The 144,179-nt window shown below is 37.6% G+C and overlaps 1 protein-coding gene across 1 annotated transcript; it reads right to left on the bottom strand.

Moving 5' to 3' along the window:
* Nucleotides 1–32,503: 32,503 nt before the first annotated feature.
* PRIM2 (DNA primase subunit 2) lies at nucleotides 32,504–143,475 on the bottom strand. The gene is made up of 13 exons (XM_026122535.2): nucleotides 143,163–143,475; nucleotides 142,306–142,409; nucleotides 141,913–141,992; nucleotides 139,262–139,382; nucleotides 122,541–122,636; nucleotides 121,574–121,711; nucleotides 88,095–88,162; nucleotides 80,145–80,217; nucleotides 78,871–79,056; nucleotides 51,813–51,939; nucleotides 50,078–50,160; nucleotides 38,151–38,219; nucleotides 32,504–33,087 (listed from the first exon to the last, which is right to left on the bottom strand). Exons 1-13 carry the CDS (start codon nucleotides 143,317–143,319, stop codon nucleotides 32,860–32,862), a joined length of 1,530 nt encoding a protein of 509 aa, XP_025978320.1. The 5' UTR covers nucleotides 143,320–143,475; the 3' UTR covers nucleotides 32,504–32,859.
* Nucleotides 143,476–144,179: the final 704 nt, after the last annotated feature.

Below are 144,179 nucleotides of genomic sequence, written 5' to 3'. Positions count from 1 at the left end.
CCTCTCCCACAGCCACAGGGGTCTCCAGAGGTCCCCATCCCGCTGGCAGCCTCTGACACCAGGGTCAGGAGCTCTGGGGCCCCTGTCCCGCCCCCGGTCCTGCCGGACTGCACCTGCCTCCTTGCTCACACAATACAGCAACTGGAGGGACCATGCTACCAACTGGACTGCAGAAATTATCTGGATTAAAAATAATCCTCCCAGAAGAAACTATCTGCCAGGCTGAAAACTCTCCTTCCAAGTCTCTGGTAAAATCATCCTTTTTTCACTAGAGCGGTAAAGACTGTTTCAATAAAGTACAGTTCAAAAACTAATTTTGTGGATTTTATGCCTTTATGTAGCTTTTTTCATTATTCCCAGAGCCCCTGGGAATCCTGCTATGGCCCCTTTGAACTGACCCCATACCACACAGGACCATAAAGTGGTGTCTCAGGGAAGCAGCTATGAAGGACAAGCTGGAGAAACAGATGAAGTGCTGCCACCTATTGCTCCTGCTGGAGCAACCCAAACTGAAAAAACAGTTTTATGTGCAAATTAGAAGCATCTCTGGAAACACATTTCACTTTGCAACATTAGAAGCTTAATTCACTTGATGGCTTTGAGAACAAGCAGCACTGTTTTCATTTTTAAATAAAAAAGAGACAACTACATTGCATTATCTTCCAGTTAGTAACACTTGCTGAATAATTATAGTTTATTGTATCTCATTCTTTTAATACCCTTTTTTTGGAGAAATAAAGAGCAAGCGTGGTACAGTGATTGTAGGCAAGCAACCACATCTGCTCTGGTGTATTCCATAAAGAGGCATAATTTACGATCATCACTTATTATTTGCCAGATTAGTTACTGGACAGCAACAGCAGAGCGACTCCATTTCCTTCCTCAGTGGCAGAGGATGAACAAAGCAAATGAGAGCGGCAAGCGTTATAGCGTTGCCGAGTGACCCTGTCTGTGCTCCAAAGGAGAAACACCAGCCCACCCCGCAGCATTCACAAACCAGGACCGATGCACATCTTTTGAGGTATTTTTGCATTTTACCTGTCTGTCCGTGGTTGTGATGCAATGGCAGTGGGCAATAGGGAGCAGGGAGAGGAACAAGGAGGAAAAGAAGTTTCTGCCTGGGGTGAAATTTGGTCCTCCATGCCTGCTCCAGATCCCAATTACAATAAAATAAGAGCAAAGGATTTCTGATGAGCTGCAGCCAGAGGCAGGAGCAGGGCAAATGCACCACTGCTGAAACATCCCAGTGATGCTGTGTAATTTTAGAGCCAAACTTCACGTGCTCATTTTGCAACCAACGGAAATGCCACCGCTGAGGCAGCAGCATTGCAGATAAACCTTTACAAAGCTCTGCGAGGCCCAGCTCTCTGCACTGCCTGCCAGGAGCATTTGCTTCCCCTTTCGTTTGTAGTGGACTCCTTTCAGTCAACTTCATTTAAAAAACTGAACAAACAGGCACAAATGGGCAAGTGCCGTCAGAACATCGAGGACTAATGCACCAGAGAGATAGTACCAAGTACTCTCTATAAGGCCAGAAGAGGGAGTAAGGACAAATATAAGTGAGATAAAGAAGAAAAAGAGATTACAATGTCTTTGAAAAAATTTCAAGCAACAGAAAGCGAGTGGCAACACTTGGGCTGCCCTGTTGGTGCTGATCCACTGCTAGTACAAAGCAACATATGCTTTTCACAACAACAGAAAAATCAGATTAATTCCCATGAAAAGGGATTTGCTCTGTCCAGAGCTGATTTGCCTAATATCTGATTGTTCCATTTAAACAAGGATTGTGCAGAGAATAGACAGAGATACAGAAAATGAATGCATCATCTATAGTTTCTTATACTGCGCTACTCACAGGTCTCCACCGATCCGTTTTCCTCTTTTCCTTTACTTGCAGTAAATCAGTAGCATTGAAATAAAATACAAGAGAAAAACAAACACTGTATTGCGAACTTCAAGGAGTCTTTGGCACAGAACAGGTTTGCTCATGAAGGTTCAGAGACCTGTTTCTTGTGCCCATGCAAGCGTCTTCTGCTGCAACAACAGCATCACACTCACGTTTAAGAGATCAGCACTCAACAAGGTTGCATGCGCTGGGTGTGATGTGTGGAGGGCAGGTGGAGGGGAAGAGCTGTCCCATGCCACCACCAAGACAGAGGCACCTGCTTGGGCTGGGCTAAAAAGCAAAAGGTAGAGCCTGCCCACTGCTACATTTTTTGCCCATTTTGGTTCCTCGGGTTTGTTTTCATAAGATGCAGCAGCAGAAAGCAAAGAGAGGAGGACACCAGTGTGACCCAGGCAAATAGCTAGCAAGGGTGGGAAGCAGCTAGAAGAAATGGCATGAGGTGCTACAGGGTGCTACTGGGGCACATCGACAGAAGGATCAAAGGTCAGACCCACTAGCATCTGGGCCTTTCTGTGCCCCAGAGAGGACCTTTACAATGCGACAGAGAAGACAGTAGACATGGGGGCCACTGTGCCAGGCCCAGTTAGATGAGGACACTTCCCGCACTGCTGGAAACCACTTACAACTCCCATTTGTTTCTTCCCTTCATTCATAAGTAATAGCCACGTCATTGCCAGGACACTCCCAGCGCTCTTGAAAATTGTTGCCATTTCATAGCTAAAGACAGGAATTACATGATGAAATAGGTCATTAAGTACAGCAGCTGCTTTTATTGTAGCACATTAACTTTCGCATTATTCTGGAAAAATGCTTATGTCTGGGCTGAACGCATGCCCCTTTCCTTCAGGGGCAGCTGTTGAGCTAGAACCACGTGTCAAGTATTAAGTGAGTCAGGTCCACACTATCAGAGGTCACAGACTGCCTCATACATTCATTTGCTGTAAAATGGATGTTTTTAAGCATCCAAGGCATTTCTTTACAATAACCTACCCAGGGTACCTGGCTTCACTTATAGTAACGTCATATAACATCTATGACATCTGTCAAAACCTGTGGCTGCAGTCAGAGTGATCTGGGACATGGGAGGAGACCCTCAAGGAGTAATTGTTCTGTTGAGGGAACAGCTTCTTGAGTTTGTGCGCTTTGGGTTTTATTTTTAATGTAAACATAGTGCACTTATATCTGTCAGCCCAGTCAATTTTTCTTTCTAACATACACAGCCACATCTTGTGGGATTCGTAGAGAAGGTGAAGCTCATGGGGGTCTGGGAAATGAGTCTCCAGGTTTTATTTTTCAGGAAGACACACAGAAGACATCTTAAGGAGAGACAACAGAGAAACTATAAAGGGAGGTAAGGGGGGGGGGGGGGAAGAAAAATACCCTGATGATCCACCCCACAGGGTGCTCAGTGGTAAAATCAGATTCTTTTAGCATCTAATCAGACAGATGCTTTGAGCTTACCATTTTTTTTTTCTGCTTGAGGAAATTCTGTGCTGATGCTCAGATGATTATTCTCCCATCCAGCATGCACTTTCAGTTTATGTAAATACAACTTTTAACATTTAAACTGCTTGTATCAAAGGTCATTTTGATGCCAGATCAGCGCTGCTTAGTGTTGTTTCATTGGACGGGTTCTTTTGTTGTGTTTTTTATTATTATTATTATTGGAATTGCAAAAAAAGATTTCCTGCCAAAAGAAAACAAAAATGCACCAAAGGCAGAAAGAGAGTAACTCCACAGAAGGGCTCTGCAATGGGATTCTTAAGAGTAACATTAGACAGAGTCTGTACTAGGATGTCCTCCTCCTCCTCCTCCTTCTTTTTAAGCTTTTTTTTAGTCTACCTCCAGATATTGATATTGCCATGGGACAGGCATTCATCGCACCCACTCCTCTCTGAAGGAGCTGGTACCAGATGTGCCACGGTACAAAGAGGACACTTTTAAAGATAAAGGTGAAACATGTTCACACACATTTTAGCAACTGGCGCACAGCCTCTGGTGCTCCCAGCAGCTGGTGCCAGGGCCATCTAGACTTCCCCTCCCCACCTAACACGGAGGCTACAAAGACTCGAAAAACCTTTGCTGGGTCCACACTTCACTCCCCATAGGCTCCTCTCTGCGGCTGCAGGGAGGTCTGGGTGCTGTGAAAAGGCTCCACTTGTGAAAGGGAAGATGAAAGGAGGAAAGGATCTGCAGAACCAGCAGTCTTTCCTTTCAGGTAGAGGTAAGCCAGAAACAGACTTGCTTCCTCGTTACGGCACTTTGTGCATTTGCTCTCGGCAGACTCCCATTTCCCGCTGCAGCCCCAGTGCCGCTGGCCGTGCCCCGCTGCAGTGCTGGCATGACGGGACACCAGACACAAAAAGGTATCTGCGCTTTCTGCTGACTGCTACAACATCTACTCTTACACCAACCTCAGAATAAAATACGCCAATCAAGACTGTCCCACTTTAAGCCATCAAAAGTATATTAATCCCAGAACTTGCTGCATCTCAGTCACATGAGCAAACCAGTCCCACAGGACAGCAGACTGCCCAGGGACAGCAGAGGAGGACAGCGGTGGGCAGAGATAGGATGGAGGGCCAGCTGTGGGTTGGTACTTTTTAAACCATTGAGTTCCTGTGCTCATACCCTTCCACAGCAAAGGTAATTATTCTTCTTCCCCTTAAAGAGGATCAACTTTTATTTCTCATCAATATCAAAAATTTTGGTGACTAAGCAACTAACCAGAAAATGAAGCTTCCTCCAGCAAGGAGATTTGCTAACTGCTACTTTGGGCAATTGGAAATGTAAATTAAAATCTCTTAGGGCTGCATTGTAGTGATTTAATTTTGAACTGTGTAGAGGTGTGGAGGAATGCCAGAAAACAATCTTCTCCCCCTGTATAAAAGCCAGATTAAAATACGGAAGCTGGTTTACAGTCTTTTGTGCTGTCATTCACCCCACGCTACCCGTGTCAAACAAATGACTGAGAACCAGGCAGTCATCAATAAGTCTCAGAAATGTCAATGAACTTTATATGCAGACCTCATCCTTCGAATTGCAGACCAAAACCACTTGTCAGGATGAATCATCCGAGGGGGAGCTGAAATGAATCCATGCTTTATATTTGTGAAACACCAGCCATCATAGTATCCAGGCGCTGGAGAGAAATGGGTGAAGCTTTCTGGAAAAAAAGACTACGTGGGTATAAAAAAAATGTATTTCCCCTAAAGCTGCTGAACTTGCCAGATCCTGGATGTGTGAACTGTGTAGTGGGAACTCACACACCAAGGTAACATTCGTCTGCTAAAGTCCATGATATGGGATGAGAAAAATAACATTAAACTATGACTGTGTTATTTACCATTTTAAATGAAAAGTGAAAAGAAAAAAAAGTTTAAATGAAAAGAAAAGCGTCTTTTTCCCCACAGCGCGTCAAAATATGATAATAGGGTTGAAGTGAGGGAAGACCCCCAGATGGAGCAAATGCTCTTTAGAGCACATTCGTGTTAAATATAGAATAGTTTAAAAAAACAAACGTTAGTCCCCTTCTCTGCCTAACCCACTCTGTTGCCACTAGGCAGGGCTACTTTTATGCAGACATAGCAAGCACATGAGGAAAAACCATGGCCCCATCAGTTGAGCACAGCCCTGCGCGTCCGGCTACTGAGGCCTCTATTCCCAAAAGTGCTACCAAGTGAACAGCTACCCGTGGCATTTGGCAGCTCGGTCCCTCACCGCTCTGCACCTTCTCCCCAACGACAGCACTGTGGGTGACAGGCTGCACCCAGCGTGCCCAGCTCCAATATCATGCTAGACTATAAACACATGAGACCCTGTGCTAAAATTAATACTTAAATATTACACATAAGCCTATGTGCCAGGCTACTTTGTATGGAAAACAAGGTAATCAGCACTGAGCCTCGGTTTCTTACCTGCTTTTGAGGACTATACCATCGCTAATGTAACAGAGAGACCAAAGCTATTTTACAACCCTCAAAGCAAGCCAGATTTGCCAGCCACAACAGCAGGAAGACTACACCAAGCAAATGCTTTGTATGATACCCTGTGCAAAGTCCATCAGGACTAGATCAGGGAATCAAAAAGACCATTGCCAAAGGCAGAACACACACCCATATATTCTGACTGCTATTGAAGAAATATATCCAGCCTACATTAGCAAAACTAGAAAAAGGTCCCCTGTCACAGTCCAAAGAAAATATTGTGCAAAAGAAAAGACTTTTTTTTTTAACAATGCTGACTGCACCAAAGCAATAACTCTTCCTCAGAAATTGGGACTAGAGAGAGAAAAGTGTTTGAGAACCTCCGTCTTTTTATTCCGTGAGCCCGTTCCATCCCTCCATGACCTCGAACCTGCCTAGTTTCCCATCTCTGCTCACTACAAATCTCTCTTCTCATTGCTTTTTGGTTTGCAAAGCCCAGCGCTAGGGGAGAAAGCTCCGTAATCAGCAGAGCAGCATATTACTTTACGTAGCACAGTGGACATAGCTGCGTGGTGTGGGATTCATTACATAATTGCAATAATGATGCAATAGACCTTCCATGTGGGTAGGGCTGCTGCTGCTGAGCTCGTGCTTCCTCGCGTAGTGCTTCCCAGCAAGGTGCCTCCTGATGCTGAGCCTTGCCAGTGCCGGCAGTGTCCCCAGCTGGTTCCTGCCTCCCCTTGGCTGACCAGTTTCTCCCGTGACATCTGTGATAAAATCAGGAGTATTTTGAAAGCAAGATCACTAGAAGCACATTTTGCCACCACTACCGTTAATAGCAAAAATAAGTCTGTAATCAATACTGATTTGTGCGATTACAGGCTTAATTTAAATATGCTAGAAGTAGGGGGAGGCACAAATACTTTGATTTATTTTGAGAGGCACCAGTCCCCATTTATAAACACCTGAATTTGTGCTCTACAGTGGCTCAACAAAAAGCCTCGGTAAGTCATGCACTGTCCAACAGCTACATTGAGTTATCACATGAGCAGCCATTACTCAAGGTGACAGTCTCAGCACAACAAGCCCCTGTTGAGTGCACTTGAGTTTCTGTCAACATGAAACAGATGAACCTAAAGGATATGCACCTGGATGAACCCAGCTTCTGTACTTCACCACAAGCCATACTGTACAGCATGGCAAATACACCAAACGGTGAATCGCTCCAGCATTACTCTCTGCACAATAAGATAGATATTTTTCCTGCTTTTCTTCAGATAAACCTGCATTGTTTTGCTGGGGTTTTTTTTGTTTTTTGGTTTTTTTAGGGGGCAGGAAGCCAAAATAATAACAACTCATAATTAATATCCACCAGTCACAGTAGGAACATGTTTAAGGTTTGGGTGCAGGGGAAAGGGGCAGAATATATTTTCCAAAGGACAAGCACTGATAGCAGAAAGCTTGGTTTTGATTTTCTCCTTCAGACCTCATCTGCCTGGCACACTGGGGCATGAAGATATCTAGAGGCTGAGCCATTGCAGCCCCCTGCGTGGGGAAAAAAGGGGCTTCACTCAATCCTAGTGCCGGTTAGACCAGTCTTCGAGGCTACTCTAATCCAGAAAGACCAGGATTTTTTGCTGATGCTTCCATCATTTAAGAGCCCCCTTCACTTTTCCTCAGTATGTAGGAAAGATGGGGAGGAGGAGGAGGAGGAGGAGGAGGAGAGGGATGGACAGGGAGGAAGGTGCACACCCCTTATTGATTCTTGATGGCTTCTCTGTGGGGTCTGCTTCATCCAACTAAGAAAGGACCAACCACCTTGGAGCGCATTCACCCACACGACACTTGCGCTAGCACATCGCACTGGAACAAGCACCAGCTAATAGAGGGCAGAAGTACGATGGCTCTCCCCCACTTCTGAAGCTACATGGGAAACACTATTTCTGCTGCTACCTGCAGCCTGAGCAATACTGGGAAAGCAGGAGAGAGATAAGAATATTTAATGATTGAAAAAATGGTTATATAGCAACAATAAAAAAAGACAAAAAATGGACTGAAGGAGAGAGAAAAAATATACGGTATACTACTAATCCTATTAGAGCACTGTGTAGGTAATTGCTCTCTCAGAGGATACAGGTCTGATAAGTGTGTCGGGTAGTGCATACATGTCAGTATGGAGCTGCGCTATTCTGTAGACTTACCTATTTTATCAAACATCTTGAAAGACAATTTTTCTAAGGCTGCTAGTGGAAAAAGGTCAGGATTTCCTCCATGATTCTTTCTCTTGATTAGGAGATGTTTCTTTACTGCAAGCAGACATCACAGTTTCTGCACAGACCCCAAATTATTTCTGTCAAAACTTACAGCTCAGCTGTGTGGTGCAAAGGGAAGATTCATTCCCTAATCCAGAACAGCAGAGAACAAATAAAAAGCAAGCCAGTTACTTTTCTGCTCCTATAGTTATTTCATCATCATTTTTTAATATACACTTCTTTAAATTACATACAGAAATTTTCCCCCCTAAAAAAGTAATGAAAGTCAATGTCTGAAAGCAGAATATTCATCTTCTAACTTTTTTACTGCAGTATTAGGGTTTATATCTTCAGTGCATATTAGAAGAAAAGAAAAAACAGATAAGTAGCTAGTGAGATTGATTTCTGGAGCTGTTATTTAATCTCCGGATTTTTTTCAGCACTTAATGCAATGTAGCCAGTAGGGAATAGTCACATTTTGTGTTCATTCATCTGATTAAGGAGAAGGAGCCACTTTCTACTACCACGTGTTGAGCAGGGGATAAGCCCAATTGCCACGGCATGAGTCACCGAGCCTACGAGCATCCCAAGCCAGTCTCTGCACAGGTTTCCACCAGGGGAAAGGCGAGGAAGCCGCTGACCAAGTCATCCTTGCTGCAGACACCAGCAAAACTTCTCCACAAACCAGAGCAAATGGATGTGCACCTGGAGTCATTTATTTGGACCTTTATTTAATAGGAACATGAAGCAGTGGGGGAAGGCATAAATAAGCGAGAAGCAAGCTGGGATAACAAATCAGAAGGTGACACTGAACTCTGCTTTTCAGGGGGCAAGCTAATATTCTTATCTAACAATATGTCCCTCTAGTGATAATATCCTGGAAACAATTCAAATCATTTTAATATAAACGAGTGGTAGCTGTTACCAGAGCTCAGTTTAAATGACAAAGCCCTCCATTAATGTGAATTCATTAGTATCCTCTTCCCTGGATGTGCATCTAATTTGCACCTAAATGATATGGGGAAGGTTACACCAATCATGACCCCAACCTGATGCTGCAGTGCTTTGACCACCAGGGAACTGGTGACATGAAGGTAGAGAAAGTCTCTATCCTGTACTGTTGCCAAAGACAGCGGCACAGCAATTTCACTAATTGATCAGGCAAAACTCCTTCAAAAGGCAATGGTCATTTGCAAACGGAGTAAAGAGCAAGAAATCAGAGCTCCACTGTGCAGCACAGCTACCAGAAATTACACAGTGTCCGAAGCTAGAGAATGCCACTTACTGAAACGACAGCTAATTTGGTCGAGTCTTCTCTATTCATCACAGTGCTTGCAGCTCCCTTTGCAAGGCAGCTGAGATGATGACAAATATGGTGCGAGACTATTACACTGTGTCTTTTCCCTGAGCCAGAGATAAAGCTGCATGTGGGAGCTGCCTCCCCTCGAGTCAATGCCAAGGAGAAATCTCAGGGAAACAAAGTGAGCTTATTAATTGAGCAGTGCCCACATTTCTTAGCAGACATGATCTTACAGAATGAAGCATGCAGTCCCAATCTGGCACTGCTTACAAACACAATGCAACTGGCATCTTTTCAATACCAACCCAACAGGTGAGCACATGCATAGGCTGGTGAAGAAATAGCATTTTTATTGACCGACAGATTGTGGTATTACATTACACTGGCCATCCCATTAACAATGGCATGAGCCTTGCCTAAAACATGGCATGGTGCAAATATTAGGTCATTTTATGAAGGCCAAGTGTACCCCTGTAAAGCTTTACTGGAACAGCTATGTTGGTTATGAATGCTTTAAAAACAATTAAAAAAAATCCTATCTCAAAGCCAGCTTAGCTCTGCCAGTGGAGCCCCTAGAGTAGATATAGATATGCTTTTATCAGCTTAGTCAGGCCATTTGACAAAGCAGTGTAACAAAAGCAGCATCTATATCTGCACCTTTACTGCAGGGCTCAGCAGACACAATGCCAGCACAGTTCCTGCCGCAGAGCACTGCCAGGATAAATCAGCCCTGGTGCAAGCTATATGTATGTATTTATAAATATAAATTTGTGTATGTATATGTGTATATATGCATGTACGTATATACACATGTATATACCCTGACTCCCAAGCCCCGGTTCTAACCATGGCCACAGCCTTGGACTGCTCCCAGCACACACACAGTCCCCAGCAGCTCCTCATGCTGGTCACTCCATTTCCCTCTGTCACCTCCCTCTCATCTTTACTTCCAGCCTGCCTAAAATCAGGTCGATAAAGTAGAAAAGCAATAAAAAGTAACTGGACACCTAAAACTTAAATGCTTCAGCACTGAAGGTTTTGCAGGGATCTGGATTACATCTGTGCTAAATATACATCTAGTTTTCTTCACTCTGAATTCTGTGACTGGAAATTTTTTGCCCCAGATTTCTCCACTGAGAAACCCATTTCTACAGCAACCAATGCTAATTTACTAATCAAATATCATTACTCATCAAATTCCATAGCGAGTAACTGTTTTGTGTGACCAAAACCAAGCACTCCAGGGAAGAAGATGTATCATCAAAAGTCTTTCAAGGCATATTGTGGAACAGCTAAATAAATCTGCATGGGATGATTTTCCTGTCTTGTAAAAATTGTCAAAGATTTTTTTTCCTCTGGGACCCTGGAGAAAGGGGTTTAAAAAAAATAAGTAAAAGGCACACTAGTGACAGTATATTTTTGCAAAACAACTACAATCCCAGTTACAGCATGTATCCTAGAGAGACACCAGAATTAATCCCCTCTTCTGCTTCTTTGAGACCAAGTTTCCTTCAACAACCCACTTCCTCTGAGAAACACATCCCCACGAGTAAATCAAAAAAAAAAAAAAGAAAAAAAAGAAAAATCTTCAGACTCTTTAATTTACCTCTGACGTAAGAAATCTGCTCTGTGCTAGCAGATATGGGGGAAACAACAGCGACTCACGTTTGGGTTAAAAAACATGTTTAAAAAAAAAAAAGCATTAAAAGCAGAGCCAGCTCTGAGTACAGGCACAGTCTCAATCCAAAGAAAAATTAACCCATGATATTTTTGCTGTTGCTTTCAGGCAATTCTTGTTATGACTTTCCAATGTAATCTTAAAATTCATTGAAAATAATATCCTAACCAGCATTTAAAGGCCACACTAGGTTCCAGGCTCTTCTCATGAGACAGAGCAATCCACGAACCACAGCAGGTAAGGCGAAAAGGAGCCAAAACCCCTGAAGCTGAGAGAGAGCTCTAAAAACTTTGGCAGGATTTGGTCCGAAGTTTGCCTTGTACCCCAACCATCCCAAAGACTAGTGGTAATTGCATAGTATGTTTTTTGGGGGGTTTTTTTTTAGTGAGAGTCACATGAATTGATAAACGCAGCCTCATTTGAAATCCAGGTGGTTAGTCCCTGCTCTAATAACACTCTGCAGACTTATGACTGATTACTTGACAGGCATTTGGGCAATACTTAGTGATGAATATCAACAACAAAGTGAAATGTCAGTGAGTGAGTGAACTATATTGCAAGGCTCAGGTGGATTAGGCAAAGTTGTATTATCAAACAAGAGCATGAAGTTAAGGGATAAGAAGTGTAGAATCAGAATATTCAGCAGGAGAGTGATAATTAAGTCCAGACAGATAATTTTATTAATGTAGACTTAACTGTTTTATTTTTGAACATTGCAAAGTCTGATTTCACATTCAAACAATTGTTTCATTATAACTGCACTTAAAAACCTATAATTACAGGTTTATTTCTATTGTTCAGACCATTTTCTATGCATAAGTAAGGCAAACTCTCAGAGAGAAATCCCAAGCCGCAACTGATTTTCATAGTTCAATTATTTCCTCATCACAGTCATTGGAGTACAATCCATGTTAACCTATTCAGCATTTCTGGAGAAAGTTAAGTAAAAATCAATCTGATTTACTTTAAGGTAAGGACTTGCTAGCTCTGCTCAAATAAACATGAATTTGTATTAGCTGTGGGGAGAATCACTGAAATTACATTAGACTTGCAATCCAGCCAAGTGTCTGCAAATTCAGTCATTTATATTTTGAGTCTTTTTGATGCTGCTGTTACTGAAAAGCCCAGCAGACCTTCTCTTTAACATAAGCAATATCTGAGGCTTGTACACCTCCATTTTATTAACATTGAATCATTTTGTGGCCCAGTTAAGAGGTCTAGATAGTTTTATAATTATTGACTGTAAATTATGAAAAAAAACGTTTAACCTTCAGAAATCCATTTTTACAAAGTAGCACAATTCGGTAGAAGCTGCTACTTTAGTATGCATGCTATATGAAATGATCTGGAGCTATCTGGGCCTTTTAAACCCTGACTGACCACATATGCTCACTGTGGGACATCTCTGAAGAGTTCTCCATTAGGATCAGACAGAATCGGCTCTCTCCAAGCTTCGTATGGAAGACTCTGCCACAGGAAGCACCCTAAAAAAAGTCACTCTTCTCTATTTCAGCAAACAGCAAAGCAATTAGCCTCATGTTAGTAAACCCTGACAGGGGTGGGGAAGCCTGTCCATTGACTTTAGGGCAATGAATTTCACCCCGTGACATGACAAATGCTGGTACGAATAGCTCAAAATGGATTCGATCCTACAGGGCTACGTTTCCCGCAAGGACCTGCCCTCCCGCGGTTGCTAACCGTCCTGTGACATTTCTTGGAAGAGCGCAGGTAACCATCCTAGCTCTCCTTGGCAAATTACATTCTGCCTCCATGAACTCACCTTTAAAATTTCAAATGGATTGTACCTTATTCATTTCCTGTTTCAAAATGTCCATTATTAGCGAAAATGACATTTCAGTAGTGAGAGAAATGATGTCAATATAATCTGCAAATCAATTTGTAAGGATTTCAGCAAAGCAATTAAGGGAACTTCTGGACTAAAACCACTACATAATGTGAGATTTCATCTTGATGGATAGACCTGCCAGGATCTCCATCCAAAAATACAGCTGCCTTTCCTTTCCTTCACATCCTCCCCTACCTTTTCATGCGTTCTATGTGAAAGTTTTGTTCTTTCCTGTATTTGTGATTAGCACCTTAGCAATTTAACCATTTTAACCCTCCTGTTGTCACACCAAGCAGAACAGATACCAGGCAGGACTGGACGAAAAGGACAAATCAATGCCACGTCTGCAGTGCTAAGGAGCCATCAAAGAGACATGCAAACCCAGTAAAACTTTTACCTCTAAAACATCCCAAGTGCTAGTTGGGCAGAGGGAAGCAAGATCCTGACCAAAGCTGAGCATGGATACATCATGCAGTTTGCAAGATGACAACCAGTCTCAACATTCCTAATAATAATAATAATAATAATAATCAGTGAAATGCAGGAGCACAGAGGCACGAGGTCTGCCAAAGGCCTCCGGTCATCATTTTAAGAAGCTGTTTATGGCATTTTTTGACCTTTTTTTTTTTTCTTCCTTTCTTCTAAGTGTGGTGAGCTCTTAGCTGTGCTCCAGTTTCTTTTGAACTATGCACCAGAGACGTCATATATAACAGCCTTGCTGTTGTCTCATTAAGACTCAGAAATTTACCAGCCATTAAAATACTGATTTCCTTTCACATTTTCAGGTTGTGCTGTCTCACTAGCAGCTCCCTCCCAAAGCTTCCCTGACATCCCCAACTTAGTGCAAATAAAATCAACCCCCTAATTCACCCTCAGCCTTCTCCCCCAGGTCCTCATTACAAATATCACAACTGCAGTGCTGTATTTCTTTGGTCCCATATCTTAAGGGTTGTCTTCAGTTCTCCTGTCCCTCTGTCAGTCAGATCTGTTAGGATCCGTCACTCCTCTTTTTCTTCTTGAAGGCTGCCATGCCCCATTATGATTATTGAGCTTTTTCTTTCTGTGGCCCTTCTTGACTCTTTACTTCTCTCCAGTCCATACAAAACCAATCTTCCTTTCTGCCTTGTGAATCCAGTCAGACCTAGTTTGCAGGCTGCTTCAGTTAGTGGTTCCTGAACGTGCTGTTAAAACCAGGAATCTGCAGCAACCTCTCTTCTGTGTCCATCCACTCTGCCCTGAACCCTAGGATGCAGCTGTTTGCCCACCTTCTCCTCACCCCCCACCTTCTCACCTATGGAGGCTGAGCCCTCACAGCTCAATGCTGACCTCCTCGGTGGCCTTAAGACTCTTGGCCCAGTGCCTCTCTCACTGCCTACTCCAGAAAGTCCTCCCTTCTCCAAGGTCCTCTTGTTGCTCCACCCCAAAAACTTGCATCTGATACCAACTTTGGCAAATAATCCTTTCTGTCCCTTTTCTCCCGCCTCCCTTTGCATAGGGGCAAAAGCATCCAAATGTAGTATGGGAACGGCAGGGTGTCACCGTGCTCTGACCTTCAGTCTGGTCATTGTTAGACCAGCAGTGAAGCTTTGAGTTCAGGCACAGTGCATCTGTTTTGCACCTGTATTGCACAGAAATCATAGCTATTTGGTGATGCCACAGTAATGCTCCAAATTCAGGCATCCAAAGCTCTTTTTCAGGCTCTGCAGAGAAATCAGCTATTATGAACCTATCACACTTTCTGCTCCTGCTCTGGCATCCCCTGCCCTTCTCCGGACAACTCCATGCTGTCCCCTGTATTCTTCAGTATATGCCCTGCATCTGGTTTCCTGTCTTTTTGTTTGACTGGTTTGAGAAGGAGACAGTTGAAATAGCAGAAGACCCTGATAATTGGGGCAATTCTTCAGTTTTTTTCTGTTTATCTGCAGCAGGACTATTTTAAGCTCCTGATTCATGTAACACTTCTCTTTCCCGTGATCTTCTTTTATACAGAGCATTTTCTTCCCATAAATCTTGGGCATATAGAGAAAGAATTGTCTTATGAGTTGGTAGTATCCACACAAAAAGTCTAGCTCTTTTTTTTGATCTACATGTCCCTGTAGTGTCTTGCTGGGTTAGGAGACAGGTTCATAAGGCATTTAACCAACTTCCAGAGCTTTTTTGATAGAACCAGAAATAAACAGAACAGCTGAGCTGGTCAAAACATCCAGCTGGGATGCTCTTCCCCTAAGCTTCAGGCACAGTCACGCCAGCTGCAGTGGGAGGGAAAACAAGCACAGATAAACAGAACGTTCAAAATAATCAGATACCCACAACATTGCAAATAGCTTAAATAGGGGTTTCACATCCTGAAGGGTTGGGACAGAGTTGTTCAAGACAGATTTTTCCTGACTGCATCTGAACTACCTATTAAAGCAAAAAACAGAGCACAGCAGTGAATTCAAGGCAAGAGCAGCCTGCATCATCAGTGTGGTGAGAAGAAAGTTTTCATTTTCTGCTTTATTTACACCATGCTGCAACAGTTACACAAAGACAATACATGGCCCTTCGAAGCAAAGCAGAGGATCTCTTGTGATAAGTGAGAGGAAAGGGAATGGGAATAGTTCCAGGCGAACCGCTGGAAGCACAGGGGATATAAAGGTAATATCAAACTGCAGATGGAAATCTAACATGCCAGGAGCAATATAAAATTCAAAATATTAAAGAATTAGCAATTAGCATTACCCCAAACTTCCAGAATTTTAAGCATCAAGATATTAGAAAAGGCCACCTAGGATATTTGTTTCTTTTATAATCCAAAATTAATGCTAAAGTAAAACAAGAATTTTGCACATCAAGGGTCTGGAAAAAGAACGTTAGTATTTGCTCATTGGCATTGTAGGAAAGCTTAGGACTCCGGCTGAGCTGAATCCCATCAATGTACTATACAAAACAGGAGATACAACACATGTGGTATAGATTAATGCAGATGTGCTAGAGCTATGGTAAAGGAGGGATAGTTCTCTCCACTTTTCAGGAGAGGAGCTAGACAGTTTACCATACATCACAAGAGAAATCCATGACTACATCCAACATGTAGCACAAATTCTCTCAAGCTCTACAACATGGTCTTTCACTTGCAAATAAGGTGACATTGAAGAAGTAAGTGCTAACAGTGGCATTGAGGTTGTGCCCGCTAAGACAAGGCAAATCTAGTACATTTTCAAGAGGGAAAATGAATTCGCTGTCACCCACTCCTGTCCCAGCATTCCCAGCCCAACTTCTCTACCCACCGGTGATGTATCACTTGCAGCTCCCATCGTTGTTCCCCTTTCCCTCATCTCCTGAGAATACATTTTGCGCTCCCTTTCAACAGCCCTGCAAGCAACTCTCCTTATGTGTAATAATTTCAAGCTCATCCAAAAATCTGGCATTTCAGATGGAAAAACAGGCATGTTCAAAAGCATTATGAAATTTGCAGCTTTCCAAACACAAGCAAAGCCAGAAGCCTTTCAGCCTTGCCTTGGGCTCCAGCAAGGCAAGACCTTTGTTGTCCACTTGGTTTTGTTACACAGAAAATATCGTGTAATCCAAGTTCTGGAGGAAATGCAAGCAGCAGTCTTAGTTTTGTGAGGTTTGTGCCCTGCCTCCACCTAACACAACTTGGGAACTGGTGCAGCCCTGCCTCCATGCATCTGCCTTGCTCATGGGTCAGGCTCATCAAGACGAGCGCAGCGCATTTTCTCAGAACTTCAGGGAATGATGAAGAGATTAATGGAGCAGGAAAAGCCAGTGTCGGCAGCAAAATCTGTTACTGCCTCTTCACCATTTCAGAGTTTTAGACAACAAACAACATATTTGTGCCCTTCCGCACAATTTTCTGGGGAGAACGCACTGTTTTGGTGGTAAGACCAGAGAATTCTAGGTACAGGCTCAGCCCCACCCAAACATGACTGCCTTTGGGTAGAGGGGTTTGCAATCAGGCCCACATTCTGAGAACATATGGTTTTTGGCTCACATCTGGCCTTCAAGTAAAAATAACCAGCTTCCTGCACCTGGGCAAGACCACATTTCCTCATCATACTTTATTGGTCTTTCTAAATCACCTTTTCTCTTCCACCCAGCTCCAGCAGAACAGGAGTGCTCTTTCCTTGGTAGGACTAGAAGATTAACTTCCATTCACCGTACTACGTCATGCAGCTTTATAGCACACCTGCTTACCCAGCCTAAAGATATGGGTCTGCAGGCTTTCATCATTCTCTCTGCAAAGCCTTCCACGTCCTTTTGGTATGAGGTAGATTAAACCGTTTTCTCCCTCTAAGACCCAGAGTATTCTCACTTTTTAAGTATTGGCTAAAAGAAAGAAAAGATCATGTTTAATGACTGGTTTTGTATATCCTTTTGCCTAGGATATGTTATTTTGTGTCTCATTAATGGTAAATATGTATTTCAGAACATGGAAAAGAAGTAAGTTTGGGGCAGAGTTAGCTGTGACAAAGCAGTTACTCCCCACTGTATTAGCCACCATCCATGGCTCACCATGCAACCGGAAAACTGCCCCGGGTGGTGTGACCTCCTCAGCAGTCCCAGTTAGACAGCTTCGGTTTACTCTATCACTTCAGAAAAAGAAGCAACTGTGGAATAACTCCCAAATGTGCATCTCTCCATACAACTAAAATTCAAGGCACGAGGCAAAAGATAGAATACAGACAGAGAACTATTTATTTTGTATGTCGATCTGACTTTCTTGTTTGGTATCTTTTCAGGCTCTTTGATACCGTGCCATTGGAACTGAGTGCTCAAAAAGCAACTACAGGAAACTGAGGGCTTTTTCCTCTCCAACCTTTTGCCAGGAACAAAAACATTTGCTTACTGAATTACCTGCAGAGTAACACAAAGCAATACTTCAACCACCCATGCCAAACCAGAAACACAAGGTAAAAGCCAAACAACTGGGAGCCTGCTTGAAGGATCGTAAATTTCCTTGTGAGACTCCATTTCTCTAACAAGCTTCTGTCCCTGAAAGTGCAGGGGTTTTTTAAAAAGAACGTTGCCCTACTTCAGGGCAATCCAGGAACGGCAGGAAAAAAAAAATCACAAAGTGACCAGACTGTTTTGAAAGTATATTTTTAGGTGTTCATGAAATATATTGAACATACTGAACTGTTAGCTCTGGAAAATAAAAACTTCTATTGATAGGAAGAGCTGAAGGGAGACAGCACAAACTTCTTGCTTAGCTCTATATGTGTCTCTTTAACCTTAATTATATTAGAGGGAACATACCTAGAGGAGGGAAGATAATGAATAGTTCAGTCATCATGTCAAAAAAGAATCAAATATCCACTTATCCATTCCTGGGCAAGAACTATTTGTCATAAATGATCAGGCTGCATTTAAACTGATAAGCTAACAGCAACAGGACTTTTCATATCCCTCAGCCATCCAGGTCTTCCAAGTAGAAGATATCTGTTGCTTTGGCTGTATATGTTTTTAATATGCAACTTATTAAATAGTTACTTTTGATTGTAAAATATTAATTAAAATATCAAACGGCCTAGTTTCATGGCATCAGTCCAAAATCATTTGTTGCAGCACATAAGCTAGTCTATGAAATTTGCTGAAGCTAGAGGTTAGCCCTGACTGTAAAATCACAAGACTAGAATGCAAAATGCAGTACTCTAAGTACAAACACATTTATGAAACAATGTGCCTTAAATACATGTGTTTGGAGATCGTGAGATATCCTATGATGATCTGAACTAGAGAGTGTTTACAAAGTATGCATAACAATTCCTTGGTCATTCAGTGATTATAAAAAATAGTTTATATTTGGGGCATCTCTTCTCACCTTCAAGATCTCTCATAAAAGAATATGATGATAAAACATGGGCCTTGCTTTAGCTCTTGCAAAACTGAAGCCATTCCAATACTTGTATGCAATCCAAAGGGACAAAAGATTGTGTTTGTCACACCTACAACCAATTTTATGAAAACAAAAAATGTAACAATTTACAAAACATTAGATGCTCTGTGTTCATCCTTTCCCTAAGAGCTAGAAATGAAGACAGAATTCGTATTTATATACCACTTTTTTGATAGCAGATTTCTTACTACAACTGAAACTTCTGTTTGAGGCAGAAGATGAAGTGTTAGAAACGCAGCACTCTGGGTCCATGAAGTGACCTAGATTATACTTCATATAAGTTATTATATTAATCTCAGCTTTCATTATGAAATATGACAGTTTAAAATGCCTTAGATGTGTTATGAAAAACAGTATTATGAAAAATCCTTCCTACTATATCTGTTTAATTTACTGCCTCCTTCTATATATATTTTCTAGTTATGTGTTTGTTTTCTTTATTGTTAAAACTTAGAACAGTATGAGATTAAATCAGAAAAAATGTGCTGCGGTAAACTCTTGGTTACAGAGTTGCTTGCTTCTGCTGTACTGCCCAGATAATTCACTGATCCGTGTGCACTAATAAATATTCCAGCAGGTTGGTCTCAGATACAGATCCTCATCATGCAAACATCATTAAGGCACCTCAGTTTCTGGAGCCAACAAAACACAAGAGGGTGTTTTTATTTCCTCAGCATCATGTCCAGCCACCTTTGCTTACCCTCATCCAAAGTCACCAGGTACCCAGCTACAGCTGCCCAAACTGACAGCAGCCTTCCTGCAGGTTCAATGTGAGCCCTAAACTCGCGCCTCGATGTGTAGCGAGACTCATCAGCTACTCTGCAGCAGAGACTGAAAGTCCCCGGAGCACTGGGGCTGAAAACAGGACTTCAAGTTTGGGGCAGAGTTGAACTATGTATGAAAAAAACACAGAAAGAAGGAATGGAAAAAAAATACATATATATTATATAAATGGAATAACATCCACGTGCAGAAATACTAAATAAAGTAGGATTCTTCGGTTTAGAAAAACAATAACTGATGAAGGATACAGCTGGGACCTGTGAAACTGTGAAGGTGAAAAGAACAGTTAGCTGCTGTTTGTCATCATACAACATATTGATATCATCAGGCACAAAATTTAAAAATAAAGAAAAGAAAGTAATTTTTCACATCATGCACAATCATAGCACGAGAATTATTGTTACAGAAGACTGTGAAGGTCAGAAGTGTAAATGACTTCAGTTTTAAAAATTCATGGAAGACGGGTCCAGAGATGGCTATTAAACAGCACAGTCTAGCTCAGGAATCGCTAACCTGCTGAACACCAGAAGATGGGTAGGGATGTCGAGAGAAGGACAGCTGTCCCCTTGCCCGCTTCCTTTCCCTGACTACCCTGCCCATCACAACTGCCGGGGATGAGATACAGCACAAGATGGGGCAAAATTTGCCTTCATTGGGAATAAAGCACTCATCTCTCTTCAAAATGACCGGGGACCCATTTATATTCAAAAAAGCAGTAATAACAACAAAAATTTAAGATTCTGCCTATCAGAATAAACCATATACTGAATACGGACTGTTTCCTATAAGAATATATCAACCTTGTTATTGCCATTCTAAACTATGAGAATTAGAGCTCAGCTTGAGAGACTGCATGCTCCTCCTGTATTTCTCATCTGAAACACAGAGCCTCTTTCTAACAGAAAGTCTTTCAAAATAGAATGAATCATGACTAGTTTGTGAGCAGAATATTTACTTATTTTCACTGGGATTGAAACAGCAAAAGGGATACAGGCTCCAGATGCCCTTGCCGTCACTCATCAATGCAATCCTAATGCACCAATAATCAATATATTAAAATAATCATTATAAATAATTATGAACTGACACCTGAGAGCTAACATGCTTGAAATGACAAATTAGAAATGTCATCTCACTACGTGCATTAGCCCAATGTCTCTCAAAGCCAATGTATTTTTCCTCGTATCAGATTAGAAGTGCCAGCTACTGTGGATTTTGATCCGAGCAAGGCACAGCTGAAAGCTCTGCAAGGCAAACCCTGACACTAAAGCATTTATTATGGAGCAATCCAGAGGCCGTTTGCATGTGTGATTAAAGTTGTACAGAGGAGCAGGGCTGCTGTGTGTCAAAGTGCCCACATGACAGAAGCATGTCCTTAGAAAACAAAATATAAAGGCTAATGAAAGTGTCTTTTATAAGCTCACGAAAAGTTACAAAACTAAATCAAAAGAGAAGGCTTAGACAATAATAAAGCCAACCTTCTCCATAAGGTCCATGCAAGTGGCCAGGAAGGGTTTTTTGAGTCCAAGCACAGCATGCAGGTGTCCTGTCAGACACCAAACCATTCTTTCCAGGTAAGTGCCTATGAAACAGAAGTGCAGTATTCCGCTTAGTGTGCTTGGAAATTACACCTGGAAAAAATCTTTTCCTCACTTCCTTCTACCTTTTGCTCCATCAACAATCAGTATGTTCTACTGGCTGAGCCTTCCTCTCACTTAACCATCTTAAACCTCTTTCTCCTTTCTTCACACAGGTATCGCTGAATTTATGTTATTTTCTCAGATGCCAAAATTTTCATACAGCTTCCTGCAGCAGTGACTTCTGAATTGTTGTCACTTGTAGGTTTCTGCACTCAACATAGTGTAGGACTGGATCAGCAGCACAGACAACAGTTATTCTCCTGCAGCCATTGCTTAGACATTGCTAGTTGAAATCGAGTCTACGAAACAATACTGTGCATGACAGACCAGAGCTGTTGGGTTTATTTTTATTTACGTGTGTCAGTGACACCTTCAGATTAATGTTCTTAAGTTGTTATTGCCAGCTAGAAAGGTACATGCAGTCTGCAATATAGCCTGCACACCTAAGATTCGGAAATGTCCAACCAGTTTCAAGGAACAACTAAGCTCCTGTGCCTTTGCTTCTTTGGTTATCACTGCAATTTCACATCAATAATGTAAAATAAAGAGTCAGAAAGTGAAGGTCTGTATTCAATCAAGAGCTTCTGCATTGGCAAAGATCCTGAAAAGTTTGTGAAGGGCAACAGAACTCAGACTTCAAGGGAGGCACTGAGTTCAGCTCACGGTTATTTAGCATTTAATTTGATTTCCTTTGTTTCCCTGCTTTGTATTCATTGATTTCAAATCCCTCCTCAATACCCATTTCTGCCATGGTAGCTATGGTAAATTGCCAGCTCATATTGGATAGGCAAGTGGCCAGCTGAGGCTATGGATATAATTAACGTGTCTATTTTATACAGCCCACCTCAAACCTTCAGTTTATACAACAAGGCATCTATGTAACAACATCTTCTGATCACAGTCCTTTTCATTTTCTCTTCTGCTATTTGTTATATTCACTCATCACTGCATATCAATTTAAACTGTAAGCATTTGGGGTCAGATATTCTGCCTTACTATACTCTTGTGCAATGAGACCTTGTCACAAAATAGCTCCTCTAGAAATTAATATACATAATAATATTATGACATCCTTCTAACCATTTCCTTATCATTTCCAAGTACATTTTTTCCTTAAATTTGTTTTAAGCAGAGGAATGCTGTCTGATTTGCACTCAAACATGAATAAGATGCCAAGTGCTCAGTCTACTTTGCTTATAGGGAGAGGTGTTTTTTTAATTTAAGCTAAACAACCAGACAACCCTATGGGTCCGTAGAAATGATAATTTGTTTCAGAAAAATTTTGGAGATACCTGTCTTCTAATACTGTTATAAACAAAATCCCTAAGAAATTAGTCACAAGGATTCCTGTTTTTCCAGGTTTCTGATGGTTCTCTCTGTTGTGTGCAGCTGACATTCAATGGATTTCTTGACTTGCTGCTCTACAACCAGTTCATCCACAGAGAAAAATAACACAATTATGCTTTTACCTCTCCCTTCCAAAGCCACCCTGTTACTCCAAAGACCAGCCAAGACTCCTTTCAGTGCTAACAACTCTGCATCATAAGCAACAGGAAGAACGACTACCAAACACAAACCTTCTGTTCTCCTTTGTTCACCCTGAGGAAGTTAAGATTTTGGCAGACACTTTCAAGTGACCCACACAGACTAGGTCAGAGGTACACCGTTATTAGACTTTAGTCTTCCACCTGGCAGAACAGACAGATGCAAAGTAACCCATGGCTGAAACGGTTTTTCCTCCACAGGCACATTTCTGCCATATAGCTAATTCTGGCTGTAGATTCTGCTCAGTGAAGCACTGCAAATTATACACACACAAGCACAGAGCCATTTCCAGAGAGTAGATTCAGGTTAAGTATCATTCTAGTATTTCCATGCAAGACTACCACCACAGTGAAACAAAACGACGTTAACACTATGATATGTTGAAAAGATGCACTGAATGCATTTATTTATTTACAGCGTAAAGAGCCAACTTTTAATTCCCCAACCAACCATTCACTGATGGTTGAAAATTAAAATTACAGATTCTAGACTCTTCAAAAGTACCTAGGAATAACATGTAGTGATGATGTTTGTTTTTAACTAAAATATTTAGACATCTGGATTTGAAAGGAATGCTAACACCCTTTAACTTCTTAGTAGAGAGAGGAAATAGGATACTTCTGGTATATTCATATCACTTAGTTATAGCTCACACAAATAAAAACATAAATTAAGTCACAATCAAATGGATCACAGTTATGGCCTTCTGCAGCTATTCATTGAGCATCCAACTGGATATAAGATCTGAATTTTCTGAACATTGGTCAACGTACACTGTACAGTCTACTTGCCTGACAGACCTCAAGTTCATAGCACTGAACTGAAAAAAAAGAAAACAAATCAAGACATACACTTTAATCTACTGCTAAGAATCACAACTTCTTTTAAGATACCACTGGCACCAATTGCAGTATAAGTCTTGCTCAGTAAAGTAGAAAGTCTATTTACTTCTTTATAATGTTAGTTTAAGAATGTTTGTTAAAATAAAACTGGTCTTTACTACAACTTCAAATATACTCTTTTAGACATTTCTTCCAGGTTAATGGACAGCATCAGGACTTAGTAATTTAATATTCTCTACAGTTTTGATGATTAAGAAGGTAACAACCAAATAAGTAACATTGTGGAGGAGGGGTGCTTTTAAGCTATTGATCTTGCAAGCTATACAAACACCCTGCAGGTAATTTTTATTATAGCAAGTGATTCTTGGACCCATTATCAGTAAGGAAGAACAGTGACCCCGACAGGTTTAGGTCTACTAATATAAGGGGGAAAAGGTGACTTCTTGGGAACAAACTTCATTACAGGCAATTAGCTCAAACTGACTTTAAGAAACTGTCATTAAGTATTACAGCATTGATTCAAACAGAGCTTGTACATGATTAAAAGCTTTTTATTTTATTTTTTAGCATTACCTAGAAATATTGGATCATTACAGTTGAAGAGTGGAAATAAAGTTTCTGAACCAGCACTAAATCATAACAAAGAGGAAAAAAAGTATTTCTGGAGTTTGCTACATGTTAAAGGATAAGATCAACCATCGGCCTTTTGAAGAACAGGATCTGAACTGAGTTTGGCTCTGGATTTGCCGCAGACTTGAGCAGCATTCCTTGAGAGATGGATTCAGCATGTTTTAAATTCTGCGCAACAGACAATATAATAAATACTGAACAGAGCATGCAAATAAGCCAATCATATGGCAAGAACACTGCTTGCAACAATATCGCAGATCTGTTATCACTACAGCTACTATTTCTTCAGTCATGAAGACCATTTATCTTAAGGATTTCAACAGAACTAATTACAGCTGTTGAAACATTTGGTATACAGAGATGTGATTTTTCCCCTCTCAGAGCTCTATTTAAGCCCCCTAAGTAAGTGCTGCAGGGGTGAACTGCTTTAAAATAGTTTTCAGCAATCTGCAAGAAAAAAAAATTGCTTTCTTCTCCTCAACAGTCTAACTTGAAATGTGCTACAAGCCTAGAAGAACTCTCCCACCATGTGGTTGAGAAACAAGAATCAATATCCCATCAAATCTGCTTGAGAGTCAGACTGGACATGCTAACCAGATGGCTGTGCTTCATATTAGATTTGGCTTTCAGTTTGGAAGTAATTAAGTAGGCTGAATATTCTAGTTAATTTTTATTTCTGAAAAGGATAACAAGGTTGGTTTCTTTTCCCCCCCAGAAGTAAAGTTCCCGTTACATATGCTCTAAAACAATTTGGAGATCAAAAGAAAAACACTGCGTCTAGAACTGATCTAATCATATTGTCACAAGGCCTTCTGGCTCCAATGGGAGAACTTCTACAGAAAGTTAGTCAGCTGCATTTAGGAGAAATTTTACTTAAATCTTTTATCGATATGAATTGATCGTTTCATTTTGGGAGAATTTTAGAAGGGCAATAAGAGGAGTTAACTTCATATGCCCTAAAAACGATCTTGGCAGTCATTCAAAATTTTTTTCTTTTTTTTTTTTTTTGTGCAAGGATTTTTTTCTAACTGATGCTTGAAGAGAAAGTTGAATTAAATGGCATTCTTCACTCCAGGCTCACAAACTCCTAAGATTTCAAGGGTTAGGGCCTTAAATATCTCATAAAAGTCAATTTAAACCAAAACATGGATGGATGCAATAAATACAGAGTCCATAAAAATCAGTGATTTGTTAAATTTAAACACATTTTTCCGCTGCATAATACATTTGAAATGTTTACAATAACAAAATTATAATTGCTTTTAAAATAGCATTAAAAAGGTGAGGAATATTTTTTCAAGGATCATTTCACAACATACTGAGTTGAAATAGGCAGGAAGTGGAATACTGCAATCCTGTTTCATGGATGCTTGCGCTTATCAAATTACTGTCTCTGCATTACCAACATATTCAACTATTATTACACATCCTACAACTAACAAGATCTGAAATATACTTTAATAATAAAATTTACTTTCCATATTCATATGTTGATTTATATTTGTACTTGTCATTTGTCGTACACTATCATAGTGAGGAAATTCTGAGAAGCAAGGATTATAGGTGAATATTTAAATCCAAATGAGAAGTTCTCTGAACTGTTAAAAGTGTTTCCATTAAAAATAGATCACCAAAAGTGAATTTTTCCAGTCACCACTTGAGACTAACAGCATTATAAATAAACTAAAGAGAAAAACTTTATCAGTTGTAGGTAAAATTCTTACATTCAACGGTGCCTCTTGATTTAACAAAGAGATGGTCTAAGAAAACTCTAACCTCCTTTCCAACTCATAGTGACATGGATTCTCTCTTTTGCATTCAAAAAAACCACACAGCAATAGTAATTATAGCTATTCTTTACCTAAAGAACATGTTTTAATAGCTGGAGATGAGAGCTGAATCATTCAGCAGATTTTATTGTATTTTTCTCCGGCCAGACATTTCTCTGAATGCTGTAGCTGGATGAATCCCTGAAGCTCTAAAGACCTTAACTTTGAGCAGTTTAATCACACATTTCTACCTCTTAGGTCTTTCTGTTTAGTTTGCCTCTGTATTCTACCAAAAAGCTCTAGACCAGCTGTCTCTGAACTAAGGACGCTCTGCAGTTTGGAGGATTCAATTCTCATTAAACACAAAAATAAATCTTAGTGACATAGACTTTTAAGGCCAAAAGGGCCAATTGGATCACCTGTTCTGAAAAGGACGCCACAGACCATTACATTTCACACATCAGTTTGATTAGTTCAAGTTGAGCAAAAACATTTCTTCTGGACCCATTTAACTTGATTTTTACTGAAGTTAGCTTTTAAGTTCTGTGACTATACACGGCAGAGACCTTCCTTCTTTTTGGATAGCACCTCCCACAATACATTTTTGATCCTGAATAAACTGCAATGTTCTTCTAAAAAAAACCATAAAAACCATAAAAACCATAAAAACCATAAAAACCATAAAAACCATAAAAACCATAAAAACCATAAAAACAACTATCAGGGTTATGGCATAACAAGCACTGCCGTACTAACGTCCTTGTTATTGTCTAATTTTCATGAACTATCTTGATTAAGGTTTGTAATTATATGACAAAATCTGTTCAAATTTTCTGAGTTCTTTTATTTCAGCTAGAAACATAACATCTTGCTGTTTTTACTGTGATTATCATTTTTGTCTTAAGAACTATTGAGTCCATACATTTTTCTGTTCTTTTCTGCAACCTAATAAGCAAGTCCTGCTCTCCCTTAACATTTATGTCACCTTCGTATCTCCTATTGATTTATTTTCCATCTATCCTACAGTGAATTCTAAAGTCTTCCAGTACTTCCCCATTGCCACTTCTGTTAATGAGTTAGCATTTAAGTATCTATTCCGATATATAATCTCCCAAGTACAATTCACTCTGACGTTACTTCAAACTTATTACAGCTGTTTTCTGATTGCGATTTACCTATATACTTCGGTTCAGTGTGATGGGAATAGAACATCAAGCAACTATTGCTCATAAACGTCATCTGAATAGAATGACTAAATCCTTCAGCTTTTAAGGCATTGCAACAAGTTTAAGCAAATTAGTATACTAAGGACTGAAAGAGCTTTTCTTTTTTTTTTTTTTTTTTTGTGAACTGGATACCAAAGGTAGAATATTTTGTATTGAGGTGAAGTACTTTTGGTAGCAGTATTAAGAGCATAGATTGAAGTGGAGAGATAGATTCATATTTTCAGAATGATCTATTAAAATCAGGGGTCCACAAACAAACAGGAGGCTTCAGATTGCGAAGGAAGAGGGAAGGATGGTAACTCTTTTAACAGTGTGCTAGAGTAACAAACATGAAGACAAAGCGAAACCTGAAAGGCAGTGATCAGCAAGCACAGTGGCAAGCACAGGTTACTGAGCTAGCATAAATTAGAGTAGCAATATCTCACAGTAGTTCTAAAAACTGTCAGCTCTAACATCTATTATGTGAAAGATGAGGAAAAAAACCACAGGACAGCAAAATGAAGAGACCACACACAGCGCAGTTTGGTTAAATGATGTCAGTTACTGAGCAGAGCTACAGGATAGTTAAATGGGGTGGGGTGGAATACATATAATGACCTAAAAGCACTCCGTGTTTTTCCCCCCCATGGATTTTTTAAGACGCTTGAAAAGTATAGATTTTAGAATATGCTATATATGCTAAAAAATTTAATTTACAAATATCATGGTATGAAAACTACCCAAAAGCATTACTGAGATAAGAGAGACCTTGGCTGCATCTGTCCAGCTGTAATTCATTAGATGATTCTGATATGCAGAGGAAAAACAGGGAAAGCCCAGATCATCATGAAGGGGGAGGCTTGCCCAAAAGCTCCAGACTACCTCTGCCCTGCTCTGATGGTGCACATGTGTGCAGGAAAGGCACAAAGCAGCACAGATGAGCTCTTAACAGTTTTGCCTCCTTGCAACACAGCTGGGCCTTTCCTAGGCATGGAAAATTTTACATAGACCTATTACTACTGACAGTTGAAGAAAATCAGGCAACAGTGAATAGGTTTGAACATTTGTATGTCTAAAAAAGGATATATGAAATAATGTAAAACGGTTACTAATCTTTACAAAAAACTACTTCAAGAGGTATGCACACAAATACTGTCAAACGTGCGTGGCCACCATATTTCACTCAAAGCCTACAGTGCTTAGAGATGAAGCATAAGGACACAAAGCCGCAAGCCTCAATTAATTAGAGAAAAGAACTTGGACACCTCCTCTCTGTCTTAGTCCTTTTAAAATGAAAATTGACATTCAGAACCCTGGAGGAAGGAGGGAGGCAAATGACATGTGTATGGCAACTGCCTCATCTTTGAGTCCCAATGCGCATTTCCATTACACTATGCACAACACTCAAGGAAACATTCCTGTTGGGTGACCGAGCCTCACCACCTACTTGAAACACACAAAAGACTTTGCACTGCCAAAGCTTGCCTAACGGAGCTGTATCCTGAGAAAGCACACACCAAGGATCAAGAGTTGTAATCCTTATAGAAAAAGTTTTGTTAAATAAAGTGCAGTAAATTTTTATGCATCACACAATCCAGTTGGAGTCACTGAAATGAAATGGACTGGCCTTTCAGTCTCTGTAAAAGAGAGAAAAAGCTTTGGAGGAGCTCTCAAGTGACACCTTTTCTCATCACATAAGGATAGGACCCCATGACCCTCTAAGGAATAAAGTCTATCCTCACCTGAGGACACATCTAAGAAATAAAGTCTATCCTCACTGAGACTTGGGAAAAGTTTTATATAGGTGATAGGTGCATCATCTAGTTTAAATGGAAGTCTGCAATAACCGGGATGAGACTTCAGGATGGCTATTTTTGAAAAATGCTTTGAGTACCTTTTCCGTCCGTGTTTGTATTTTCAAAATTCTCTGGCCTTGCTTCACTGCCGGCATAAATGCTATTTTTTATTAAGCACTAAGGATGCTCTGATTTCTCAAAAGTTCAAATGGGTGACCTCTAAAACCCCTGAGGAAATGAGAAAGCTACAGCAACATTTGTCTGTGCTTAATATACATAACAAGTGTCCTTGACTGGCCTACATGTCTAAGTAGAAACATAAGTGCAAGGTTTGAAGTGCTTCTTCCTTGGTTAGAAGCATAAAAATTTCCAGGGGAACTAACCCTGGCTCTGGAATCCTTTTACTGTATTTCGCATAATATCAAAGTGGTCAGAAAGCCTTTAAAATAGTAAAATCTACAGCATTTTAAATTTCTGTAAACCTTTTTGATAGTAGAAACTGCACAAAAAGCATGTGGATATAATGGCATCACAGAGTAAGCTTCTGTATCATATCTCAGCCTCTAACTATATTCCTGCTAGAACTCTAGAAGACAAATAATTCTTCAGTGTCCGACTGCTCAAAAGGAGGATTCTGATTCTGTCTTTTTATACACTGTCAAATACAAAATATTCTGCTTTCAATGAAAAATTTTTATGGTCAAAGTTTATGAAATAAGAAAATAAATTGCCATCTATTGTATCCAAACAGCAACAAGAGCATTAATTTTAATCTTTGCTAGTTACAGATTAGTGCACACAGTTACAAGTCTGTTTTTCTGCTATCTATTTTAGTATTGTCCACCTGACAGGTAATAAAAGGGAACAAAGGATAGTTCCGAGCAATTCGAAGTGCCATTAATCAACAAGAGGCAAACTCACAAAAATGATCTAAACCTGTGAAGGAGAAAGATATAGGTTTTGTCAAATCCTGTTATGTTTGTTACATTTAACATTTTCCATTCAACAGGAAGATTTGATACTCCTTCCCTGTAATACAGTTTTTAAATTCTTCTGTTCCCTGATTTTAAATTCTGTGCTTGACTACCTAAAAATAATTTTATTCTGCTAATGTAACAATCCAATGTAGCATAGGTGAATAAGCCAATCATTCCTAACACAAAAGATTTCAAAGTAAATGTAAAGCCCAATGATGAAGTGCTAATAATTTTATTCACACGGAAGCTGACAAAGTCTGCATTAGTAGGATTACGGCATAAGAGAAATGTTTCTGCTCTATCACGATTTGTGGGACTTGCCTGGGAAACACAGCACCTGGATTCAGCACCCCAACCAATTCATTCTTCCCCCTGCTGTTCTGGTTAGGAACATAAACCTCACTGCAGGTCTGAAAAAGTTAGATTTCTACAAAAAAAAGATACATGGTGATAATACTGAGGCACTTCCAATTTAGGTATTCAGTAACTCAAAATTAGATGACAGCCATCACTTGCAAGAACACTTTGAAACTCTAAAGTCAAGTTCTTTAAGCATCTAATACAGCCAGTGGAGCCAAACACATCCACGGAATCATCCCTGAAGACTACACAAAAAAGGTCTGGCCGAGAGTTTAACCAACAGGAGAAACCCAGCCCAGAGGTATTGGTAATTCCTTGCTTCCTGCATCTGGAACAACTACCCTTCGAGATCCAGAGCATAGAACACTTTTTCGGGTTGGATTTCTACAATTCCTTTGAGTATTTGAAAGGAAATAAGGTTTTCCATAGTTTACACAAAGCAGTCACTAAATAAATTAAATTAAGCAATGATTCAAGGAACAAAAAAGGAACAGTGAATCCCGACAGATCCTCTTTTAACAACAAAAGGCATGTTTTGTTTTTATAGCCTGGTGTTGCACTGAGCTCTGCACAAGTTACATGTGTTTAGAGGAACACAATTTAGATGAGAACTCAAGGATTTATTGTTAGTCTGAAATCTTAACAGTAATTAAATAGTTATTAGTACAGTCACAATGACATTAAAAGTCTAAATCATGTGATTACTGTAGAGAACATAAAGTGCCTAAAATAACACAGCTAGCAAATGTTATGTGCTCAAACACTTCCCTGTATCGACCCATTTCTCCGGTGTTATACTCACTGCTCCTTGGAATCCCACGGTCGCAGCACCCTCTTTCCTGGTTGCAGCAAATTGTCAAGAGGCCCCAGTTCTTCACCAGGAAGACGAGGAAGCTGGTGGTTGGGTTGTTTCTTCCCATCTCCAATGTTCACCTGGGGCAAGTTTATACTGTCCCCAAAATGCTCTACATACTGTTTGTTCTTCATTGGTCCACCAATTCCACATTACATCTAAATATATATAGTGTGGTTTACTCATATTGAAAACTTTTTCATTGTTCTGTTACCCCTAAAACCAATTTTACACAGCTCTGTAGGCTGTATTTCTTTAAGGATCAGTCCTCGGCCACTGGTGATTTGTTTATACCCTGGGGTGTCTGGTATCTTCCCAAGCCTGCATTCCTCCACACTCTTATTTCAATCTAAGGTCATAAATTAATTTATTCTATGCAGAATATCTACTTATTACTATCCATTAGCATACACAAATATATATAAATTGTTATAAAATGTCACACCACACAATTATGCAAAGCTAGGCTAAAAACAAATTAGGTAGTAGTTACCTGATCATCTGACATTTGCTGTTACAGCTTAACAGGCTAAAACAAAGCTCCAGGTAGGGAAGGGAAATCCAGACAAAGCCAAGTAAGTCTTAGTACTGAGGCCTTGCAGAGTTATTACAAAGCCTGTGGCCTTGTACTAGCAATGCCAATACTGTATTTATTTTGTTCAAGGGCTACACTGGTAGCTAGGTCACTCCAGCAAAGATGAAATGTTGACTTGAAACTTCTTAAACTTTGGATAAAATAAAACCCAGGTCCTGCAAATCCCTGGGACAGTACTCCAACAGTATAATATAAAATATTAGCTTTACTTAAACTTCCACATGACCCACAGTGGCAGCTTCTAGACTTAATGCCATTTGTGTGTCAGCTGACCTCGGCTTTTGGGCAATGGATGGAATTTAAGTGACTCAAAGCTTCATTCAGACTGCTGCTCAGCCTAGCAGGATACAGGAGGCTCCAGCCACATTCAGACATTGAGAAAACTTTAAAATTGAAAAGGAATAGCCCCTAATGAATTTTTAGCTCCTTCAAGATTAGTCAATTGAAGGAGTGTCAGCTTTTTGGACTTTCTTACACATAGGTATCTAAACTCTACTTATGTTCTGTTTCACACACTAAAACAGTTTCTCTAAATTTAATGCCAAGGTACCTAAATTAGGAAGCTGATTTCCCTAGCTCCCCACATAACACACACAGAGAGAGACAGGCTCCACCAGAAGGTAATTTTCATCATAAATAAGAACTCCTACTTAATGATCAGAATTACCATACAAATACAGCTAACAAGAAAATACCACAAATTTTCATTTTACACTTTATTTATTAAGAAGAAAGAGATAAGAGTGACCATACAATGGGATGAAGAAATTACACGCTTTGAACACCATCAAAAAAACAAATTAGACAAAAAACATCTGATATTTAGGAAATAATTTTGATCATTATCCTTCAACATGCCCTATACAATAGGATTCTAAAGCAGCAAAAATAAGTACTAGATGCAATTACAGCTTCAGTATCTTTCTTCATTTTTTATCAGCCTACTGAAAGCACTAAATGCTTCTTTTTTCTATGTATCCAAGTGCATATTCCTTATTATAAGGAAGAATTTGGCTAGAGAAGGGAAAGAATAAAAAAGAAAAATCTGCAAAGCTGCTTAGTCTTCAGCAAAGTATGCCTCCAGTCCCTCCAGCTCTGCATCGGCTGTTGTATTTGAAGAGGTGGGAGTAGAATTTGAATTCATGCTTTCCTGACCACTACTTTTTTGTTGAGAGTTTCCCAAATGACTTGGCTCTTTCTTCGGTTCTCTAACACCGCTTAATAACTTTTGACTTTCTACAAAATACTGATTAGGATGATTCAAAGAAAACCCAATGTCATCGACCTGCACATAAAATGAAAGAAACAGTAAATTACCACATTTATTTCAAAAAGTCGTTTTTAACATTCAAGAATAAATTAATCAGTGATTTAGTAAGCACAGAAACTTGAAGAAAGGCATCTTTGGTCAATACTAGTAGCCTGATAAACATTATCATGCCACAGATTTATTTTCATCACAAAATTTCTTTGCTCATGTTACGAATAAAACTACTGCTTTAGCACACAATATTTTACAGTGTTTCTTGCAGTAAAGTCAAAAAAACAGAACACATTAACCAATATAGGTAAAAATAGTACCCCTTTACAAATACAGGACAACTACACCTTAAAGCAGCATTTCTCTACCAAAGGGAGGGACTGAGACAAGTCTAGAAAGCGAACAGCACTAGAGATAAGTTTTTTTGTTTGTTTGTTTTTGTTTTGTTTTTTTAAGATCTGCACAATATAAACCTAGATTCTAAATACAAATGTGATGCTGTGAATGGAAAACTTCACCTCTTTTCCTAATGTTCTCCAAAAGCCACAAATGCAATTAATATTTACAAAGCTACAGGGCCTGACAGAAGCCCAAAAAATCAAGCTCATCTCTGCTCCATCAGCACCAAGATCAGCATCCTGAAACTCCACAGGAGGCACAACCAACACCAAAGAATATTTAGGCTTTTTTTTCAGTGAGGAAGAGTACCGAAAACTAGCATAATGTGCATACATTTATTGTTCCTTTCTACTGGGCAGGCACATTCTTTCAGCTCCATAGTTATTCAGCAAATGAAAATTCAATTAATGCTTACCAAATATATCAAATCAAAGCAGCTTTCAGTTTTAAAAGCAAGCTGTTCTGGCATATTCACCACGATCTCAGTTACAACCTTTGCATCTCTTTTCAGAAGCTCAGAAGTTCGAAATGCTTAATATAAAAAGGTTTTCCCGCTTCATATTCAGGTGACCTATACTTTATACCTGCCCACCAGTCCATATGAACACTATAAAAATCTTGAGAAAAATACTGCTTTTATACGACACTGGAAAAATCCCCAAATGTGGGATGCAATAAACCAGGGAGGACTAGGAGACATATACTGGTAATTTTCTGCTCGCAATATCTTCCCTTTTTCCTGGAAGGATGGGGCTGATTCAAGCACAATGAATGACTGTGCATACACACAGAACATCACTTGAAGACATAGACCATGACTGATTTAACATGCCAAAAACCACCAGCTTAAATTTCAGGCATTTGTGAATTTCATGAAGCAGAGAATCAATGCGCTTTCTAAATGGAATCCTGATTAAATGCATAACACAGTATATCTTAGCTCTATCAAAAGCATGGCTACATATGTAAAAAAATTTAATTCAGACATGAAAAATATATTAACAATTGTAAGAAGTGACCTTCACTGAAAAAAATCTTAAAAATGAGCAACAGGCCTAGCACACGAATTTGGGACCACTCCCCTCAAACAAAAAGGCACAAAGGCAAACCAAAAAAAAACCCCCATCAAACCACGACTGAATTTCATTTCAGTCTTATCTGGATGAGTTCCATCCAGATAGCTTTCATCCATGCTCTAATTTCCATTACATGGGAACTAAATTACTTCTTTCCACCAAAAGGTTTTAAAAATAAGCAGCACAATGAAAAGCTAGCTTTCTTAGAAGACACTCTTAATTAGCTCTATTTTTTTACCCTTAAAAAAAAAATCTGTTTTCTTCAGACCAATTTAGGATTCATTTGTAAGTCTTACAAATTTGTTCTAAACTCCTCCTTCCCCAACAAATTAGAACAAGCTGTAGAAGCCGCTCATTGCATAAATGGAGCCTACAGCAGTGTCTTCAGAGATGACTGGAGGTATCTGGCTGAAAGCTACCTATGGATTGTTAGTTAGAAGTGTAATATGATTCTATGCACCACTTCTCCTTTTCAAATTTGAACAGCACTAAAAACTCTGCTGGATGAAGTTTGGCCAGCGCTGTTTTAATTAAGAGAATTCTGCCCGTTCATCCTACCATCTTTTTTGAGAGCCTGAAGAAAGACGAAGTTTCATTCATAACCACCATCATTTATGACAGTGATGCATCAGTAACTCTGTTCTGTGTGATTTTGAACAAGGTTCAGTGAATGTTTCTCTGAATAGAAAAAATCTGCTCTGGCTGTAACAATACAAACAAGTTTGACCACAAAAAAATGGGAGGTGCAGCATATACAAATTTCTTTGCTTTTTTAAGTTAGACTGCTCATGCTACTTTAACATAGCTTTACAATGTGGTATAAGTAATGTAGATTAAAGTAAAGCTATTTTAAAAGCTTCTTCATTAATTTTGGTGTAAACATCTAAAAATTAAGACTACCAGAAACAGAGAAACTAGATTTCTAACAGTTTTATCCATTCACACTTGTAAATCCATCTGAAATCCACCATGCCTAAAGAAAAATGCATTTTCTGTGCAATCAGAAATTTAAGCTTATAACATTTATTGATCCAAATAGAACAGCCTGTCACTTCAGACAGAACTGTCTATTCCATCTAATAAATGATACTATCACAAGACTTTTCTTGGATTCAACACATTTTGCACATATTGACCTTCACACAAACTCTAGTTTTATATTTCTGTTATAGCAAATGCTGTTTTGAAGAAAACTAAAGCAATTATTTTGTAGCTGTAGTACCTTTGGGTTTTAACCAAGAACTTTTAAAATGACAGCTGCTAACAGTACAGTTGATACTACAGAAAAGCCATGTGGAGCAATCATACTGCTATAGTAAATAGTATGTGTTAGCCACATCTAACTGGTGAGCAATCTCTGCCATCACTTCCCAAGTACACTCCCCTAACAGGAAGAGGTTCTAAGAATACAACTACTATCCTCTTTTAAATAAAATGAAGACTAGAATAAGCAGCTCAGAAGCAGACACTTGAAATCAGAAGAGGCTGATCTTGTCTATATCATCTCATATTCCTGTTTGACCGATATTCCAGGAAACACCAACAGTTCTGCCTCTAGCAGTGTTGAAGCCATTGTACTGCTTTCTGTTGAATAAGCTTCAGTAAAATAAGCTGCCTTCAGTAAAATTACTTAAAGGACTATAGAAAAAAATTAACAAACAGGAGAAAAACTTCAAAGCACTATTGTCTCAAGCCATTCAACCCCCCTTAAGAAGTAAACAATAGGAGGGGACAACCCTGAACATACTGTATTCCTCCATGGAAGGTCAGGTTTACTGCTGTGGACAGTGTTCCTAAATCCTCCATTTGTAACCTTCTCCATGTCAGAGGGTCTTCACAAGAGGATTCAGAGAACAATAAGTTATCCCAAGTGTACAAAACATACTTTCCTAGAAATGAAAAAGCATCCAGCTTGACCTATTTTTACTACTTCGAGTTTAATCACCTGGGGTGAAACTGAAGACATGCAGTCTTTGAGACAGCAGTACTTTTCGAAAGCTCTTCATCTAGAGATGTGTAGGTTTCTTCTTCCAAAAAATCATGGTTCTTATTAAGGAATGCCTGCTATTAAAAGGAATTGTGCTTGTGGCTTGGAAAGCTGTCTATGAAATAAATATCCTCACACCCTGGACACTAAATTCACATCCAATTTATGCAGAACTTATCAGAATAGTTGAAAGTTATAGCTGAATGAAAAAGGACACAATCATAATGCTTCCTATTGCCTTTGGAACATTTCGGTGACCTTTGGGATGGAGGTCTTGTTTGATGACAGTTTCATTTCTGAATGAAATGAATAAAACCAGGACAGGGATCAGACAAATAAACCAAATTCTTTTCTCACACAAGTAAGAGACTCATCAGCTGCAAAGCAGACATGATTTTATTTGTGCGAGCCATCACAGACAGATATTCTTACTACCACAAGACTAAAAAAACTTAACATTCTTTTGGAATTTTCCATAAAACAGAAAGACAGTTTTCTTAAAATTCAATAGACCTTTAGGTGCTGATTTATTTTTTGGTTAGTGTTGACCTTGGGCTCCACAGTCATATTGGGAAAGTATTATTTCTACTGATTTAGCCTAACATAGGGCATATATTATCTGTATTTCAAATTACACATGATTTTTTAAAATTTTTTTCCAGATTATTAGAGCTGTTTTATCATTTTCTTAGACTAAATGACAGCCTGTCCCTCTCAAATCACAGCTGTGAAGACAGGCAACACTGGCTATGGATTCGGACTATACCTCTGCTGTACTCTACCGCATGCATACACTTCTTTGACAGGAGTTTGAGGAGACAGAGTTCCATTTAAATCAAATGTGAAAACCAGTAAGAATTGAAAAGTCAATAGCAAGTGTCTCCTGACGGGTCATCTAACCCTCAGCCATATCTTTAACAGGACTTTTCCACATTCTGATATTCAAAAGGCATGCTTTCATTTTCTGAGTAGTTGAGAGAACAAAGATCTACAAAGGAGGCTGCACTCCATTATTTCTTCCTGACAACAAGGAATCTTGGACCAGTGTGAAAACTGGTTCTTTCTATCAAGAAATTGTGTAGGAGATGGACTGCTGTATTCTCTATCTTCCAATTTTGTGGAGGATCTTACTGTAATATTTTATGAAAGCCTGCACTTATTAAGCAAATGAGAAAAGCTCTGAGAAGCTTTGTCTTGAATTAAGAACTAATCACATACGATCAAGATTATAGTTTGGGTTGTGTTAATTAGGTACATTCAGCTTACTTTTTTAAAGCGTATCTCCAAAAACATACTTGTATTATGAGTTAAAAATTGCAATTTGTTTAAAAACAGGATATTGAAAACTTAAATGCTTGAAATAGACAAAATACAACAGTATTGATGTTTCCAGGAAGCAAGCATAACATTTTACATCTTGTAACATACAGGATATTAATAAATGATATATAAACTTATAGGTCATTATAAAAATATTTGAAGTATATTTGAAATCATTGACATGAAAACTAACAGGATAGACAGCTAATAATGGATGTTAAAACTGCAAAGTCATTCATGATTTCCAAGGCTTTCCTAAAGACAAAGACACTGACTACAGTACAGCAAAAGTTAGTGGTACTTACATCATGTGTCAACTCGAAGTACTTCTGACAGGCCAGCTGGTAATGCATGCCCTTCACTAATTCCAGGATCTATACAAAGAGGAAAAAAAAAATGTAAAGGATTCAGAAGTAGCACACTTGCAACCACAGAATTCTAAATCTTACTGATATTTTACAATTTATTGTGACAAGGTATTTCGCAAGAGAGAAACATGCATATAATACCTCAGAGGACTTCACAAAGCACGACATTTTTGACATTTGTGTATCCTACTGATAACTGACAACATTTAGAGGTACTATATTTCTTTAAATATACCTCGTCTGCATTCAAAACAAGAAAAAAAACACACAGGAAGATATGCATGCCCCTTTACCTGTAATTTCACTACCCTTAACTTCAAAAATAAGTTCAATATATATTTTGATAATATAATTCTGACAGTTATTGTCAAACTATCATATTGCAACACCTCTTCCATAATTGCAGGTATAAATCTAGTAATTCAAGTGGCTGAAGCATGAAGCAATCAAGTGCACTATTTGTATTTTTATTTTCCACATTACCAGTTCATATAGATGCAAAATAAATACTACTGCGCTCCCATCAAGAAAATTTAATGCAGACCCTTTAGACAAGTATCTGTAGGAGAGGAATGCTTTTACATTCAATCAGATTTGTCCTTTATGAAATGAAGTTATTTCTAGTCAAGCTCAGCAGAATATGTGAGTGAATAGCCTGTTTTGAACACCTATTAGGAAAATCATCCCATCTTTTGTAAATACAATTTGCTTCCCAATTCTACTTCATGTAATCTCTTCTGTGCTGCATAAAGTCCCATTCTTATCAGCAGAATGCAATGCCAGTTGAAGTTTTTGAAGTTTCATCACCTCATCCCTCCTTTATATTATCAAAATGTACACTCTCTCCACTTATCAAAAAGAGAAAATTGCTGGAATTAAGAGATAACTTCAATGGACAGAAAAATAATTGTCAAAAAATGTTAATTTTAAGCACCTTTCCCAAGGTTGACCTTTGTGTCAAAGAGAGCAATACACTCCAGCTTAAATCCCTGCTGTCCTCATTATTGGATGCCACCTTGTATTTATTGACAGACGTACAAATAAATTACATTTGCTGAATGGCTAAAACAGCACCACCCTGCCAAGAAAGTACCTAACTGCACTGTTTCTCTGTTATAGCCCAACTGATTAAATTTCTATGCCTCTTGCTACTTCCTGTTAAATCCTCTATAAAATATCAAGGTGAAGGCCAACTAGGCAACAAAGTCTGAAATCTGGCATTATAAATATACATATTTTTAAATCCCCCCCCCCTTTGAAAGTGACTTAAAAAATTAGTGTCACATTAAGTAGTCAAGGAGTGAAGAAAACTCCTCTATTCTAGAACTTCCATTACATCTATCTAGAACTTCCATTACATTTTATCTTACATTTTCCATTGTTTGTTCTTTATAATAAAATTTATATACCATGCAAAAGAGCAATGTTTAGCTCAATGCTAACCAGACTGTATGTTTGTACATACTTAAAAAGAAATGAAAAAACAAAAAAAATAGCATTCGGAGTTTACTCTTATAAGTATCTAAATAGGAAAAACTAAAATTTCAGATTGTTACAACCAATTTTCACTATACCAAAAAGCCACTATGCCCCAATATATTTTTCATACTTTTTGGAGTAATGACCAGAAAACCTATGCCTCAGTTAGCTGAAAGAAACATTTGTAGTATTTTGTTTTAAAGCATTCAGACTTTTCTAAATCAATTTTTTCGAGCTGAAGTCAACTAATTCAATCCAATTCATAAATACCTTAGGCTTTCTTGACATTATTTTTCATCTAATTAAAGATTACACCTAATACAAACTATTGCATAAATAAACATTTCTAACTTCAGGTGTAAATGTATTTTGAGACTGAGATTCTTAAGTGAGCAAACAAAAAGTTTCATAAGCATCAATGACTTCTGAGTGTAAAACCAAAAGCTAAGCTTCTCTTATAATCTGAGAGAGAAAAAAAAAAAAATCAATGAAAAGGCTAGTCATAATACAGTTTGATTTAATTTTTCAATTCCAGACCACAAATTATAGTTGCTTGTTGTGTCAATGGTGCCATTATCCAACTACCCTGAAGAGGGGAAAAGACAAGAACTGATCAAAGCTAGCTTTTGATTTACTAGCCTTACTAGTCAAATTACTGCTGTCTCCTCTTCCAGTTCAGGGTGAAAATGGTAACATGTTTCAAAAAAGGCACCACTGACACAGCACAGGTGATGACAAAATAAAGGGGCACTTATAAATTCTAGCTTTGTAAGAGCGATTATTCAGGATAAACTATTATAAAACAGTGTCCATTTAAGCCTTTGTCCATCCTTACATTAATCTTGACCCATCTTCAGGTAAATCTTGACCCATCTTTAAGGTGGAGAAGGGGACTTCATTGAACTGATACTGCTGACACACTCAAAAGCTAGAATGATCATATCATCAGAGTTTGCCTTGAGGAAATATCATCAGAGTTTGCCTTGAGGAACTTCAAAATAATACATTTGTTCTTTAAGAATCTACAGTGTCTCAATCTTAACTGGCCAGCTGCACTGCAGTTTCACCAAGGAACTACTATCTTGCTCTGTCAAGATTCCTTCTTGGACCTCTCAGAGACTGGTGTTTTGTCGCCACACAGATTTTCCAGCTGTACTACTATTAAAACATCCATCTTGGAGGATAATACTGAAACTCCAGCAGCATTCTCCAGTGAATCTGTTCTTCAAACTGTTTCTTTCCTCAACATTGATAGAGTGATATAGACATATGACATAGCTATACAACACAGAGCAGCTTTCAGGCCAGAACAGACTGGAAGCCAGCTTTGGCTGGTTGGTAGAGGGTAGAGGTCAAAAAGCTATACTCTTCCTACACATTCATTAAGAGTTATGGTTGAGTAAAAAAGACAAACCAACATTTGTGATGCTCGCAGGGGAAAGCAGTTGCAGTGCAGCTCCTCTCCAGTCTAACAGGCAGCAGAAATGCCAGCAAACAATAAGCACAGTAACTAGCACATATGCAATTCTAAATCAGCTGCATCACATGAGACCCAGCTCTCTCTCTCTCCAAGGTATGATGGAGCTGAAGAATAAGGGGCATATTAAATATATTCAAAGAGTAGGTTTAGTAGATTAATTGACTTTATTAAATTAGATGTTTGGGGAACAAGTTATGAGAAGAAATACAAAAGAATAAGAACTGCCACAGAATGGAGTCCAGCTAGTCTCTACATAAGAGAATCAGAAACTATCCTATATTTAAATAAAAGGGAATTATCATTCATATTAAGCATGACTTAACATCATTCCTACTACATTTGTGCTCATAGTGAAAGCATGCTTATAGCTGTTTTTCCACCAGTGTTATCCAGAAACAGGCTTCCACTCAAAACTATTTTAATTCACAGTAGCAATCAGTTTCCTCTACACATATTCAGACATTTGCACTAAATTGCTTTATTCTGCAAGTAACATTAGATACTTGAAGACTAATCTGCTTCTGAGAGGTACTCTTTTCGTTAATTCTTATGTGCTTTTTCTTTCGCTGTCATCTGCAACTTGCTTTTCTGATTTTGCTTTACTGACTACTAATGAGGTTAAGATGGTGTTTGGCAGCTGTGCACAGCCACCTGCTTTCTAGATCTTCAGCTTATATAGCTAAGCTGTTGCATAGCTGGATAGTTTGGGCTCTGTAATTACCTATTGTTACTTTCACTTATTCAAGGTTAGTTTGTTTTATTGAAAATTGTTGGATTTACCTTCTATTTTTAAAAACAAAGTCTTTCTACTATAGATTTAGTTAACTGTGACTTTAACCTTCATTTTATTTCAAAGGTGACTTAAGGCAAGATTGAGGTGCAACTGCTAGAACCTATCTGAACACATTCTTGAGGGGGTTTTTCCACCCGTTTCAGGTCAGTTTGTAACATCACAGCATAACTTCTCCCTCAGAGTTCCACACTGCCCTTCACTGCCTGGTTAGTACGGGGCATGTGTGCTTCTTGCTGCTTTTAGATATTTCATTTATATTTTAAACTGACCGCTGTGAATTTTGGAAGGTTTCATTTCTATATAATGTGTACGTGCATAGTGCAATTTTGTCAGATTTCATTCCTGTGTGCCCTCAGACTTGCTTGCAGTCTAGAGAAGCGTTGTTAGAGCCTTGCCAAAGCTCCTGTTCCTTTTATGCTCTTTTTTCACTTTCAACAGTACTTGATCTCAACATTGCACATGGTAATATTTAGGTCATTGTAATACATACTGTGATTTGCACCACAACAGTGGTGAAAAAGTCCTGTCCAGCAACAACACCTGACTGTATTCAAGTCAACTTTATAAAGGTAAAAATAAGCACTCATCATCCCCAAATGAAATATGTTATTAACGTCTCTTAAAATATCTATACTTATTTTTCACTCAATGCATAGGCCCTCTAGGCTTAAATCCTTCTTTTAAATACGTCAGTAAGGAACTCATTAACTACCTAACAAAAGAATAAGTGAATGTTTGAATAAAAAGAATATGTTTGTGACTAAATTTGCTAAAGCAAACCCTGGACAACCTTATTATATGAAGACAGACATGTTGATTTAAGCATAATTAATCGTTTTAAAAGTAAACAGGTCTAACACTATTTGGTTTTGGCTGCTTGGTAGGGGATGCTTTGGGGGGGGGGTCAGGGTGTGGCTTTTTTGTTTTGTTTTGTTTTTTAAATTTTGCATGCTCTACTGCCAAAAGTCAGTGACGTGAACATCATGTCCATTAAATCTGACTGCATCTGAGTATTTCCTCTTCAGATTTCATATACTCTTAAAAGAGCATTAAAAATGTATATTTTATGCTTAGGAAAGTTGCATCTATTTTTCAGTGACATTTAACAAATTAATCCTGAATGAGTTTACAGCTGCTTATTTTAAAAGACAGCCATGCCCATTCTTACACATGATAGATAAACCCACATTCCTGTGCTGTAAGAAAATAATGCTGAGGCAAAGCATAGGAGTTTTAGGAAAAATGAGGTAAGACATTCATACTTTGTATGTTCTGTATCTTTCTTCTTTTCCCTGTTTTCTCATCCTGAATTGTGTGTTTATCCCTGTGACTTTTCCTGTGTGTGCTTCTTTTCTCCTCTTTTCCCTTCTAAATATAATTTTCATGAGCAGTTTAATCCACCATACACTGATGCTACTGAAATATGAAGACCCTTACCTGCCTTCCCCCTAATTCTGGCCCCTCATTCCTGCCATCTCTGCTGTAATGACAGGCTGAAAATGAACCTCCTTCCTCCTCGCCCTTTCCCAGGTTGGGATGCTACAGCTGGATCAGCTCTTTGATCCATTTTACCATATAGCCATGGGGCCAGCAGCAGGAAAGGAATGGAAACTCAACAGGCAGCAACAAACAGAGGCTGGGACTTCCTTCCAGAGCACCAACATCCAGTTACACTAATCAACTACTCATGGAAATACCCTAAATTGGACACACAAACTAATACAATTCATCTCTTTAACAACAGAAGAAATATACATTTTAACTCTCCTTTTCATATTATCTTATTCTAAAAGGCATATTATTTAATAATAAACAATAGCACTCGATCATACATTTCTATTACATCCATATGGTGGTTCAAATACTAAATCCAAACTTTAAGTAATTTTCCAGTTCAACCTTTGCTTCCAATTTAATGTCTACTTAATGTATTTTCAATTGTTCTATATATTATAAAATCCATGTGCATATTCTAAAAGATCTGTGCTTTCTAACAGCCTTTTTTTTAATTAAACATATTAGCTATGCTTTTCAATGTTTCTGCATACTTCTTGCATTCTCAAGGCTGCTTTTTCCTTTCACATTTTTCATTTGTTTCACTGCCACAAGCCAGTTCATCAGTCTGGAAGTCCAACAGTTACTTCTTTTCTTATCAGAGTGCTTAAATCATATTTTTGAATGGTCCACTCTTACTAAATCACAAACAGCCTTCTTATCATGACAATCTCATTTGACAATAGCCCAGTATAGCTTCTTATTCCTAATCTGTTTCAGCTTATAAGAAATAAATTGAAGACTGGGAAAATTAAGTACTCTGAAATACTATCACTCAAGCTTTTCAAATAATTAATTTTGATCCAATCCATGTTAACGGCTACTTTACAGTATTCTACCCATTGATGGTGTCAGTAATACTAACACCACAGCACCAGTAAACACACACTAGAAAGGTCACCGAGTTTGATCAAGAGACGTTATATCAAACAGTGACCAGAACATACAGCGGTTTTAATAAGAGAAAGGAAGGCTTAGTATTGACCAGTTAAACTCACAATTATCTGCTTAGCTTATATGCAAGAGTAGTCCTAGTGAAATCAATAAGCATGGTCATGCTTAAAAAATAAACCAAACAGATAACAATTAAACAATGCACACGTTCTAGCTGAAAAATCGTAAGGGAAGTGCAGTATCAAAATATCGGGTCTATACAGTACATCAGACAAAGTGTAATCTCAGATAAAATGGGAGACAAATACTCCTAAAACACAAGTACTGTTCTCAAAATAACGAAAAGACTGAATGGTGTCTTCTGTCAATAAGTATTTCCCACCTATGGAAAAAGCTTGGCAGTTTTTAGCATTCATATTTAGACAAATTTACACCAGAGTGTTACAAAGACTTTTTTTTCTAGAAAGTTTCCTTGAAATAATGTTACTTTTAAACTTTCACACCATACACTTTGAAAGATCCAATCATTTTAAAGCATTTACAGGTTTTCATATAGTACAGACGATAAGTGCCTGAGAGATTTGGATGGTGAACAATGGTTCTTAACCTACCACTTGCAAATATTCAAAGGATTTACAATTTCTAGATTAAAGGTCTAACACTTTAAAAATTTCTTGGTAGCAAATGTGAAATGTGCAAAAGTTTATGATTTGAGTTTTCGGTCACTATTTACTTACTGGAGAATTAATTTAGTGGGGGAAGAATCTAACCACAAAAGCTCACATTAATTGTATTCTAAGTATCTTAAAAATGCAAATTTTTGGAAAAGAGGTGAATTGATAAATATGGAGTCCCACAGGATATCAATATCAATTAATTTTTTAATTATTTATTTTAGCCACAAGTAAAGCAAGACAGTATTTAAAATTGGAACAGCTGAAAGAAATTTTAAGGAACTTTGATGCACCAAATTTGATTACGATAATAAAACAGTATTACATGAGGTTTGCCTAAATCAAAAATATCAATAATAGCTAATTAATAAAATATCTCTTATTTATTTAAATGGTACCATCAAAGCTTACAAAAGCACTACTATGAAGTTACTTGAGATCAGGGCAAAATTCTTCAGAGGCAAGGCAAGTCTAAAAATCACATGGTCTGACACCTGTCACGACTGCAGGGGGTCTCATAACTCCCTCAGTATTACCATCAAGGAGAATTAAGTTGGGAAACAGTTGAGTAAATAAACAGTTTGAGTTGCTTTGGCTTTGACTTCATACAGAGGCTTGCCTGGATGTCATATGAGAGAACGATCCCCTGATGTCTAAGCATGATGAGGCAAACTGATGCAAACAGTTGGGCAGGCACTGAATTGTCCGAAGTTCTACGAAGACACTCCCACCCCCTGTAGAAGCTGAGTTGTGGCAGCAACATTCAAGTGAGGGCCAGAAGGAACTCTTCTGTTTCTATTCTTAATCTGACTGCCCAGAATGGTTGAGAAAAGTCTATGGGCACTCAAAAAACATTCTAGCCAAGATGTAAACCTTTATCTTTGCACACCCTTAAATGTAGGTGAGATGAATCTCATCCCAACAGTCACTTCCAGAAAGTCAGAAACCACATCTCAATGCATCTAGAACAGATTGATTTGCAAATCATTTTTGACCATTTTCTCACCTGGAGAAGTAAGGTATTCTCTGTATTTGTTATAACCTACCCAAAAAAGCAAATAGCTTCCAATAGAGTCAGAAGTCATACCTGAGCAATAGGGAAATTGGAGTCCATACCACTCAAGATAGTATTTAAGCATGATTAAGTTTGGCATATTCAAATTCTTTGGCTGTCTTTTGATAGCTATTTGGAGCTATTTTGGTGACATTTCTTAATAGATACTCATAGACTCAAAAACAGCAAGAGACAAACTTATCTGGTTCTTCTCAATGATAAGATCCAGCTCCAGGGAACAAAAAGCAATACAGGAGAGAGGAGTCTGGAAATACTATGCCATCTCTTCTGCATAGGGTAACAAGCTGGTAGTAGATCATATTATCACTTGTGATCATCTGATTAAATTCCTTCCACACACACACTATGGTGGAGGATTCCTTTACCTCTACAGGGATCTGATGAGCTGTTGCTCTCCATTTTTAAAACTGTAGAAAGGTTACTTAGTAATTAATTAAACCTACAAACCTCTAAATATAAAAAGAAGGAACTTTTTTTCAGATTGGATATATGAAGTTTAGGCATGCGTTTGGGGAAAAAAAAAAGTGAGAAAATCCTAATATTGGAATTGCTTAGCCATGTGAGGGAATCAGGAACAGCAGAACTTTGGAAATGGAGACTATAGATATGATCTTCACACTACCCACTTCAATCAAGCTATGAGGAACTGAGTCAAATGAGCTGAATTCTCATTGACATTCTGATGTGCTCTCAAGCAAATCTGTCAATACCTCCTACTGATCTGGGTGAAAAAAAAGGTCTGTCAGGGAATGATCTCACTCCCAAAAACACTCTGGAAGGGCACTGGATTGGATCTCCCATTCATGGCTGAGATATGCAATTTATTCAGTCTATCTGCTAAATAACTGGAGAACCCTAACAATGAACTGCTGATGGGTGGGTCCTACACTCCTACACCAAAAGAGCAGTATCTTTGTCTGAAAGACCGATCACTTCCTGCCAAAAAGCAGGAATCATGCACCTCACATCTGTGGTAGGCAAAAAACAGTTTAAAGTGTGAAAGTTGTCAGGCAGCAGATAATCGTGGGTACATGCATGGGGAGGTCGAAGGTCCACAACGGAACTTCTGAACTCTGAAGCACAAGCCTGCTACTTGCTAGCTGCAGCCAGTATCGGCTAGTTGTAAACGCTGATAACGTTTGGACAAGAAGTGACACATCATGACCTTCGAATTAATAAAGAAACAGGAGACAGAACCATCAATTAGGAAGCTGATCACATGTTGTGCTTCTGCAAATAGACAGTGTAGAAGGGGGAAAAAAGAAGGTTGGAGACCCAAAAAGAAAGCAGTGAAGATCTTGGCTAGAGGAAAGATCCAGGAAGTGCAAGAAGATCCCGGAGATCAGAAAGATGCATGGAGATGAATGCCCAGGGATGCCCAGGGACTGCGGCCAGTAACACTTGAGACTGGTAACTGCAAGCAGCAGCACAGCAAGAACCAACGCAACTTTCTGCGCAACCTTCCCAGACCAGCAGCGATCTTCCTACTGGGAAAGGAAGTCAAGACCTGGGTGAATTTATCACTGCAGGGGCAGCAAGTGAGTGTGTGAGATAATCAAGCAGGGTAATTGTTCTAATCTAATTCTTAAGTAAATCCCAGTATCCAGATCCACTACAGGTTGTCATTTACTCTGTCTCTCCTGTGACACCATCACACACACACACACTTGTTCATAATTCAGCTCCTTTGTACGCTGTCTTCCATTAACTGGATGTGAGACTTTCACATCTTCCAGATAGCTCAGAGTTCTGAAAAACTGATGTGAAATCCCTGCTCCTCTAGAGTCTGCCATCTTGTGCACATGGTTGCTTGAGTGCCCCTTCAGTCCAGGGCAATGCATTTGTTGCTACCATAAACCAGGCAGAGAGAACTGAAAAAGTATTTCAGTACATACATTGATCCAGCTTTGACAATACAGAAGGAATTTTTTCACTGTGACAACTTGCTTGCTTAGGGCATATAGAGCAAGAGAGTACACAGAATGAAGTCACATTTGAAGACAACAGAAGAATTTTGGAACAAAGCAAGGAACAAGTGTAAGAGGCCATGAGTCCCAAGAGAGAAGCTCTGTTTATTATAATAAATAGCTGAAAGGTCAAGCTCTGAATCATTCATTAAAGATAGGAATCTCTTTCAGGTGCTAAGGAAGCTCTCATTGATCTGGGGTTAACAAAAGTTTCAACAGATTCAAAGGATATGTTTTGAACAAATATGTACCTTGAGGCCCAGATGCTGGGAAAACAACTGTATCAGAGGCACTGAAAGATCTAGTATTTCACAGACCTCCCCCACAACAAAACAAAACTCCACTGGAAGGTCAGCAACTATCACTAGCATCTGAGAAGACTCTAAAAAGCCACTGTCTGAACCGAAGGACTCTGGTCACACCTGATCAAGCAAATGTAGCAATGATGAGTGTTGGCCACAAGATCTGTATGAGATCTTGGAAACAGATGTGAACCAGCCCTCCTCCTACTCCTGACCATCTGGAAAACTGTCAGTTACAGTCAGCATTCCACTATTACTTCTGCTGTAAAAGATCAGTTCCTGCAATTCTGCAAAATTATTTCACTTTTATACTAGGAACAGCCACTGTGGAGCCCTGTACCTCCAATCTGCACACACACAAAAAAAACCCCAAAACACACCATGAAGCAAGGTAAGGAACTACGCTAAATATAAAGATTCTGCTCCGTGGGGCAAATGCACTGAAAAAAACACCAGCTGAACCCTACCTGCACAGAGCAAGGAAGCTAAATCAGTTAATCCTCACTGATATTTCCAGTCATTAGCAAAGTAAAAATCTCAGAGCAGCATCAATTTTTCATGCTTAAATAAAAGGAAAAAAAACAAAAGAAAGCATCTTCAGTACCTCAGATATATGAAAGAGTTAACCACTTATTTATATAGTCCAGGAAAAAGAAAACAACAACAACAAAAAAATCATTCAGAGGAAAAATCATAGGGACTTCTAAAATTTGCGAAGAAGGACTATGAATGAACAATAAAAAATCTGAAATGGCTGTCTTTTAACATATATCTTAATTATTCTTTTCAATGAGTCTAATTTAAAATGGAACTTTCACATTCTTTTCTATCCAGTTCAACAGCCTGTTGATACCTGATCAGCATCAGTGACATTCCATATGAACAAAAAAGAAGAAAGGTTTTCCTACAGACTTAAAATAGGTCTCAGGCAGTTAATATACTTGATTATTTTTTGCTGAACTGTCTCAAGCTGAGTTCTAACCTGTATGTGTTCCTCCAATTAATATGTCTTTTCAGAGCCTTATCCTCTTGCGAGAACAATTAACAGCAGTCACTGTCCTTCAGTATACATGTCAAAATGTTCTAATTTCTGCATTGTCTTTACAATATAAGATAGGTTTTCAATTTTATGTTACCTTTTAAAGAGCTGCTGAAATCTCTAAATTACACTAAACGCTTCATGTCCTTTTACTGTTTATGGAAAGTTAGCATAAAGGGTAATTAAGAATTTTTTTTTTTAGAAGTTTATTACAGAAAGCAATGGCTTATGTGTATTGACGACGCAGCAGTAGCAGTGCCTTCCACAACTCTGTACAAAATTAAAAAATAAACTCTCCAAAATATTGCCATATGCAATTAAACTTTATTATTACAGTGCAGTAAAATATAGTAAAACTAAATCCTGTGTTGTATACACTATAGTAATAAACCAACTCATAATATTAAACAATAAACCTGATGACAAGCGTGAACATGCACATGGGAGGACTACGGAAAGAAGGCCATGATTCTAGTTTAAACCTTTTATAAGAAGAGATATTTCAGATACATACTGACAAATTGCATACAGCACTCCTACACAAATATAAAGTAAAAATGAAAAGCAGTGCCTCATTAAAGAAAGCTCCAAACACAATATACCTTACCTGAGTTATTCCATTTAGAGGGACCTTGTATGACTGCAGCTTCTGCTTCAACAGCTCAGGATCACTGTGGCGGAATGGGCACCCTGATAGCAAAAAGCAAGCAAGCTCACAAACAAGGCTATTTACCCGGAGTTAGCAAAGAAATGCACTCAAGAGACCAGCTAAGCTGCTCCTAACTGTCTAACAGCTTATTAATAAAAAAGTTAATTGCTCATGTGTACAATAGCGTCTTTTTTTTTTTTTTTTGTTAATAATTATTCCACTGCATAGTTATCAGGACACAACAAGCTCAAGAGTTACATAAAATATCCCAATATAAACAGGCCACAATTCTCATTCACTGACTGGAAAAGAGTTAGTTAGGTCCTTACTAACAACTATAGCACTGGTACCTTTTATACTTAAGCCATATTAAGCTACATTTAAATAATATCAGAACACATAATAGCCAGGAAAAAAGAAGTAATGAAAGCCAACTAGTCTTTAAAGCATAGTCCTTTGTAAGCTATTACCTTAAAAAGTTCTACCACCCAAAACAGTTTTTTTGGTCTCGGAATTAGTTTTTAGATGCAGCTGAATGAACTTAGTGCTAGAATAACAACGTTGAAATCAGTGCAGGTTTTCCATGTTTTGTTACACAGAAGGAGATTTTAAAGTGCCCTAACAGACTTTGGAGTATCGGTTCCACTGAATTTATCCCTCAAACCCCCTGTAATTGGTCATTTTTTAAAGCATCTGATCGTTTAAAGGTTCCTTATATTGGGTGACGCAACATATATGAAGTCAAAAGCTATCAAATGCTATCTAAAAGAACAGTACAAGACCACTGCAGCCTTGAAATTAAGTGTTTAAGAGACTACAGAATTAATAACATGACAGAGTCTGTATCCAAAAATCCTCCAGAGAATGTCTGAATGAAGCACCATCATATTTATGGAAAACGTCATCTTGCTGTGAAGTGAAAATTTCAGAAGTAAAATCCAAATATAACTTCTGTTTGAATACAGACAGAAGTTTTACAAAACTAATTTTAAAATGATTTCAGTAGAAAAGATAAAACTCAACTACTATGTATATTATATAGCCATGATTATGACCGCTGCTTTGTAAAGAAATCAACAATACACTTCCATTATTACACTTGTTACAGCAAAACAAATTGCTTAAGTTTTGCTTCTTCAGAATGATGGAAAGGCATGGGAAATTTAGTCCACATTAAGCTTACATTTGCAGTATCTGAGTTGTATCGGGTATGTGTACAGAAGTCATGATTTTCAAAGTGGTAACTTCAATGCAGACAGACCCTAGGAGTTTGACGTGTCAATGCTAGGTAATTCATAAAGTGGCAAAGCCAAAATGTTATTCTACAACCAGAAATTAAGAATGTAAAAGACCACCAAGTTATTTAACCTTCTGAATACAAAAGGATTAATATTAATAGCATAAATTTGCCAGGTTGAAAGCAAAGTTTAAAAGGAATATAACTTTCTGTTGTCTGACACACAAAGTGGGAATAAGGGTAGGGAAGAAAAAATCTAGAGTTTGAGTGTAAAACTGAATTTCTCTTGCCTGATATTATTCAGCAAATAAGACCAATCACAAAAAAAAAAATAAGAGTACAGCAGGGAGTGGCCTCATCCTTCAACTACCACTGGAAATATGACAGTTTACATGGTTCTCTTCTCTAGCCCAGCAGCTCCCACTGTTTTTCAAGCTTCTTGTTTTAGGAACTTACCATGATAATCCCCTTGACTTGGTGGATTGGACATGATAATCTTCATGCAGCTGTATGGGGTATAATCAGTTCTCTTTCCTTCCTTCCCATAGTTGTGGCGGATGCTGTAAGCATATCCTTTGTCAAACTTAAAAAACAAAAGAATATATTCTTACATGCTTTGCCAGTGTTTTTATCTACTCTGTAAAGAGAATACTGGGTAATGAAAATAAGTCTTCCAAACCCATTAAAAGAGGGAAGTAAAAATCAAGTTGCTTGGTGTTAGTATTAACATCACATTATATGGACTTGCACGTGCACATATATATATTTTACAGACACATCAGAACAGTGTGTAACTACATTAAGATCTAAAACCTTTTAAACTGATGCAGTAATTGCTTTAAACATAATATGTCAAAATTCTGAACCATACGATGTTAGTAAATGCACAAGACAAGATCAGTTTAAAATCTTTCATTTTCATACAAAATATTAGTCCACAATAATATTCTGGAAAATATACATATATTTATATGTGCATCTCATACTCTGTAATATAAGAGGATCTTTTTCCTTTACAGTCAGTGAGTACTATAGTTCAAGTGATGTTGCAATACCAAAAACTTGATGTTGGTATTTACATATGTATACATATACATACATATATACACATATGCCAATGCATATGTAGTACAGCTTCATGTAACACAATTGGGAGCTAAGAAATGGTATATTTGCTCTTAAAAATACTTAGAAAGTAAGCATGAAAATAATACTAAAAGAAAATTTAGGTTTCTCCTGAAAAAGAGAACACCAAATACAAGGCATGCGTATTTTAATTTCCAACCTCTGAGTGAATCTGTTAAGATAAAGGCAAAGCCTGTGATGATCTAGCCACCTACTCTTCTCCCCAACAACCTTGGAACCTCTCCTCCTTCTGTGCAAAAAATGGATGAATGCATACTTCATTTGCTTAACAAAGGATATTTGAGTAAGCAGTAAAATTAAATAGTTTTTTGTAAGGGAAAAGCAAATCTTGAATGCTTCAGGATGTATTGCTTAGTTTGCCAAAAAATTAACACCCCTCTTAACAGTTCTGTACACTGAAATCTTGAGCTGTACTTTTCACACCACTTGCCTTAATGCCCATAGAAATTACTTTTACTACCTAACTCATTATTTTATACTGAGAAGCAGCTCTTGCAGTAAGCAGAAACAAGCTATATAACAACATACATAATAACAACATGGCCTGAATACAGGTTGGACATTTTCTCACTGGTTTCTCGTAATCCTGCCTGGATCTTTTGAGGCCATTTCCTATCTGTTTCATTTCATCTGTATGCTCTTTGGGGCAGGGCAGTGATTATTTTCTTATTATGAGTAGTCGAACAGTATTCTTAAAAACTAAAATTTATAGAAATACCAATACCTAAGGCACGTGATCCTAAAATTGTAAGATATCAGAAGACTGTGTCATTTACATACTCAAGTGATAATCCTCTCATGAAACACTTAAAAAAATTAACAATTTTATAAATCTCAGCTTTAACTTTTGTCAATGCAGTTGTACCAATAATTGCTTTTTATTTAATGGGAACTGTAGACCCAAGAAGCAACAGTGAAAGAAATAGTGCAGAGGCTTTTTTGTTTGTTTTTTAAATAGTGGCTCTTCTGAAATTAATACTAAATGGTAAGAACACTCATCTGCTGAAGCCATTACAACCTGATTAAAATATTGTTTCAAAATTCATTTTAAATTTCAGAAAATGTGTACAATCTATTTTTGTGTCTATTAGGTAGCTGTCTAATGCTAATACCAATATTGTACTTCCTAACCTACATTTACTACGGTTAATTCCAAGAAGTGTAATGTAAACATTTTAATGTTCCTTAACAGCCTCTTTCAAAATCCATATTCCAAACTGGAGAGCACTCATACGCAAACTTGATTTCTCTGAAGCGAAAGGAACTGAGCTTAAAATGTATAGTTGGCAAAGTTACTTTTCATCTGTAAAAGGAGACAATTCATAACGACAAACACTTGCTCACTCTATGCTTGCTTATGCAACTGTATATTATAACTGCCACCTGCTTCTCAACAAGCTTTCGCAGTGGCAGATGTCATAGAAACATAACACAGCTACGTGGTCCAAGTTTGCACACTCCAAGTTACATGCTTTCATCAGATCTCTTGTCCTCATGATTCGGCGTTTCTTATCATCGATCAACATAACCGGTTTTTAGCAGTGCCAATATCCAACAGACTGTACAGTACTCCTCAGTGGAAGCAAACCAAAGATTCATGAATTGCAGCATTTAATTTCAGAAAACACATTTTGAGGAATAACTCTATGTACATTGGGGGATGAACTCAATGATCAGATTGGTTTTTTTGTAATAGTATTACTCTAGCATGCACATGTAATTGAGAGAGAGAAAAATCCCCCTCTAGAGCAATTCCTTTTGCCAGTGAAAGCATCAAGGTAGAACTAGACATGTTTGCAATTCACAAAAACGAGAAAGAAGAGGTGGGGAAGTGCCCCTTCCAACTTATTTTACTCCCCCAAATTGATATGGTGGGCTTCTTGCACAGGTTCCTTGAACAAAAGAAAACAAACTATGTGCAGAACAATTATCATGCTCATCGGTGTTTGCAGGGACATTTTAATTCCTTATAAATTACTTGTTTATAAACTATTTCAGGAAAACAACTTCAAAACTATAAAACTACAATCTAATTACAGTACAGTCTAACTACAATCTCCTATAAAATCATTATGATAGAAAACTTTAAAAGGTAAAAACTTAAGATACAACAATTTAGTGATTGGGAAAAATATTTTTGGGGGGGTAACTGTCTGTCCCATAAGAACTTTTGAAGTTTTATTTTTAGCCTAATATGAACTTACTCGACAATAATTATCCTTCATGACTGGGTAAATTCACCTTGTGTGATCTCAAGAATACCCAGGCAAAAAAATTGTTCTATTATCACAGAAAAAGTGGCTATGTGTATACTTGTCGTCTGCCATAGTCTATGCTAAATATCAATGAAAAGTTACAGCCAAAGTTACGATAAAATAGTAACATTAAAGCAGCACTGATATTGAATATTCAATTTAGGTTGGACTGGCTATTGTTACTAATACTCTAGAACAGGGATTCTCTTCAACTTTTTGAACACTGTTGCCTACATTTTAAATGTGTCTTTTCTTCTGTTTCTCTCGCTGAACCTTCCTAAATCTGCAAGGCATTTGTAATTTATGTCCAGGTGCAAAGGTAGGGGGAGGGATGGGCAGAGGAGGAGGAAAACATGGCTTTGATGAGAGGAAAAGAGATCAAGAAGTTTAAGTAATGAATTGATTCAGACTTATCTAATGGAAGTGTCAAGAGCTGAGACAAAGACAACCCATTAAGAACACCTGTGCTGGCATGCACAAATCTTGTGACTAGTAAACATGTGCAGATATTGGGATTAGTAGCAGTGTGAATTTTTATTTTAAAAGAGTGCAAAATTCAACTGCCTGGGGTTCAACTTCGTCAAAGATGAAAAGATTTTGGAGAACTTCTCTTTGCTCCAGACATATTTGCAGGATGCACATGTCTGGTCTGAGGTGCCCTGCTGATAAGTGGGCAGTCTGGAGTTTTTAAGTTTTTATGTATCAGGATTTGTTGTAATCAACTGAGATGTCCAGTGTCTGGTACTGAAGCTACTAATGATGATCCTGGGCATCCCGCCAAAAGGGACACTGACGCTTTTTTAGATTTCTTCTCCTTACAGGAAGCTAAGCAGTTAAGACTGATTAGTGGAACTAAGCCAGTGGTCTATAAGCCAGAGCCTATGCTGGGGGACATTTTGCTGGGTATAGATGAGTGTACAGTAGCAGGAAAGCTACCTGCATTTTGCTTTTATGTGGCATATTCACATTATCAAACTAATGCAGATTAATTTGCCTCATAACTATCAGTGTTGATGTGGTACATGCCGTATTATATCACCTTCATTAAAAGATATATACCTATAAGTTAAGGCACAAATGAAGTGTAAATAAAAAGATATCAAAGATATAATTAAGGTACAAAAAAGATATATAAGGTATAAATTAGCAACTGCTGCAGCCTAATACCAGATTACTATGTTTCAGGTAGCAATTTAAGAAAATGTTATTTTTGAATAAATTCTGATCACAAACACACAAGATCCTTGGGTATGGAGGGAGAAGGTACATCATACAGAACATTTCCCAGCTACATGCTATACTTAGAAACTTTCTTGGGACAAAGCAAGGAAGGATGAGTCATGTTTATAGCTTAATGGCCACGGGGGAGAACTTGTTCATAAAGACAGAAATTTAAGCTCAGGGTGGCGGGACAACTGTCTTGATTTTGCTACAGTGGTACAGAAAGCAAAGGAGAGCTTGAGAAGCAAGTTTACTCCAAACCTTCTGCATTACCGCAGCAGGAGACAACAATGGATACCAGCATCTCAACAGACAAAACTTCAAATGTCTAAGCTGGGATATGTAATGGTGTATACCTCCAACGACACACACGCACAGCGCATATATAAATTAAGAAATTATATACATTTCCCAAAGCCTTCAGACTTCATCCTTATCATAATATCCATATAAGAACTATGGAAAATACTTTCAAAATTATTATATTTGTTTCCAGCATTAACTAAACTTAATTATAACAGCTTAATGGCCTACCTTAAGTCTTGGTCCATACATCTTTAGTAACGTATAAACACAACATTCATTCCAACGCTATACAGAAGAACACCTTACTCTCCCTCGAGAAATTCAAGCCAATTGTCTTCTCAAACACGGAGTGGAGTATCACCACCTCAGCTATTATTCAGAGTTGTAATCCTGACATCTCTAAATCTGGCCTCTCCATACTATCCTGCATCCAAGGTTGTTCAATTCTTCCTGGTCTTCCTCCCAGCTTCAAGATAAAGTAATTTCTATTTTCAGTTTACTAAAAACCTTGTCCAGTCTCAGTCACCTGGATACATCTCACTGGCTTTGGTGGATACAATATTATATGGCTGATACCCACTGCGAAACACCTGTTCACACCCTCTTTGAAAATACACCAAAATGGCATGATATGAAAAAGTCCTTAAAGTTTCATCTGTTTTTTTGCCCACTTAAAAGGACTTTGTTTCTGTAAAACAAAAAACCTATTAAAAAACCCTTAACTGCTAGGCCATTAGAATCGACCACACTGCTATAGGGTTCTTTAGGAAAAGGCCAATTTTTAATTCCATTATTTATACAGTATCTAATACAACATGATTCTGGCTCATAAGAAGGAATTCCAAGAGTCAAAGGAACACATATATTATCACCACTGGGGAAAAAAAAAGAAAAGAAAAGAAAAGAAAATCAGAGAAAACATTTCAAGTCATCTCCCTGTCCCAGACAGAACCAGCTATACCTGAGCCACTCCCTACAGATTTCTACCCAAATATTTTTAAAACATATTTAATGAAGCAGATTTTACAGCTTCCTCAGGAAATCTATTTTCATTGCACTACTGTATCTTAGAGTTACAAAGCTTTCCCCCCCAATGTTTGAACAATTATTTCAACCTGTCTTCACCATTCATGTTTTCTAGCCCTTCACATTCTTACTGCTGTCCTCTTCAATTTCTCCATTAGTTTTATGTCATTCTTGAGAGTCTTTGAACACACGCAAGGATACATACACATTAAATGGCCTTACAGCTTAAAAAATTTTATGTGGAACAGCTGAACAGCCTTTGAATTAATGAGTAATCAAAAAATCCCACCAATCTAAACACTTTTTCATAAGACTCATGCAATGTGTTGAATTCACAGAACCCGGCAGAACAGTCGAGGTTGGAAGGGACCTCTCTTGATCACCTAGTCCAAAGTCCCTGCTCAAAGACGGCTCACCTACAACAGGTTGCTCAGGGCCTCCACCAGTCAGGTTTTGAATACCTCCAAGCATGGACACTCCACAACCTCTCTGGGCAACATGCTCCAGTATTCAACCACCCTCACAATAAAATAGTTTCCTTCTCATGGTTAGATAGAATTTCCTGTGCTTCAGTTTGTGCCCATTGCCTCTCTTGTCCTTTCCCTGGGATCCACGCAGAAAAGCCAGGCTTAGTCTTTTCAGTCGTTCCCCATCGGGCTTTTATACACACAACTATGATCCCCCATGAGCCTTCTCCTCTCCAGGATGAACGGTACCAGCTCTATCAGCCTCTCCTCGTATGACAGGTGCTCCAGTCACTGCATCACCTTCATGGCCCTTCACAGGACTCGCTCCAGCGTGTCCATGCCCCTCCTGCACTGGGGAGCCCCACAATGGACGCAACACCCCCAGTGTGGCCTCACCACGGCCGACTTGAGGGGAAGGAGCACCTCCCACGACCTGCCGGCAACACTCTCTGCCTAAGGCTGCCCAGGAGGCTCTCGGCCTTCCTTGCCCTGCCAGGGCACATGGCTGCCTCATGGCCAGCTTGCGGTCCACCCACGACCCCCACGCTCTTCTCCACAAAGCTGCTCTCCACCAGGTCAGCCCCCAGCCTGTCCTGGTGCACAGGGTTACTCCCCTCCCCTGGCACAGGACATGGCACTTCCCTCTGCTCAACTTCAGCACGGTCCTCTCTGCCCATTCCTCCAGCCTCTCAACAGCCCTCTGAATGGCAGCACAACCATCTGGCATTGCAACCACCGCCCACGATCCCGGTGGGCTGCAAACTTCCTGGGGGTACACTCTGCCCCATCGCCCAGGTCATCAATGAAGATCTTGAACAGGACTGGCCCCAGTAACAAACCCTGGGGTACTCCACTACTGAAGGGCCTCTGGGTGGACCGCCTGACACTCGTCACAACCCTTTGAGCCCGACAGTGCAGCCAGTTTTCAGACCACAGCACTGACCGCTTCTCTAGCCCAAACTTCATCAGTCTGACGCTGAGGGCATTACAGGAGACAGCGTCAAAAGCCTTGCTAAAGTCTAGATAAACAACAGCCACTGCTCTCTTTCCTCATCCACTGAGCTAGTCATTCCATCCATAGAAGGCTAGCAGGTTGGTCAAGCATGACTTCCCCTTCATCAACCCATGCTGACCCCTCCCAGTCACCTTCTTGTCCTTCATATGTTTGGAAACGGCTTCCAGGAGGATTTCCTCCATCACCTTTCCAGGGATCAAGCTGAGGCTGATCAGCCTTTAGTTCACTGAAATGGGAAACTCTTAAACTGAGATATCACTATGAATATCTAATGGAAGGATTAAGTAAAAAAAGCTGGGAAGGCAGGCTTTTACTGCAGTACTGACATAAGGGCACAAGTTAACTCCTGATAGAAGCTGTTTAGCAAACATAACACAGGATGTGGCACATGCTACTTAAGCTAAGTTCAGGTAACTCTACAATAACGCAGAGACAGCCATGCATTGTCATTCAAGTCATTTCAAACTAAATACAGCCATCTGGTGCCCCCCTTTCACTTTCAGGCATACAGACTTCTTGAGTAAGGATCTGCAGGGTAGCATTGTTCAAGAGGCAAATATCCAAATCAAAACCTAAGAAAACTCAAGAGTTGGCAGTTTAATAGGAAGCAAAGCAACCAGAGGCTTTGGATATGGCACATTGGTCCAAAAATCAGTTTTAACCTAGTGAAGCTGCAAAGTTTGGGTAAGGACAAATTTCTTTGAGGCAGCAGGATTTTGCAAGAAACTTAAAGGTCTTCCTGCTGTGGCTCTTAAATTACTTCCTACAACAATCCCTCAAGAGCTATCTCCCAGATCAGACACTCTAAGGCCTCACTTGTAAAGCTTACGAGGAATATGTGAGGCAACAGACACTGTAAACCTAACGCAACACTATTTGCTGTCTTCTTAGTACAACGATACAGGAATAAACAGAATTGCTAGCTTTTACATCTTTTTCTAATTTCAGCAAGACCTTGTTCTTGCCAAGAAGATAACCCACAAATAACTCACATCCTCGGACCATATAGCATTTTATTAAACATATCATGTACTAATATTCACACATACCTCAGTTATCAACTAGATAAAACTGAATACAATTTCAAAGTCACAGAAAAATTACAAACACCATTTCAAAGGAGTTCCTGCAGAATGTATGTACCATGTCATCACTGAGAATTACTTTGCTTATATTATTTGTCAGATTTGCAGATTAGCATCTGGGCATGGAATTAGCCCCTCCACGGATTTCGTTTTCTGAGAACTTAGTTATCAATTTTGATATTCAGCATGCGTATTAGGATGGAAAATAATTTGCTGACAAGATCTTCCAAGCACTGCAAGCTCAGGTTCACACTTTTAAAAACTTTCATGTTTCAGTTTAACTAACTTTATATGTTCATGCAAATTTTTATCCGTCTATTCCTTACAGTACTGGGAATTTTAAGCCTAACAACCATGCAAAAGGCCTGTAGTAATTCTGTCTAGCTTCTGCACTGACCACCAGATTAGCTCCAACTCTGCAAAATTCAAAGACATAGTGGTTTAACACCTTTTTTAAACAGTCATCAGGCAGTTTCTTGTCTAAGACTGTATAAGCATGTACAGATAACAACTTCAAACTCATAAATTTATTGCACAAACGTGTGCAGCTTCTGAAATAATCGATTCACTTTTTCATCCACTTCCTAGGCAGTCACTCAAATCATTACTGTTGACACAGCTTAGTTGGCACATCTTTGTCCAAAAAAAATTTTTTTTTTAAACTCACCTCTCTAAAAATAGCCTAAGCTTAAGGTTATCTTTTCCTAAGCATGTTTGTCATGTAGGAGCATAAATAAATATTTTTCCAGCTGCCAACTACAAACAGGTTTCCATTTATGCTAAATTCTTAATCTGAAACACAATATTTATGCTTTAAGGTACAGACCAGAGACAGCTAAAAGTGAACTGAAAAATTCTAATATGCTTTGTGGAAGTCATTACAGAATGATTCAGATCAAGTACAGATGACCTCCTCTTCCTCCCCCACTTCAGGTTTCCCAGCCTGAAGAGCCAAGGATTGCTTTGCCCTAGAGGTGGCTTCACCTACCACAAAGAAACCAGAAAAGTTCTGATTAATCAGTTTCTTCACACACCATCCACATGAATGTAAACTGCATGGATGGTTTCTCAGCTACTCCAGACCACTCATACAAAAATATGGTAATGTACACTTTTATTTACAGTAACCTAAGCTTGTATTAATATAATTTAACTAAACACGTAATTTATGTACACCATTTCTCCACACAGTTATATGGACCAAAACTTTGAACTAGAAAAGTATTTATTAAGTAAGTATAAAAGTAAATATCTTCATGGTATCTGACAAGCCATAGCAGGCAGTCTTCTGCCTTAAGCCACTTCATCAAATTATCAGCAAAGCACATCTTAAAAACATCTCCAATAACAACATGATTTTTCTTAGGCCTACATTTGGTCACCTATGAAAGATTTCACTAGGTATTTCAGGACGACTCAATATTTTTTCCAGTGTGTACACTGTCAGTAGTTCTTTCTTTTGCTGATGTTTCACACTGAATCTGAATTTTCTCAACATAATGTACAGAGTGTGCATTTCAAAACATATGGTCAAAGAGGAGACATTTCAATTAAGATTTGAGTGTTTGATGTGAACAACATATGAGCTGCTTTTAAATAAACTGAATCCTCTCAACACCACCAAGAAACTGATGCAGGGAAGGCAGCTGTTTTGTACAGTGCCAAAAAAACAGAGTTTACATGGGTATAACAGCTTGTGAAAGTCATAAAGGTAAATACTACTTTCAAACTACTTAAATGGCCATTAAGAGTATACAAAATCCTGACTTCTCTTTTGGGAGAGCATTAAAAATGAAAAAAAAATATTGCTTAAATGTTTTTTATTTTTATTATATCTGATGTATTTCTACTTCTGGCAAACTGAAATGTCTTTGCAGTTACAGAATTATACAGCAGTCTTTGTTTAAAGACTATTTCCACAGACTATGAAGCGATTTCCTTAGTATAATGTCCAATCTTCTTAGCATAATATCATCTATGTATAGCATTTTTTCCCAATGACAAGATAGTTATACCTAAAAGAAATGAAGCAATTCCGTATTACACTGCAGCAGTCTCCTCATTCCTTATGGAATTACAGTGCCTAAATCATTTCATGTAGTTCTCCACTAATTATACCAGTTATTTTTCCTAATATCATTAATATTTCCATTTTCAAAAAATTAAAAAGATGAAAACATTATGTATCTATTAATATCATTGTTTGGATATTTCCCAAAATAATTATTTTTCCTACACATTTGCTGAAACTACTGAAAAAGCAAAAACTGGGAAAAATGTTGTTCTAAGACAAAAATATGTTTGTGGGTGACAATTTCATCTTTATTAGAAGTCCACTAAAAATTAACAGACAATTTTATTGAAAATATGGAAAGTTTTATGCTGTAGATTTCTTGTCATTTGAAATAGACCAAATGCATATAGAAATAATCACGCTCATGAGTTATCATCAAAAGTTATAAGAAAATGGAAAGTTATAGTAAGAATATAAGTATTTTAGATGATAATTAACACTACATAGGTGATGAGAATTTTTTTGCTTTAAGTAGAAGAAAATATTAAAACTTATTTTAAATGGGAATTAAACAGCTGTATTAGCATGGCAATATTTGAGAACTCTAACAGAAACTTTGCTTAAGAAAGGCATGGTAACTAAAAATAGATTGGTGCTTTCCTTCAAATAACACTCAATAAACACTTGATTATTGTGAGCATTTTTTGTTTTCAACAGATTTCTGTACACCATTTCCTGTGCTTTTAAGGAACTCTTAAGAAAATTCTTTATAATCTTAGAGAAGAATCTTGAACCTTTTACTAAATATTTACTCCATAACGCAGTCATTCAGTAAAGTTTAAAATGAAGATGAAATAATAATCCAATATCTAATTTCCTATGTAAGATCTGTATCTCTGCCTCAGACAGAAAGTTAACACACATTGTATGTTTACACCTGTACATTTCTAACCAGGTTTTTATGTGGTTATTAATTCAGCACCTGATAACCCTGTCCCAAGACACTGCTAGAGCTGCAGACATTTCAGTCCACAGATCAGCTGCTTCCAAGATTATTCTGAGATTTGGGTTCTTCCCTATTTTGAAAGTAACGAAAAGTGATATTAGCTGGGAAAGTGGTTATTATTTTCCCATAGTGTCTAAATCTGCTAGGGTTTGTCCAAATAATACATTTGCTAGATAGCTATCAAACTACCACAGTACAGAACAAAGATAGGTCTTTCCTTCCTAGATACTGCAAGGGGCTGCAGGAAGACAACTGTGCCCCATCCCAAGGCTAAGCCATCCAAAAGGACAAGAGAAACTACTGGACACAACATGAGAAAATTGCTGGATATAACAAAAAGAACAGTGAGAAGCTAACAAATCTCACAGCACTGTGAGGAATGGTCAGATTTCACCAACCAAAAGGTTGTTTAAGGGGGAGTTATGTGAGAAATAGCCTCACTGATAATTGAAGGGGAGCATTGGGGACCTTTGGCGAAACAGAATCTCACAGGGCCAACAGTATCTACGTAACCATATCAGAAATACCAGATTTTGGTACAGATTTAGCAAAACTGGGACCAAAGTAACTAGGCACAGGTTGTTTGTTTGGGAAGGGATGAAACTGGTAAAAGGGGAGCAGCTGGGAGGAGGAAAGCGGGGGGGAAAAGGAATATAAAGGGTTGCAAATCATGTGATCAGTGCTCTTCAGGGCTTCATGTCAACCAGCCCTTGACTGATCAGCAGTTTGTAGCAGGACAGCAAATTCACTGTTTCCATTGTACTCACATCTGACTTGCCTCTGTGGTCAAGAGGGTGCTGGCATGTCTTCCCTGCCATTGGTGAGGGGACCTTGAGATCTTTCTTCCTAACACCATTGAATGAACACCTGGAGGGTAGCACCTAACAACGCAGTTCTTCCACAACCTCCTCTAACACACTGCGCATCCCTTTGAGAGATCTGCAATCATTACATATCAAAAGAAATCCATTTGGAGCTGGTTTTGGGGTGATACTGCCAAAAGTCACTGTTTTTGTGTTAGTCTTCTAGACAAAAATGAGTCAAAGATCTAAAACAAGGAAATCCATACAATTAGGAAGACACACATGCTTCCAGTGCTCCACGATTTACAAACACATCATGCCATTCACCAATTTTCCAACTGATGTTTTTTTCAGTCAGTGTTTTTCACATTTCAGTATTCAGAAAAGTTAGCTGATATAATTCAGAAGTATATGTTTCAATAGAAGGTAAGTTGTAAATTAACTACAATATTAATTTTATCAAAAGTGGCACTTAGAAAATAATTGTCCCCAAAACAGTTAATGGCAGAGGAGAACACAGGAAGCATTATCACTGAAAGAGCTTTAAGAATTTTTACAGATAGCAAATTAGACAGAAATTTGGCATGTAATACAGCCAAAAAAGACTAAGGAAGTTAAACAGAAGAGCAACCGACTCTGTGCATCTATAAGAATGGGATTCAGCTCCAGACATCTAAATCTAGACATGCCCCATTATTGTCAATGGAGATCAATGCAATCAGTGGAGCCTGGGGGGCAATTCAATTTACCCTAAAGTAGGCACTGAGTAGCTCATTAAACAAATCATTATCTAGACACTATTGACTGTATTGACTACATCTCCATTGATCATAATGGGAACTTAGGATCCTAGTGTAAAGAACACGTATACCAACCAGAAAAGAAATTCAGTAAGCCTCAAACTGACACATTTGCAAAAACATTAAATTTAGAAGTATTGTAGCAAACGAAAGCTCTGGCCACTATTTCAAACAGGCATAGAGCTCTGCCTCCACCTCCTTATTCAGCTTCAGACTGCTCTTCCATTTTAATCTTCCCCAAAGCTCTAAACTTTCTGTACCTGCTTACCAGAATTTCACTAAGACAACACAAGTGACAGAAAAGAAGCAAAAAACCCCACTCTCAAGAGCCTTCTGGCTCCTTGTACAAGGAGTGTAATCACACCTCACTATGTGGTAGCATCACTATATTTTGGGGTTACTAGATTTGGGAGAAGTCATACTATGTGTATATCACTAGCACATAAAACAAGTGTCAGGAGAATATGGATGAAAACTGACCAGGGTTCCCTGCAAGATCTGAAAATTAAATTTCTACTGTTTATCCAAGCTGCTGTCCTGGTCTCTAAAGAATAGGCTATCATATGATATTCTACAGTTCTCTTTCAAGCACTGTAATAAACATGTCTCGCATTAACGGTCTCATGTAGTTCATGATCTGTTAAACTGTAACACATACCCTAATCGGTATTTACAGCAAAAAAACTAAAGATAAAGTGCACATAATTTATACTGTTGATAGGGCAAGACATATTAAATGTGTTATAACGCAAGAGCAGACAGTGGGATGTCAAGATCAAGAAAGTGTTAGGAAAAAGATTACTTATCAATAACTGCCACTCTTATGTCCTATGCATCTATATACCCCTGAAATTTGATGCTGGGAAATTTTTCCTTCACAGTACCCAAAGAGATGTAAGCTTTCACCATTTTCTGTACAGACAAAGTCTGCAAGTCCTTCTCCTCTCTATCTGAGTGAAGGATCTTTACGATCTCCTTTTTGCAGCTAAGAGGAAACCAAGATGACTGCAAAGCAAAAATTTGTGTAGATGCAGACTGGATATCTCCAAAACCACCAGTTACCGGTAAGTGCTCTTTCTTCCTTCAGTTTATAGTTCACATACAAATTTCCAACAGGGAGCAACTCAAAAGAGTTGTACTGCACCAGCATTTACCAGCATTTCCTTCCACTACTGGAAGGAAAAAAGAAAAGTTTGGAATTTAAATAACGTAACTTGCTTTGTAAGTCATTCACGGTGATTTTCTGACATCTATAGAAGGTAAAATCCTGGAGAGAAGGGGCAGGATGTTCAAATAATCTGACTTGCTTCTGGACAACTGTGTTACCTACATACTTTCGGTTTTATACAAGACAAACAGAACAACTGTCAATCCCATCTGTTCCTTTAGGAGGAAACCACACTGTAGAGTTCTTTTTCACAGCATAAACACCACTAACTTCTGCTCCCCTGTACACAGCAGGGGAAAGACAGGTTTGAGGGAAAGATTTTGCTTTTCTTCCTGTGTAAGTGGACTTAAAAAGAGACACAGAGAGCAGGAAAAGCTCAGAATATACCACATTATGCACAGAAATCAGTTTCTCAGCTAAATAACATTGTAGATTTCAATATAAAAATCAGTACCTAACTTTTCAAAAAAATCACAACTTCTCTAATGTTGCAATACTTAAAATATATCACAGTAATTTAGCTTTCCCAGATCAATATATTAAATTTCTGAAACAGAAATTGTGCATAGCTTTGGTAACTTATAAAAGAACTGTCTTGTCTCCATTCATGAGATTCAATAGATTTCAAAGACATGCAGTAGAATGTTCAATCAATTCTGAAAGTAAAAATACTTTCATATTTACAGCATAGCCTATGTGGCATATCAGCAGAGTGTACATTTGATACAATAGGCTGCTTTTCTGGATGATGGAATATGAAACATAGCCACAATTTGCTGGCTGAATATAGGCATATGGAATATGACAGTAATGTGATGTTAAACAATTAACCAGACTTTTCAAAAGAGAAGACAAAGTACACAAGATTTTAGTTTTCTTTTTTGAAGTCTGTTTATATGATTACAGCTAATCTGAATATTTAATAAAATAATTCTAAAAGCACATTTCACTACCTTTATTTTAATATTCTTTCAAACTATTATATCAAGATTAGTAAATTTTGATCTACCAAATCTACTAAAGCCAATATTTTTCTATTCAAAAAGGGTAAGAACACAACTGAAAGACCACCTATGTCATTCAGTTAATTCTGCAAGGCAATCAAGATACATGGATTTATAGAACTATACCTTGAAAACAGTTAATCTCTGTCTTAGAACTTGCAGTTAATATTCATAGAGCTTGAATACATTGCTGGGGGAGAAGGTAAAGAAGGTATTTTCAGTAAATAACTATAATGACAGAGCTGTATTGTTAGGAAGGTATTCAAGACAACAATCTGAGGTCCATAGTTAGTGATACTCAGCTGCTTCACAATAATCATTGAATTTAGAAATTGGGCACCCTCACAGACAAGCTTTTCCGTTACTTTTCTTAAAATGTCACTGACTTGATGGCTTGCCGCTACTGTGATGGCTAATAAAATAGAAACCTCTTCTTGCAAGTATACAGTCTTTCTACAGTGATAATAAAGTGCAAGTCTGACAAGCGGTTCAAGAGTACAAAAAGGAATCTTAGAAAACTAAAGGTCTAGTTTTGACAGCCACTTTTATACATACAGTTTTAAAAAAAATACTACAGTATGGAAAGAACTGTTGGAAAAACGTGCATTTGCTGGAAATAAAACATGCTGTAAGAGACGAGATTCATGACCTAAATTAATTTTAGTACTGGAGACATTTATTGCTTTCATTCTTGTCACTGCAAGATCGACTACTAAATACAGATTTTGGTGCCTAATATATAAGAAATGTGAAAACAGATCCCCTTAACTTTTTACGGTAGCCAGTACAGGTAAAAATACTTAAGTCACACCAAAACTATAATTAATGTCCTGGGATAGAGGAGATTATGTGAGTTAGAGCTCTTCTCTGCCCCTAAGAAATGCCATAGGCTGAAAGACAGTCTCAAGTTTTCATTTATAATGCAAGTCGAATGATGAAAACCAAATATAAAAAGTACAAAGAGATATATTTTAACAAGTTTTAAAAAATGAAAAATTAAAGTAGTTTAAGGTGAATAACCATAGAAATATGTCACCATAGCTTTGGCCTGACAACAAGGTTCAGAGTATTTCAGCTTTAAAAGAAAATAATTGAGAAGTCTTGTAGCAACTGACCAGGGGAATGCATTTAGAATAAAAGAGCACACATTCTTATCATAGTGCTTATTACCCTGATTCTTAAGATTTGTGTGTCCAACACATTAACCTCCAACTATATGACAGAGTAAAAAAAGTTTTATGCTTTCCTGGTATATTACTTTCAGTGATGGTCTTGACTAATACCCATGAAACAAAAATACACATTTATTTTTATATATATATACACACACACACATATATGTGTATGTGTTTGTGTGTGGTATAAAATACCCCATATATATATATGGGGTATTTTATTTCAGCTCCATTTCATTCAAGAAATTCTGCCTTAAGACTTACGCTCTGTTACACAGAAATTACGTTTTTTAAATATAAGGATTCTTCAAAACAAAGTTTCTATCACAAAAAATACCACCTTCTGAAAAAAAAATTTAAGTATAAAATGACAAATAGTCAAACAGATTCTTGTCTATATTCAGTAAGTTTTTGATAACCCTAGGGTGCACTAATATGCTGATCAGTAATTTACAGCTCAAGAAAGACAGTTTCAGAGGGAAATGCACAGAGGCATGATTGAGTTTAATATACATCTACCTTAGCTACAGGGCATAATTAAAGCTACATCACTCTTAAGTCTACATAATTATGTCCTAAAGACACTCTTTCTCTAGTATCCCTTAACTTTACCAAAAAACAGTTATGGCTTCAAGTTTACAAGGTCAGTCAATATTACTTTAGTGTAAATGCACTCTTACAAGCAAAAGGGTTCCAAACCAAAAACGCAAGGTTTTGGTTTGGTTTTATTCCTTTTAGAGTTCAGAACTCCAAATATGTGGTAGGCAAAACAAAATTCTAACACAGAAAAAAAATCTGCAGCTTCCACTGTTCTTCTCCTATCTCACCCCAAGAAGAGGTAGAGGGAACTGATGCAATGTTTACCATCAGAAAAAAAAGATGAACGTAGCTAATCTTGGAAATACCAATAACTGTTAATAGCTACTAAAAGGATTTATTAATTCACTGGGGTTTTTTTCTCCCTTTGCAACTGAATATTCTACCTGCCCATTTAGATAACAGCCAAATTAACTGGTTGAATTCAATATCATGACACTATTTATCACTTATCCCATATTATTATTCTTACTCTAGTTTTAAAGACTTCTGAATACAGTTAGATCATGTACAGGTTATATATGTTGTAGGTTATAGGCTAATAGTAACATTTCAGTGATGATTATATACATTATAGCTGGGCAGAAACAGTGAAAGTGATCACTTTCAGCTGGCTTTACTGAAATAAGCAGTAGGAGATTCCTATCACGTATCACAAAGAAGCTATATAGGCCTCTATCTTGTATTCAATTCTGATTTCTCATCATCTTCTATATCAACTGGAGCCAAGATGTGCTTCATTTAGTGGCCTAATTTGGGGGGAGGGGGAGGCTAAGAGAGAAACAACCACAGAACACATATGTTAGTGCTCTAATAGAGAGACCTGAGCAGCAATACCTACAAATTTGCATGTACTTGCATGAGTATTTTGACCAATGTAGATTATTACTGCTAAAACCCTTTGCAGCAAAGTCAGGATTTCCTATTTGTCAGGAAATTAGAAACAGCATCAACTGTTCTGCAACATTTGTATTATTAATCATAGGTTTATTAAGAATGCAGAAACGTCCATAAACACAACATGGCATGTTGTTTCAACAAGGGCAATTCTATGCCACTTTTTAAATCCAAGTCCTACCAAGAATCACCAACTGATGCACACAACTTCAAATTATTTTGATTTGATCTCATAATGCTTAATTAAATAGGAAGCAAACAGCTATCCATAGCTCTAACTAGCTGAGGCTAATATTCTGGAGCCTTCCCAGAATGATGTCCGCAACTCTGAACAGAAATAATACTGACAAGGGACAGTGAATTCCTTTCAGCCACAAGCCAAGGTTGCATGTTTATGACCATTGCTGATATTCTCTACAGCACTTGATACCATCAGTATTTTGCTCATACTGCTTAGGATACAACCAAACACAAGCCCCGTGTGCAAGCTTTCTCAGCCGTCTTCTAGAATCCATCACAGACCTCTTCCTACTGTTTTGGTCAATAGGTATGCAAGGTAAGCAGAAGAAATCAAACCATGTGGACTAAAATGCCACAAATTTGCAAACAGTGCTCAACTGAGCGTTTGACAAGGCTGAAGCGCTCCACGAGAGAATGGAGCAGAAGCCTGAACGCAGAAATGAACGCTTGCAGGACAGGACAACGAGAAAGTCGCATCTATACAATACAGCTTCAAATCAAAATGAGAATATGATAGCAAGAATCTACAAGCTTAAATAGATTTACCACACATTCCTCATGATATGCTTATTGCCAAAAACAACCAAATCTTAATGGCAACTGAAACTTATTTTCCAACCAGACAAATATACAATAAACGATAATATAAAATGATAAATATAAATAAATGATATTATGATTCCTTAGACAAGACTCCAAGGCCAGACCACAGAGGTCTGCAAGAAATTCCTCATTTTCAAGCTCAGGTTTGTGTTCTAACTGTTTGTATGGAATGAGAAGCCATAGCTGTGCACAACATAAATTCTCAAGATTTTCATTTACTTGAGTCAAACTCCTCACTGTTTCTTATTATCAAACCACCAGAACCAAAAGAAAACACAAAAAATCCTTTTCCAGCAACAGCCAACACTGTACTAACTCAGCTGGATTCAGAGAGCATTTATGGTTTCAAGTCACACTTTCAATTCCCATACCTAGTAATACAAATTTTGACTAAATTCACTCACGACACCTCCTCTGTTTATTAAATTACAAAACAAACCCAAGAGTTTATCCTTTTCAGCTCTCTGAAATCAAACCAGCTAATCAATCTCAGCAACTATATCTCTCCATATGAGTTTCAGACCTTCAGTGATAATAATATCCCATTTGACAAATGCATCTGTTAATCTCCAGGCTTCAGTTATATGCAGAAAAGATACTAGGTAACTTACATGAACAGAACAGATCACTTGATAACTGATTCACTACCTTGAAGCTGATTGCTGGAAAACATGACTACAAATTTCAGACTATGGACATTTTTTAGTTTGGTGTTCGACATATCACTGCTGCACCCAAACCTTGTTCAGCCCAGGTCAACACGCATCATGGTCCACTCACAATTTTGCAAGAATATTCTTAGTTCTTAGACCTGGGCATTCAAAAGAGTGTCACAGAAGGCTACACTTAAATAAAGGGGGGGTGGGAGGGGAACAACAGAAGCATAGAAGAACTCAGGAATAACCTAAGTCTGAAAGTCCTTTTCTTCAACCTTTGGAAGTGAAATTGAAATTAAATATTCATTTTTACTACAAGCCTGCATGTTCAAGATACACTTGGACCACCTACTGCCTTAAAACCCCCTGTAACTACTCTGCATTACTTTTTTCTTTTTCTTTAAACTTGCATTTAGAGAGTAGGTCTAATGCAAACTTAATATTAAGTTTGGAAATCAAAATAAACACAAAATTTATATGAAAACGCATTTTCTTGTTTCTTCTGACAATTAAATTATCTTTAGCCTGTTATTAAAGCAACTTCAAAAGCCCACTTCGTAGAATACAAAAAGCATTTGGAAAAATATCAGAAGTATTTTGACTTTTCTTATGCTCACACATATTACGTAAGTGTGGCCATTCAACAAGAAATGTTATGACTAGAATGTCATTTTTGCCAAAACAGAATAAAAATGATTTACCCAAAATTCTAAAACTCACATGCTCTATCTAACTACAAGTGGAGTATGAAATAATAATTTCCAAATAATATGAAATTATAATTTTCAAATAATGAGAGAAGAATACAGATAATAAATGCTTCTGCTGAAGCTAATTTTAGCAATCACTTGTGGAAGAAAAAAAATTCTATTCCATTTTATGGTGAGTTTTACCCAACAACATAATTCAATCAAAAACTTGACTATCTAGTCCCCCGATAACCCACGAAAGCAAGGACAATCTGCTTAACTAATATCAATACTTTGTTACCATGAAGTACTGTTCCAGTTTCCACAGATTTCATGGGGATAATATTTTACAGGTAACACATGCAGCATTTTTATGTTTTTCAAATGCTAAATGAGAGCAAACATTTTCCTGAAGTCCTTCATACATCTCAGGAGAATTTGAACTTAGCCATCTATCTGCATTACAGTAGTACTGTAAATTAAAAAGATAAGATTTTAATCCATATAGAGGATTTTCAATTATATTTATATTTTTATCTTTCAGATGCCAAATATTGTGGCTTGCTGTTCAACATGTCACTAGGTTTTGGCAGATTTGTAAAGTTTAAATAATTCAAGGATAAAAGCAGCAAATGATACCCAATTAGAGAATTCTAATTGTGTGATGAAATAAAGAATCCATTCTGATTTATGAATCAAAACATGTTCCCAAAATAGCAGGCACCATTATCCAAAATAAAAGGGTTAAGTTAAAAATAAAAAATAAAAAAATTCAACCTCAAATCTCAAACAAATGAGGAAATAAAATACCAAAATGAAATGTAATCAACTGACTGATACGGAAAATATTCCTGGGGATTTAAGAAGGTGGCTGTTGTTTTAAGACCATCACTTCATTCTGTTTGTTATAAATCACACTGGGGAGAGCCATGCATGCTTAAAAGCACTACTAAGCAGATTATCTAGTATCTATTTTGATTTTCATTTAAAAATATGATTTGCTTTTATATTATAGATGCACAGATCTACAAAACATTACAGCATAAGCATTTCTTATTTATGCCTATACAGTATATTGGTTTATTCCTTATGATCCTGTCTCCCTCTAGTGGCTGGCCCTCACACAAAAAAAAAAAAAAAAAAATTTTTTTACTTTTTTTCAGGGCAAACAGAATCATAGGAAAGTTCAGGTTGGAAGGGATCTCAAGAGGTTATTCCAGTCCAACCTCCTGCCCAAAGCAGGGCCAGCCAAGGGATCAGACCAGGTCACTCAGCTTTTTTCCAGTCAGGTACTGAAAGCCTCCAAGGATAGAGATTACACAATTTCTCTGGGCAACCTGCTCCACTGCTGTACTATCCTCATGGTGAAAAGTTTTTCACCATGTCTATCACTAAGTCTTTCGCTATGTTTCAATTTATGCCTACTATCTCTTGTCCTCCTATCATGCACCGCTGTAAGGACCCTGGCTCTGCCTTCTTAATAACCTCCCTTAGAAACCTCCCTAGCGGCACTGGAGGGCTGCTGTTAGCAAAGCCATCCCTTCCCCAGGCTGCACAATCCCAGCTCTCTCAGCCTCTCCTCATGGGGCAAGTGCTCCAGTCCCCTGACCGTCTTAGTAGCTCTCTGCTGAACCTGCTCCAGCTTATCAACATCTTGTATTTGGGATGGGGGCAACCCTCAAAACTGAACACAGCATTCTAGACGTGGTCTAACAAGCGCCAAGTAGTTGGAGGTAATCCCTTCCCTCTATCTACTGGCCGTGCAGACGGGCCCCAGGCTGTACTGTTGCAAAGTGCTCATCCCCGTGGGCAGGACTTCGTCTGTCCTTGTTGAATTTCATAGTGTTCCATCAACCCATGCCCCCAGCCTCTCTTGGTCCCCCTGTAGCAGCAGTTTATTTGCAGATCATACTGATTTTACTATACCTGGAATAATTAAAGGATAGACTTAGTCATTCAAAATACCTAAACCTACATTTCACTGATGTTCAGGACACTTTTTTTTTTAATATACTTTTTTTTAAACTGATCCAAATCACAAACAAAATTTAAGCATGGCCTATAAAGTTAGCACTACCATGCAATTATGGCATATAAAACAATCCAAGATTAGTATGAATAGAGCTACTCAACTCACAGCTGTAAGGACATTCTCCTACATGGTTTCATCTTCTGCCCATATACTGTTCTGCAGCCAGCAAACTTTGAAATAGCCAAGTACAGTTTTGAATAATCTATTCATAGTTATGAGGGATTAACGTGGAGAAGTTTTACAAATAGGTTTCACTGAAGGCATAATCTGTATCAGCACTAAGTATAAAAACTGTCCGACTCTGGAGCCATATTAAGTTTCTGGTACGGAAAATATTCTTGTTACTCAAAAGTGAGTGTATCCAATATATAAATGCTAAAAAAAATAAATAAAACCAATAAAACTCAATGTTTTATTATGACACTGACAAAAAAAGAATATAACATTCTTCACATTCCTTAAGCAGAATATTCTTTAACTTGTCAGGGGCTCATAAACTTTCAAACATTGCTTCTAACAAACAGCAGAATATTTATGTCCATCTAATTCCACAGTTTAGTACAATATGGAAGACTGCTCAGTTTTATTAATTTAATCCATTACAATACTGAGTATTGAGTGTTAGATCCAAAATGGACTGTAGATGTCTAAATAACTACTTTAGGAAGAACTCAGGTAGCATGACAAACAGATTTTTATGTAAAAGGAAAGAGCCCTCCTCACCTCCAGACTTGCAAAAACCACTTGCAACTCTACAAGCACAGGATTTGAAAAGAGTACTGAGAAACTAAGATCATGGCTGAGATAGGACACTGGCCCCAAACTTGGCAAAAATAGAGGGTTTCAAGAAGGAAAACATGTATCTGAGTAAGAGAGTATATGGGGGCAAGTCTTAAAGGATGATTATCTTCTACTCTCAACAAACACCGCCTTCACAGACAAAGAGAAGCATGCATCCAGAGCCTAAAGAAACAACCCATGAGCAGATTCAAATCCCATTTGGAAACCATTTCATGAACCAGAAGTTACAACTGAAAAGGACTTCTTCAAATACAGTGACTGTGGTAGACCAAAAACACAGAAGTCAAATCAGTGGGAAGACAGTGAATCAGAAAGTCAGCAAAACAGATTTACAAAACTTCAGTAAAGCCTTGCATTCTTTGATTGCAAAAGATATCCCAAAACAGATGGGGTTCAAGCACTGGAAAGATAGGGTGGACACACATGCTAAGAATCTAGTCCACTTCACAGATCTGTCTAACGAATACCAATATGATACTGAGGAGAATCACCCTACTACAGAAGCAAACCAAACTGAGAACCAGAAACTCTCTTCACTTTGAAAACAGGGGAAGCAGAACTCTTTTTCCCCTCTACTCAGCCCTGGTGAGGCCACATCTGGAGTGCTGTGTCCAGTGCTGGGCTGCCTGGTATAAGAGAGAGACCAGAGCGAGTCCAGCGAAGGGCTTCTAAGATGAAGGGCCTGGAGCATCTCATGTGAGGAAAGGCTGAGAGAGCTGGGACTCTTCAGCTTGGGGAAGAGAAGACTGACAGGGAGGATCTTATCAATGCAAATAAACAGGGAGGGCGTCAAGAGGATGGGGCCAGACTCTTTTCAGTGGTGCCCAGCGATAGGAAGAGAGGCAACGGGCACAAAATGAAACACAGGAAATTCTGTCTGAACATGAGGAAAAGCTTCTTTACTGTGAGGGTGACTGAGCACTGGAACAGGTTGCCCAGAGAGATTGTGGAGTTTGCATCCTTGGAGATATTCAGAAGCCATCCAGACAGGGTCCTGGGCAGCCTGCTCTTGGTGATCCTGCTTGAGCAGGGGGGTGGGACTACATGATCTCTAAAGGTCCCTTCCAGTCTCAACCATTCTGTCAAATGTATATAGCAGGCTTTTTACATAGGTAAGAAAAGTAAATTCAAAGGGGATCACTGACCAAAGTCTACCTTCAAGAACCACCTTGTAGCATTTCTGGCTGGTCCTGGTAGAAACATTCACCACCAACTGCTTCTAATCAAGGTAAAGTCTCACTCTTGAATCCGGATTCAAAGACCTCCGAGGAACATCTCCAAAAGAACTAAAAGAGCCAGGAAATCGAATCACTAAAACTAATCTCATCCAGGATATATCTTCATCCCAAAGCTTCATCATTTCTTAACAGAGTAGGAGACATAAGTTTCTCCTGGTCGCAAGCTGTCTGACAGTCTCATGCACAATCATGATGTGCGGAAGAAATATCTAGGCTATATTAATAATCACCTGAAGCTCATTAGTAAAGAATCAAACCCTTTATAATGACCCTGAGCAAGGCTAAGTCTGAGCCTTCCCCTTTTTTCTCCCAGAAAAATGTCTGTCATGAGGATCTTCACTAGCAGGAAGGGATGAAGAGGCACACCTCAGACAGAAATAGCTGACGGCTGGAGAAAAAACAGCTTATTGCCTGTTGTGACTGACTGCTACAGAAAACAAACCATATGAAACTGGAGGAAGCTGATCTGGAACATTAAGTCTGGAAGAGAAAGAGACATCCCAAGCAAGAATGCTACCATCTCATCCCCCAGGAGACAGAGTTCCAGAACGCAGGAGCTGAAGACCCAATCTTGCTCTCAGTCACATCACACGGACAGGAATGCTGTTCTGAGGAAGACAGGCTTTTCACACTCAGACCAACCCAGATACTAACTCTACAAACTGAGCAGGAATAACAACAGATGAGATCATTTACAGAAGAGATGCTACAGTTATCATCAGGATAATTAAAAGTGTGAACTGTTAATATAGTAACAATTAATACCTTAAAATATATTTGGAGATTTATTAGTCTCTTGCACAGTGTTTGGATATATTTTAGTATCATATTTGACAAAAATTCATTGTTGTATAAGCAGTATCAAAGGAATGGTTTTTCAACTAAGTGCTAAACTAGCAACTGTCACTTCTGTAAAAAGTAGTAAATAGTCAAAGTACTAGAAGAGCACATTTCCATACAACAGTGCATCAAATATCGCTAAAAGCAAGAATATATTTCACAACAAGGATGTATGCAACAAAGGAAAGCAGAAAGCGATGGGTTGCATTACTTAAAAACCATTCATCTGTATCAGAACTTTGATTCCAGACTATTAGCTAAAGAAAAAATTGAAAGATGCCTTAAAGAAAGTGATTTCGCTTTCATTCTTTCCTTTGTTCTAAACACTTCAAGTCTTTGATTTCATATTCACAAACTAATCATATGAATAGATCTGAAAACAATTACAGACAAGTAACAATGATTTCTACTACAGAAGTGGATTTCATTTTCAATTCTCAGAGCATTTTAGAAGTATGCTGTAATTATTTGTCTTGCTATTGGTTCATCTTACTCTTTAGATTTTTTTTTGTTTCAAATATCTAAAAAATACATGGCAGGCTTTTCCTTGCTTTTTTTTTTTTTTTTTTTCTTAAGCAACAGAAGGTCAAAGAATAAGGTATTTAATATTTTGGCTTAGTGTAGGATTACATTTTTATAGAAACAAAAACAAACCTTATCTTAAAATTACACTGAGGTTATGAAGCCAATTGGTACAATCATTCAGAAGTAACACATTTACCACCACTTGACAGTTGATCCTATCATCTGAACAACAATTTACCATTTATGCATTCTTAGCCTAGCAATTTGCAGAGTAATTTTAATTATGGTGCTTCAAGCAAAAACACATTTTACTTTGCACTCTGCATGTGCCTCTGTTGTGAGCACACACCACACCATCACTTACTCCACACAGAGATCACTACCAGTTTCAGTGCATTCTTTGTGAGCCCTACTCGTCATTTTTATCATTGAATATACAGCTTCACACTTTATTTAAAATATACTTGCAAATTCCTCTCTGAAGACAAAACTGTTTCTTGCAAACTTTTCTACAGTGTTTTTATCATGGAGTCACAGGGTATGCCTACATCAGTGCTTTAGAGCACAGAGAATATTCATTTTGGAGCAAGTTTTCCTTGTGTTTATGCTTAGTCTTGCAGTGTGCACTCCAGCGCATCACTGGTGCTGGACATGAGATTGAAATTGTGTGTCAAAAAGTCTTAGAATTGACAACTGATATAAATGTTACTGCCACTAAAGACAGAACATGAATCTGGAAACCATAACCATTCGTAGCAAATCGAAATCTCCCTCTTTGCACACAGCAGTCAGTATTGAATAGTTAACCTTAGCCTTTACCAAGTATCATGCACACATCTTCACAGTGCTCTAATAAGACAAGACAGTATAATTATCCCCATTCTACAGAAGAGGAACAATGGCATGAGATTCAGAAAATAAAAATATCAAAAGAAGATAGCACCAGTAAGTATTGTGTTCATCTTAACTTTTCAGGACAGTATACATTATATAACTTTCTACTGTGAAAAACACAGACCACTGACCTGACCTATAGGTGTGAGAAGTGAGCCTTCTCCCCTCCCCCCCAAGAGACTGAAGTTGCTTATCTAGAAAATCAGAAGAAATATGAAAATTATATAGAAATAGTGACCTCTGTGTGAAAAATGCCATCACTACGATCCTTTGCTTCATTCACAAAATGCTTTCTAAATTTCACAGCTAATCAGGACAGGGTCATACAACTTCAACTATAAAACTGTAATTTATTTCTAGAGGCCTGTCTATGTCTATGCAGTGCATAAAACAGGGATGCTGCAGGGGGAAAAAAAATCTTAAGCCTGTAACTGAAAATAGGATCCAAGGCATGCACCTGTCCTGATCTATTTGCATACAGCTAGGCCCTTGTATCAAGGCACAAGCAGACTGAGTTGGGCCTGTTGACAATCTTTTTAAACAGACATAATAAAATATATATAATATACACACACACATATACATTTACATTTTATTAGTTTCTGATAGCTTGTTCTTGTTCTTGTTTAAATATAGGAAATTGCAACTGAAAAAAATATCTGCATTTTCCTGAATGCAGCTACAAATTAACTAGTATCCAGCTGCAAAATTACAGTTACTGCCTTTCTTCAAGTCCTTCCTTGAAGCCTTTGTAAAGCATTGCATTTTTCTAGTTCTCATCTCTAAAAAGCCTCTGGTTTTATGACTTGATTTGAGTTCCCATACTTCAGGAGAATGACAAATAAAATGAATAAAATCATAACCAAATGAGAGGGGGGGAAAAAAAGACATTAGTGTGCCTTTTGCACAGGTATCTATTTTAACAAGCATCTATACATATATGTAGCACAAAGTACTCATTAAATACAGCCTCAAATTCATATATTTAGTATCATTCGTTTCTTGAATTACCTTGTCTGCATCCACTTTTCCTCTAATAAATTCTTTCTTCCAAAATTCCAGTGCCTGTTCTAGAGTTAAACCGATGCCTTTTAAGAACAGCCCATATTGCATACGGCCTCCATGACGGAGATGATGATTCTCACGCAGAGCTTTGTGCAACTGGCGCATGCAAAGAGGGAATGATTTCACAGAAAGCTGTCAAGAGGAAAACATCTGTTTAAGACATAGTGTACACTTTGCTTGTAGGATATATGCTTGTTGTGATTACTAATTAGCAGCATCTGAAAATGCCAACAGCTGGACGGAGAGAAATGCATGTGCAGAGATCCTTTGGATTGAAGGTAACAAGTGTGTCCTTAAGCCATCAAATCCCATAACCATCTAATAATAATGCAAAAAAGTAACACAGATGGTAATATCACAATCTCTTCAGCTACAAAGTAACAAAATTTTAACTGCTGTCAGGAAAGCTATAACCACAGTTCTATTACAATACTGCTGCTTCTTTATTTTAGCTTCTGGAACAGCAAGGTGGATTTGAAGGGATGTTTAACACCTTTGAAGAACTACAAGTAGGAGTAAAGTCCATTGCAATTAATTGCAGAATTTTTCCATGAAGAGTATTATTTTCCATAATGTAAGATCTCAGAGAGAAAGCATGCATCATTTAAATTTACTTGTATCTGGGTTTTATTTTTGACAGCTAAGTTTAGCCATGGAATTCGCTTTCAAAGGGACACTGTCATAGTTAAGACACACTAACAAAACGCACCATTTCTAAACTTCAGATAAACCAAAATGTGTTTTTTATAGTCTCTGCATAATTGATGCGGTTTTACAATTTTATTTATTTCCCTGCTCAAAAAACGCCCTTCTATAAATGAAAAGTCCAGAAAACATCCCAAAGACAAATATTGCAAAGCAATAACTATCAATTAAACACCACGGTTGCGAAATAATTTAATAAAAATATTTTGTTAAACTCTTTGTTTATAATTACGTTAGGTATTCATGAAAGCACACAAAATTAAGCAGCAAATTAAGCAATTCGTTATAGCTCCATTCTAAACCCTGATTAGATTCACTTTGTTAATTTTTTTTCCATTTTAATCTTTATTTATCACAATTTCGTCCAAGTAATTCTTAACAGTCACAAAACTAATACTGAATCTTAAAAAAAGAAAATAAAGGTTTTATATGTTGTCTGTGTACTGAGAGAGAGAATTTGATTTTAAAAAGGTAGGCATAACCACATAATACAGTCCAATAAACAGATGACTTACAGCATCAATGTGTTCTAGAGAAATTTTTCCAGTGTTTTTTTGTACACTGTAATCTGGACCAATGTAAGAATGGCTGAAAAACAAAGCAAACAGTACAACACCATTTAAACATACCACTTCATTCAGAAAAATTTAAAACAGTTTAAAAATTCAGGAAGAAGTTATTTCACCAATTTTAAGGGCTACACATATTTTCCATGTTGGTACAAACAAGAAAACAATTTGACAGATATGTAAATAATTTAGATTTATAAAATCAACATTGAAGACAACATGATAACGGATCCCTTCCTTCCTTAACTCCAAAAGGAGGGGTGAGGAATCGTTCTGAATTAGGATCACAGAACCCGGCAGAACAGTCGAGGTTGGAAGGGACCTCTCCTGATCACCTAGTCCAAAGTCCCTGCTCAAAGACGGCTCACCTACAACAGGTTGCTCAGGGCCTCCACCAGTCAGGTTTTGAATACCTCCAAGCATGGACACTCCACAACCTCTCTGGGCAACATGCTCCAGTGTTCAACCACCCTCACAATAAAATAGTTTCCTTCTCATGGTTAGATAGAATTTCCTGTGCTTCAGTTTGTGCCCATTGCCTCTCTTGTCCTTTCCCTGGGATCCACGCAGAAAAGCCAGGCTTAGTCTTTTCAGTCGTTCCCCATCGGGCTTTTATACACACAACTATGATCCCCCATGAGCCTTCTCCTCTCCAGGATGAACGGTACCAGCTCTATCAGCCTCTCCTCGTATGACAGGTGCTCCAGTCACTGCATCACCTTCATGGCCCTTCACAGGACTCGCTCCAGCGTGTCCATGCCCCTCCTGCACTGGGGAGCCCCACAATGGACGCAACACCCCCAGTGTGGCCTCACCACGGCCGACTTGAGGGGAAGGAGCACCTCCCACGACCTGCCGGCAACACTCTCTGCCTAAGGCTGCCCAGGAGGCTCTCGGCCTTCCTTGCCCTGCCAGGGCACATGGCTGCCTCATGGCCAGCTTGCGGTCCACCCACGACCCCCACGCTCTTCTCCACAAAGCTGCTCTCCACCAGGTCAGCCCCCAGCCTGTCCTGGTGCACAGGGTTACTCCCCTCCCCTGGCACAGGACATGGCACTTCCCTCTGCTCAACTTCAGCACGGTCCTCTCTGCCCATTCCTCCAGCCTCTCAACAGCCCTCTGAATGGCAGCACAACCATCTGGCATTGCAACCACCGCCCACGATCCCGGTGGGCTGCAAACTTCCTGGGGGTACACTCTGCCCCATCGCCCAGGTCATCAATGAAGATCTTGAACAGGACTGGCCCCAGTAACAAACCCTGGGGTACTCCACTACTGAAGGGCCTCTGGGTGGACCGCCTGACACTCGTCACAACCCTTTGAGCCCGACAGTGCAGCCAGTTTTCAGACCACAGCACTGACCGCTTCTCTAGCCCAAACTTCATCAGTCTGACGCTGAGGGCATTACAGGAGACAGCGTCAAAAGCCTTGCTAAAGTCTAGATAAACAACAGCCACTGCTCTCTTTCCTCATCCACTGAGCTAGTCATTCCATCCATAGAAGGCTAGCAGGTTGGTCAAGCATGACTTCCCCTTCATCAACCCATGCTGACCCCTCCCAGTCACCTTCTTGTCCTTCATATGTTTGGAAACGGCTTCCAGGAGGATTTCCTCCATCACCTTTCCAGGGATCAAGCTGAGGCTGATCAGCCTTTAGTTCACTGAAATGGGAAACTCTTAAACTGAGATATCACTATGAATATCTAATGGAAGGATTAAGTAAAAAAAGCTGGGAAGGCAGGCTTTTACTGCAGTACTGACATAAGGGCACAAGTTAACTCCTGATAGAAGCTGTTTAGCAAACATAACACAGGATGTGGCACATGCTACTTAAGCTAAGTTCAGGTAACTCTACAATAACGCAGAGACAGCCATGCATTGTCATTCAAGTCATTTCAAACTAAATACAGCCATCTGGTGCCCCCCTTTCACTTTCAGGCATACAGACTTCTTGAGTAAGGATCTGCAGGGTAGCATTGTTCAAGAGGCAAATATCCAAATCAAAACCTAAGAAAACTCAAGAGTTGGCAGTTTAATAGGAAGCAAAGCAACCAGAGGCTTTGGATATGGCACATTGGTCCAAAAATCAGTTTTAACCTAGTGAAGCTGCAAAGTTTGGGTAAGGACAAATTTCTTTGAGGCAGCAGGATTTTGCAAGAAACTTAAAGGTAACTTCTTAAATTTTATGAAGGTATATGCTGATTAACTCCAGAAAAAACAAACTGAGCTTAGCAATGATATTAGTTGCTATTGTTTATTTTGTCATACTTCAGTACTGTACTGTGAAAACCATACAGTTAAGAGTTGATTCTACCACAGTGCAAATCATTTGTTTAATTATAAATGCGTTCACTGGTTCATTAGTCTTATTTCTGCCACACACTGGAGCATTAGAGAAGCTTACTGTAGTTAAGAGAATTATTTTTTCATTCCACAACAATGGATAAATAAAAGTATTTGAGTTGAACCTTTCTATTACTACTGATTCTACTAAATTAGCATCCAAATTTCCTAGTAGAAATGCATCACTTTACTTAGTCACACTACAAACAAAACAAAAATCACAATCCCAAAGATATTACAATCTAAACATAATAGAACAAAAAAATACCTGTTGCTTAGACCTTGACCATTCAAGTCAGTCACTGCATTCCAAGATGAGTGCTGGTAACCTCTTAAACTACTATAATCACTTTAGATCATTTGCTTTGTGCTCTTTGCTATTTATTAGAATCATACCAGTGCTGAAAAAATTGGCTAAGCTAAAGCAAACCGCTTCTTCCTAGCATCTGTAGAAAGGACTGGCCAGGGAAGGGGAGACATACAGAGGGGACCCAAAAGTTTTCCCATACAATAGGAGAACAAAACAAAACTTCAGACGTTGCTGCTAAAAAGAGGGCATGCTCTCAGAATCTTGCTGACAGGCATGGTAATAAAAAACTACTTGGGTCATATTCAATAGACTATCAGAATAGCAGTAACATTGATTTGGGTAAAAAAATGCTAGGAGACATTTAAGCCACTAATGCAGTATTTGTATCAAAAGAATCCAGAAAATACAAAGGAAGAAAACCTTGCAAATAATTTTTTGATTTTACACAGTTTATAGAAAGTGGAACACAACTGTGTGATCTCAATTATTCTTTCAGTGTCTACCCTTGGAAACTAAGAAAAATTAAAAAACAAGGAATTGCAAAATAATTCATAGTTCAGGATTAATACCCAGCTGTTTAAAACAGTAAGAGACACAAAGCCAGAACATTTTTAAAATGATAAGATGGCCATGCTTTATATCTATACAGTTAAACACGTATTCAAGATAAACAAGCTGAGAGAAAAAAAAAAAAACACACACACACACAACCAATACTATCATTTTATGGCAGCATTTTCCTGTAATACTGAATTACAGTTCCTGTAATACTGCATGCCAGAGTATTTGAACTCCCAATAAATGGAAAAAATATATGGACCTTATAAAATTGTGAGACTATCAAATGCCAGTTTTGTAGTGATGAAGTATATGTGCAGTAACCAGAGCTCTTGAACAAGTGCAGCTCATGGAAGGGAGACCCAGTGAAGAGTCCTGACTACTGAAACTGCTTTTGAAGGTGCCTGTAACAATCAAGGAAGCTGGAAACAGTTGGACATTAGGAGACTAGTATTGGGGAAGAAAATACTAGACATATGCTTACTCTCAAGCTTATATTTCACAATCCACAAGTGTTCACAGCCAACAGTGGAAAGAGAATATTACAGTTGATATATTTTGGTCTGACCAAGTAAGGTTGTTCCCAGTGGTCTACACAAATGACCACAAACAGGTATGCATATAGCCATTTCAAAGCTGGATTCTATACACCAAGATATATGCGAAATAGAGAAGGAAGACAGAATTCAAGATAAACATGGATTATTCATCAGAAGTGCTCCAGTTGTTGGAAGATAACTTCTCCAGTGATTGTTCATACACACATTCACATTGTTAGTACCACGAAGAAATCTCCATCATATCCACATCTCCAAGAATAGGATCTCAGTCTTTCAAATAAACAGCTATAGGATCATTCTCACAAATAGCGTATCAGTCATGGATGTGTTTAGTATAGCATGACATCTACTAGAGTTAGAACTTTGCAGATGTTGAGAATAGGAAGTGACATTAGTGTATTAAGGTGTGCATCCTTCTTTACATGCTTTAATGCTTATGAGCATTAGTGAGAATGAGAATGAATACATATGCATGGGTGCTGTGATACCCATTAAAAAAAAAAAATCTGATCTTACAAAATAGCTGTTTTCTTTATCAGCTTTGTGGACTAACACTTGAAAACAGTTAATATAATCATACAAACGCTGGCTGGAAAGGACACCAGAAGACAACTTAGTCCTGTTCCCCCTCCTCCCAACACTAGTCAGCTCAGTCATGGCTATTTCTAGCTGAGTCCTGAAACCTCCAAGAACAAGGATTCTGTATGTCTGGACAACCTGCTGCACTATCCTCTTAGCAGAGAAGTTTTTCCTTATGTCTGACCTGAACCTCCCGAGCTGCTATATGTGACCACTATCACTTGTTATATCCTTTGGCACCATCAGGAAGTCCAATACTGTGATGCTTGCCTTTCAAATAGTTGTAGGCAGCTTCTTGATCATGCCTAAGCCTCCTCTTCACCAAACTATACAAAGCCAACTCCCTCAGCCTCTCCTCACAATTCAGGTGCTCAAAGTGCCTATCTCTAGTAGCCCTGTGCTGGTGCTCTGCCATTCTCTCCACAACCCTCTTGAGTGATTCAGTCTTTTCCACATTATCCATCATTAGGCTAACTTCTCTGTCCATCAGTGGACCCACATTTTTCCTGGAACTTCCTTATGCAATTAGCCTACTTGTAGAATCCCTTCTCGTTATCCTTAATGTCTCTAGTTAGTCTTAGCCCCATCTGCCCTCAGTATCCAAGCAATTCTTACACACTCTTCTTTTGCTGCCTGTCCTTGTTTCCACCTCTCTTTGTGCGTTCTTTTTGAGTGTAAGTTGAACTCAGATGTAATTTCACATACTGAATGTATTCAAAACACCAAGGCATAAACAGGCATTCTAGAAAAGAAAATAAAAAATAGAAACAAAGAGTAAAAAAATGCGCACGATAAAAGAGGCACAGTGCACAGGCACAGTCCTCTAGTACTTTGATAGGAATACATATGACAACTTCCGTCTATCTTTGAAATAATTCCTGCTTAAGATTTTAAGCAAAATGTCATGATATTGTAATGTCACCATAAAACCAGATAAATACCTTTGAATATTGAGGCAAGGGTGTTTGTCTCATGCATTTGGATAAAGTTTCCATTTCTATAAAATTATGTTAGAATATTAACACTGTGCAGATACTTCCACAGCTTCCTTGATGAGCTGTAATTGTTTGCTAAAAATATAATTACAAAAGTTTTAGCAATTTAAGTTTTCTTGTAGCCTACTGTGAGCACGTGAAATCCCCAAGCACAATTTTCCATCAAATAAAATACATTTTCACTAAAACTGTTCTTTATTTTTTCAGTCTAGTACAATTAGTATTAAAAATCACCAGTGAAACAAAATAGGACTAAAACAGGATCCAAATCACAGATAAAATAACTATTTAGCCTAGAACAGTCCAAATACAAAATACATGCTATACCCATTAAAAAAACAGTCATGGATCAAAATATCTATGCAGACATAATCGTTGGCAAAATGACCTTTTTTGAAGACTAGCTAATTTAAAAGTCACAGGCAGATACGAACAGCTGCCAACAAATGTGCAATGCATTAACAACCAAACAATGCTCTGTAACCTTCAGCTGTATGCTCTTTTCACACTTTTCTATCTAAGCTTTCACTCTCCTGATAAAGCTCTGTTGACATATGCCAAAAATAAAATACTGCTGTAGGAAACGTCACACAAAGAAGAAAAGGAAAGCCTAAAACCAATACCTTCCTTCTTTATGAGCAGGATGAAGTAAAAACAAATCAGATTCATAGAAATAACAGAAAAGACCTACTTGGTCATCTCTCTGTCCCTTGACATTTTGCAAGTTATAAGGTTTAATGTATTTTGCCTCTTTGCAAGCTCCTTTAAAAATAGACAATGTAGAAGTTTTTACATAGTTTCTTCGATTGCTGACAAAATGCCCTGGGAATAGCCCCTCCATTTTTGCAAAAGCAAAACGAATGCAAATCACAAGCTGCTTAAAATACATATCCAATTTAACATCAGAATATACAAAAAATAGTTTTGCATAAATATAGGATAAAGTATCTCTGTTAGTTTTAGTACATAGTGTTAAAAAAAAAAACTAGTTTTTTTGCAACTTTTCCTTTCCCCATACAATAAACCAGTGAAGACAGAAAAGACTGCTTGCTGCAATATTTGATGGAGGCTGTTCTGCTTACACAGATGCATAGCACATATCAGAAGAAAATTCAAATTTCTCAGTAATTACTCACAGAGAACATGATTTATGAAAAGCTAACCTAATTGCTCTTTAACTTCAAATGGTAAAATGTGTGCTACTGAAGAGTATTTTTGAAAATGCCAATATGATGAATGGCAATAAAAACATGGAAGGTGATCTGCATTCAGAAGTATTTGCTAACTAGTTATGTAACAGTTATGCTTTAATGCATTTTCATTCACTATTCTTAAAGTTTAACCATAAACAGATAACCAGAGATGCACTAAAAGCTATTTTTCATGTTTTGATTTACACTAAAAGCAGTAAGACATGAAACTGCTCCTATGTATTAAAAAACAAAAGCTGGTAAAGAGATCATTTGTTTTTGAAACAAAATAAAAACACTGCATTTGAGGCATGGTTGCGTCATGCAGTAGAGCACCACAGGAGACAAACAGCACATTAATTAGATCTGCGTTCAAGTGCATTGTTGTCCTGATGGAGTTTTGCTGCTTCCATTTCTAACTCATTCAATATCATTACAGCAATTTCAGGGCACAGTTGTATGTGTTATAAAATGGTGCTTTCCTTACTGGCATTCAATGTTTAAGTAAATTTCTACCCTCTGAAACATTCAAAATTCAACTGGATAAGTACCTGAGCAACCCAGTCTGCCCAGACCTGCTTTGAGCCAGAGTTAGACATGATCATCTCCAGAGGTTCCTTCCAAACTAAATTATTCTGTGATTCTCAACCAGTATCTCTCTTTAGCTGTTTGGTCTTCTTCCTCGATACTACCTTGGAAAGCAAACTCTCACAATCAATATAAAGCAGTAGAAAACAATCACCTATATAAGAAAGAGCTCAAATCTGTGTTTAACCTGAAAAATACTAGAAAAGTGTTTTTTTTTACTCTTCATTGCCAAACATATTCAAAGATGATCTTATATACACTACACACTCCTGAGAGAGAGGCAGGCTTTTTCAACTGTGTGGTAGAGCACTCTATTGGTTCATATTTTTAGCTCTCTCTATAATCCCATTAAAAAAGTAAAATGGACTCCATTCAGCAGGGATGGAGAAAATTTTTCCAGAAAAAGCATAGAGCATAAGAAAACATGAAATAAGGCACGCATATATTCTCAGTAATGTAATTTGGAATCTGTTAAGTTCGGTTCATAAAGCAACTTATCAACTTTGCACTTAATATTAAAAAAGTTTTCATAAAAGCTACAGATATTTTCTTGTTACTTCTCAGGAAAAAACAACACCAGCTCTATTAATTATTTTTTCATGTAATTTAAGTTAAGGTTTCTGTTAAACTGAAAGAAATTTTTTTCCATATTTTCAGTCAAAGCCAATCTCACAGATAAGGCATTTGAAAAAAAAAAAAGTAGCTAAAACATTCAACTGATAAAATTGTTTTATCTGTATGAAAGAATACATTTATGGTTTCTGTTTATGCTACCTGAGATGATTAAGCAGAGGCTGTAGTCTCTCATCAGACTGTATGGAAGGGAGTGATCGTGCTGTCAGCTAGAAGAAAACAAATTCAATTAATAAAATATTATCTTCAGAAAAATTATTAGCATACAGCAGGAATGATATAAGAAATCACTCAATGTTGTTAATACTTTATGCAGCATTGGATAAGACATACTTTCTTCTATTAAAAATAAGTGCAGGCTTTTAGAATCTGAAATTAACAGAAATATGTATAAATCAAAAAAGGTGGAACAGCAAAAAGGTAATTTGATTAAATATAAAATGTTATATGAATTAAACAGCAAGGCATTTAAGAAAGTTGTTTACTTTTTTCAAAGCATACTTGAACTAGATGTCATGTTCTACCTAGACAGCCTACTAGCAATGGCACAATGTAAATATAGTCCATTAAGCCTTATATTTACATTTACATACAATAAATTTACATAATATTTGGCACTATATGACTTTGGATATTGACAAGCCTCTCTGTACATTGCAAAGTGCTACCTTTTTCTTGTAACTGTTTCATATGACTATTTAAAATGTTACACTTTTCTTTGAAAAAAATGCACTATTCTATAAAGCAACAAGTACATGTCACACTACTGTGGCACACCAAGTAAAGGGTTATAAGCAAATTTCATCTATAGGTATTTCTCATTTATTTTAGTATGCCTACACAGATACCAACTTCTGCTTGTAAAAGTTACAAGAATAATAGTTCTACTGTTACTACATGCATCGTGTAATGATGTGAAGGCTGGGCAGAGTAAGCCTCAAACAAAACCATGCAGACATCTTCGAACAGATCTGAGGTAATAAAAGCTGTGGTGTGTGAAGTAGCTTATTAAGCCAAACTAAGCACCACGTTATCAGTATCATACAACATTTAAAATGGGGAAAACAGGGAGAATATTTAACAATAGGAGGAAGAAAATAAATGAGTAAACTGAAGGCTGAGACAATGCTTTAGGTTTTGTTTAAAAACCAAAAACTACCACATTAACCCTAGAACTCCATTCTAGGGTTAGTCCTGGAGCCACCAGATGCCTCTGCTACAATTCAGATTGCCAAGAGCGAAAAACCAAAAAGGGGACAGGAGAAATCAAAACAGAACCTTCATATATTTGACATGAGCAGAATTTCCAAAACTTTCTCAAATTTTGACAGAATTCAGTTATCTTTTCTGTGCAATCTTGTAGAATAGTAAGAGCAAGAAGCTGAGTTTTTCTTCTCCCGAGTTCTACACAACAGCCATGTCTCCAGCGTGGACTGTGCTACATTACTGGCTCATAGCAAATAAATAGAATGACATTTTCATAGGGCACTAAGATGGTAGTGATCTGAGAATGTGTGAAGGAGGTCATGACTGGGAAACCGTATGAATATCAGAATAACTTACGATTTGGCAGGGGTATTTCAAATAATAAGGAAGGTAAAAGGATGACAAGTCATCGGTAGATGTTTAAGAATTGGCCTGTGGGCCCCCCCCACCCCCCAAAGTGAAACTAGCACATGAAACAGCATATTATTGAAGATTTACTATAAACCTAAAAAGAAAAAAGATAGCCTGCCACCAAGCCTGATGTTAAGCAGCAGCTCCACATGTTATCAAGAAAGCAATGATATTTTTATATACAGCAATTAAGAACAAGATTATCATGGCTCAATTAACTTGTCTCAATTCTTTACGAGTGTGTGAATTTCTTGATTTTCAGGTTACAATGTAAGAGCTACTTTTGCCTCTAAGTGTTTCTCTGGGGGAGGGGGGGGAGATAAAGAGAATTTTTATTTTTACACAGAGTTTACTTTCTAGATGAGATGTCCTAATTAGCTGTATTATCCAAGGTTTTACTATGCCATCAGACCATTGATGATTTTTTTTTAATACATTAGGTTGGATGTTATTTAGCAAAAGAGTCATGCAAAGCTTATGAAGAAGGCACAGGAAGGTTTTGACAAAGGTTACTTTTAGCTGAGGCAGGCTAGTGAGTTATTCCAGGCTCTTTCCACTGTTAATCAGGGAAAAAAAGAAGAAAATCCCTTTAGGAGGGTGAATTAGAGAACCTAAAATATAAACTGTTATGAAGAATATTTCCTTATCAACTGGTAAGCACTCCCAGAACAACTGGGAGTTCCTCCAGACACGCTGTCCACACGCACACGCGCCACCTGTGATTCGCCTGCACACAATAACTAAAGCCCAAGGTGGGGGGGGCTAACCCCAGGAATGCCTGCGCTGGTGTTCATGCTATTTCTTTCATAATTCAACAAATGTAAGCAGGCTTAATGTGATTTTACCTCCTCATTTCTTTTCAAACCCATGCACCCAAGATTACCTGCTACAGTGTTCCTATTTGAAAAGGAAGGTGAATGCATTACGAATATGCCTAGGGCCAGGATCTCTCAAAGAGCACCCAGTCCCTGGGAAGCTGCCTTGCTTTTTTTCCTCCTAGAAATTCTTCATTCATACTGTAGATACTCCAAGCTGTACAACAAAATTTAACTGAAAGAGGCTTGCAAAGACTTTAAAAATGAACGGAGGACTGCTCTATCAAGTGCTAGACAGGCCTTAGGACACAGCGCTCGTAAATGTGAGGCTGCAGTTTCCAGCAGCCACTCTATAGCTCCTGGAAACGTGGGCCCTCCTTAGAGGTGCTACCTGGATTGTTTAACCGTTACTCCATTGGCAGTTCCAGCTCAGGCATCTTATCCTTACATGCTCCCCTATTTAGTGTACTAAAGCATGATTTAAGACTGGACATAGTTTGGGAATTTTACACAGTAGAAGAGAAAAGACAAGATTTTCCTAAAAGGTTTTTCTATGTTTATTTCTGCTGAGATAAAGTAACACATTTAACAAAGTGCAGAAGGAATTGCTCTAATCCAAATGTAAAGATGAAAATAAGGTTGAAAGAGGGATTGCTCAAGGAAGCCATAAAAACTAAAACCTTTTAAAAAGCTCAAAAATAAGGAATAAAAAGCAAAAATACTTAAAAGTTAATTAACTCAACCTCCCTACAAATTACAAAAAAAAGATGCAATCAGTATAGCTAAACACAGTGACAAGCAAGAAAACTCCAAATCAAGATCTGTTAAGAACCCCAGGATATAAAGAAATGTTTTATGTGCACTAGGCATACAAAAGGATTAACAGATTGCTCTCTGAACTACTAGTAGGAAAAGAAAGATAAACTCCTTTCCAAATCAACATTTTTTCTCATTATTCTCACTATTCTACAAGCATAAATTCTGTCCCAGTTTAACAACCTAATATTTCCAAAAATCATTTGATATCTTTTTGGTGAACTCCAATGCTCACTTTTTTTTTTCCCCCCTTTTTAAACTACCTACAGCCTAAACCATCAGCAAAACCCTATTGTGAGGAAGTTTTTATAAGGTATCCAAATATGGACATAAATTCTACTGCATTCACCATTACTAGTTACATCCTCATGTATTTTAACAAACACCAGAAAAGATTATGTTAGGAACTTAATCTCTATAAATCCATACTTATCTCTCATGAGATTAATAATGTAAAGCCACTTTATTACACAGTCAATTTTTATTTTATAATCATGAATTTCAGGGCCCAGCATTTTCCAAAAAGCTTTAGATTTCCTTTGAAAATGAGTTATAAGATTCACCATTCCATTTCTTCATAATCTTAACTAGTTCTCCCTGATGTACCAAACTCACACATTTCTGGCTTCTTTTTTGTACAAAGATATTCTGGCTCAAAATTCAATTTAGATGTAAGCATCTCTGGAATGACAAAGTTAGTTATGTGCTATCTTCCTCAAACAGATATATATTTAAAGTGCTTTTGGAATTAAGGAAAAAAAAAAAAAAGCAGTCATATATAATTTTTTCCTGAGAACAGTATTTGCGTTTGATCATTTCATCATGCCACTCAAACAAGCCACATATATGCTCTATGTCAGTTGCCATATGGTAGGTGGGAGATCCTGAAGGATGGCAGGGACAAACATTCAAATTATACATTCTTCTATCTGCTTACTAAATACACAACTGTATATCTTAGAGTTTTCTGGCAAAACCAAGGTTTGGTGACAGTAAATGATTATCACAACTGCTTATCTCTTTCTACTCTACTCAAAACATGGGCTAATAACTTCGCTTTGGTGCTGATTAAGGTTCTGACTAAGCAGCAACAGGTATAAAAGAACACTAGCATGTTATCTGCAGGAATTTCATATTCTACAAATTGAAATTTAGACTTAACTTAATCCATTAAGCTAGGATAAATTCACCAATACACCAGCAGAAGCAGAATTTTCAAAAGGGGAAATACAAGACCACAGAAAAGTCCTCAATGCTTTTACACTGGTCAAAGAAATTTAAACAAAGCTATTACATATATACCTAGCTTAAGAAAAACAGTAAGATTTGAAGTATACTAACTTTCAGTTGCACCACATTGCAATCCCCTCTTATTTTTTTCCAGTTTCCCACCTTCAGCTTTATTATATCAATAATACAAGCCTCAACACTGATTTGTTTCCTCTTCCAACTTTTAGAGTCGCCACAGATTCCAATACCAGAGTAACATTCTTGGTGTCATGGAATCACTTCTCAGAGATTATTACTTATAGTTTATAATTAGAAAAAAAAGACATTGCACTGAATCCTTAAAAATGATTCAGGCACACAGTGCACCAAAAATGATTTTTTTAAACTGGTTCTCATAGGTGCTTCAGTAAAAATTTTTCCCACTTCCCCACTAAGTACATATCTAAATTCATTTCAAACCAATAAGATGTTCATAAAATTTCAACTTAGATACAGATTTCATAGTATTTTTCTAAGTTAATTCATCTTTATCTTATGTGAAACCAAAAATGGCTGCTACGCGGGTCTGTATAAAATCTACTAAAGTTGTTGGTTCTATTCTGCATTATAACACCCCCCCTCTTCTCACACAGAGCTGTAAGTCTTCACTATTAGCAAAGCCAAGTTTAAAGAAAATGACAAAACTATAATCCAAAAGTAAAGAAAAACAAAAAAACTACATGTTTGACAAGAAGCTAAGATATATAGGGTCAAAAATCACTATATATGAAGACTTTTAAATACCTTTTAAAAATAGAAGCTTAATCCCATCTAGACAGGAAAAAAAAAAAAAAACGTGAAGTTCAGTCCCAACTCCTAATGACTCTCCAGTAGTCTAGACACCTGACCTGGAGAAGTGCCTCCAAAGTAACAAGTACAAAGTAACAACCACATCTATGCGAAATTGTATTAACAAGTTATACTGGTTTTAGTTATTAAATTTAATACACTAGTACAGAGCACATTTTAGGCGCCATCCCGAAAGTGTCAAAATAAAATGCAGGAATATGTTACACATACAACATATACTATTATACATTAGCTATTTTTTTCCTAAAATAGCACATCTCTCCATAATTTTCTTGTGCAGCTACTCTTACACTTCACTACTCCATTACTGGACTTCAGTTTTATTTTAGAGATCACACCCAAGTTAATTCACTCTCTAGTCTATTTTAATAGCTCTAATTAAACAAAGTGGTACCAAAAGAACATAACTAGTTTTTAAATGCCGCTGGGGACAACACGGACAAGATAATTATGTAGTCTTTAATATTATCCACAAGTGTTTTATGCCATTAGTATAATAGTTTTCTAGTCTTGCTAAAAAAAAGTCAAAGGTTTAAGACCTGTTCTCCACTCACAGAAAAACGTAAGTAGACTAAAAGTAATTAGACTATAAAGCAATAACAAGATATAGCAGAACACTGCACTGCACTCACAGATGAAAAAAAGTAGAAGAGTGACCAAAGGACAAAAGAAATCACAGAAACAAATTTGTAGTTAAGACCAATCAACTTTTGTTACAAGATTTAAGATCAGCAGGCTATAAAACCTTGAAAGAGCATGAGAAAGGAGAAGAACAGATTTTTTGCATAGTTCTGGTAGCACTATAAGTTTTGGGATGAAAGCCAATGAATTCAAGATATCACTATATTCAAAAGTGTTCAATCTCTATGTTAAAACCTCATAGGTCTATCATTATTAAAGAGCTGTCTCCTTGTGGCAAATGTGAAATTTCAGCCTGCCTCTGTGAAGTCTTCCAGATAACTAACTGTAGCTTCACAGAATCGCAGAATGGCTGACATTGGAAGGGACCTTGTGCATGATTGTGCATGAGACTGTCAGACAGCTTGCGACCAGGAGAAACTTATGTCTCCTACTCTGTTAAGAAATGATGAAGCTTTGGGATGAAGATATATCCTGGATGAGATTAGTTTTAGTGATTCGATTTCCTGGCTCTTTTAGTTCTTTTGGAGATGTTCCTCGGAGGTCTTTGAATCCGGATTCAAGAGTGAGACTTTACCTTGATTAGAAGCAGTTGGTGGTGAATGTTTCTACCAGGACCAGCCAGAAATGCTACAAGGTGGTTCTTGAAGGTAGACTTTGGTCAGTGATCCCCTTTGAATTTACTTTTCTTACCTATGTAAAAAGCCTGCTATATACATTTGACAGAATGGTTGAGACTGGAAGGGACCTTTAGAGATCATGTAGTCCCACCCCCCTGCTCAAGCAGGATCACCAAGAGCAGGCTGCCCAGGACCCTGTCTGGATGGCTTCTGAATATCTCCAAGGATGCAAACTCCACAATCTCTCTGGGCAACCTGTTCCAGTGCTCAGTCACCCTCACAGTAAAGAAGCTTTTCCTCATGTTCAGACAGAATTTCCTGTGTTTCAGTTTGTGCCCGTTGCCTCTCTTCCTATCGCTGGGCACCACTGAAAAGAGTCTGGCCCCATCCTCTTGACGCCCTCCCTGTTTATTTGCATTGATAAGATCCTCCCTGTCAGTCTTCTCTTCCCCAAGCTGAAGAGTCCCAGCTCTCTCAGCCTTTCCTCACATGAGAGATGCTCCAGCCCTTCATCTTAGAAGCCCTTCGCTGGACTCGCTCTGGTCTCTCTCTTATACCAGGCAGCCCAGCACTGGACACAGCACTCCAGATGTGGCCTCACCAGGGCTAAGTAGAGGGGCAGGACCACCTCCATCTACCTGCTAGCAATGCTCTACCTAATGCAACCCAGGATACCATTGGCCTCCTTGGCTACAAGGCAAAGTTGAACATGGCTAAAACAATCTTAATCATCTTGTCCAAGCTCACTGCACGTCCTTCCTCAGCCTTCTCATCTTTTCCAAATCTATCAACCGAGCTAACAAAAAAGGACCTCTGAGCAAATTATTCCTCTATTTTCCCTTAACGTTGATATTTGCAATGAAAATATGACATGCTAGTAAAAAATGCTGGATGAAAAGCAGTATCTGCACTTGAAGTGTTTAGAATTCGTATTCGTATATAAACTACATATTCACTGTTAATTACACAGATACCTCTCCTAAAAAAAGGACTTTGTCAACCACTTCACCAAGCGATTTCCAGTGTCATCACTGACACTGAAAATAGATAAGGACATTGATCAAATTCAACAGCCACAAAAAGGACAACTTTCCACAAAAAAACCCACATTATGAATGCAAACTGCATATTTGATACATATAACGCAAAAGTAAACCTTAAATAGGCAAAATAACCTTCCATTTTGTATCTTTAATTTATATCTTTAATCTTCACTTGGGATGTACCATGGAAGTCAAACACCTCTTCCACTAAAAGTTTTTGAAGCAAAACTAGTGTTTACTTTATAGTCTCCTTGTTTGATTACAAATGTTTCCAACTCTGTAGCAGCAGCAACAAAAAACACAAAGCAAAAACCCCCATGACAAGTGTATTGTGCACTGATTTTAAGAATTCAGAACCATTTATTTCCCATAACCCTTCAACTAAATATAAGCAATGCAGTAGGGAGAAACAGCTACAGCAAATTATTTTTAACAGTGATTTTGATGCAGCATGTAACAATTTATTAAGCTCATGCTGGATTTCAATTAAACAAGCAGCAAACAAGTTTTAGAAAACAGTATTAGGAATGCAGAAATTAGAAATAAGAGTATTAGAAAGGAAACAAAACCACACATTTTGAATCTCATACCACAATGCAACAGACAAAATTTTTATGAGGATCCAGTTCATACGATGATGGCTCTTGCATCTTCATATGATACATATTGGTGCAGAGAAAGCTGCAGGATTAGGTGGCTAACAGGCACATTCTAGAGAGGAAATTTCTATTTAAAGGCAGACAAACCACAGATTACTGCATTATGTTTGTCTGTTCTTCCACCAGTGAATATTTACTCCTATGATTCAATGTCTTCAGCAGTACACGCAATCCCTTCCTGCATTTCTGTTCTCCCGTGTTACAGTAAAAAAGTAGCAAAAACACAACCAAAACAAAATTGGACATCAGAAATTCAACTTTAGCTTTCCAAGCGAAAGCTTTACATAGTTCTGCATTGTTCTAATACAAGTTAATGAATGTTCTCAAAGAAAGAATATTGCCTGTGCCATGTCAATGATTTGTTTAACATGTTCAGGGTGAACAAAATGCTAAAATGCTTGTTTAATAAACCTGCACGGATTTAAAAAAATTCTCAGGTCAGACATTAAATTATGGTTACTACTTTAAAAGATTAAACAGATAATCTATGTCAGTCTCTCATAACCAAGGAATCAGCAACAGTATATGTGTTTTCTATTTTGTTTTCTAATAATAGAAATAATAGGCCACTTCATAGAATATGCCCATTTTGTTAAAATATGTCTTCATACTGACCTCTGCTTTTTTTGGCTCATCTGAAAAAAGTTTTTACTATTCACTATTGCCTTGAAATATTTAATTGGATAATTTTCATGTCTGCTCTGAAGAAGATGTGATATATAATACGATGGTTCACAAAAGCATTAGTTATTAGTAAGAAGGGCTACAGTGGCCTAGTCTGCTGTCCAAAAGGAAAACAAGCATGAAAATTTAGATTGTTTGCTAAAACTGTTTTGGATCAGTATGAACTCCAGGATTAAGAGGAACTAAACACTTCTTGCCAAAGCTATATAACAGAGTGGTTTTCAAGTGAGGATGGAAATTGAGGCCTATACAGTTTGCAAAGCACAGTGGAAAAAAAGCTATTATCCTGTAGTATATTTAAGCCTAATGTTTACAACTCTACAGAATTTTTCTGAGACTTATAAAACAAAATTTAAAAAAAGGTGAAAACCTTGCTGCTAACATAAACTTGACACCATTGTTTGTGTAGGCAATAATAATAATAATACCTTATTTGTTTGATTAGTATTAACAGATGAACGGAAAATGAATACATGAATGGAACAAAAAGTAGAGGCATGGCTTTATGGATACGGACTTCACAAGACCTTTCCCAAGGTGATGTTTCTTGACATTATGCCACCGTACTTCTGCAAAGTCACATTAAGACTACCTTGATTTTAAAGATAAAAGATGCTAATGCTACATCTTGCTTTAAGTTTTATTAAAATAGGGACTTTTTGTAGTAATGTTCATGTGATCAGCCAGAAAAAAAAAAAACAAATAGACTGGATTTGAGCTAAAGTAGTATCTAAACAGATGACCAGTTAAACCGAGTAAGGGAAAACCCCTTTCACTTGTGGTACACACATACAGATCCCTATAATTTTTCCTGAAATTTGTCAAACCTGCTATTAAGGGTTCTGATAAGAACGACTCATCTCCAAAGACTAAACAACAAGACTATTTTCAGGATTTTAAAATATACATATATAACAAAAATTTGGCCAAAAAAAAAAAAGGAGGAGATGCTAACTGCCTTGCCCCTCAAAGCCATTTAATTCTCAGCTTCCTGTTCCGCACAAAGATGCTGAGGCGCTGATCTTAGGACACCTGACATTCTGTAAGACATTGCTGAATAAGTCTCAGCATAGCTTCCATGTTATCTCTCCTTACAAACTATAAGAACAAGTTATGTCACAAACATGAAGAAATCATTATGCTGTATGTGTTTATTAGAAACAGAAAATCATCCTTTTTACACCTTTGACTATGGTCTATTTGTTCCTGCTAAATGCATCACTCAGCTGAGTTCAGGCTTGCACACAAGTATTAAATGAAGGAGAAGGAGGTAAGTCAGAAGAAAAATGGAAGTGTATTGTTTTCTTTTGCCTTTTCTTCAAGACATTTAACAATGATAAACTCATGTGGTGGTTTTATACACATTTCTAAACTTACACTATTTAGCAGTTAAGCATTAAGAAGTCATGAAATGTACACTTCGTCAAAAAAATGTTTATTATATTTCAGAGAAAAGACATTAAGAAGTCTGCAACGTCCAACTAAGTTGCACAGTGCCTCATACTAACAAAAACTGATTGATTCTGAAACATCAACCATCTTGCTGATGTTGTAACAAAATGTCACAATGTAAATGCTATGCAGCTAGGGAACCTGAAATAAGAGAACAATATTTACATGCTGGTATACTGCTATACCTAGACAGTTGACATTTTAGCACTGATCAATTTTCTTCTGAAAAAAGTTTGGTTTTAACCTTTTGCAACATGTTACAAATCTCAAGCACTACACAATATTAATAAGTAATTTCCACCAACACTTTTTGAGGTATTAAAAGTTATTTCAGCAGCAATTGCATGGAAATATGCTTGATAAAAAGCAAAGCAAACAATTAATATTACATTTATTCTATGTGAAGTGTTAGCACACAATCCATATGAAAGGAGCTAGAATTTTTTTAAACTATTTAAGCAAAATGTTTTTGACATTTGAAAATGGTTTTTGCAATATGCCAATATGATTTAATGCATAAAATAAAAAGTGCACCTTATAATCTCAGCATTATAATTTCCTTTTTTTTTTTTTACTCTATATTGGGGGCAGGGAGGTACAGTTACCACCTATATTGCTTAAGTGCTATATTTAACAACTTAAAATCATAGACATATACTTGGCCAGCTAATTCAAGCTGTCAAAGGACAAAATTTCCACAGCAGAAGAAACAGATTAATAATTGTTAATTTCATTGCTACCCTGTCCTAGATATTTACCTAATACTTTAAGAAGTTTGGAGAAACTGAACTGTACTAAGTTCAGTTCAGCTTTTGTCAAATGCATTCAGAATAATAATTAATATTTTCCTGAGGCATTTGCTTCTAAAATTGACTTTTTTATTTGAAAGCTTTTAACTTTCATATTCACATTAACATATGAATAGCATGTGTTGAAGATTAATATTTAGTCTTTAAAGTGAAAATTTTCAATAATTAAACCATGTTTAAATTAGTAAATGAACTGTTTTTCTGGCATCATTATTACTTGTGGATATACTCATTTCACTTGCATGTTAAGGTGAAAGTATGTAAATTATCTCATCTCTTGTACTTTTTTGCATTCTAATGTAAAGCTAGGGTTGACAGCTACCAGGATTCTCATTAGATGCCCCCCCCCCATAACAGATTATTAATTCCATCCTTCTCGCAATGTTGTATAATGTCTTTCAGAGTTTAATTATATGTAGATTGAAGTAGCCACTTAGAAAGCTACCTTGTCAGCAAAATCTAAATCTTCTGTTAAATAATACTGCTCTTCCACTGAAGGTTCTTCACTGAAGTTATCAACAGCCTCAAAATCTTTAACTATTTCACTACTGACTTGTCCTTTACCAGTATTTTTCTCAACTTTAACATTTTATTTGTTCTCAGTCATTTTGGTATCTAGTTCCAGATATCTAGTATTTTTAAAACAAAATTAGAGTACTAGAACACTGGCCTTTACAAAACTGGAAAGCAGAATCATTTACTTTTGTTTACTACCAACTTCTAAGACATGCAAATATTTCTTCATCTCTTCAATATTGCTTACTGTTCACAGGTTGCATGCCAATTTTGTTTCCTTTTCTAGGGGTATTTGAGCAGATGCTTCTGCTTTTTTCTGTCTTTCTCCCATTTTCACAGACTTTCACAGATTCTGGTCTTCCAACAACCTGGAATCTGTTCTTCGCTCCAAATGTAAAAATTGTCACTTTAATTAACCTGCTCCAATTTAGCATCATTCAGGCGGAGAGGGAGAGAATTGGGAGCAGTGGAAAGGCAGTGACTTCTTCAAGATTTTATTTTATTTTATTTTTTAAACACCCCACCCCATTCCCATCATTCATGAGAAGGAAATCACAGAGACCAACATCCCTGCATAATTTATCAAAAGATGCTAGCCAATTCCACAGAGAAAACAATTACTAGAAGGCATGAAAGATTAATTATTGCACCATTAAGCACCTTCCTGAAGTCACTCTCAGAAATCATGGCATGTTTTCCATCACAGACTTCTCACACAGCATAGCACTAATACTATGTTCAGATGTACCAAAACTGAATTAAAAACAACACTACAAACACGCTAGGAAAACTTCTCCAGTACTAGAGACCATATGCAGTAAAGAAAAGAAGAAACTGGCATTTACGTGTCCATCCATCCAACAGTCAATTCAACTAAAATCTCATTTTCCTTAGTGGTTATTACTACTATGTAGCTTCACCTGCTGTTCTTCAAAGCAGACCATCATAAAAAATCCTAAATCAAAAAGAAAGGTGTTACACAGTTATCATTAATCTTGATAAGCCTTATTAACCAAGCCATATGCCATTCAGAAGGCCCTGCAGGAAAAACAGGTCTGCCACTTTGACGTTCTACAGTAGAACTGCATTTTTTTTTTTTAATAGAGAAGATGTTTCATTTACTTAATAGGGTTTTACTACTGGGAATCAAAGTTACTCAATCTCACAGCATCTTACAATTCCACTCAAAGTTTTCCATAACTGTCAAAACCTGATTATGTTGAGGATCCCATACAAGAGCTGTCCTGAATTTCTTGATAATTTAGTTTACCCCAGTATGAGAATTTATTATAGCTACAGTTTGTAAATAAAAAACAACCTGACTCACATATTGCCATATTGAAAACAGTCTCAGAACCGACAATTGTCAATCATACTTTTAAAAAAAATTATAGGAGATTAGACAAGTTCAGCCAATCCTCCAATATCAACTGCCCAAGTATCAAAGATGGCCAAAAAGAACAGCAACTGTTTAAAACTGAATACACACTATGCACTCCATAACCAATATTTCTGAACAATTCTTGTTTCCTTGACAAGAACTTATATTCTCCAAGCATCCTCAGAGTCTGCATTTTAACCTGAAGTGTGGTGAGATTTTCAAAATTACTAGTGATTAACAATTAGACACAAATTCTAACAAGACTGACAAATCCTTAAATAGAAATTATAACCATAAAATTAAGTTCTTTTTAGAAAAAAAGATAGTGTTCTACTCTTAGATTGGTTTCAGAGAAAAAAAAATAACAAAAAAAAAAATCTTTAAAATACTTGCTGTTTGAAACTAATCTTATTTACCACAGCCAGCACTCCCTACATTCCTATTCAGTCTTTAAGCACAATAGTAATGACATTAACACCTCGGGAAGAAGGATCATACTGCAAAGTATTTCTTCTATTTAGTGAACTCATCAAATCTTTATATGCTTACTCTTTCTCCTAGAGAAAGTTACTATACAACTTCAAATAAACTTAAGCAGTCCTTGAGAATTCTATACTTGATTTCATAGATCTTTGGTAACAACAGAAACCTAAAAAAAGATTTCTCACAATGGTCTGTGCAACGCCAACCTTTTACTTTCAAACAACAATAAGAGGGCATTTAAATTTGAGTGTTTTATCCTCTCAGTTTCTGGGTATGGCTTGGAAATTAATGTTATGTTGCTAAGATTTATAAAATATCCATCTTCTAGAAGTAAAAAGGAATACTTTTGCTTGGTTGCCCATATTTTACAATATTGATTTTGTTCAGAAGCAAAATCACATATTTCAGAGGCCCTCTTGCCAGCCTGCAAGAGAGTTTTAAGCCCCAGCTTCCCGTAAGTTCAAGTATCAGTGATTATATTCTTATCTGTAGTGAATAACTGAAAATGTGACAGGTCCTTACATTTCATGTTTCTAAAAACCAGCATTAATCTGAGCCTACTTATCAGCATTTTAAAATATTTTACTTAATCTCAACTCTCAACTGTCAGCAATGGCAATGACATTTCACTAACTATGAGTAAGAGCTAATGTTTAAATAATTTCTTTCCCAAAGACAGGACATTTTTCCAAAAGAAAGAAAAGGACACTGACATTAAGCAAAATCACCAGGAATACCACCAACATGCAATTTTTAAATTTATTTTGATTATTTGAGTTTGCCAATATTACAAACATATTACTCCTGAATAAAAACAGTCTAACATAAGAAACTTTTCCCCGAGGACTCAAGCTCATGAAGCTGAAAACCAAGCCTTCAAAAAAAACATTAATGGATCTCATAAAACATAACACGGTTGCCTTAACTATGGCAGCAGGATCTCCATTTGACTCTCTTTCTAAGCTCTATGCCTTGGTGCTTTTAAGCAAAAGCGTACCAAGCAAGCTGTTAAAGGGAAGAAGAATCTGATGGTCCCCTGGGGAGTTCTCCTTCCCAGCCCACTAGAGGCAGGCTGCTGCCATCTCCATACTCTTGAAGTTTGTTAGCATGGCAAAGAGGACTTTCAACCAGGAAAATAATTAGGGATAGTGTTTAATAAGATAACATTTCTTATTAACTTATTGCTACAGTGACCAGGTGCAGGGCTTGGTCAAAGAAGCACAATGACCAGCAGCTTTTTGTGACCAGTCCCCTCCCTCTTGCTTTTTCCATGCTTGTTCCTCCCTAGCTTTGATCCATCCCTTTCTCTGCCTCTTCCTCTAGCCATTCCATAATAACTTTTACAAGTCCACAAAGCCCCCTTATATATCTCATAAGTCTGCTCTTGCCCATGAGACCCATGATGATCTTGTTTCTCCTCACGGCTTTGAGCTATTCCTTCATGAGCCCATCAATCAATGAACAAAGACCAAAACTGTCAGGCATCTTCTCCATTATCTCCTGTTTTCCAGGGTTTGTGTGTTCAAATTATTACTTCTGTCTTTGTCCTAGTCTCTTATGCTGAAGGGCTGTTAACCCTATAGCCTTACACAAACATATTTCCCATATATGGCAGTTTAGACGCGTTTTCCCCCCCAATGTTAACCAGTAACAACAGAAAAAGAGAAGTCACATTATTTATGTTAGCATTAATAATGATCACATTATTAAGAGAGAAATTATTAAGAGAAAGATGAATGTTTATAGATGAGGTAAAAGAGCAAAAATAATAGGAAGAAAGCCTTGGGCAAGCTGAATCCAAACTGATACAAACCCTCGCTTATAGCTCCTGGAGCATAGAACACATTGAGACTGCTTCACCAACCAGTTCAGCAAAGATCTATGGATCTTTGAGCACGGGTACAGCAAGAGCTGAACGTTAGAAAAGCAGTTGTGGACAGCAACTTCTCCCTGATCCCTTAACTAAAGTGCATTTCTCTTGAATTAAGGGACCTGACCTGTTCAAACTAGTCCTGCATGCAGCAGTATTGTATGTAAAGCATGGAGCATACTAATGAATAAAAATTTGTATCCTGCCAAGAAGCTGTGTTTCTTGAAGATATCTGGCATAGAAGAGAGATGGAATAATAAATTCTACGAACTGAAAATTCTCACTAGTTTTATCAGTACCGCATATGTGTATATAATTACAGAAATATATTTTTAGCATCTTTTTGTCTTGTGCTAATTTTTTCCTCCACTTCTTCTGTTCTCCTCTCCCCCATTATTACTAAGGAAAATCTATGTCTACTTTCCATGTCATCATCTTTTATATTGAGAACACAAAAAAGGGAGACAATGATGTCTTCTTAAGATGAAATAAGACTACCAATTAATTTTGTAATAGGCCTGTAAATAATTAACAGATGTTTCAGTCTACCATGACCATCCGTGCTGCCAGATTTAAACCAGCAAATTCCTAAATAATGTTACAATTTAGCTGAGGAAAGTAGCTTAAAAGTACAAGTATGAATTTATAAAAGCCAAGATACAGTGTTGAAGCAAATCCAAGACTTATTCGCTAATGTTTCTTTTCTGTCACACTTCCATACCTCTGTATAAACCTGATTTGTTTTTTGCAGGGCAGAGGAGAGAACCAGATTTCATGGACTTTTGGGTTTTTTTTTAAAAAAAAAAGAAATTATGTCCCGTAACAATATTGAAATATTTCTCATGCTTTACAGACACAATCTATTAGAAGCACACCTCTTCCAGTTACTTTTTTATCCAGTCCTCAGTTTTGTCTAGGTAAGGATTTAGAGAAGGACAAGGCTGGACATCAGCTATTTCAGGTTTCCAACATGAAATCCTCATCTATCACACACACTCTTCTTGCTAAACCTCCCAGTAGATTCATATATACATTTAACAGAAAGCACCCTGAACCCGAAAGCCAAAGAGCCTTCAGGAAAGAGGTGCAATTGTACAGAGAACTACCAAAAAATGATCTCCCTCAAGAAAATTTTATATACAAGCTGGCAATCCATTCCTTCTTAACTAGAGTATGAAAGCAATTCAACCCTTTCCTAAAATGAGTACTACGAAAAGCAGATGACAAATTTAATATCATCACAACATTGGATCTTCAGTTTCCATTCTCCCTCAGAACAATAACAAATACAGCCTCTTAGAGGAAGTCAATTCTCAACCAACATGGGTTAAGAAGGTCAAAAGCAAGTACAGTGAGGAATTACCATTGCGCTTCAGAAGAGAAACTAATTTACAGTAATGTTCTCAAATGAGGGGGATGCCAAATAGACCATGTTTTTATAAAGAACCTACTCCACAAACATTAGTTAAAGAACAGCACCAGCATCCACTTTCAAAAACAAAGTCAACATACCGTAAGCCAAAACCTATGACTCCATATCCTTTGTATTAGTCTAGCATTCTTTGAACTGCAGGTTGTGATACTGGGAACCATAAAAACAGGGGTGTTGGCCAAGTGTTCGATGGCAACAGACAGTAGAAATTTGGTTCTGCCTGAGTTACAGCAGTCCCCCACCCTTGAGGCAGAGGAATAAAGGCTGTAGTTACTATCTCAAGTGTTTACATCAGCCAGAAACTCCAGCTAGCATCAAATCTGCTTCACCAGGGCAGCAGAGTAATTGCAAAGTCCTGAAGGATCTAAGCTGCTCGCAACTCAGGAGCTCAGGCAGATGGAAGATCACAAGGCAGGCAAATCTAAGAAGAGAGGAAGAAGGAAAAGAGGCTTTTAAGAAAATTCAGAAACACTAACTGTTTATGTCAGATTAGAGGAAGAACACTTCCCATATATATACAACTGCAGTAGGCTCTCATGAGGGGGGAAAAAAAAAAATCTTTAAAGACAACGACTACTTACTCGGAGGATATAAAGAGCTACTTTCTAGATAGTTTAGCAAAGCCAATTGTAAACTGTGGTATCCCATATAATGCCTATATGCAAATAAAAGTTGGAAGTGACTAGATTCAAATATGAAATCAGTCCTTTTCAAAATAGATCATCATCATAGCAATAATAAATAACCACTTCAAGGAAGAAGTCACCCTACTAAAGCTCTTTCCTTTCTTAAAATCATGCATCTATAAGATTTAGCTGGCAGTAGTCTCTTTTAAAGGTCAGAAAAAGCTCTAAATCCATCAGCTCCCACAATGAAGCATCATCAGAACTAGACATCACCTTTCTTTTTAGAACAAGTATTAAAAAGCAGGTTTAGTATACTACTACAACATCAGAAAAGCTCTCAAGTGAACTTTGCTAAATTGTGATTTGGGGTGTTGAGTGATTTTTTCCAAAGACCTGTCAAATATATCTATATATACATAGATATATATATATATGTATAAAAAATTTGTAATACACTGATGACAATTCCTAAACACACTCCCTATTGTACTCACAATAATCAAAACTGCATTGCTCTTAAACTTTAAATTTCACCTTTTATAACATTTTCTTCAATGGTTGAGTCACGTGAAAACCTCCACCCTCAATTTTGCACATGACTTAACCATACAAAATACTCAAGCAGGAGAAAAATTATCTGGGACAAGGACAATAAGGTTACTGAGTTTGAGAGATAAAACCATTTTCAAACATGTGCAGGAAGCAATTGAAAAAGAGTAGGAGAAAATGGAAAACAGGTCTGATAAAATGCCAAAGCAATCACAGTCATCCCACATGCCATATACAACATTGTTTTAGGAAGCAAGGATTAATGGGAAATTATTTGTCTAAAAGATTATCTCTGCTCTTTAAGGTCAACTCAATAAGTCAAAATGGAAGGGCACAGAAAACAAAACAGTAACTTCTCAATTTTTTTTATTTCAAACTTTATGCACCTAACACATTTAACCAGTGACAGATGAAAACAGTTGTATATTGCCAAGGCTTGAAGCTTGCCTGGAAGTATCACCCAGAGAATGAGACCTTGACTACATACGCCCAGCTCTAAATCATTAGATGATCCAAATACACACTGGGAAAACAAGGAAAGCACAGAAAATTGTTAAGGGGAAGGCTTGCCCAAAAGCTTTGGACTACAATTGCCCTGCTCTAATGGTTTGGGTACGTGCAGGACAAAAACAAGGAAGCATGGATGAACTCTTAACAGCTTTATACCCTTACAACACATTTGAATCAAACCCAGAAGATGATAGCAACCCAGGTAATAATAGCAAGTGGGATTTAGATAAAAGAAAGTCAAAGAGATTAGCATGACCAACCAGGCCAGTGACAGCTTATGCCAAGCATTTAAGTACGAAACAATAAATAGTGAAAAATAATAGCCTGGGGTGGAAGAAGGGGACACATCCACAACATCCAACGCTGCAAAAAGCTAAGCCCAAAGGGGAACGACACTATGCATGGAAACCAGGCCACCAGCCAGGCCTTGGATCCCTTGATCAGCTGGAGTCTCCTGTTCCCCAGGTCCATGGAGCCAGTCACAGCTGGACCAGAGGGGCAGAAACTTTGTTTGGTGCAAGTCACATGCTCTGTGCAGAACATGTGAGTGGGTCATAAACAGCAACACTACAACAGCAACTGCTATTCACCTGGACTAGTGACAAGATAAAGTTATACAAACTAATCAGTCAAGTCTAAAGAAGACAAAGTACAAAAAATAGAAGTTAAATTTCTGGTCAATAGAATGTAGGTTCATTCAAATTTTAAAAGGTAATTCAGAAACTGCGGCACATACACAGCATATCACAATAGTACAAAGTACAAAAAGGAAGATAACATAAGCAGAGACAGTTATCAGTTTACCTACACACTGCAGCTACCTCCAAGTTATCTGTCACTTTTTTCTCTTTCCTTTTTTTTTCCTCCACCTTAAAGAGCTTTTTTGCCTCAGCAAATAAAAATGCTGCATAAATACACCTTCGAATCCTCCTTTAAAACACCCTTATAGTTATAGAAAAACAGCATAGTTTCACTCATGCAGCAATAAAAATTATTATCCCATATATTGAGGAGATATTACAGAATTCTTCTACTCATGTGCATAGTTTAAAAAAATCCTTATTTCACATTCATGGTTGTGTATTTGGAAACAAGTATTAAATAGGAATATCATGTACAAGTGAGTAAGGCGGAATTGTTTACTTTATCTTCCAAGACAAGAACTAAGGGTGTGAAGCGGTACTAAGAGCGCTTATTCAAAATAAGAAAGAAGGTATTCTTCATACAGCACAGTTTGGTAACTCAGATGTTGTATTTCAAAAAACTAGCAAGTGATTAGGCAAAACACCTCAGGGTTATTTTTAATTAAAATATCAAAGATGTTTAAAATAGCCTGTTTAATTTTCATATATTAGCAAATGCTCAGAAACAAGATTCAAAGAATTCTCATATCTGCTTTCAATAAATATCCAGCTCAATTTTTTTTTAATATAGAGTCCTAACAGTCAATCAGAACACTTCATAAGTACACTTAAAAAAATGGAATTTTAAATTAGCCTATTATGCTTAAAAGAGATTTAAATTTCTGTCAAAAAAACAGGGACTTAAAAGTTTAGTTTGAGATAGTCTCTTTGTGTTTTGTCTTCCCTAGATTTTTCAAAGATTTTTAAATGATCTAGTTGATATCAAGAAGACTGGGTAAATCCTCACTTTTTTGAAGCAAGTACTCAAGACTGGATGTAACTTAAAAAGGCAGAGTAAACTAGCAGAAGTCTAAACTGTCTCACCATTCATCTTGCTCTTTAGTGAGGTAAATCCTGTTTAGGAATGATGTATACAGAACTTCACCATTCAAACACAAACAGTGTTTGCACAACAACCTGCAAAATTCTTGTGCATGTGTCCAGGTATCAGAGCAATGAACAATGATCATATCAGTATGCAATCATATTGAATATTGAACCATATGGTTGAATGTCAATAGGCATCCATATTAAATATAGAAATATATTAATAGACTAGCTTTAACAGTGAACTGTTTTTGAACAAAGAAATGAAGTCATTTAGGATATTAAGGACACTTGAGGTTAGTAGAAATGAAAAAGGTATCAACTGGAAAGTGTACAAGTGACAAGACTTAATGGAAGTCTGCTGCCACCGGCATGGCCAAATTCCTGACTTGAACTGACTCACGACTGTTGAGCTTCTTGACAAGTTTGCTCTGTTCCACATTAAAAGATAAGATTGTAAAAGGCCTCTCTCCAGACTTCAGCCATGAAACAGATAGCTGATCAGCAGGCAGGAGAAGGATCTATGGAAACTTCCCAGCCGCTGGTTTGGAAAAAACATGCATGGATTTGCACTAGGCATTAAGAATACCTGCTCCATCAAAATATCACAACCAGAATTAATGTGAGATAGTAAAGCATCTCTAGAGAACATCTAGTCTTGAGAGATGCAGATAAAGAACATTATTTTTGTCCATTTCAATGAGAATCTTGTCAATGAGAATAGAGAAACCATCCCAAGCTCTAATAACCCTCCCCATTGACAGAACAGTTCAATACAACATTGCAAAAGCTCTGCAGTTTTAACTAACTATGCCCGAAAGGCCCCTTCCCATCCCCCTCATCACAAGTCAAGATAGGGGACCATGGAGTTCAGGTGGGGGGGTGGGGGGGGCGCGCGGGGGAAGAAGGAACAGCTCAGAACTGGAAGTATAAATGTTAAACACTCTCCTTGAAAATTTTAGGCACAACCTTGTGATAATAGCTAAAATCTGCAGCAGTCTTACATCTCTACAGGAAACCTGATATGCAATTTCTTAGCTGTGCTGACAGAGTAAAAATCTGAGATTGGGAACAGTATTACTGGGACTCCAGAGCATCAAAAGTCTGAGCTTTCATACAACAACAAATGCAGTACATCTCTCAACATCCAACTGATTAAATGGTACCTGCAGAGAACCAATAAGCTATATTCATAGGAAAACAAAGTACATGCACAAAGAAATCATCAACCATTTGAAGAAAATTGGTTATAATCCTAGCTAGTTTTAGGTTAGGTGTGAAGAATACACCAGTGTCAAGGCCGAGAAGAAAGCTGTAACACAGAATGACTGTCATCATCCACTGATGATGATACACCAGTGGTAATGATTTTGCATCACAAAATATCTCAGATTATAGAACTCTATAAAAGCCTTATAAGGATGCTGAACGAAAATGCCCAAGTAACAATCTAAGAAATCCCAAAAGCCAAGGAAAAAAAGGCCAAAGTTTCCAAAATGGTCAAGTAGCTAGTTAATAACAATTTCCCATTTTATGCATAAAAAAAGAATGTCATTTGGATAGGATCACTATCAGTTGAAAAAACTGATCTGAGAAAGGCTTGCTGATCTTACAAAGGTAAGACTTATAATGTAGAGGATTAAAAAAAGGAACAAGAAATACCCATTTAGTAAAAATCAGTGACACTATGAACAAAATTAACCAAGCCACTAAGGAGAACAAACAAGAACAGATATTGCTGATAAAAAACAAAGCTAAGCAGCCTAGAAAACAAATGAGAGAAAAACAGAATTGCTCATTTAGGGTCATATTTAGTTAACCCTAAACCTTATGGAATGAATCTCATGACTAGAACATTAATGTAAGTAGTCATAACATCAGCTGGGCAAAAACAGTGTTACCCGCACCTCAGACACTGAAAACTTCAAATGCATAAGGTAATATCTGCTAGACAGGATGAGAAAACAGAACAAGTTACACATCACAAATAGATAAAAGCTAGGCAACAACTGTGAATGGCTCAGGCAAGAAGACTCATGAGGCTGCTGCTAAAGCATCTTCAGAATTTCTGAATGTTGAACATTTCTTAACTTTTACATATACTGACAGATATAGGAAAATTAATCACACAACTAAAAATTAATGGCATTTAATTGAAATGTTTATGTGCATTTGGTGTATACAGAAAGAATAAACTCAAAGCCATTTACTTAAACTGACTCAAAATTGCTTCAGTCATTCTGTACTGGACCAAACACAACACATTTTTCTTCAGAATTAAGAATTCAATCGCATGTCTTCATCTCCACCCTAAACAAAGGCCACTGCCATACAGAAAGGCTACACTTCTTGCACAAATGTTCACTTTAGCTCTTTCAGCACTCCTGCAGTGCCCTCTGATGGCCAAGGCCAGAAGGTGCAGCTTTAACCTCTCAGCCCAAAATCTGGACATGCACATTGTAAGCATCACACACCAGGCAGGAAGCGTAAGACAAATACAAGCCACGAGCAATTTGAGTGTAAGCAAGTCTAGGTGCAGTAACGAGCCAGAACCTCCTCCTGCACCTCACCCCATTAACTCTGTGCTAAGCAGAGCTAACACTGCCAGCACAGCCTATAGCCACAGCCAGCTTGGAAAATAGGAAACTGATGAAGTCGCTCCAAACTCCACACTCACCAGGCAAAATGCTTGATCAGACTGCTGGAGATAGGTTGTGGAGCTACTGAAGGGACCTGGAGAGAAGGTCGATACATGAGGTTCAGTTTTTAGTGTGTATTTTTATATTTCCTCTTCTAAAAGTAAGAGATTCCTTGAATTCAAACCAACACAGAAAATTAAGCTTGCACAGAACTCACTTTATAAAGCTGAACAAAAACTTGAGACACACCATTTAGAAAAATAAATTTAAAGTCAACTTAAAACCTGACAGTATTACTTTAAAATGTTTTACAATTTCCACATTTTCCATAGTTTTTATGATCTCCATGTTTTACATTTTCTATTTTGAATCCTGACAAACATAGAAAACTTTTGATAATGAGTCCAATCACGCAGTGGTAGTTAGTGGTTAACGCTTTGTATTCTACATAGAGACCAGTTACAAGAGGGCTTAGATCCCTAAGGGTCTATCTATCCTAAGATTTGTCCTGTTCAGTATCTTTACCAATAGCCTAGAGGAGACAAAAATGCACCTTCATGGAGTTTGCAAACATCGGGTTGAGGATGAAGTCAGGAGCAGGGTTCCCAAATGCATTAGAGGAGTAGGCTAAGAAATTATGAAATTCATCAAGGACAAATGCAAAGTTCTGTACCTGCAACAGAACAAATCCCTGCACTGGTACAGACTGACTGGGAAACAGCTCTGCTGAAAAAGACCTCGAGATCCTGGTAGACAGTATGCTCAACAGAAGCACAGTCAGTAGATCAAGGAAAGGGCCCTTTACTTGGCACTCGTTAGACAACATCTAGAATACTATATCAAGTTTTGGTGCTTCCACTACAAGAAAGATGTTGATCAAATGGAGCAAGTTCAGTGGGAGGTCAGCAAGATGGTCATACCATCAGAGGCAAGTCTTTGGGATTTGAACAATGCTTATGTAGTTTACCAGACAGTTTACTTGTACCCAGACAGCATCATGATGACAAAAAGCACTAAATTCTAAATGTGAACAGAAAAGTTTGAGATACATATAGACACATACATATATGTATACACACTACCAAATCAACATAACCCATAAGGAGTCTGTGAAAAAAAACTCCCCTATCCCACTCTCATATAATTAAGGCCCCATCCTCAGTGGAACTGTCAGATATTAAAAGTAAAATTCAACATCTGGAAAGTCACAGTAACAGAAGATCTCAGAAATAATGAAAAACAGCCCAGGTAAGGCAATATAGCAATGCCTACTAGCGTGGAGATTACTGCTATTAGCCCGTTTCCCCCCCGCCCCTTACATACTGTAAGAGGAGAGTAAGCCATTTCAGACAAAGCAGTTTCAGTTCATGGCAACATTGAAGCACTCTACATGAAACTACACTCACCTATTCAGAGCTGCAGTGGTTGCAATCATAGCCAGGCGTGAAACACTGATAGAATAGGGCAGGCCTACAGAAGTGCAACACAGAGGCCTATTTTGAGTAAAGCCAACTCAGTAACATTTACACACCAAAATTTTGATTCATCCCTTCCTTCAGGCTGAAGTGAACAGATCATGAGATAATTGGAAATGTAGATATAATATAGTATGTTTCTCATGAAAATGCAATGCTAAACTCTGCAATAAGGAATGGAAAAGCAACTAGAAAATATGCTCCCTAGACAGAAGAGACTCACAACAGTGGATCAGTATTTCCCTGTAGGTCCTTAATTTGGGAATTCAGCAAAAAAGATTAGAGGTGGCACCTTGGCATTGTTCTACAATGAACTGTAAAATAACCTGAGATAATCCAGCAGGAGGTCTAACAAAAAACCTTCAAAATCTCTTTGGCAGGTACCCAAGAGAAACTTAACAAGGTAACAGCTAAAACTCAGCTGAGTGGAAAACACTGAATACCCAACTTTAAAATATATCTCTGCACTCCAGATATTCAGCAATAAAGTAATAGTACTCTCCTCAGGCAGGTATGTTGCTGGCCACTAGTGGGGAAGAAAGTTATGACAAACTACGAGCCTAGCAGCAGAGCATAGGCAAGGCAGAGGCAGCTGATGCCTTCATGGAGACAAGTAGTCATTTGACTAAGTATCTGCTTCTTCATAAGCTGGAATTGCAAAAGAATGAGAACCAGTGTGCCCTGAAGGCAGCATAACAGGTTAGGCTTCCTAATGCCTGGTACACCAAGGAGACAGCTTTTTGCCCTGTTAACTCTTCAGTAAGTAGTGAGGTTTCCCTAAAGTGCTAGAACCAATGGACTGCAACACAGGACAGATTACCATAAAAAGACTGAGTTACTGCCAGATACTTTCTGGTCGTGTTACTATTGCAGTCAGACACTGCTTTAACTCATGCTTTCCTTCCTTGTGCCCCACTGGACAAGGCAGATCCTGGAGAAAGCTGATGTAGGAAGCATTCAATCACACCTGAGGAGCCATTCTCAATTTGCAAAGCTGGAAACGCAACAGGCCAGACAGAATAGCCCAGGAGGCCCAACACTGCTACAGCCAAGTTTCACCATCCTAACTTTATATTTGAAGTCTAATTAAATCATGTTTCTAATATTTCAGGAAGACAGCATTCCCATGATTTCAGTGACAGCATGTACAGACTGCCAGTAAGACACAGGTGGGAGCTTTTATACAGCTCTCTCGAACTCTATTGTTTGAAACAAATGTTCTTAGGGCAGAGACTCTGGTTTAATTTTGTATATAGCTTTATGAATATTTTAAAACAAAGAAGCAAGCTTTGACTCTTTATTGTGAAATTCTGCTCAAGTATACTGCCCCTATAAAATGTACCCTACTTTTCTATTACCAGCACAAATTACTTTCGCAAATAATCTCTCTCTTCATTTACAAGAGCTATAAAGACATCCACTTCCTCTCTAGCATAAATATGCAGATTAGCAACTGCTCACAACAGCACGTCCTACATACCCAAGCATCTGTATTTGACATGCTATTACAATACTTATTCTTTATAAAGAATGTGCAACATTTTTGATTCTGGAAGAATAGATTTACAAAAAGGTGTGCAAAATGCAACCCAGAATTTAACATCTACCTAAGGATCCAAGGGTTACAGACAATGGAGATAATGAAAAATCACAGTGATGAATGGAGGCACATACATTCCTTTACTATTTGTGTTTTCTTCTGTGATAATGGAGCTCTGAGGATTACAGCACAAAGTTTCCAAAAAGATCCTCCTCCCCCTACTTCTGAAATAGCTTTCAGCATGGAGCAAAGCAAGGGGGGGAGAGAAATCACTTTAAAGAGCAAATTCAAGGCAGGTACTCTAAAGCATAATGAAGAAATACAGAAAGAACATTTCTATCAACAGAAAATGAAACTAGTATTGAGATTAGCCGACCAGAAAGGATGATGAGCTGGAGCAGGAAAAACTCGAATTTTAAGAACTGGGCAAGGGTAAATACGGCTCCATGGAGCCTTCAAATACAAGAAATTTCAATTTGTCTCATTTTGTAAAATGAGCAACTACACAAAAAGGCAAGAAATAATAAGAGTATTATGTATGTTCTACAGGAGTGGCAAAATTAGCATAAATACTTGGAAAGCAAAAGTTTATGACAAACTATTTCAAAGTTAAGACAAAAGAGTGGCACGTTTCAGGGATGTTATAAGTAATTAAAGTCAGGATTTTACTATGTCTGCTGAAATGTTGTTTTAGTCAGGCAACAACGTTGCTTTTCAATAACTCCATTTATTAATCCCAGTGAATAACTGTTCTGCTCTAAAAGCAGCCTATCAACTACATCAGCCAAAAGTACTGGCTTAGACAAAGCATGTCTAAGATTTATTAGTCAGAATTAGCTGCAAAAATTAATTCTGCAAAGTTGTAGGTAAAGATTCAATATACTTGCTTCCAGGGAAGTTTATGATTTGCTGCAAGTCACAGTGATAGCTAAACTGTGGCTCCTGGGCGGAGGAGGAAAAAAAACCCCCACCCTCTAGGCAAAACTGAAAGCATTTGAAATTCAGATCTCAGTAATGAGCCTGTAATAATATAGAGACTGGTGGAAATTCAAACCCCGTTGCTGTAGAAGGGATTCAGCTGGCATTACATTACAGACAAATCAAGTCTCTCCAGGAAACAAATGCCCTCCCAGCTCAGTCTCATTCCTCAGTGAACCACTGGAAGTCAAAGGAAGGTGCTAGGTACGACTTCGACTTCGCAGACAGTGTAGCTGGCTCCCTGTGCCACTCCAGGGTCCCGCTGGGTTGGTGGCATGCAGCACACACAGGCTAGATCACTCACCAGCTCCCTTCTGGAAAGTCGATTGGTTTTTTTTCACCAAGAAAAGCCGAGACACAGTTGACAAGGTAATCTGTCAAACTCTGGTGTAGCCTGACTCCACACAGACAGTACAGTTTTCACTTAGCAGCTGTCTACGGGTCACGGAAGGCCATAAGAAAACAATCAGAAGAAAACTCAAATCCCTAACACACAGTCATCCTGAAACACATCCTGAAACATTCTTACTAGCCTCATATGCCATACATTCCTTCCTACCGACTACCGTACATCATTCTCACAATTACAGTCACCAGTGTGCTAATAAATTGTTGTCATGTGACATTAAACAGGTACTACATTAATTGAGGCACTTCCAGGTCATCTATCACAAAAGGAAGATAAAAAATAAGTTATAGTTCCTGCTAATATATTTTATTTCAATATATTTATTCTGAAATTTGGGCAAAATCTCAAAAGCTAAGCAAGCCTACACAATTTAACTCCTGTGCATCTTCCTTAGGTGCTTCATGATGTTAAAACTAACAAAGTTAATTTGAAGACAACAGTATTTCCATATGAATCAATCAAAATAGGACCACGCCAAGAGTGAAGCAATCGTTTAGACTGCAAAGGCGCATTTAGTACTTATCAAAATTCTAGAATTAATAAAAGATTCAAGTAGCGGACAGAAGAAATGGAAAGACAAAAATACTACCGTGTGAAGTCTAATTTCATCTAGCCTCCTAATATTAATCAAAATTACTTTATGCTAGCAATCTAGGCAGTTGCTAAAAGAAACACATGTACTTTGATTAGTAGAAGAAATAAGATGCTGTATGATGGATTTCTGGAGATAATCAATAATGGTACAATTAAGAAGCCACTGCAAAAAGTTAATCCACAAAGAATAAGTCCAATGAGAATGGAGTTTTCTGACACATACACAAAATCAACTCCCTTGATTTTGTTTCTCCCACTCAAAATAGTATCATTTTATTTGATAGAACTGTACCCTAGACAATGACCTTACAGCAAGATAACACTTAGCAATGGAAACCAGGTGCTGCTCTGCAAAACTCACAGCAAACTTCCATGTGAGAGATTCAGAGAACAAAGTCATTGTAATCATGTTTTACACTGCAGTGCCAAAGTTATTACCTTACTAACCTTGTATGTGCATATTATAAAAATCATCCATTTATGTTACGGTGAATTACTTTAAGTTAACACTGGGAACACAATACCTGATATGAATTTCAAGTGACAAGACCCTCATTAATCATACTTTCTCACCATTAATGCCACTATATAAAGCCTTCAACTTCACTGATTGAAAATGTAGGTGTTCTAGGAAGAAAGTGTGGTGCAGATGGTGCTACGTACACTGACACCTTTCTGAAATTAATGGGTTCTTGGAACATATAGCATAAATTCAACCCAAACAGCATATTTTACTAATATTTAATTTTAATAGACAAATCATTACAAACATTAGTAAAACTAAAATAAAACTTATTTGATGAATATTCCTAAAATTTTTGAAGATTACATATCAAATAGGGGAAGAAATAAACCAAAAAGATATGAAAATTAAAATAGATGAGTGAAATCTTCCTTTTGTGCCAAGCCCTCAAAATCCAGTAATATGATTTGTGTATATTTGATCAGATTATCACAGTTGTATTGCAAGGTTTAAAAAGTGTATTCTTACCAAATCAAGAAGAATAAACAAGTGCCATCAAGATTATAGAAATTAAAATTAGAATTTTGATTTCTTACAGTATCAGACACTTCCTCTGTTATTTTCAGTTAATTTTAACTAGTTTCATTTGCAGATATTTTTTTCTTTTTTTTTTTTTCTTCAGGGAAGTTAATACAAAAACCAGCTAAGTTACTACTTTAATTGATAGCTTCAAGATTTGGGGCAGCGATTTAAAAAACAAATACAATAGCTCTACTGAAAAACTACCAGACTATGAATTCAAAGCTAGGTTATGCTACAAAAGATAATTAAGTCTTTGAAAAGCAAACTCTTCAATCCCACAATAAAAGCACCAATGTTACACAGGAATACATACATTCTCAAGCATTTGCTTATAGCCTAAAAATGTAATGCTTAATGAGCACTACAATTTTAAGACCAAACTTCTCTAAATTGTAATGCTCATTACGATAAGAATAACAATTAATGATTCAATCTGGTTTATATAAACATCTGACATGAATGAGGGCATCCCAATCATAATCAAGTTTTACACAGACTATCATGCCCATCTCTGGAATTTATCAAAAAACTGTTTCAGAGGAGGAAACTATAATATAAGGAAGCTACCATCACTATGTTTGCTGGAGACCATTGCACTCAATCTCCTTTCCTCTAGCATTCAATGCTAGCATATCTACAATTGCAGAAATCAAAAACAAAACTAACAGGTTTAGTAAAGACTACTATGTTCTTTTAATAATGAAAACTATCATTTTTACATGATCAATCTAAAACCTTAATCTCTATATAAAGCATTCTGTTAAATCACACAGGAAGAATATCTATACCAGATACTAAGTACTAAATGCTACTACGAGAAAAGTAGTTCAAAAAACCTCCATGCATCTTCACAGACGATGTTAATTCTGGGAATGACACATTACATGGAAGCTCACATTTGAGAACTAAAACACTTTCAGCAGGTGGGAGACATTGAAATGGCTGTAGAGACAAACAATTAATCATATAAGCTGGTGATTCTGGAGGCAAACTGTTGTTCGCTACAAATGCTGGTCCATACAAGTTAGAGAACTGCTAAACATTAAGTCAATTTCTCAATTATTTTAAGCATAAGTCCCAACCAATGATCCCGCAGCCTCTTCTGCCCCCTTCCCCTTTTTGTTCTGCTTCAGATTTTTCTTGAGGCAATCCTTCTTTGTGCAATATGCAGTTTAACACAGCTCTGATATTGATCTGCAGTTCTGGATCTGCAATATTAATCCAAATGCGCAGTGGAGAATCTTCTGACTTCAAGAAACAAAAATTAAAGCAACTATCCTCAGGAAGAAAGATCCAATATTGGTAATGATATTTGCAACTTAAGTTCTCTGTGTTACTATTACTGAAATAACCAAACTACTACATAGCAATACTATAGAGATGTTTGCATATTAGTGTAAACTCAGCAAAACCCCATGAGTAAAATATAATGCAATTTGAATGTTTGCTCTAAGTTATAAAACAATTCTAAAGCTAATATTACAACTTAGGTGAACTGCAGAAAATATTTGTTTTCTACAGTTTAGTCATCATTAATGGCACACAGAAAATTATTTACTATCAAATGACTGGACAATATGGAAAAAAGGTCCTTGCAGTATTGATTCTGCACATAAAATTAACTTCTTCAGTTGCATTTGCAATTGCCAAGGCAGCTTGATAGTATTACATTCCCCAATTATTGGGTGCAAGGAATAAATTCATACTAGAGATGTCAAGCTTGTTTTATTTTTAAAGGATGAAACAGAACACACAACTGTTTCATTTAGTGACAGGTAAGCTATTTGATCAAAATGAATTTGTGCCAGTGTCAATATAAAACATTTTAAAAAGTAAGCACTATGAACTATATACTATTCTCTCAAACTACCGGATCAACACAAATTCATTCTCTCTCTCATTCTGTAATACGTAGTTAGGCAGCAGCATAAGCCTGGGCCACTGCCTAAACCACTCACTGCTTTGGAGCCCTATAAAAAGTAGCATCAGCACAAGCCTGCCCCATAAAGCTGAACAGCTTCAGAGCCCCCTGCAGAAGGCAGGACAGGCCTTCATCACCAAATCAATTTTGTGTAGGGATAACTCCTTCCAAACAGGTGTGTACATGACTGCCTAGAGTAGCATCGCAGAACCTCAGAGAGGCAAAACATGCATCACAGTACAAGTAGTCAATAACATCATTCATAAACAACCAGCACTTGGGAAGCTTTCTGCTTCTTAACATCTGAATACTGAACCATTGATGCAAACAGTGGATTGCACAGCAAGCACAGAAAGATGCCTCAAAACTTTGTGTCTGAAGGAAAGACCAACTGTCTTTCACCAACTATATTCAGGATATTTTGTCCTTTAGAAGCATGTAACAGACTGTCAAAGCCAAAACTGATGATCGAACTACCACATGGAAGATACAAACCTTTTATTTAGATATAGCATTAAAGCCTAATTTGGATTATCACAACATTAAGACCTGCAATTCTTGAATGCTAACACAATGAAAATTAATTGTCTGTTAGAAAGTACTGAGAACAGAAAGTGTAAAACAGTCAGATGCTGCAAAAATAGGAAAATATACTCCCAAAAGCATGCCTAACTTTACTGCAGACTTACCATATACATTCATTAAGAGACAAATTAAATGGCAAATCAGTGACACTGTTTAAGTGTCTAGTACTTTTTGGCCAAGTTGAGCCACCACGCACTCTGTACGTTGTCATGAAGACCTCTGTACTATCACAGTGCCTGAAATTCAGCACCTGTTTCTCTTGATTGATTTCTTTTTTGCAGCAGATACAAACATCCTTGTGCCACGAAAGCATTACCAAACAAGCAGGTGTACTTGCAGAACCTAAGCCTAGACCAAATAATATCTCAGGAATTACCTTTCATGAACAATACTGAAGTGTATCACTGTGTCGTAACTACTGTTGAAATGCGAGTGCACTCCAGATAAGGCTGAACAAGAAGGAGCTCTAGTGAAGATCATCTTCTCAATTTGTATGTTGTGGAACAGCAAGCACTGTCATATTTATATTTTTTTTAAAATCCCATATGCACACATTTTTCAAGAAAAGATTATTCTTGTATTTTCACTGAAATTTTTTCAAACCATAGCTTTGCACAAAGTATATGAAGTTGCTGAAAAATAATTTCTATTTATATATGCAAAATAAATGCACGTTCACATCAAAGCAACAGTCAAAAAATCCAAAATAGTAATACTCATTAGTGACTATAATTGATCCATCAAAAATATATTATTCAGCTACCAAACACCACATTCCAGTTATGCCTCTGTTTAGTATAATAGAATAATAGTAGATTGACTTTTGGAAAACATGTTGGATTTTTGCTCTTCACTTCTCCAAGACACAGCTTAATAATATCCTAGCATCTCTTCAGCAGTGCACTGTGCAGGTCAATTAGCTGGAACAGCTTATTCAATATGGTTTCACAAACAAAATCAGTAACAGAAAACCTACAACTTCAGTCCAGAGCTTTGGAATAGGACAGGAATCACTAATAATTTCTCTTATTTCTTACACTGAAAATTTGATGAATGTTTTAAAAATCTTATATTGCTAAGTTAGATTGATATCAAGGTTGAACAGGAGTGTTTAGTAAATGAACAGCTACAAGTTTGTTTGTTTGTTTGTTTTTTAAAAAGCATTCCTTTAACAAATTAATAAGCTACTGGCATGCTAATTTTGTAATTTCAAATATAACCTGAGTCTGCAGAATTGTTTAATGTGCAGTGAAAATAGTACTATTATGTGAACATTTCCAGTAGGACTCTATAGTATAACTGAAACTAGAGACATTATTCTTTAAGCTTTTAAGAACATTATGCATTGACTGAAAGTAACTTGCTGCAAGCTTAATGTTCACTTAGTAACACTTGTGTGTGTATATTTATGCTTTATTTAAAAAAAATAAAATGTATTCTATAGAAACATGCAAATACAAAGATATACATATTTCTTTCTCTATGGACTCACATTTTGGGCATTATATATGATCAGGGCCTTTTAAAACTTAAGAATTGCTGCTTTTACAATATTAGAATCTTCCTAAGTCAATCACTGGAAATTACTAACAGAACATTCGCACACAGCATTTACCATAGATGCCCTCACCAGATTTGGTACCTCAGCATTCATACAACGAAGACTCATTTTCACTTGACATACTGTGACCAAGTACCACACTTCCTTACTTCAGGTCTCACTAAGAAAAGAAAAAACCCACCAATCACACTATTTTACTTCTTCTTTCAGCCAACAATTGCTGCAAAAAATGTAGGAAAACAGACTGGTACGAAAACAATTCTGTGTATTAGGCTAATATTTTCTGTAATGAGTTATGTTATTCTTTTCATAGGAAGTAATTTTAAATGGAATTTATCATACAATATGTAAAGAATTTTCTGCTACAGAATTTTAAAATTAAGTCACTATCAGCTTGTTTTCATAACGAATATTTTTTCCTGATAGAGTTTCCGGTATTCTGCAAATAGAAGCCCATAGATTTGTATCTCCAAAAAGCTACTGCACAATATTGTCATTAAAGTATGCAACAAAAGCTGTAAAATTAGATTTTACCAGACTTACCGCCAATGCTTTAGATAACTTTGTTCTATAGTTATTCAGAACAATTGCATCAATGTCCTTAAGTGGCACATATGCAAAGCCATCCTTGATAAACACTCTTCTGGCTCTAAATAGCTCCACAGCATCTGAAAGTCCAACCTGAAAGGGGGGGGAGGGCACCACTACAGATTAGCAAAAAAGTGCATTAACAATGCTTACAATCCTAAAATTCAAGCTGAGACCTTTAAAGTCATTTTGTATCTTTTAACAAAGTTCTAGGCAAAAAGCAAAACTTCTGAAAGCAAACAATGACTTTGAAAGAGCTAACCATTATTTTGGTGGGAAAAATATTGCTTACAGAAAGCAACATAAATTGACAAAATAAGGTACTTCACAATTTGTATCTATGACTATTAGCCTGATTATGTAATCTTGCATCAACGATTTGGTATTTGAAAATGGACTTCTGCTGGCCTTCTGTTTCAGGTATCTTGAAATATTTGATTCATGTAAAACACACACAACAGTCCTTGGAAATGGATCTAGAACCCAACTACCTGCCCTTAGAGAAGAACTGGTGGATTAAGTTAGATGCTTGTTCCCTCTCTCCTTGCTTTCTTGCAGAAAGAACTGAAGAGTAGTTCAATCGGAGCAAACTTAGTTTCAGCAACTGATGTTTGACTCCGTCCTAAACAGCCTGTCAGCCAGGTGATCTGTCTAGGAAGCATTAACAATTAGGACCTTTTTCTGTGGCAAGAGATGGGTTGGAAGAAGAGGGCAGAAAACATTAACGATAGTTTAAAGACCCCTTCATCCTCATCAGCCCCTCTTTCACCCTCATACTGCCATGAAAAAACAGGAACTCTCACTAGTCTCAGTTAATTCAGATATTTTAATCATCTGCTAATAACGGTACTAAATAACTTAAAATCAGTACTCCCAGTTTTAAGGTAAGGGAATGAACACAAATCTGAAATTCTGTACTTACCTTATAGAACATTTGTTCTTTTACTTTAGTCATAGTGAGGCCAGGGGTTGATGCACACAGATCGTTTGCCCATTCATTTTTCAGGTCTTCACTGATCTGTAATTAAGAGGTTGTGCTTAAAAACTGCAGGAATACTTCAGAATAAAGCGGGGGGGAAAAAACTGAGGGAGTTCATGAGATAAAAGATTACTTGATTTTTATCATCATTTTAGTTGACAAGAAAAACAAAATGACTACCTATTTAGCAAGTGATCACTAAAAATTAAGCATAAACCAGAAAAAAAAAATCAGTGGGCAATAATGTAAAATAACATTTCTTCTGAAGTAGTAGTGCAGATATAAAAACATACTATTTTTAAAAACTAAAGAAGTACAAAACACGTTCTTTAAAAAAAAAAAAAAGACATAATGATCCCTGCTCCTATACTTACTGCACACATTAAAACAAAACATAGTGATTCAATGGCAATTAATAAGTAGGGAGTTAAAAACGCTTTTATCAGATTTTAAACAAAAAGGTTAGCTTCAGCTGATTTTTAAAGCCAAACTTTAAAAGATGACGCATGTTCATGAAAATTGGCAGGGGGGGAACAGTGGGATATTTACTGTTCTCCAATGTTAGTGCTCTCACAGTTTTGAAAAGAGGTACGTTAAGGAGCAATGCTCTAATTTAACTTTTTAAATTTCAAGTATTTTAGCCAAAATTTCTTGCTTGAAAACAACAGGAGCGATGTTACATTTCCTAATGTGGATTTTTGGTTAGCACCAAATATAACACAAAAGTTGCATTTAAAATTAGCATATTTTAATGATTTTTTTTTAAACCAACCAATGAATCATTTTGGGGCTTTGTTCAACAGAGAAGAATGAAGATCAAAATTTGAAATCAGTGTTCTGCTCTAACTCCTGATTAAGCTCAGGTTCTATACTCTGAAAAAAAAAAAAGTCATAAGTGAAAAATAAGAATAAAATCATTGATAAAATCATAAACAAATCACCCACTGGAAAAAATAAAACATGCATGTTGATAATCTAGTGGTTAGATCTAATACCTTAACTATACGCAACAGTCTTAAATATTTACACAATAAGTTCTTGATAATGTATTATGAAAAAGGTCCCCAACTGGAAGGGATTAAACACTAAGGACAGAATGGCACAGAATACCTTCCCAAAAGCTTAGACAGAGACAGATATCACCAAAATATAACAAATAGCGTGACACAGCTCTACATAAACTGGACATGCTCTCCAAAATCAAAACCACCAGCATATGTTTCTGGAAATGATGCAAGAAAATGCTTGCTATAAAATAATTTGATTAACAATCACCTTTTTTTTAGCCTTTGCAAGGAAAGATTCCCACTTTTCACAAGATACATCCTAGAAATCCACACAATGTCACACATGCTAACAAAACCACTCTACTACTTCTGGATGATGTATTTCTTCTATAGATAGGTATGAATCTTAATCACCACCAACTTCAAGCTTGCTTTTCAGCTAGTATACACGAAAATTTTAATTCCAGAATAGTGACATCCTTTCCCCCCCCCAAATTTAGCATAGTTTCATGATTTCTAAACTGAGATACAGCTTGCTCAAGAGGGCCCAGTCTACCAGGTCTTTCTAGTCACTTGGTGAAAGTGCCTTTGAATAACAACAGCACAGTGTATTGTACAGACATCACGGTTACCACTGTACCATTTCTGCTATGGCATCCCGAAAGAAAAAAAGAAAAAAAAAAAAGTCAAACACTGAGCCAACACTATTTCTACAAAAAGCCATCAAAACACAGTCCAGTGACTGATTTAGGGTTAGGCTTGCAGGTTGAGAGAGAAGAGGGGAAAGGCAACATTGCTTGCTTATTTGTTTGTCGAAAGTCAGTTAGCTAATTTTAATCAATAAAACCATCTTAGTCAGTATTACACTTAATTTTAAAATTTCTTATCCTTTAAAATTAACATAAGCTAATCACAGTCCAATTCCAAACTTTACAAGCTGTCCAGATCCTTCTTTATTAGTAATTCGACCATCTCAACATTTTTGCAGATGCAAAGTCACAGTGACTTTAGATTTCCTTGGGTAAAAGTTATCCTGGTGAAACCTCCAGAAAAAGCAGTTAATGGGCCATGACTAAGAACATGGATAAGTCTGTGGACAGGGTTACTGAAAATACAATAAAGGTCAAATAAGTAAAAGTAATAAAGCAGTTAAATAATTTATTTCCTACAGCCTCAGGTATCCTACAGGTTACACAAACCATCTCAGTATGCTCCAGTACCCTTCCACAGCCCACCCAACACTGAATCCCGTCTTCATATTTTCAGCTAATGGAGAGAGAAAGGAAACAAGGATGTCCTTAGCTCCTATTAAAGCTGATAGAAGATTCCAGAATATACTAGTGGTTATTAAGCATTGAAAAATAAAACTTATTTCCCTAGAGACTGGAACATTAAAAGAAAAGTGCATAGGTAATAAGGATTTATCCATTTTTACATAAAAAGATGTAAAAGGTAAATCTGACTGAAGGCACAACACAATGAAAGTTATCTCACATAAAAATTTTAAGAGTAGCAAAATTAATGTGGTATTTTATGTGATAAAACAATCAATACTTAAATTCAGACTCAAGTTTTCAGTTACAGAATGGCATGTACCTCTGTAAACACCTTGAAACACGTACCCCATTTCTTCTTGGCTCATCCAACCAGGAAAAGCTTACTTCTTACACTACAATTTGCACATTTAATAATTTCCTATCTAAAGTGGCACCTGCACAAATACATTCCTGTAATCATTAATTAGACAGAATTAAGTACAGCTTTGAAATCTTGATTAGAATCCTAAAAGATAAACAGGCTGCTTAACTTTTGACAGAACTTGAAAACGCTTGTCAGATAAAATACTCTCCTGCTCAAAAGATAAAAAAGATCAGCAAAATTCTGCAGAGGGTGTCATGAAAGGGACATGTTCGCAAGCACCTAGTGAGCAATTCTGAATTCTCAGTTGCCCAAAGCAACCCAACAGCAAGACACGAGGTGCCGCTTCCCTGCTCCTGCCTCCTCACAGCTGCACAGTCCTGGCTCTTTCTGCTCCAGCCTTAGCGCTCATCCAACTTGCCCCTGAACAGATTCAAATCATTTACCCCAGGAAAACAATTCACTAGTTTTGCTTGGTTTATTTGTTGCCAGTTTAATAAACTGAATCTGCTTATTGCCACCAAGTGAGACCACAGGAAAAGTTAGGACCATAAAAGCTATGAAAAGGATCTTCCCCTTCAGTGACAGTGGGCCACATGATATGGCTTGAAGCAGTTTACTGCTTCACCCTAAGCCTTTGTGAAACATGAGAAAAACAACTCAAGACAAAAAACAACAAAAAAGGAAGGAAGGAAGGAAGGATTAAGAATGTTTTAATTGGGATAAGTTGCATAATTTCTACATTTCTTGCTTTCTATCGGAGAAGCATCCTGGAGCCATAAAGAAACAGATTTACATTAAAATATGAATCAGTTTCCCATTTTCTCCTTCCCTCTGCCCAAAGAGAACGGCTGAACTATCCATAGAAAAAGAGAAGGCACTTGATGCCACCATTCTCCCAGACTAAACCATGTTTTCTGCAAAATCCAAAACTGACGATCAGTCAGAACTGAGAATCTATGAGAATCAAGCTAGGACCCGCTATTCCTTCATCATTTCCAAGCCATGAGATAAACAGCAGTCAAACGTCACCTGGACAACCACTGAGTGCTACAGCACATCAGCACACAACTAGTGTGGGTACCCTTCCCACCTCCTCTACCACAAGCTGAAGAAAATGTGATGTAGAAGATACCTATTCTCCACTGGGCCACTGCATTTCTGGTAGAGTTACTGTTTCGGATTTTAGAAATCCAGAGTTGCAGCAGAACATCTGCCTCAGGATTCAAAATGTATTCTGAATGCAGTCTGGTTGTTTTTAGCTAGATTAGGTAGAAGAATGTTTCTGTCACCTCATTCTTATTGCATCCTTTTTTCCAAGTTTTACTTCGAAGCAGGTAACTTCTTCAATGCAGGAAGTGCGTACCTCAAAGTAGGAAGTGTGTACAATATACCAGCACAGAAGAATTCAATCTTAAATAAGACCTTTAGAACCTGCTATAACTCAGATTAGAAACCTCACAAAGCTATTTAATAAAAATGACACTACTCTACTGTACTAGAAGGGACACAAGTAACTTACTGTACAGTTTTTATTTCAGTTCTCCTTTAATTAGTTTCACAAGTTGATTTTAAGCAGTAAAAGCTATCTTAGAAGGGTCCATTTAGATTTCTGCAGATAATCAGCATCTGTTTCTAATCAAACTGAGATGATTACCAAATTAAAACTTTTAATTAGCATTTTGCATAATTTACAAACTGTTGTTCATTATGTTTATGAAGGTGAAAAGGGACAGCCCCAGTAGCTACATGTTTTCAGTCACATTTATTACTTATTTAACTCCACTTCTATAAAATGTCACCACCACCATATGTGCAAACAAAAACATGCAACTAGAATTACTGCAGGAAAATGCTAGTTTTCCCCATGACTGATAACGAAGTTGTGCCTATATTTTAAGGATCCATTAGAGAAGGGAAATAACAACCCATCCCCACCCATCCTGTTGGTGTGCAAAACCAGGGCAAGTACCCATTCTCCCCTCCTCCTCCCTTTCAACACTTTCCCCCCTCATGAATTTATGAGATGTGCTTATATTCTCCTGTAAATCAAGCTTGTATTAAGAAAGCCTATAACAGAATACTACAACTAGTTTTAAGTCCAAACGTTTTTTTTCCAACCTCACCCCATCTCCCCATCCCTTTACGTGTTAACTCACTAAAAAAAATAATCAGGAGCAAAAAAAAAAAATGTTCCTTTGGAATCAACCCTCCCTCCCTTTTTTCTCTCCCTCTCTCTCTCTAAGACCATCTCAGAATAAAGCATACAGCCTGTTGGTAAGATTGCTTTACAGAAGAGATTTCTTCACTACTACTTTGCAAAAAGGCTATCTATCTTCCTTGTTTTGCTGCAAAGCAAGCAAGCATTACAGGTTTTATCCCACCCCTATGTGGAGCAAATAGACCTGCCAGCTGGCCTACCAAATGCTAGTACTGCAGTACAGTGGCCTAGAGTACCACCTACCAGTTGAATGGGATTCTCACACTGCTAATGGTTACGATGAAAGAGGTCTCCTATGAATCTTTGTTCTCCTAATGCATCACTAGAGTCCTCTATAAGAGGTAGCTATAAACCTAGGCATTTGTTTAATTTTCCCTTATCTGGGACAAGAACCAATTAAAAAAGAAACAGCCAATTTTGTCTTTGACACAGAAGCTACTTGCATTTAATTTAAGTGAAACCATCTACTGAAACTTGAATGATTAAACCGAAAAATTTCTTTCTTACTTTGAAATAAGGTACTTCAGGGTGAGAGCAACCTGTTAGGCTTTTTAAAGTGCCAATAGTACACACACGTTTCATTGCCATATTTGACTCACTCAAGCATTTAAAATAACAATCCTACTTTTAAGTCTTTTCACATAGCTTTGTTTCTATTATGACTTTAAGTATAAAGTTAAGTGGCAGAATACGTATTTTTAGCTTACACTGGCAATAAGGCACTATTTTCCACAGACATGTATCGGTTCTGACCTTTGCTTGAAAAATCAACCATACTTGTCTTACTGACGACAGCAAAGGACTAAATAATAATTTCAGGTAGCAGCAAACTAAGCTAAAAATTCAGAATCATTTCCCTGACAAACACAAACTGCAGTCTACTCGGACATCGTAACCGTTTTAGCTTGACGTAAGTTTTCGTAAAATAAATGTAAGCTCTAGACACTTTCAAGTCTTAAGCATTCTTCCCCATTCTGTTTGGGAAAGGAAGAAATCTTACTTGATGCCTCTACAGTGTCGATGACTTGAAGCCTCTAAAGTGCTATCAGAGAAACATTTTGATTCATACACCTGCCACCAAAATGGATAATTGTAGTCATGACCTTTTAGTAGGCAGAGACAATATTGAATTTTTTCTTTCACATATATCTATACTTATTAAGGACACAAACCAGTCACATTCTCATTAATCCAAATCTAGTTTTAAGATCTTCTGTACCTTCTAAAAAGGCAGCTATAAAACATTAAAATTTTCAAGAAGCTGAACTACAAATATTTATACAACTGCCCCACTGAGATATATGCTTTTGAAGAAAGCATAATAGTAATATCAGAAAGTCTCTCATAGGAGTGCTCTGATCATAAAAATGGAAATTAAAGAAGTTTAATTTCTACTGTTTAAAGCTCAAAAAAAAAGTACTTTAACTGCAACATCAAAGAAGAGCTACTGTGGAAAAAATGAACTCCACTAATGTATTTTTGCTCTTTCCTCTTATTTTGCGTTCTTATTCTTTCTTCTCTGGCAGACGCACTATGGAGCATTAGCTCCACCAACTGACTATTCCGACCTGCTATCCTTTCGCCATTATTATGATACAAAGCATTAAAATAACATGCTGGATAATACCATTAAAAAATTAAAAATTAATTCTGCAATAACTGTCTACTACTCAAAAATAAGGCGTCTAACCTATAAATTACAAAAAAGTCCTATTTTTTATATTTCAAAAGACCTTTCAGAGGTCAATGTCTAAGGTAATTTAAACAGAATCTTTTGTACTCTGGTAAGGTGTAGCACCAACACTGGAAAAATTGTATTCAGGAAGAAATATACTACACTTCCAAATTTATTTCTTCTGGCTATTGTATAAAGTTAATGCGGAACAGACATTAGGGGGAATCTAAATTCAATTATACATCATCCTTATACCATAGACAACAGTGTGATTATTACTTTTATTTTCTTGTGGAAGCAAAACCAAAGAGGAATTATGTCTATTTGAAGGAACTAACAGTCAGAAGACAAGATGAAAGAAGGGTCACAGGAGAGCAAAACAATCAAGGTGATGACCAATGTCACTGAAATATAAATTTAGAATAAAGCTTTAAATATTATGGCACATTCTAGTGGATCACGTTTTAATTCCTGGAAAGATATAGTAACAAATGAAAGCACTCAGAAGAAAACAGAGACAAATAACAGCCCACATGGATCTGTTGAGAACAAATTGCGTTAGGCCAATCTCTTTGCCCTTGTCACAGTGCACAGGCCTGAAGGACAGGAAAAAAAAGCAGAAGTCATATTGTGTCAAAATTCCTTAAAGCATCTCATTTCTCATAAGCAAACAACAAAACAGCCCACTGAATCTGCTATAACCTGTGTGCAAAAGCAGCTGGAAGAGTCATGCATGAAAGAAGTTAACTCAGAAATAGAAGGATGTATTGAACCAAGTTCTGCAGACATCCATCCTGGGAATAGCACTATTTACTATTTTATTTAAATAATTTGTACATTAAAATAAGAGTTAGATTACGTTTAGATACCATGAGGCTAGGAAGACTGCCAGGGCTCTAGAGAATAGGATCGGACAAGAGAATTTGGTCTAAAAATAAGGGCTGTATTTTAAGACAGAAGTTGCAAGGTTCTACCTCTAAGCCAGTTCTATAGAAACAGAGAAACAGCTGATTAACTGGTAGTTCTGTGAAAAGGATTTCAGTGAGTTTTTTGATCCATCTCCAGCTTGGGACTCACTACATCATGTTGCTGAGGAAAAACAAAAAAAGCAAATACTGTATCAGGAATACATAAACATAGTCCTCATGTCATCTTCTAATTGGTAATGGTTTAGCTGGAATACTGTGACCAAGTGAAACTGCACTTTAAGAAAAATGTTAACCTGTTAGGGAATACCAAAGGAGAACCACAGAAGTGAGGAACTATCACATACAAGGAAAGACTGAAAGAGACAGCAAGAAGGTATAATTAGAGGTAGCCACAGAGAGGGAGAAATAAGCCAGTCTTAGCAGATAGAACAAGTAGAAATTGATTTAAGTTGCTGCAAGATGGATTTACGTTAGACATCAGAGGAGGGGAAAAGGAAAATAAAGCAGGGGAATGATTACTTAAGAAGGCTGCAGAATCTCCCAATAGGCAGATGCTTAAAAACAGATCATAAAGAACGGCCAGTAAAGATACAGCTTGTCTTTTGACAGAAGATGAACTAGATGAGCCCCTGATATCTGTTCAAGATCTGCACTATTATAGTTGATTCTAATTACATGTCAAATAAATCTGCCAGGCATTATAAGAAATGACCACCACTGATAAAGACATGAATGTACACATGGCGGGGATAATGCAAGCAAACTCTGGAAAGAGTTTTCATGCACACAGCAAATGAAACTGCCATATTCAAAGGGCTGCTGAAAGAGTCAAAGACCAGTAGAGGAAAGGGAATATGCAGCATTTTGAAAGCAACCACAGAACATTTTGTATCACATAAACAGAAGAGAGTCACTGAAATCGTTTCCAAAGGCAGACAAAGCATGATCAGTTAAGATGAACAAGTTTAGTGGCAAGTTTTCACAAGAACTGAGTAGGAAGGAACCAGAAGTTTAAAGTCTTTTCCAATCAAGGTACATCAAAAAACTTCAGCTACGAATGACGACAGATCTGTCACATGATCTCTAAGGACAAACAGTAGCTCTTCGATCCAGATTAAGTCATGCAATGCAAAGCAGAGAAGAGTCAAACTCTCAGGTTGAGGGCTTCAAAGGAGATACTCCTGACAGTGCCATAAAAGATAAAGTCAGAGTAAATGGTACTTAAAAGGAGTCCAGCTTTGCTACACTAAACATAAGCTAGGAAAACATCAAAGAGAGGAAGTAGGATGACAGAAAAGTGAAACTAGTGGAAAACAAAAAGCTAGTAGTGAAAAGCCATTTCTAATTACCAGGTAAGAGTTTAGACTGTAGTAACAGTGATACCACACATCCATCAAACAAAGTAAAGAAAAATTGTAAAGAATTGAATCCTACCGCCCTCACTACTGAAACAGCAGAACACCTTTAACAGAAAAAGTAAGTTAAGAGTATAATCAAAAGTTCCACAGCCCTACTCAGTGAGAGACGGAGAGCATGACTAAGTAGACTAGAAAGAGTTTCAGTAGAGAGAGCTGTAGCTGAGAAACACCAGAAGGACCTGAAGTTGAAACTGGGATTGGAAAGAGGAAAGAAGGAAAAAAAAAAAAGAAAAAAACCCCACACTCTAAGTGGTACACGCAGTTAATTCAGTGATGAAGTGGAGAAGATAGATATTGGCAGGAGAGCTCACTACTTGAATTGTTAAATTTTCTTTGAAGTTTAAATCCTGCAAAAAGAATGCCTATTATGAATAATCTCAGTGCATTAGCAGCTGCACAGAAGCACATTACAGTGTGGAAGAAGTCTCCCAGAGTTTAAGAGCAGAATTAGGGATTACTTCTATAGATGTTTGTACACAGCAAGCAGAATGTAAGAAACTATGGAAATCAAGCCGGTTAAGTTACAGAAGGTTACTTTATGATAGGCGTGAATAACAAAGGAGAAAAACGACTACACCAAGGTGAGAACAGGAGATAATGGCAAAATGAGTATGGCAGAGGAATTCTGAAAATTATCAGTTTAAAGACCCTAGAGTACATGTGGCGCTTGTCACTTAACTGTCCAATTCATTTGTATGAATGTGAAGAGCTCTGTGGAAGTTCTGTGAAAAGAACAAAGAGAAAGGTTCCATTCACTGTCATTTTAGGGAACAAAAGGATTGAGCAACAGCTGGAGAAAAAGTCAAATTCATGGAAAGAAGGAACAGTTAATGAGTACAGTAACATATAATTTACATTCTCAAAGGATGAAGAGAAAGATAATTTAGACTTCTGCCAGTGAACTCCCTTTATAAAGAAATATTATAAATTGGTATTCAAAGTAATAACTGGCATGTGTTAGTTGCCAATCCAGGGGATTCTACTTCTAACTCTCAAGCAAAGGTAAAAAAAATCAGTATGACTAGATAACTTTTGACACAACTTCTCCAGTAAAGGTATAGAACACAAAGCGGGGGGCAGGGGGAAGGAAAACTAAAAAGCATACTCTCACCGCTTTGCTGAAATATCTTAAAACAACTCCAAAAAAGAGAGATCATATTAAACATACCTATTTATATTTCTGAAGCATGCAAAACAGCCTAAGGTCTAGGAGCTACCATGCTATGTGACATATACAGCCTTGAAGAACAAAGAAAAGATAAGCAGCATACAGAGTGAAGGAAGGAATAAAATATATTCTGGTTTTGTGTCTTCAGGTTACTATTATCATGATTAATTACTACCCCAATGCTGGGTCCCGTAAGAGCAAATGGGTGAAGTTTTAACACCTTAATTCAGGCATTTCTAAGAACACCAATGGTCCAGATATTTTGTGTTTTTCCTTAAACATAGATACATTGAAAGTTTTCCAATAACTAGTTGTCTTGGTTGCAATAATAATTCTGATTATGTCAAAAAGGCTATCATAACTTCAAATTAATACACTATGAGTTAGCTCACACTACGAGGGTCCGAAAGCACTATTACAACAGCATATACATGGCCAACTTTCTCAAGTGCTTCTGATATGGGCATGCATAACCAGCCACAAGAGAAAATGGGAAAAAGCAAGAAGGTTGGGGGTAGAAGCAGAGGGAAGAATGAGAGGTGCATATCCAGCAGGGCATGTGACAAATCACATAGCCAGTTTCACTGATCAAGCTACATTATAGGAAGTGGCCCTGACCTACAAATGTCAACTGACTCCAAATAGGCTACACAGCACAATCTGGTAGAAAAAAAAAACAAAAAAAATCTAGCATTCCTAAAGTAAGCAGATAAGAACAGATGCCAAGCTCTCAGCAAGAAAGAGAAAAATTCCTAGTTAAAACCCAAATGCCACTTAAATTATATAGCTTTTCATATACTATTTTTGAGTTTAAAATATTTCCATCAATGACTGTAATATTTAAAATGAATATTCACTGTATTTTCCTTTCAATATCTTTAAAACCTCATATTAGTGGCTTTTACTGCCAGAAACTGTCAGGCATCATAACTGTAATTACTCATTTCTAGTAAGATTTTAATGCGTTAATCTCCTAAATTAATGTAAATCTCAACTGCACACCTGTGTTTGCATGTTCTCTTTGATGGGCCCTGTCACCTTAAATGTCAGCATTTACTTCTCGAGTGCTGCTTAAGGACTTCCTGTGCTCCCTATGTGACTGACTTTGCACACCAGATTCTTTTTTTTTTAATGTGCCTTGATTGCTGAAAATTACAAGCCATGGGCAAAATACTTTGGTATTTTTCCAGATTATGGAGCACTATCTCTTAAAAATTTGTTTTGTACGGTAAGTATACAATAGACTAAAAAAACCCTGAAATACCCGCTTCCATTAGTCTATTATTGTGATAGTTAAGCATTCAACATACCAATGAAAAATACACTTTAAAAGCATAAATTAAAACTAAGCAAGCTCTGGAAAAGGCAAACAGATCAGTAAGTATTCCTTTTTCTCTGAAGGGCGAGGGGCAATTACCCTGCAGAATTCACTTCCTAGTATTGAATGCTCCATACTGAAGTGTCAAGAAAGGCAATGTTCTCCTTTCAGGACGAGAACACATCGAACGCAGGAGATTCTCATATCTGAATACATCATATGCAAACATATCCAAAAGCTAACTAACCATATAACATTAAAATAACAAATACACATGACTAGGCCAAAAAGGAAAAAGTCATGGACCAAATGTGGGGGTTTTGTGTGCTCTTTTTTAAATAAGCTTAATTTTGAAGCAAAATTATTTGTCTGTCAAACAACAAAATGTACATTAACCAGTCTCTCTTCCATTAAGTGGTTTCCCAAAATTTAGTGGCATATTTCAAATTTAGATTTATATTTCATTTAACAAGAAGCTATCTATGAAGTACTTTCTAAAAAGTTGAGACAGACAAGATTACAGACTGAGGTCCAGAAATTAAGAATTGCCAAATAAGGATAAAAGTAAGTGTTACTGTGCACAAGATTTGCATAGTTATCGAACAGAAAGTTTAGTCAATGTTCCTGTAAGTCCAGTACTCTAAGCTGAACAGCTAGCTCCTTTCTGGAAGATGGCAGAATTTTAACCAACACAAATACACTATCCAAGCTGCCATTTTCCCAGGGAACAGAGAATACCTGATCAGAAATATCCCATGATTGATCGTCAATTGCATGACACTGCTCTAAGTAAACCACATTTTAAACCAGGTGATAGATATCCATAATAATACTTTATCAAAATATTATTTTCTAAAAGTTGTTATTGTAAAGGTATCATGTAAAAAACGCGGCTCCCAGGCCACTTTGCAAGGGAAGCCAAACTGAGGTTTAACAACAGTGTCCTTCTTGCGTCTTCATATAACAGCACCAAAGGTATTCAGTAACCAAACTACATAGAGACTCCTGTAGCTCCAGTTGTAGGATCAATTCTCAGTGTTCTTTGCTAAATAGCTAGCTGATTTTGAGTATTCGCTGTAAGTAGCGGCAAATCCCATTTTGTGAAAACACATAACTACTGTCCCAAACTGATGTCAAAAAATCAAAACATAAAGCAGGTCGTTGTCAGAGGTGTTGAGTTTATCCTCTCTGAAGCTGCTTGAGGCTGTTAAGTATTTGGGGTTTGTTTGTTTTAAAGGAAAACTTTAACTGAGAATTAACATTAGTACAACTCCAACCAATCCTTATCAGTCGCTAATCTTGGGCATAACTACAGTCCTCCTCACCAGTGACCTGTCTAACAACCTATTTTATCCAACCTGACAAACACATCATTTACGTTCATTTTTTCCTAAGGAAAATGCCACTGCCATTTAAGTGATTTTTCTCCCCTCTACCATTTACAGCTAACTGGAAGCACATTAGCAGTCAAATGCACCAACGGTCTACAAACGTTTACAGTGGAGTTTAAAATAAAAATATAAATTAAAAATATGTAAGTTGTAACAACGAAACCCTACGAGGCTGTCATTTCACATTATGGTTCAAGTTAAATTAACAGCTCACCATCACCAAAAAGGAGTGAAGCTAAGGTTCACTTTAATTCTACTACCCTTTTATTCTTTCTACTCTCTCCCATTTCTTGACATTTTATTCAATTTCACATGCGCTACCTCTTGCCCTTGCTGGCACAAACTGATAGGATAACAAACACTAAAATTTTAGCAAAATTTTGAGCACTGAAGCAACACTCCAGCAGGCTCAGCACCAATCCAAGCATCTTGTGCACTCATCAAAACAGATTGCCCAAAGCTGTGTCCTATAAATGATTAAAATGTAATCTATCTTTTAATTGTTCAAAAAAAGGTTTAAGTTGCACTGAAGGTGAACTTTCAGCTGTGCATCAGAGAACTGAAGTGTACAAACAAAACCTAAACAACAGTGTGGCACAAAAAGCAACAGAGGAGGGCAACAAGTTGTATTCTGTGACAATTTGCAGTCTCTGATTTCTGTAAAAATGAGTCTGACTCTTTCCTAACCAAAATAATTCACAAAAGCTGAATTCTCAAACAACAAACGTAAGGGAAGCCACTGCAATAATTTCAATGGGCTGTTGAAGGTAACAGTTATTTTCAGCATTGCTAAGGATTGAATTACTAGGAACGCAGGTCCAGTCAACTTGTTGGCCATGTCCTTCTTGCTCATTCTACTGCCCAGTTGCAGTATCCTGAAAAATTCTGTACAAATGGATTCCTTTCACTTGCAGTGTCTTCCTTCTAACTATATCAAGAGATTACACTGAGTAGCAGGATTAAGATGCAGAAGCCATTTGATGCTTTTCATTTACAACCAGAATAAGCTTTTCTCTCTCTACAATAAAATGAAATATTTTGATTCATGATAAAACATTGATCTTTGCTTTCAGTTGAAAAATGAAAACCAATATGCAGATACAATTTTATCTAGATATAAAAGGAAAAAAAAAAGACACACGTAAAGCAAAGATCCTGAGAACATATATTTCAAGAGGCAAACACAAAACTCTAAGGCCTGGTGACATGGAAGATCATACTCAAATCTGAATTTTAGTTCTCAGCAATGCTAAGAAAGCCCAGGTTTCAGAAAATTCTCACAGAAATAACTGGATTGACTAACTCAATCCAGTAACAGTTTTGTAAAAGTAATTTACACAAGGATTTACCTTAGATACCTTATATTGTTATCTTACATATCATATACTAAATGTAGAGTTTATTTTTTAAACATACTGTAAGAATTTTGAAAAAATCATAGTGTTATGCACATTCAAGCACAAATGAAGGCCTCTGGACTATACAGACATCATCATCTCTAATCTGAATAACTCAAATAGTTTATAGTCTCCCATTTACAAGCTAGTACAGAGTATCTTTATATCTGGTAAAACTCCCCAGAGCAAATATTTACATATTGCAATAAATCCTTTCCCATGTATTTTACTCCACTAGCAATATAAATGTCGATCACAGTACAAAAGAAATCCTATTATAAAACTGAAAATATTCATTATCATTAAATTTCATTTCCATTTTGTTTTCAGAAAGTTCTTCCTCTTTGATTAAAATTCTCTTTAATCATGAGATCAGAACTACCATCATTTCAAACTCTTTGAATTTCTTATACGACAGTCAGTTACTAAAAGTCTGTATTTTTCCTTCCGGTCATTAACATCTCTGTTCTTTCCAATGAGTTGCTAAAGCAGATCTTTGGCAATAACACCTTCAAAGCAGATCTTAACCACTGTTTAAATATTATCTCTGACTGGTATTAAAGACTTCTTGATTCTATAAAGCAACAGCTTTCAATCCATAATTCACAAATCTACAAAGCCACTGCAAAAACAAGCTAAGGAAACACATTGCTTTCTCATGCATATAAGCAAACATGAAAAGAAGAGAAGTGGTAGCTATTGAATTCTGAGTGCTTAGCTTCACTTTTTTTGGTGCTAGAAGTGAAACGTAATGCTGAAGTGAAACTGAAATGGTGCTGAAAAAACTGTGGCAAGACAATCCACTTATTCCCCTCCTCTCCCAAGCAGTTTAATGGTTCTTGTGTTAAATACTGAGGACCACTGCCATGTAGGGAGAAAATATTAGAACTAAGATCAAACCTCTAACGTCCCCCAACAGCCAAGTAGTTTTGGCTACAAGCATTTGAATGCTTTTGGCTACAAGCATTTGAATAAAAGGTCTTACAGCTTTTAACTAGACATAGCTAAACTGGACTAAATCAAGGTCTGAACTTTAGTGGCTCTGGTCTACCTCAGATTATAATTCTGAAATGTAGACCTTATCTAGAAAATGCAAGCTGCCTTTCTTCTCTTTATAAAGCTTAACTAGTTTTCCTAGAATATTGCAGGCAATTGAAATCCAATCGGAGAATTTCTGTTTGCCAATATGGGAACCCAACTTGTAGTATCAGAATTGTATTCATTTTCCTGCAGACCATTTTATTTTGTAAAAGATGCAACATGCAACAATGCAACACTTACTTTATCTCGTTTTCTGCACAATAAATCATGAAAGCTTTATAACTTCTGACATAAAAACATGAACAGGATGGTTTGTGCTCTTTTTCTTTTTTTTTTTTTTCCTCTAATGATCCCCTATGTAATACCATAGAGATTAAAATAATGGAATTCCCTATTAATATTTAAATGTTCCATATATGAAGGGAGGGGGAACAACTTAGCTTAACTCTCACTAGAATTATGGGGAAAAAGAAAACAAAAACAGAAACAAACACACACATACTAGTAAAAGGTGGGTAAGTTGGACTTTCAATGGAAAGATGCTTTGTCATCTCTACAGGCATAAGAAAGTAATACTTGTTAAATCTTTTCTACATATTGAAGGCATACTTAATAACACAGTACCAAGCTATACTCCTAATTATTTCCAATAACCTGTAAACATTAATTTACTCGCACCAGCCTGAGAGCTGAAACTGCGACAAGAGGATGCGAGACTGGGGAACAAGCAGCAGAAATATGTCTACACACACATACATGCCACTTGCACCAACAAATGATGTTCCTAACAGTCTCTTGAAGATGCAAAAAAGCCGAAGAGCTACTGTTCATCTAGACAAATTCATTCACATGTACTGTTGCCAGATCTTTCAAGCCAGCAACATATAGTGTGGCAGTCAGCCAAATAATTTTAATATTAAATTTTTCTAAATAAGTAGTATTTTAAAATACAATCTTTTTAGTATAAAGATGATCATACAAACATCACTGTCTTATCACTAATACCTTCAGTTAAGGGAAATCTTCATTGCACAATTCATCACATATGCAAAAGGAAGCAAGGCAAGTCTGACTTGAGTGTTCTTTGCACTGGTGAACAGCTGAGGTATACAAATGTTCTATCTGTAGGACACAGTCACCCATCTAAAGTCTTGACTTTATGATACCTCCTGTAAGCTTTTGTAAATATTGTTTGTCAGGGTCTTTTTTTTAATTACACATTTTTAGTTAAAAGTGTTGGTCGACTCAGACTGAGCTTCTCTTGCTGCAGCACAAAATTACTTCACTTAGTTCTCATTATTGCGGCATAACCATCCTCCAAGTTCAGAAGGAGTTTTGACTTTTTGAAAAGCCACAAGTTTGTTTTTTAAATACGAGTATTAAAACTGATGTAAAACTGACTTAATGAGAATTCAGACACACACACTGCATAACACAAAATACAAAATGCAACATACTTACAGCTTCAAATGATATGTTCACATATTCCAGGAATTTCTGCCTTAAACCGTCACTCAGTTCCTTGAACCGATATCGAAAGAGGTCCATTTCTTGTTGAAGAAACCAGCGCCTAAGATCCTCACTACAAAGAAATAATAATAAATATATATAAGTTGTGCATTCTCTCTTCTGTCATGAACTAGACGTCGGACCTAGTGAACACAGCATTAGATGTACTTCTGACCTTGACACGGGATTCCTAAGCATCAGCACATTACTCATAGCTACCGTGAACAGGTATCAAAATGCTAATTACCAAAGTAACACCACATACACAAGCACAGAACATGGAAGATACCGTTACTTGCCGTAACGGAGCATTCTTTTAAACAGTCCCTCTGAAAACTATGCTGAGAGTTGCTGCCATGACAATTCACAGATTTCTGTGAAAAAGACTGGTCTGTGGAAAAATTCTGCAGTCTTACAGTATTTTGTTTATAATATTTGAGCTGTCCTCCCCGGTGGGCCAGTGGTGAATAATGAATTGCAACAGACCTTTAAGCATGGGGTGGGGGGGGAGCAAAAGCTCTGCTTGAAATAGGGTTTGGAAAAGAAAGTAAGTAATACTCAAATTACAATTCCAGATGGAAAGGCCCTCTCTAGATCCTTCCTAGAGTAGAGTCTGTGGACAGTTTCAGTGACCAGGATGTACAAATGATGTGTGCAACTTAAAATACAAGTAAATGCATTGATGACTTATCTTCTCTAGCTCCTCTGTGATCATTTTGCACGATAACAGAATCCTGGGATCGACGCATAAATAATAACAATAACTTCAGACAATTTTACTCTTAATGCAATAGCTTTATGCTGTGTTTGTTTCCCTAAGCAAAAGTCAAGAATGTATAGTTACTTTGGAGGCCAGCCCCTAAAGAACAACCTCTAGTTCTTCCTGTCCTTCGGAAGAGTAAATCAGGGACTACACTGTCATTACACAACTAGCCAAGCTGCTGCTGAAGACAGGACAGTTGCAAGTAGCTGAGACATGGAAGTTAGGAAGGGCAGCAGAACAAATAGATGAGAAATGCTTCCTAGCTTTTTCTCCCCCGCTTAAAATTTTGTGTGCAAAACCCTCAAGAGTTTAAATTGGATCAATAGCTTCATGATCAGAAAATTAATGTAAACAGACCCTTTCGCATTAGGGAATGGCAAAAACACACAAACACACACACGCACACACACACCCCTATCCACCCCCTAAGAACTGCTGAAAAACCAGATGTACTTGCCGTTCTGTACCTGTGTAGAAGTACTTTTGAAAAACATGAAAATGTCCCTAAATCTAGGGTCTCAGACTAGTAGCTCACATTCCAAAATTAAACATGACAATTCAGTTACCAACACCTTAATGTTAAAATAGCTTGTAGAAGCCTGGGCATGGGTCAGAATTCCATCTTACCAGGCAACCAACACCAGAAGATTCCTTAGAGTTTAGAATTCAAAATACAACAAGGTAGACAGCAAGGGAAATATGGGTAAAGTGCACACAAAAGTCATTTCTAAATCCACACAAGAGGCAGCAGTTTCAGCACAGGAGTCTAATTTCTTGTTTAGAAAAACAGCAGGAAGAAGAGAAAAAGGTTCATGAAGAACTTATTTCTGTGTTATATAACATAGGCAAGAAAAAGGAAGCACGAAAGTGTGTTTGAAGATTTACTCAATAGAAGAGCTAGTGTTCCCATCAGATCAGAGGCAAGATTTAGTTCTTCTATGTTAAGTAACCGACTTGTGGGTTATGCTGTTGTGACTTTCAAGTTCCTTAATAGCTAACTTGACAAGCTGAAGAGAGAAACAACACAGAAGCAGAAACGCATGGTCATGGCCAGCAAGCTAAAAAAATTCTCTTTAGAGCCATGTTTGCCATCAAAGTGAACAAAACAAGAGTATTCCATTTCCTGGCCTTGACAGATATAAATTACATTAGCAGAGGTGTAAAATAAGTGCATGGATGAGACTGTTCACCCTCAAGACAGTACATATTGTATCTCAGCAACATTATATAGGAATAAACTTTAATATCTTGGATTTCAGAAGGTAGAAGGAAAGTCAAAGATGATAACAAATGTACAAGTTTAAGGGACAAGAACAGTGGTGCTCTTCAGCTAATGCTATTCAGCCATGTACAACAAATACAAAACACAGCAATCCAAACTATAAATGAGGACTGATGCATACAGAAAAAGTTGATGCAAACTTGTACCCCTGGGTGGCGTTGCTGGCCCGCTGGAAGGTTTAAATAAGAGCTATGAACGGTCTGAAAACAGTCCGAAAATAGCCTTCTGGCAGGCCACAGGGAACTGAATTCAAGCTAATTTGTAGTCAAGCCTATTTAAGCACACTTTTCAAAGACTCCTACCTTAACGGCTTTCATCAGTTAATGATTTGTGACAAGTTTATTTTTCTGACCTAATATGATAAACACTTAATTTTGATCCTGAGTATTCCTTTTCATCACAGATTAATCTAAGTTTCAAGAATAAAAACGCCTCTTCTTGAATCTGCCTCTCTATTTAGTAAGCACATCATTCTCTAATGTTTGTAATGTATATAATAATGTCTACATATGCTTAAAATTACCAACAAAAGCATAAAATAATTCAGAAAGTACTTACGACTGACAGTAAGCAAGACGTAGTATGAAATGAGAAATATGATCTTTTCTTCGTGCATCATAGTCATCCTCAGCCAAAGCCTAGAGAAGGTATTACTGATTTCAGCAAAAGAAGAGGTAAACTCTCCCAGATTAAAAACACACAATTCATTTATCAGTGCTGTTTAACCAAATATCAGTACTCACATCTAAGACTATAAATGCAAGACTATTTAAAAAAAGGGGGCAGGCTAAAAAAATAGTAATTTACACTCTCAAAGGCAAATCAAATCTCTGATTAAGTGTCAGAAATTAAGTTCTAGCCATATTTCATTAACCACACTCTTATTCAGAATTTTTGAACAGCATATAAAAAACAAAGTGCAAAAAAGTTCCTCTTTTTATTTTTACTTACTTTGTAGGGAAACTTAAGTTTTCGGAGCTCCTGCTCCAACTTATTTTTGTACATTTCACCACTTCTTACATAGCTCACACCAAGGTTTTCAACTGCCTTAAGCACTGGGGAGGAAAAAAAAAGTCCATGTAAGAGACAACATACTGAAAAGAAATCTAACTATATCATAACATGACTTGGGAAATGGACAAAATTGCATAAGGCCAAGGAAAAAGCTTTTAGTGGCAAAGGGAGAAAAGAAGATTAAGAAATACAGAAGATGAAGCATGACCTACAGCAACACAGGTGTCCCAGACCAAATTCTGAGACCCATACAGTCAGTAGAGAAAGGGAGGCACCTAATCCTGATAGATCGCCTCCAAAATATCTGTTTTCATTGTAAGGAAGGGAAACCACTGGTTCATTGGTTTCCAAGAGTTCTAGGGATGCCCTGCTCCCACCTACAACCAGATAAATCATTTACTGAGACAGCAGCATGTCCCACAGTAACACCTCAAAGCAGTACACGCACATAAAATCCAACCATAAAAACTGGAACTATAGAATCCTGACTGCTATGCAGTGATCATTGTGAAATCGCTGCTAATTCTGTGAAATATCTAAAGCCACATGCTTTCCTTCAAGAAAGTTTCGCACTAGCACAAGTGGCAGACAGTTTATATTAGTAACAGGCAGTAAGGGTCCTAAGGTTGTCAAAAAACACGTAGTTAGAATTAAAAACTTGACTAGATCTTTGCAGCCACACAATATAAAGTTATGCAGATTTAGGTTTGCCGGAGCAGCAGTTTTGCCGCAGGCCGGCAGCGGGCCGTGCCGGGACGCCGCCCGAGCCCCCACGGCTGCAGGCCGCTACTCACGCTTCAGGCGGTCGACGGCAAAGCTTTCAAACTCGGCAAGGGAAATGTTCTCCGTGGGCGGCTCCTGGTAGAACTGCAGGCTGTGCGGGTACTGCTCCCGCCGGTCCCCCGCCAGCCGCGCGTGCTTCAGCCTTGCCCGGCTGCTGCTGAACTCCATCCTCTCCACGCAGGAAGCCGCCCGCCCCCACCCAGCAACGGGCGCGCGCGAGGAGCCCCAACCGCTACGGCTGCCGCCAACCGCCCCAGCTTCCCGCGCAAAGCGAACCCCGCCACGCTTCCGCCCCAAGCCCCGCCCCCGCCACGCTAAGCCCCGCCCCAGGAGCCCCACCCGGTCAGCGGCACCGCCTTTGCCCTACCCGCGGGCGTCACGCTGATCCCGACCCACCTAGGCCACGCCCCCTTGGGCCCCTCGCGCGCGGTGATTGGCTGGGGTGGACGAAGAGGATAAAAGGTAGAGTCCAAACAAACGGTGTGCGTTGTGCCCGCAGCTAATATGGCGGCTTCAGCTACATGCGGCAGGAGTGTTGGTGGCCTCTCTAGCTCCGAAGGGAGCTCTATGGTGCCCGTGCCCGTGGCGGGAAGGCGGCGGGGGCCGGCTACTGCCCCAGTTACTGAGACTCCGGTTAGGGACGGGGAGAGTTTGCTTGTAATGCAAACAATGCTTGTAGTGACAGCGGATTTAACTGGCGTAAACTAGCTTATTTTCACAAAATAGGCTGCAGTTCAAGCCAAAGAAGCTTCTGGACAGACAGGGCCAGCAGAGGAGCAGGGGGTGCTACTGTGCCACCTGCCAGCCCCTCAGCTCCCCAGGCCTCCCGGCTCACACCCCTGGGCCCTGCCTCTGCCTTAACCAATTACTTAGTGTAGCAAAAAAGCAGACGACCTGATCAGAAATATTGTACTTTTTTTTCTGAAAAACAATAGCTACAGTGTTTAGCCCAAAGTAAACTTTCAGCAAATAAAACACATCAGTGAAGTGACAAAATTGTTCAGGAAGGAGGACTCAAAACCTTAGTG

This window comes from Dromaius novaehollandiae, chromosome 3 (assembly GCF_036370855.1).
Source record: "Dromaius novaehollandiae isolate bDroNov1 chromosome 3, bDroNov1.hap1, whole genome shotgun sequence".
NCBI lineage: Eukaryota > Metazoa > Chordata > Aves > Casuariiformes > Dromaiidae > Dromaius > Dromaius novaehollandiae.
This window is presented reverse-complemented; position numbering and strand designations above follow the sequence as displayed.

What these genes read in the sequence shown, in the direction of transcription:
- PRIM2 (XM_026122535.2), bottom strand. Translation starts at nt 143,319, where the DNA reads ATGGAGTTCAGCAGCAGCCGGGCAAGGCTGAAGCACGCGCGGCTGGCG. An exon ending in CGTCTTGCTTACTGTCAGTC is followed by an intron (nt 139,383 to 141,912) that starts GTAAGTACTTTC and finishes ATTTCTTTGTAG; the next exon opens with TGAGGATCTTAGGCGCTGGT. An exon ending in GAAAAGTGGATGCAGACAAG is followed by an intron (nt 51,940 to 78,870) that starts GTAATTCAAGAA and finishes TTGTTTTTTAAG; the next exon opens with TTTGACAAAGGATATGCTTA.